The 110,110-nt window shown below is 44.8% G+C and overlaps 1 protein-coding gene and 2 pseudogenes across 4 annotated transcripts; 2 read left to right on the top strand and 1 right to left on the bottom strand.

The window, feature by feature from the left end:
- The first annotated feature begins 12,106 nt into the window (after window positions 1–12,106).
- LOC106990162 (protein SET-like) lies at window positions 12,107–16,660 on the top strand (annotated as a pseudogene).
- Window positions 16,661–47,848: 31,188 nt separating this feature from the next.
- On the bottom strand, window positions 47,849–48,143 carry LOC105603297 (large ribosomal subunit protein eL39-like; annotated as a pseudogene).
- Window positions 48,144–58,098: 9,955 nt separating this feature from the next.
- ARID3B (AT-rich interaction domain 3B) lies at window positions 58,099–105,983 on the top strand. Of its 4 annotated transcripts, none has more exons than XM_042235245.1 (10): window positions 58,099–58,197; window positions 61,133–61,758; window positions 77,386–77,523; window positions 85,647–85,718; window positions 85,934–86,006; window positions 99,037–99,220; window positions 100,451–100,719; window positions 100,824–101,078; window positions 102,514–102,612; window positions 103,473–105,983. In XM_042235245.1, the coding sequence occupies exons 2-10, from the start codon at window positions 61,210–61,212 to the stop codon at window positions 103,634–103,636; spliced, it is 1,803 nt and encodes a 600-aa protein (XP_042091179.1). In that variant the 5' UTR covers window positions 58,099–58,197; window positions 61,133–61,209; the 3' UTR covers window positions 103,637–105,983. The 4 variants fall into 4 exon arrangements, with proteins under 4 accessions (XP_042091179.1, XP_042091178.1, XP_027812990.1 ...); XM_042235244.1 differs by having other exon boundaries at window positions 102,511–102,612; XM_027957189.2 differs by lacking the exon at window positions 77,386–77,523.
- Window positions 105,984–110,110: the final 4,127 nt, after the last annotated feature.

The following is a 110,110-nucleotide window of genomic DNA, read 5'->3' as shown; positions in this document are numbered from 1 at the left end:
ACCCAGAGCGAGCTGGCCACTGCCCTGGCCCTGGCCAGCACTCCGGAGCGCAGCTCTCACATGGAGAGAGGGGGTGGGAAGGTCCAGGCCGAGCCCCCAGGTATGGAGAGAGGGGGTGGGAAGGTACAGGCCGGGCCCCCAGGGAGAAGGGCCCAGTGGTAGAGTGGGTTTACCTTTGCTGACCCTTGTGCTCCATCTGCTTTGATCTGAGCTCTACCTGGAGCCCCAGTGGATTTCCCACTGCAGCTCAGGCGACCTCCCCTCACCTGCTTTTAGGCTTAGAAGTCTGGGGCTCATCCCAGGCCTGACTGACTCTTCTCAGCAGTTGGAAGAACCTCATGTTGCATAATGGTCCCTTACTTACTCCTGAAAGTGGCCAGGCGTACATCACAGGCTTAAGTATTCCTACTGATAGTCACTCCAGCCGGCAAGGCCATCTCTCCTGTCCCAGTGTGGGTCCTAGGCTCAGTCAGGGCTCCCATTCCATCTCCCTGGAGCAAAAGAGTACAGAACCCTTCCTGCACACATAGAGGGCTTTCAGGCAGCTCTGTGTGGCTGTCTCATGCTGGCCCCTGCTGGGAGGCGGTGGTGAGGCAGGGTGATAGGACAGCGGTGGGTGTGTGCTGGGAGACTGGGCTGGCTCTGAGGGTGGCGCTGACCTTGGTCTGTCTCTAGGGCCACTCCTCAGGGACCTCCCCAATGTCCTCCAGCGTCCAGTCAGGGATGCCCATCACCAACGATCTCTTCAGCCAAGCCCTGCAGCATGCCCTGCAGGCCTCAGGGCAGCCCAGCCTTCAGGTCAGTCTTCCCTCTTCTGATGTTCACATGGCTTCTTTGGTACTTTGGATACTGAGCTTTTCTCTGCTTTCCCGAGGCCCTTCCCACTTGGCCTGCTTTGGTGCAGGAACAGCTGGGGCATGGCAGCATGACAGGAGAAGGTGCTCCCAGCAAGGCCGGCTGTCCCTGCAGCTTCCACTCCTTCACCCAGTGCCCATGGCCTGGCTCCACTGACCACCTGGCTTGGGAACTTGTGGCAGTTTCAATGGAGGAGTCACTCATCTAAGAAATGGAGTATTTCCTGACATATCAGTATGCAACATTGTCACAGTTGTCAGTAACTTCAACCCTCCCATGTGAGCTCCTGAGCCCTAAGGGCACTCTGGAAGGAGAATACCTGAGATCCCGGCAGCTGTCAGATGGCAGCCACTCCCTATGGTGAGTCCCAAGGGAATTCAGGATGTGAAAAACATGGAGTGCTGGCCCAGAATAGCTCAGATACACATGAAAGGAAAGATTTCCGTGAGCCCAAACTCTTGCATCTTCCCATATATAGAAAGGCGCTAAATTTCTTAACTTGGGTTATCTGGTTTTCTTTAATTAACAATAAGCTTCTGATGTTCAGACTGCCTGCCATTTGTCTCCAAACTTCTCTATACTCTGGGTCCTCTCCTTCCTCAGAACAGTTGTCTCAGGGTCCCCTGAAATGCTGTCTCCAGGGCTTGAAATCCTAAAAATTTCCACCAAATTAAACATAGCTGTCAACTTTTAGTTTGTGGATATATATATTTCTTAAGTCAACACATCCATCCTATGAGTGTTGACTGAGTCTTGAGCAGCTGGGGTAGAGGCCAGCCAGTCCTTATTCCTCCATGGAGGGGCGCCAAGCAGTCACTGAACTGAAGGAGCAACAGGGTGAGAAGCCCGACCCAGGCTTCAGGGTGAGGGCCTAGGTCAAGCAAAACTTTTCTGAGGACGAGGTGTTTGACTGGCTGTCAAAGAATTAATTAGAGGTTAGCCAGGCAGGGAAGCGGGTGTTTGCGCCAAACTTAGAAATGGCCTGTGTCAGTCTACCTGTGACCTTCCACCCACCAGATTAGTTCTGAAATCTTGGTGCCTGCCACGCTCTGGATATCATTCCTGGGGTTAATAATGAGGCTTGGTTTAATGTCTCATCCTATTATTAAATTCTCAGCCAATTTTATCACCTTCAGAAAAGTAATTCTTATTTTGTTATCAGAATCCCTATTTTTATCATTATCAGAATCTCTGTTTTTAAAGTGACCTCTGGTAAAAGTTAATTAGGCCATGAGTTTTAGCTATGCTGCCCTAATGTGGCTTTGATTCCACTCACTTTCAAATTGAGTGAAGAGGCACTTTCCACCCCAGAATTCCATGTGCTAAGTCACTTCAGTCATGTCTGACTCTTTGTGACCCTATGGACTGTAGCCCGCCAGGCTCCTCTGTCCAGAATTCCATACTTGGGTGGAATTTGCTTTGTACATTACTTCACAATAGCCAAAAGGTAGAAGCAACCCATGCGTCCGTCAACAGATCAATGAGTAAACAAAATTTGGTATATACATACAACGGAATATCATTCAGCCTTAAAAAGAGAGGAAATTCCGACACATGCTACAACATGGATGAGCCTTGAGGACGTTATACTAAGTGAAATAAGCCAGCAATGAAAGGACCATATGAGCCCACTGATGGGAGCAGCTGGAGTAGTCCAGTTCATAGAGGCAGAAAGGAAAGTGCTGATTTCCAGGAGCTGGGGAGCAGGGAGAATGGAGGGTTGTTGTTTAATAGGTACAGAATTTCAGCTTGGGAAGATAAAAAAAAGTTCCAGAGACAGATGGTGGTCGCGGTTGTATGATAGTTTGAGTGTACCTAATGCCACTGAACTGTACACTGAAATGGGTAAAATGGTAAATGTGATGTCACGTGTACTTTACTGCAGGTTCTAAAAATATATAAGACACCCCACCACCAGCAAAACAAAAGGGAACGCATCAAAATTTGGATGATTCCACCCATCTCTGTGCTGGAACTCCTCCAACCCTTCGCTTGACAGGAGCCTGTTCTATGAATGGAGTTTATGAGTTCACTAAAACGGCTATAAAATGTAAAAATGTGTCTTGCTACATATGCAGGTCTCATTCTTCTCCTAGAGCCTGAAATAAAAATGGACAAAGAGGAAATTACTACCTTTATGACTGAGCACGTATTTCGCAAATGCTGAAGTGCCATTTTATGCAAGGCACTGGAGCAAGGCCAGGAGCTGGAAGATGTGAAAATGAAGCATATAGAAAAGTTCATAGTCTGGAAGGGAAAATGTCCGTGCATAAACTTTTTCCGTGAATAATTTTAATGTCAGAAAAAATATAAACTGTGCCCCATTCTGTGTCCTTAAAGGACCCTGTATTTCTCTCAGTTATTGTATGTTTAACTGCATTGTCATTAACTTCGTTTTCTTTCTCCTACTAATTGGTAGACTTGTGTTGATGGCCCAATTCATCATCCTCCCTGGAAACAGGCCGTTTACCATATGACTTTGCAGGACCTGCCCACCGTGAGTGGAGTGACCTGCCTACGCCTTGATTCCAGTTTCCACCATGTGACTTGCTTTGGACAATGGAATGTTCACAGATATGGTGAAAGCAGAGGCTTGAAGTGGACTTGAACACTGCCCTTTGGCCACACAGCCATTCCAGACGAACAGGCCTGGGCTAGCCTGCTCAAGGCCACGTAGCAGAGCTGACTCTCCTAAACTGCCTTAGCAGAGGCCAGCTGTCGATCAGACGACCTATAGATATGTCACTGAGTCCAGCCAAGAAAAGTGTACAAAGTATCATTGTATAACCAGATGAATTGTCTACAGAGTGTACACATTTGTGTAATCACTACCCAGAGCAAAAAGGAGCATGTTAGCAGCACTTAGAAGCAGCTCACAAACCCCTTCCCAGTCTTTACCCACCTCCTCCTCCAAAGGTAACCATTACCTTGACATCTAACCGTAAATTAGCTTTTGCCTGTTCTTGGTCTTCTTCTAAATGGAATCATACTATATATAATCTTTTGTGTCTGGCTTCTTAGTCGGACACGACTGAAGTGATTTAGCAGCAGCAGCAGCAATGAAAGTCTTCCTGGTTGTTGTGAATGCAATGGGACTTCCTTGATTTTCTTTGCTTTATAGTATGACGTGATGAGAAATGGAATATTTCTTGCCATATCAGTAAACAGGGATGTCACAGTCATCAGTGATTGCAGCCCTCCAACGTGAGCCAGTGAGCCGTGGGGGAACTCAGGAAGGAGAATACCTGCCGTCTAGCAGTCATCATCATCAGCAGCAGCAGCAGCAGTCATCAGATTGTAGCCACTTCTTACAATAAGCCCTGAGGAAAGGACACTCAGGATGTGAAAACAGGACGCTGGTCCCAGATGGCTGAGGTGCATGTGAGAGGGGTAATCTCAGTGAGCCCAAACTCTTACATCTTCCCATGTGCGTGTTTGTGTCTGTGTGTACGTGCACACTCAATCGCTCAGTTGTGTCCGACTCTTTGTGACCCTCTAGACTGTAGCCCACCAGGCTTCTCTGTGGATTTTCCAGGCAAGAATACTGGAGTGAGTTGCCATTTCCTACTCTAAGGGATCTTCCCAACCCAGGGATCGAATCCTCATCTCCTGCATTGCAAGCAGATTCTTTACCACTGAGGCCATGCTGCTGCTGCTGCTAAGTCACTTCAGTCGGGTCCGACTCTGTGCGACCCCATAGATGGCAGACCACCAGGCTCCCCCGTCCCTGGGATTCGCCAGGCAAGAACACTAGAGTGGGTTGCCATTTCCTTCTCCAATGCATGAAAGTGAAAAGTGAAAGAGAAGTCGATCAGTCGTGTCCAGCTCTTAGTGACCCCATGGACTGCAGCCTACCAGGCTCCTCTGTCCATGGGATTCTCCAGGCACCAGGTATGCCCCAAAGGCACTAAATCCCTTAACTTGGGTTATCTGGTTTTCTTTAATTAACAATAATCTTTTGATGTTCAGACTACCTGCCCTTTGTTGCAAAACTTCTCTATAACATGGGTCCTCCCTCTACCTGCTCGGAGCACTTGACTCAGGGTCACTTGAGATGCTGTCTTCCAGGCTTGAAGTCCTAAAAATTTCTACAGGATAAACATTGCTCTCAACTTTTAGGTTATGAATATTTTTTTAAGTCAACAATGGTTTGGATATAACACAATGTCTTTATAAATTCTACCATCAGTGATATTGTTAAGTCCCTACGTCAATGCACACTTGTATTATTTCCCAGGTAGACCTATTAGGAATAGTGCTGCAATGAGTATTTTTACCTATGTCTTTTGGTGACCATATGTATGCATTTCTGTTCCACACATAGTTAGGAGTAGAATTGTCAAGGTATAGGATAAATGTGTATTCCACTTAATATATATTGCCTAACAGACTTCCCAAGTTGTTGTCGTTCAGTCACTATGTCATGTCTGACTCTTTGCAACCCCATGGGCTGCAGCACACCAGGCTTCCCTGTCCTTCACCATCTCCCGAATTTTGCTCAAACTTATGTCCATTGAGTTGGTGATGTCATCCAGCCATCTCATCCTCTGTTGGCCCTTTCTCTTCCCTCCCTCAGTCTTTCCCAGCATCAGGGTCTTTTCCAGTGAGTCAGCTTCTTGCCTCAGGTAGCCAAAGTATTGGAGCTTCAGCTTCAGGATTAGTTCTTCCAATGAATGTTCAGGGTTGATTTCCTTTAGGATTGACTGGTTTGACCTTCTTGCTGTTCAAGGGACTCTCAAGAGTCTTCTCCATTAGCACACACAATTCAAAAGCATCAGTTTTTTGGCACTTACCCTTTTTTGGGCTTCCCTGATAGCTCAGTTGGTAAAGAGTCTACCTGCAATGTGGGAGACCTGTGTTTGATCACTGAGTTGGGAAGATGCCCTGGAGAAGGGGACGGCTACCCACTCCAGTATTCTGGCCTGGAGAAGTCCATGGACTGTGTAATCCATGGAGTCACAAAGAGTCGGACATGACTAAGCAACTTTTGCTTACCCTTTTTTTAGGGTCCAACCCTAACATCTGTATATGACTACTAGAAAAACCATAGCTTTGACTATGTGGACCTTTATCGGCAAGGTGATGTCTCTACTTTTGAATACATTGCCTGGGTTTGTCATAGCTTTTCTTCCCAGGAGCAAATGTCTTTTAATTTTGTGGCTGCAGCCACCATCCACAGTGATTTTGGAGCCCAAGAAAATAAAATCTGTCATAGTTTCCACTTTTTTCCCTTCTATTTGCCATGAAGTTAAATAAGGAGGGTGACAACATACAGCCTTGACATACTCCTTTCCCAATTTTCAACCAGTCCATTGTTCCATGTCCAGTTCTAACTGTTGCTTCTTGATATGCATACAGGTTTCTCAGGAGACAGGTAAGGTGCTCTGGTATTCCTATCTGTTTAAGAATTTTCCGCAGTTTGTTGTGATACACACAGTTAAAGGTTTTATCATAATCAATGAAGCAGAAGTAGAGGTTTTTCTGGAATTCTCTTGCTTTTTTTATGATCCAGCAAATGCTGGCAATTTGTCTCTGGTTCCTCTGCCTTTTCCAAATCCAGCTTGTACATTTGGAAGTTCTCAGTTCACATACTGCTGAAGCCTAGCTGGAAGGATTTTGAGTATTACCTTGTTAGCATGAGAAATGAGCACAGTAGTACGGTAGTTTGAAAATTCTTTGACCTTGAACTTTTTGGGGATTGGAATGAAAACTGACCTCTTCCAGTCCTGTGGCCACTGCTGTGTTTTCCAAATTTGCTGATATATTGAGTGCAGTGGGAATCCCTGGTGGCTCAGCATTAAAGAATCCATCTGCAATACAGGAAACTTGCAGGAGATGAAGGTTCGATTCCTGGGTCAGGAATGTCTCCTGAAGAAGGAAACAGCAACACCCTTCAGTATTCTTGACTGGGAAATCCCATGGACAGGGGAGCCTGGTGGGCTACAGTCTATAGGGCCTCAGAATTGGACACAACTGAGAGACTCAGCAATGACAGCACTTTAACAGCACCATCTTTTAGGATTTTAAATTGCTCAGCTGGAATTCCATCATCTCCACTAGCTTTGTTCATAGTAATGCTTCCCAAGGCCCGCTTGGCTTCACACTTCCAGCAGAAATGTATGTGTCCTGCTTTCTTCACATCCTTGCCAACACTGGGTGTGGTCAAGTCTTTCTCATTTTAGCCTTTCTAATGGGTATGTAGCAATATCTCATTTTGATTGGTGGCTCAGAGGTTAAAGCGTCCGCCTCCAGTGCAGGAGACCCGGGTTCGATCCCTGGGTCGGGGAGATCCCCTGGAGAAGGAAATGGCAACCCACTCCAGTATTCTTGCCTGGAGAATCCGATGGACGGAGAAGCCTAGTAGGTTACAGTCCACGGGGTCGCAAAGAGTCGGACACGACTGAGCGACTTCACCTTCACCTATGATTTATGACCAGGAGTATATCTTCAATTTGAATTTCATGTGAAATATCTGTTCATGTAAGATTCAAGTTTGTACTTCAGACTCTTCTACTGTAGAATTAAAAGGGTATCCATGCAAGTAATGAGTCTTCACAGAAAGAGGTCCTAAAGATGAAAAAGAACTTTGCATCAGCTCAAACCCAGCCTTATCAACATCAGGAATGATGCAGTGGGATTCTAGCATAAGACATTTAACTCTAGAAAACCTCAGATCCGTACCCAGGAAGTAGACAATGGGTTGGACACATGACAATGTGGGGATCTTCAAGGAAAAGCCACTGGCTGGTTGCTAGTAGTCTCACAATGAGTCATCAGGTATCCTAGAAACACCAGGACTTCAGGGTCTGGTTCTCAGCCACACAGGCTCAGAAAAGAGCTTTGGCTGACACAGTGAGTCACAAATTAATGTGAAAATCAGAATGGTGATGTACTAACTCACACCATGAACCAGAATTGCCAAGCCTTCCACTCCCTATAAGAAAATGGCTTGGGAAATCAAGTATAATCAGAAGGCTGTATAAGCTGGAAGCAGAGAACCAAAATGGGAGGGGGGGGTGCCAAGAAAAGCAGGAGTGTGCTTCCAAGACCCTCATAGTAAAAATGCATGTGATATTGGAACTGGACAGGATATGACTTTGGACTAGACCTCCCTGTCCCCAGCCAGTGCTCAGATGAACACTGACCATGTCCCTTTAGAGACTCTCCTTTTTTCAGTCTTTCCTGTGCTAATTAATTCCCTTTCTGATTGACTCCTTCTTGTCTGGATACTCTGAGGACATTCGTTGGTCTCTTCATATTGTCCATTTCCCCAGCTCCTTCTCCAGAGGTCCCTGGCCCCTTTTCAATAGACCATACTTTCCATGGAGAACCTGATCCTTGGAGCTCCTGGAATGGTTCCATCCTAGACCTAGCTTTAAGCTCACCACCTGGGCCAAACCAATCAGTGCGTTCCATCCTCTGAGCTCAGCAATGGACTGAGCATGTCAGGTGCAAATGCTGGGATCCTGATACTCTGTATTATCCACTGGGCATGAAGGAAAAAGCTTGTAACCTTGCAAGTTGTCTGAGGACCACAAGGGGAGTCAGCCTCAGGTTATTTTGATATGGAGGAAGGCAGGGTGGAGAGCAGAGAGCAACTGGATTCCTTGTGATTTCTTAAGCCACTGAATCAAGCGAGCGCAGCCTCTGGACTTTTCAGATCCTTGAGTCAAGATATCCCTTTTCTTGTGTTAAACAGTTCATATTGGTCTGGCAGACCTAATTACTGTCCAGTATCTAGTATCCTCTTCTTCTTTACTAATAGAACCCTCTTTTTAGTCATAGTTTAAAAATATTTATCTCCCTTACTCCCCGGGCAGGCTACAGTCCATAGGATCACAAAGAGTCAGACACAACTGAGCGACTAACACACGCATGCTTAAAATAGATAACTAATGATGGAGACTGGCTGTTAATACAGATGAAGCTTTGCTCACTTGCCCCCTTTGCCCACTGCTCACCTTCTGCTATGCAGCCTGATTCCTGGACAGGTACCAGCACCTGGCCCCAGGGGATGGGGACCACTGATCTAGGGCTTATAAGGACATCCTTTGTAAAGGTAAGAGTCCTTGTGCTCCCCCAATCCCAATGCCAAGGAAGCCTCTTTGAATTTTACAGGCAGCATAACTTGTGTGTTATGCTCTGACCTGAAATGTTGATGGATTTGAAGAAACGGCTTAGGTGCATTGCGTTGCTACCCTGTCATTGATCCAAGTGGGGCCTTCAGGAAAATAATAGCAGCCAATAGGACACTCACTCTAAAGAGGCAAGTCAGGGGCGGCACCCAGCTTTTCAACAAAACCTATTCAAATATGACTCTTTTTTCTTTGAGAAGCAGTCCCTAGATAATTCATCTAGCAGAGATTGAGTGTTTGAGACCTGAGGTGACCAAGGGATTGAAGGAGTCATCTTGAACAACTTTCTGTCTAATTCAGCAATAGTAACATCAGAAAGCCCAACAGCATTCCATACCAAGAGTATCATATATAAAACCTGCCTCATGCTGGCCCTGAAGTGGGAGCAATTTGCCCCATGGCACTGCTAACTATTCTTCAACCGGACCTCAGAAGTCATGGGGAATTTCCTAAGGCCATTTGGCAGAGAAATGCAAACTTTAAGTCTCTTTTACTCATAGGTTTCATCAATATTCTCAGGGGACGGTGCTGGAGAGCATGATGGATCTTCACCATTCCTATCACAACTCAAAGGCACCATCTCAATGAAGTCTTCTTGTCTTAATCTTTCTACTCAAGAACCACCACCATCTCCTTTCCTTCACATCACATAATTTTGCTCTAATCATACAACTTCACAGTTAAAAAAAAATCTTGCTTATATGTTTTTCTTTGTTTTGGTCTGTTTCTTTTGTTTAGAATATAAAATATCAAAGTACAGGCAATTTATTTGTCTCAGCACACAGAAAAGTACATTCTGAACTCTTAATGTTCTACCAAAACATAATGCAAGCCATATAATTGTAAGCATTCTACTAGATAGAGTAAAAAAGTAAAAAGCAAAACAAAAGAGATGAAAATGATTTTTCAATTATATTTTGCCTAATATATTTCAATATTATCACTTAGCATCTAAACAATACCTTATGTAAATGGGATGGGATGTGTGTTATACTCATAGCATATCTTCATGAGAACTGCCTCAGTCAGTTCAGTCACTCAGTTGTTTCTGACTCTTTGCAACCCCATGGACTGCAGCACGCCAGGCTTCCCTGTCCATCACCAACTCCCAGATCTTACTCAAACTCATGTCCATTGAGTTGGTGATACTATCCAACCATCTCATCCTTTCTTGTCCCCTTCTCCCCCTGACTTCAATCTTTCCCAGCATCAGGGTATTCTCCAATGAGTTGGTTCTTCGAAGCAGGTGGCCAAAGTATTGGAGTTTCAGCTTCAGCATCAGTCCTTCCAATGAATATTCAGGACTGATTTCCTTTAGGATGGACTTATTGGACATCCTTGCAGTCCAAGGGACTCTCAAGTCTTCCCCAACACCACAATTCAAAAGCATCAATTCTTCAGCACTCAGCTTTCTTTATAATCCAACTCTCACATCCATACCTGATTATTGGAAAAACCATAGCTTTGACTAGACAGACCTTTGTTGGCAAAATAACATCTCTGCTTTTTAATATGCTGTCTAGGTTGGTCATAGCTTTTCTTCTAAGGAGCAAGAGTCTTTTAATTTCATGGCTTCCGTCACCATCTGCAGGGATTTTGGAGCCCCCAAAACTAAAGTCTCACTGTTTCCATTGTTTCCCCATCTATTTTCCATGGAATGATTATTATTGTATTATTATTTCTGTAATTATTGAAGCATTCTTTACTCATCATTATTTCCTCTGCTAGCTTTATGTAAGATACAATGCTGTAAGTAGGTTCTTGTTGTTTATCTAATTTATATATAATAGTACATATATGTTAATTCCAAAATCCTAATTTATCTCTGCTGCCCACCTCTCTCTACTATTCCCTTAATTAACAATAAGCTTTTCTTTATGTTTGTGAGTCTATTTATGCTTTATAAATAAATTCTTTTGTATCATATTTTAGATTCCACATATAAGTGATATCATGATATTTTTGTTTCTCTATCTGACTTACTTTACTTAATATGATAGTATCTGTGTCCATTTGGGAGAAGGCAATGGCACCCCACTCCTACTCTTGCCTGGAAAATCCCATGGACGGAGGAGCCTGGTGGGCTGCAGTCCGTGGGGTCGCTAAGGGTCGGACACGACTGAATGACTTCACTTTCACTTTCCACTTTCATTCATTGGAGAAGGAAATGGCAACCCACTCCAGTGTTCTTGCCTGGAGAATCCAAGGGATGGGGAGCCTGGTGGGCTGCCATCTATGGGGTCGTACAGAGTCAGACATGACTGAAGTGACTTAGCAGCAGCAGCAAGTCCATCTGTGTTGCTGCAAATGTCATTATTTCATTATTTTTTATGATTGAGTAATATTCCAATATATATTTTATTTATCCAATCATCTGTTGATGGACACTTACATTGTTTCCCTGCCTTGGCTATTGAAGTAGTGGTATAATGAAGTTTGGGGTACATGTATCTTTTTGAATTAGAGTTTTCTCTGGATATTGCCCAGGATTGAGAGTGCAGGATCATATGGCAACTCTATTTTTCATTTATAAGGACCCTCCATTCTGTTCTTCATAGTGACTGTACCAATTTATATTCCTACCAACAGTGTAGGAATTTATATATAATAGGAAGGTTACTTTTCTTCCATACTCTCTCCTTTATTTTTTATTTGTAGACACTTTAATGCAGCCATTTTGACTGGTATGAGGTGATACTTCATTATAGTTTTGATTTGCATTTCTCTAATAATTAGCAATGTTGAGCATCTTTTTGGAGAAGGTGATGGCACCCCATTCCAGTGGGCTGCAGTCCATGGGTCCTGAAGAGTTGGACATGACTGAGCAACTTCACCTTCACTTTTCACTTTCAACTGAGTAGAGCTCCCTGTGCTCTTCAGTAGGTTGGCATTGCTGCATGAAAGTGAAAAGTGAAAGTAAAGTCACTCAGTCGTGTCCAACTCTTAGCGACCCCATGGACTGCAGCCCACCAGGCTCCTCTGTCCATGGGATTTTCCAGGTGAGAGTACTGGAGTGGGTTGCCATTGCCTCCTCCAATGCATGAAAGTGAAAAGTGAAAGTAAAGTCACTCAGTCGTGTCCAACTCTTAGCGACCCCATGGACTGCAGCCCACCAGGCTCCTCTGTCCATGGGATTTTCCAGGCGAGAGTACTGGAGTGGGGGGCCACTGCCTTCTCCGACTCAATGCTCTATCGTGACCTAAATGAGAAGAAAATCCATACATATGTATATACGTATAACTGTTTCACTTTACAGAAGAAACTAACATATTGTAAAGCAACTATCCTCCAATAAATTTTTTTTAAAAAATCTAAATGTCCATCAACAGAAGAATGGCTAAAGAAGATGTGGTACATATACACAATGGAATATTACTCAGGACTAAAAAGGAGCGAAATAGTGCCATTTCCAGAGCGGTGGCTAGATCTAGTGACTGTCATACAGAATGAAGTCAGAAAGAGAAAAATAAACATTGTATAATATCACTTATACGTTGAAGCTAGAAAAATGATACAAAAGAACTTAGTTACAAAGCATAAATGTAAAGAACAACTTTATGGATATCAAGGGGGAATAGGGTGATGGGATAAATTTGGAGACTGAGATTGACTTATACACACTGCTGCTGCTGCTAAGTCACTTCAGTCGTATCCAACTCTGTGCGACCCCATAGACGGCAGCCCACCAGGCTCCCCCATCCCTGGGACTCTCCAGGCAAGAACACTGGAGTGGGGGTAGGTATAAAATATATGACTAATGAGAACCTACTCTATAGCACAGGGAACTCTCCTCAGTGATCTGCGGTGACCTAAATGGGAAGGAAATCTGAAAAAGAGGGGGTGTGCACACGTATAATTGATTCACTTTGCTGTACAGCAGAAACTAACACAACATTAAAAAGCAACTATACTCCAATAAAAATTAACTTAAAAAAAAAAAAAAAGAATCACCACTCAACAGAAAAAGCAGGGGATGGGGGGTGTCTGCAAAGTATTCTCTTCAGCTAGAGCCCTTTGTTTCCAATTGTCTCGAGTCAATGAGCATTAATTTGAAGGTCAGAAGAAGAAGCAGAACACAGAGGACAACAGCTAATGGAGGAAGATGTTTAGGTCCATGGACTGTGACCTTACAGGAGCTTCAGCTGTGGTTACTCACACAAAGGATTAAAGAAGAGGTAAATAGACTGGACGGCTACAACATTTTTGAGGGAATCATATCACCAAAAATGAAAATTTAAGGATCTGACCAGCAAAACTTAATCATTTTTCAACCCAAGGTCCCCGAACACACACGACAGAAAGGGCATCCTCCCCCAAATTTGCTTCAAATATGGCTCAAGAGGGTGATGCATAAGAAGTCATTCTAAAGAAGATGGAGGGACTTCCCTGGTGGTCCAGTGGCTAAGACTCGGCACTCCCAGTGCAGGGGGCCGGGGTTCAATCCGTGGTCAGGGAACTAGATTCCACATACCACAGCTAAGAGTTTGCATGCTGCAACTAGGGGTCCTGCGTGCCATAGCAGCGACCAAAGGTCTTGAGTGCTGCCACGAAGATCCACTGCAGCCAAATGAATAAATACTTTTTAAAAAACAAGATGTCTATTTTTTAAAAAGATGAAACATGGACTACGAAGCACAATCAATAAAGTTCTTCCCAGGGAATAGGTTGTCTGAGTAAGGAAATTACTATCAAACGAGGCTTTTCCTGTCTAGCAGAATTTGGTATTTGCCATAGATCTAATAGTCTCAATAGCTTTGATAAGTTCCCCATTCTTCCCATTCCTTCTCCATTATTATATATGGATATGTTGGGGGAAGATAACTTGGCTTTTAGTTCATGGGTTACTGGACTTGGTATGAGGATTCACACCAGGGCTAAGTGGAGAAACTGCCAATGAACTAGAGATTCTGGCTTTTGAGATGGATGCAGTGTCTGAATGAGACCTCAGAACTGTCTTCATTAGGGAGAGTCGGATACGACTGAGCGACTGAACTGAACTGATGTTCTGTATATGGGAGGATAGATAGCCAGAAGGGTGGGCTGTGGGAGTTACTGCTTTCTTTCTACCCAACAAGCATTTTCCATGTCTTCCTTACCATCAGAACTCTGAATTTGTTTAGAAAAGCCATATGCCAGCTAAAAATGACAGCAGAGTTTTCCAGCCATTGAGACTTAAGCAAACTCTGCCAAAGATATCTGGAAAAGCTTTGCTTTCTGGTTATAAGTATCACCACTTCTCCCTTTTTTATTTATTTTTCCTTTTCTTGCCTGGAACTAAATGGGAAGTTGAATCTTCAGGAAATAGTGAAGACTATCAGAAATGGTGAATATTTGAATAAATATCAAAGATTACTTCTCCCTCTTGATTTCTTTAAATTGCATGTGGCTATTTAAAAATAATGTTGAGGGGACATTTAAAGAAATAAAATAAAAATAATGTGGGAATTTCTCTTTCTATGTTCTGGAACTTCTTAAGTAGCTTTGAAGATTTGATGTGTTCTCTTATGAATTCTTCTGGGCCCTATGAATTCTTGAAGAGTAATTATTTAGTTTATTTAAATTTTTAATGTTTATTAGGGTAAATTTTGGCAAATAATATTTCCCTAGGAAGTTGCCTATTTATGCTACATTTTCAAATGTGTTTGTTCTAGACTTGTGAAAAGTAGCTTCCTGAGATTTTTAGGTATTTAAACCTCTGCTGGGGCAGCCTTAGTTCTCAGAGTGCATGTTATGAGCCTCTTCCCCTGGATTGATTCTTGTTTGTTTTTTTTTTCCAGCACGGCCCCCAAACACCAGTCTCCGCTTCCATTCCACATAAAGAAACCAAAAAAAACAAAACTGACTCCTGCCTCCAGGCCAGACAAAACGTCTCCTCCGAACTTGCTGAAGGAAGAGAAAGAACGGCAAGAAGCAACTGAACGTATTGATGGAGTACAAGATGAAATAGACAGACTTAGTGAACAAGCCAGTGAGGAGATTTTGAAAGTCGAACAGAAATATAACAAATTCCGCCAATAATTTTTTCAGAAGAAGTTGGAATTGATTGCCAAAATCCCAAATTTGGGGGTAACAACATTTGTTAACCATCCGCAAGCGTCTGCACTGCTTGGGAAGGAAGATGAGGCGCTGCCTTATTTGACAAGCGTTGAAGTGACGGAATTTGAAGATATTAAATCAGGTTACAGAATAGATTTTTATCTTGATGAAAATAGAAAATTATTTTCACTTACTTTGAAAATAAAGTTGTCTCCAAACAGTTACAGCTACATGAGAGTGGCGATCTATCTTCAAAGTCCACTGAAGTCAAATGGAAATCCAGAAAGGATTTCACTAAGTGATCAAGTCAAATGCAGAAGAAAGCCAGCCGGAAGAGACAGCATGAGGAACCAGAGAGCTTCTTCACCTGGTTTATTGATCATTCTGATGCAGGTGCAGATGAGCTAGGAGAGGTCATCAAAGATGATATTTGGCCAAGTCCGTTACTGGTGCTTGTTTCCTGCCATGGATGATGAGGAAGGGGAAGGAGAAGAAGATGATGGTGACAGTGAAGAGGAAGAAGGATTGGAAGATATTGATCAAGGAGATTAGGATGAAAGTGAAAAAGATGAGGCGGAGGAAGATGAAGGAGACGAGGACTAAAGGAACATGGATGGATTCCAACCTTCCTTTTTAAATCTTCTCCAGTCCCTGGGAGCAAGTTAAAGTCTTTTTTTTCTCCTCCTGTGCTCACTCACTCTTTTTAAGGTCTCTTTTCTCTTTTATACCAAGGTTCACAACTTATTTGGGAATATCTTGAGCAGAATTCAATGGGAAAGGAATTTCTACCCCTTTCTATTCCAAATTCATTTTTATCCCTTACTGTCACAACAAAGGCTATAGAATCAACACCACCATGCTCTGTGGGAAAAAAGAAAAACCTTCTGCTCTCCTGGCTCTGCTGGAAGCTGGAGGGTCCTAGGCCTCTGTGTGATAGTGCATAGAACAGTGCCTTTCCCCCTCCTTTCTCTGTATATTGTGTTCAGAGACTACATTGTGTCTCTACATGAATATGGACAGTTAGCATTTACCAATATATGTCTGTCTACTTTCTCTTTTTAAAAAAGAAAAAAAAAACTTTTTAAAAATGGGGTTATAGAAGGTCAGCAAAAGGTGGGTTTGAGATGTTTGGGTGGGTTAAGTGAGTATTTTGACAACATGGCTACTCCTTTGGCATGTTAAATTGTGATGTTTAATGGATGTACTTTCAGTTTAAGATGACACTTTTAAAACAAAAACGTGAAAGTGAAAGTCACTCAGTTGAGTCCGACTCTTTTCGACTATACAGTCCAAGGAATTCTCCAGGCCAGAATACTGGAGTGGGTAACCTTTCCCTTCTCCAGGGGATCTTCCCAACTCAAGGATCAAACCCAGGTCTCCGGCATTGCAGGTAGATTCTTTACCAGCTGAGCTACCAGGGAAACTCCCCTTTTAAAACAAAATTCTCTCCTAATAACTTGAGCCCTGCCTCTAGATGGGAGAATCAGCAGGACCTATAGGAAATTACGTGCAATTGACATTCCCTATTGTAATTTTGTTCCTGTATATTTTTTAATGTTTCTTTTTGCTTCACTGAAAAGTAAAAATGATGCTCAGTTTAAAATGTTAAAAGTGTACAAGTTGCTTTGTTACAATAAAACTAAATGTGTTTTTAAAATTTTTAATTCTTCTGTTTCAATGGCTATTTCCTCCTTGTCATTTCTTGTCTTGCATATTTATGCCTTTTCTCTCTCTTTTTTTTCCCTGGTTAGATTAGCTAGTAATTTGTTGAGTTGACTTTTTTTCCTGAGAACCAGTATTTGGATTTATTTATTCCTTTTAGTTTCTTTTTCTGTTTTCTAACTTATTAATTTCTGCTTATATCTTTAATTAGTTCCTTCATTCTGCTTTCTTTTGGTTTGCTTTGCATTTTTTTAAGCTTTTAAATTGATTTTAATTTTACTTAGATATCTAGTGTAATCCATTCTCTCCTAACTTACTTTTACAGTATCACATAGATTCAGATAAACTGTGTTTCCATTACTGCTATTTCATAAAATTCAGCAATTTTGGTTTGTATTATTTTATTAACCCAAGAGTTTCTTGGTACAGAGTTTTAAAATTTTCTAGGTGAAAGACTCTTTTTGTGATTAACACTTTTATTGCATTGTGATTGGAGAATTCTATTTATATCACTGTTCTTTTTAATTGAGATTTTCTTAAAATCTCAATAAATTTGTTATTTATATCACTGCTCTCTTTAAAGAAAATTGAGATTTTTCTTTTGTGACTTATATCATCAATTTTCACAAATGCTTCAATCACCCAGTTGCCAGTGCTCTGATCCACTAGGTCTCAGACCTGTCCTCAGTGTTCCTCCTCTCACAATAGGATCCTCTCTCCTTCTGGGAGAATTCTAGCTGCTGTTGTTAGCAGCTGGCCTCCTCTAGGACCAGGCTACACTCTTCTCCCTTCCACACCACATCCCTACCTGCCACCCCTCTGTTCAGACGTTAGCTCTGGAGCAGGCGCCTCTGGTTTCCGATATTAATCTTTCCATTTACAGGTAAATGGAAGTTGGAGCTACTCTCCCTCTCCTAGGATGCTGTAGGTGAGGGCTGGGGTCATGTAATTTGCTTTCATTGTTGATCTGTGTGGGTTTTGCAGGATTGTGAAGGGATTTAGGCATCTGCCATCATGCACAGGAATCAGAAAGCTCTGTGATTTATTTTTATCATGTCTCTGCCACTTTTCCTTCGTTCCTGCCTTCCACTGGCTTAAATTTTCCTCTTCTGCCCTTTCCTTCTCAACAACATTGAAGTTGCAGTTCTATTTCTGTTCTTTTAAAAGTAATCCTGAAAAATGTAACATGCACACTTAGCTTAGCAAAGTCTAAAATTAATTAATATCGCTATCTTCCTTCCAAACAATATAAGGACTTGAGAATGCTTTAACTCCTATCATCACCCTCTCATGTTATGATTCTTACACCAAAGAATTTTAGTACCTACTGTGCTCCAGGTTGTACAGTAATAAACAAATGTATGGGCATGGCAGGTGGGGGGACTGGGGGCCCCTGTTCCAATGGATTTATGTTTTAGTAAGGGAGACAAGGGCTTCCCTGGTAGCTCAGTGGTAAAGAATCTGCCTGCAATGTAGGAGATTCGAGTTCAATCCCTAGGTTGGGAAGATCCCCTGGAAGAGGGCATGGTAACCCACTCTAGTGTTCCTGCCTGGGAATCCCATGGACAGAAGAGCCTGGCAAGCTATAGTCTATAGGGTTGCCCAGAGTCAGACACAACTGAAGTGCTAAGCAGCAGCAGGGAAGACAAACGGGCTTCCCAGGTGGCACTAACGCTAAAGAATCCATCTGCCAGTGCAGGAGACGCAAGAGATGTGGGTTCGATCCCTGGGTCAGGAAGATTCCCTGAAGAGGAAATGGCACCCCAGTCCAGTGTTCGTGCCTGGAAAATTCCATGGGCAGAGGAGCCTGGTGGGCTACAGTCCATGGGGCCACAAAGAGTCGGAAGCGACTGAGCACAGGGGAGACAAGAATCAAATTTAAAATAGAGTATGTGGCACAGTGAAAAGTACTACAAAGCAGAAAACAAAGAGAGGTAGGGGGTATGAAGCCTCCCCTGACTCTGTGTGAGTGCAGCTCATCACGCAGATATCTTGAGGAAAGAACATTCTAGACAAAGTGAATAGCAAGCACAAAAACCCTAAGGATGTCTTGATATGTTTAGGGAACAGCAAGAAGTCACGTGAGGCTACAGTGAAGTGAAGAAAGGGGCAAGTGGTAGGATTTCAAGGTCACAGGCAGAGCTAATAAGGAAACCAAAGTAGAACTTTTCAAGGACTACAAAGTGGCCTACAGTCCATATTAAGGATTTTGACTTGCATTCTGAGATGGGCACCCATCAAACGGTGCTGAGCAGAGGAACGACATGGTCCTCTATAGCGGTACCCGGATTGCTCTGGATGCTGTATTGAGAAGAGACTGCTGAGGTCTAGCCAATTAGGAGATGACTGCGCTAATCACGTGAAAGATAATGCTGGCCAGCGCAAGAGGGGTAGAGGGTGGTGATAAGAAGTAGTTGAATTCCGAGTGTTTTGGAAGTTGAGCTGACAGAATGTGACCTCTGATCAGTGAGGTGTAAGGAAAAGAAAGAGAACAAGGATGACACCCAAAATGTTGGCCTGAGCAACTAGGATTGAACTGCCACTAACCTCCTATTGACTAGGATTTAGTCACATGGCCAAATTCTTAGAATTCCCCAATGTCCCTTGCCCTGTCATAATCCTTGCCCTTTGAGTGTGGATATCATCTCACTTCTGTGATTATGTTACATGGCCAAAGGAAGACTACCCAAGTGGACCTAATCTATTAATAATCTCAGGGGACCGGCTGTCAAGCCCCTTAAAGGCACAGGTTTTTCCAACTAGTAGGTGGAATGGAGAGTCAGAGATTCAAAGCATGAGGAATTCGGGCCACATGAGAAGGAGTCTAGGCAGCCTGTAGGAACAGAGAACAGTTCCCAGTGCCCAGCCAGCCAGGAAACAGGACCTCAGAGCCATAGCCATAAGGAACTGGATTCTGCCAACAAAAGAGGCAGGTTCTTCCCGAGATCCTCCAGGCAAGATCCCAGCCCAGTGGACACCTTGATTTCGGCCTTGTGGGACCTTGAGCAGAAAACGCAGGCAAGTCCAGACTTCTGACCTACAGAGCTCTGAGATAATGAGTGGGTGTTTTTTCTTTTTACACTCCTGTTTATGGAAGCTTGTTATACTGGAGTAGAAAAATGGATACACATACAACTTTTAGGGAGACTGGGAAATGGTGTCTCTAGTTGGACAGGAGACAGGGAAATGGTATCTCAGGTTGGACAGTCATGATTATCACCCCTCTAGGGTGCAGGAGAGAGGTTAATGTGAAGGAAGGAAAAGATAGGGTACTGGGAGGATGATAAAATGTCCTTCTACACACTGAAAATCTGCACTCTGTTACTGCCCTGTACAGTGGGTATGTATGTGGGTACCCACATATGGCAGGCATATGTGGGTACTGAGCACTTGGAAAGTGGCCGGTCTAAACTGAGATATGCTCTAAGTATAAAATAGTAGCTTGTAGCTCAGTCGGTAAAGAATCTGCCTGCAGTGCAGAAGACCCAGGTTCGATCCCTGAGTTGGGAAGATCCCTTGGAAAAGGAAATGGCAACCCATTCCAGTATCTTTGCCTGGAAAATCTCATGGACAGAGGAGCCTGGTGGGCTGCAGTCCATGGGGTTGCAAAGAGTCGGGCACGACTGAGCGACTAACACTATAAATGTAAAATACACACTAGATTCTGAAGACCTCATATGAAAAAAAAAGGAATGTAAAATATTTCATTAAATTGTTTAAATTTTGAGATGATAATATTTTTGATATATTGGATTAAAGTAAAATGCATTATTAAACTTAATTTCAAATGGTTCCTTTTTACTTCTAAAAATTTGTAAAATGTAATTATGTATGCTCCCATTATAGTTCTGTTGGATGGTACTGCTGTAAACTCTTTTGTATGTCTGTTTTTCTTTTTTTTTTAGTTCTATCAGTTTATTGCTACCAACCCATCACCCTCCACCCTCATGCACACATGCTCAGTCATGCAACCCCATGGACTGCAGCCCACCAGGCTCCTCTGTCCATGGACTTTTCCAGGCAAGAATACTGGAGTGGGGTGCCATTTCCTTCCCCATGTCTGTTTTTCTTTAAGTGCACATGAATTACATTTTAAAAAACATTATTTCATTTTCTTTTCAACACTATAGATTTAAAGAGGCAATGTTCCCAAAAGAAATGCAAAGAAAGGAGTTCCTTTCACAGTCAGTAGACCTGTTTTCCCAGGTACCTTCAGAAACTAGCTTATGCCTGTACGCTGTATAGGAGAGGTTAAGAGAGAAAGTGTAGGGTCTTGGAAGGAAAAGAAGGTTACGACATTAGATAATATCATCGTGGGAATGGAATGGTGCTTATACTATCATGATTCATCCCTACAGACTGGACACACCAGTCTTGAATAAAATCAAAAGGGAAGGGGTACCGGTTATGTAAGTAGAAGCCACAACCTCGTCGTTTTGGGAGGGTGAGGAAAGGACCGGCTGTCGCAGCCCAGCCTCACCAGGACACATACGTAGCGCCCTCTGGTGGAGGATGGCGGCACTTGAGTCAGTGGATCAGAATCCCCCACTTAGCATCTCTGATACTCCGGTCCAAGCCACCATCATCTCAGGTGAGAATTAGCCTAGGAAATTCCTAACTGATCTCCTTTCTTCCTCCCCTGTCCACCAGAATGATCTTTTAATACCCTCATCAGATCATGTTACTCCTTTGCTCAAAACTCAGGAATTACTTTTCTTTTCACTCACAGTTAAAACGAAAGTCCTCAGTATCGGCCAACACATTTACCCCTTACTCAGTCCACTCAGCCATGCTGGGCTTCTTGCTCGTCCTCTGACCATTTAACACACAAAGCAGGCTCCTGCCCTCACAGCTGCCATCTCCTCTGCCTGGAAGGCATGAATCACTCCTCACAGCAATGCTCAAACGTCACCACATAAACTTATCATCCTAAATAGAAAACAACCCTCTTCCCAGCATTTTATATCCCTCTCAACTGGAGTCTTTTTTTTTTTTTTTTTGCAATAGTATTTTACACTGTCTGTCATATTACATATTTACCTGTGTCATTTATTATATGTTTATTACCTGTCTCCCCCTACTATTAATAGAATGCAAACTTCAAAAAGGCAAGGACCTTGTCTGTTTTGTTCACTCTTGTATCCCAAGCATCTAGAACAGTGCTTAGCACATGGTAGATGGTCAACAAAAATATTAATTGGATAAATGTATGAGACAAGATCTGAACAATGAAAAAAGCATTGAAGGCCTTCATTGTTCCCTTCTTGGGTATGTCAGATAGAGGCCAACTTTACAAGTTTATGTAAAATTAATAAAATTCCTATTATAATCCCCATGTATTTCTTTTTATTTTTTTTTATTTTTTTCCCATGTATTTCTTTTTAATTGGATTAAATTATCCTGAAATTCATTTGGAAAGAATAAGGTACCTGTGACTAGCCATTAAATGTAGGAAGAAGTGTGCTAAAGGGACATTTGGCTTACCAGATGTCAGAGGACACTATAAAGCAACTGTAATAAAATCCACATGATATCAGCATAGGCTTAGACAAATGAACCAGTGTAACAGACTGGAAAATCCAGGAATAGATATCTGATTATGAAAATATACATATAAAAGATTTTTAATTCAATGACAAAAGGATGACTATATAATAATCAGTACTGATATTATTTACCAGCAAAAAAACCCTAGAGCCCTATTTTATACCATTCACAAAAATAAGTGTCAAGTAGAGTGTCAGAGCCCAGCAGAGTGAGGGGGCCGTCCATGGTGGGGAAAGGAAGATCAGCAGTGGTCAAGGGTAAGATATTAGTCCAAGTATGAGGAAGGTTTGCACAGGACAACAGGAGCACAGCAGCAGCCCAGCTGGGAATGTCAGACTCCAAGCCAGGTGCAGAGAAGGTTCATGAAAGGGGCAGCAGTGACACAGAAGATACAAAGGCATTGATCAAATAAGTAAATATATATTTAAAAAGTTCAGTTCAGTTCAGTCTCTCAGTTGTGTCCGACTCTTTGTGACCCCATGAATCACAACACGCCAGGCCTCCCTGTCCATCACCATCTCCCGGAGTTCACTTAGACTCACGTCCATCAAGTCAGTGATGCCATCCAGCCATCTCATCCTCAGTCGTCCCCTTCTCCTCCTGCCCCCATCTCTCCCAGCATCAGAATCTTTTCCAATGAGTCAGCTCTTCTCATGAGGTGTCCAAAGTACTGGAGCTTCAGCTTTAGCATCATTCCTTCCAAAGAAATCCCAGGGCTGATCTCTTTCAGAATGGACTGGTTGGATCTCCTTGCAGTCCAAGAGACCCTCAAGAGTCTTCTCCAACACCACAGTTCAAAAGCATCAATTCTTCGGGGCTCAGCCTTCTTCACAGTCCAACTCTCACATCCATACATGACCACAGGAAAAACCACAGCCTTGACTAGACAGACCTTTGTTGGCAAAGTAATGTTTCTGCTTTCGAATATACTATCTAGGTTGGTCATAACTTTTCTTCCAAGGAGTAAGCGTCTTTTAATTTCATGGCTGCAATCACCATCTGCAGTGATTTTGGAGCCCAAAAAAATAAAGTCTGACACTGTTTCTACTGTTTCCCATCTATTTCCCATGAAGTGATGGGACCAGATGCCATGATCTTCGTTTTCTGAATGTTGAGCTTTAAGCCAACTTTTTCACTCTCCTCTTTCACTTTCATCAAGAGGTTTTTTAGTTCCTCTTCACTTTCTGCCATAAGGGTGGTGTCATCTGCATATCTGAATTTATTGATATTTCTCCCGGCAATCTTGATTCTGGCTTGTGTTTCTTCCAGTCCAGCGTTTCTCATGATGTACGCTGCATAGAAGTTAAATAAGCAGGGTGACAATATACAGCCTTGACGTACTCCTTTTCCTATTTGGAACCAGTCTGTTGTTCATGTCCAGTTCTAACTGTTGCTTCCTGACCCTGACCTGCATACAGACTTCTCAAGAGGCAGGTTAGGTGGTCTGGTATTCCCATCTCTTTCAGAATTTTCCACAGTTTATTGTGATCCACACAGTCAAAGGCTTTGGCATAGTCAATAAAGCAGAAATAGATGTTTTTTCTGGAACTCTCTTGCTTTTTCCATGATCCAGCGGATGTTGGCAATTTGATCTCTGGTTCCTCTGCCTTTTCTAAAACCAGCTTGAACATCAGGGAGTTCATGGTTCATGTATTGCTGAAGTCTGGCTTGGAGAATTTTGAGCATTACTTTACTAGCATGTGAGATGAGTGCAATTGCGCAATAGTTTGAGCATTCTTTGGCATTGCCTTTCTTTGGAATTGTAATGAAAACTGACCTTTTCCAGTCCTGCAGCCACTGCTGAGTTTTCCAAATTTGCTGGCATATTGAGTGCAGCACTTTCACATCATCATCTTTCAGGATTTTAAATAGCTCCACTGGAATTCCAACACCTCCACTAGCTTTGTTCATAGTGATGCTTTCTAAGGCCCACTTGACTTCACATTCCAAGATGTCTGGCTCTAGATTAGTGATCACATCATCATGATTATCTGGGTCGTGAAGATCTTTTTTGTACAGTTTTTCCATGTATTCTTGCCACCTCTCTTAATATCTTCTGCTTCTGTTAGGTCCATACCATTTCTGTCCTTTATCGAGCCCATCTTTGCATGAAATGTTCCCTTGGTATCTCTAATTTTCTTGAAGAGATCTCTAGTCTTTCCCGTTCTGTTGTTTTCCTCTATTTCTTAAAAAAGTAGCTTGAGGATAATGGGAGCCACTATCAAAACTGAAAGCACAAACAATAAGGTCCTCCAGTACAGCACAGGGAACTATAGTCAATATCCCGGGATAAACCATCATAGAAATGAATAGGAAAAACAGCACATATGTGTATAACTGGGTCACTTTGCTCTACAGCAGAAATTAACATGACATTGTAAATCAAATATACTTCAATGATTTTTTTAATGAAAGGATAAATATTTTCAAGGAGAAATTAGAAAAACTGTGGTTTTAGATTGGAAGTGGAACGATTTTCACTTAGTATGCTGCTGCTGCTGCTGCTGCTAAGTCGCTTCAGTCATGTCCGACCCTGTGCGACCCCGTAGACGGCAGCCCACCAGGCTCTGCCATCCCTGGGATTCTCCAGGGAAGAACACTGGAGTGGGTTGCCATTTCCTTCTCCAATGCGTGAAAGTGAATTCGCTCAGCCGTGTCCAACTCTTAGCGACCCCATGGACTGCAGCCCACCAGGCTCCTCTGCCCATGGGATTTTTCAGGCAAGAGTACTGGAGTGGGGTGCCATTGCCTTCTCTGTCACTTAATATAAGGAGGTATAAAATAATAAGTCACGGGATGTAATGTATAACATAGGGAATACAGTCAGTAATACGGTGATAACTTTGTATGTGACAGATGGTAACTACATTACTATGATCATTTCATAATATATAAAATATTGAATCACTATGCCATATGCCTGAAACTAATACAATATTTTATGTCAATTATAATTAATAAAAACTCTTAAAAATATAACAAAAATATTTAAGTAGGTAACAATGTATATGTAAGTATATGTATGTATATATAGAACAGATTTTCCCCAGGTCTATTCACTGAGAGGGGCTGGGGAGGGGCAATATCCCAAAGCAAGGAGCCCACTTAGCAGTCAGATCTTAGATTCCAAGTCCTAAGAAATCTGGCAGAGACCTTTTTTTTTTTTCAATTGTAGAGTAAATGATTTATGTGATATTGTTTGCTTTGTGGTATAAATGGTGAAAATTCAGGTATGTGAAGCTTAGATAGCAAAGTAAAGGACTTTCTTATCATCAGCGTCATCTGACAATGGACGTTCTGTCCCCGGGGATGGACGTTCTGTCCCCGGGGATGGTTGGTTTCTCTTCACTGGAGATGTGCAAGCAGATGCTGGCTCACCTTGCCTGTCACCGAGGCTGTCCGAGACTGTAACCTTGGCTGAAGAGGGTGAAAGTGAAAGTGTTAGTCATTCAGTCATGCCTGACTCTTTGCAACCCCACGGACTAGAGCCCACCAGGCTCCTCCATCCGTGGGATTTTCCAGGCAAGAATACTGGAGAGGATTGCCATTTTCTTCTCCAGTGTATTTTCCTGACCCAGGGATCAAACCTGGGTCTTCTGCATTGCAGGCAGACTCTTTACCGCCTGAGCCACCAGGGAAGGCCTGAAGAGGGTAGGAGGGCTAAACGACCTGACTCCTGAGGTTCCTTCCCATTCTGGATATCTATTATTCCTACACTTTACCTATGAACTATACTGAGAGATGGACTCAGGCTTTTGTATTCTATTCAGGGGAAGGTATAATGGTGTTTTTTCTTTCCTCTTTAAGTGAAAGTTGTAAAGCTTATGTAGGATCACAGTAAAAAATCTGATATTTATACTTTGTGAGTTCTAGCTAAAGCTGAGATCTTTTTTTAGTTTTCTTTAAGTTTTTCTTTTCTATTTTTGCTGTGGACCATTTTTTAAAGCTTTTATTGAATTGTTACAATACTGCTTCTGTTGATTATGTCCTGGTTTTTTGGCCATGAGGCATATGGGATCTTAGCTCCCCAACTGGGAATTGAACCCACACCCCCTGCATTGGAAGGTGAAGTCTTAACCACTGGACTTGGGGAAGTCCCTAAAGCTGAGATTTGATCTTGAAATATGAAAGTAAAGTGTAACTACCTCAGTTTAAGTCGGCAGAGACCATCTTAATTAAGTGAATCAAGTAATCAAAGTTAGCATCACAGGTAACACACCAAATTAAATTATGCATCCCCTGATAAGATCCAGTAGCAGAACACAGCGCCACTTCTGTGATATTGCTGCCAAAGTGCATCACTGGATTCTAGCCATTAGACAAACCCAGACCAATCTTGTGTCTTACCAAGGCCTCCAGCGTACTATTCGGCTAAGTCCAGTGTTCACCTGGCCCAGTGACGTAATGTCATCAGTGTGATTCATCTGCATGATGCTCTGCAGCATGTCCTGATACTCGAGTCTCTTCAGGCTATATTATGGCCTAGGGTAAGAGATGTAACCCTGGGGGAGATCTCTAAGGGTATACAGTTGTCCATTCCACGTAAATTCAATTGTGTTCTGTCCTTTTTTTTTTTTTTTTTTCCTGATTGGCCAAGTCAGCGGTTGCATAGCACACACCTGAGGCCAATGTAGGAGAAGGCAATGGCGCCCCACTCCAGTACTCTTGCCTGGAAAATCCCATGGACAGAAGAGCCTGGAAGGCTGCAGTCCATGAGGTCGCTGAGAGTTGGACACGACTCAGTGACTTCAGTTTCACTTTTCACTTTCATGCATTGGAGAAGGAAATGGCAACCCACTCCAGTGTTCTTGCCTGGAGAATCCCAGGGATGGCGGATCCTGTTGGGCTGCCGTCTATGGGGTCGCACAGAGTCAGACACGACTGAAGTGACTTAGCAGCAGAGGCCAATGTAATGTGCTCTAGTATATATACCACACCTGGCGCAGCAGCCGCAGTCAGGGCTCTAGGACCTGGCCGAGCTCATAGAGGTCTGTGGTCACCCTCCAGGATTCATCTGGGCTCTACAGGGGTGAATGGTGAATTAAACAGATATGCCTGAAGCCAGCATCCTATAGCCTTTGTTTGCTTAAGAATGGAACCGATCTGTTATCCCCACTCTCAGCACTTTTCTGTGTTGAGCCTCAGGAGTAAGCTAACCTCAACTCTACACACAGGGAAGTGACCCTTGAGTGGGTCCAAGAACCCAGCGGACCCACTGTAAGTCAAACCTAAGACAGGATTCCACTTATTACCTGGTCTTCAGCTCTAATAGGGAAAGGGAAGATGATACTTGAGGTCTCCAGTATCATTGTGAACATAGACGCTGTATCCAACAGACCTTGATACGTCTGTGTTCCTCCTTTCCCAGTGAAGTTACACTAATGGCCATAGGTCTCTATCGGGGAAAGACTGATAACAAGTTACAAATGAGGCCTTCTTTTCCTACCTAGGTTCTCAGGGAGGGATAACTGGTAAAGAACTCTCTTACCCATAAACTGATAATCCTCACAGATTCCTAATGCTCCCTGAGAGTTTTTACTGTTTCTTTAGAAATGCAACTGGGATAGAACTTATTCCTGTTTCATGGGTAAAGTTGACCTAGGAAATATTAGAATGGGCATAATTTACAGGAAGTGAAAGAAGAAATTAGGCATATCAGAAAGGCAGCCTGACCTCATAAAAAAGATACATTCCTCTCCTTTTATGCTTTCCATAGATCTCTTTCTAAATTCCCATGAGACCAAGGGAAGTGACAAAGGCATTGCTGCCTATTGCTTTAGTGATGTCACAATGTTATGACGTCATGGCAACTGTGCCTCTCTAAACCTCCCCTAACCAAGACACTAGGCTGCAGTAGCCATGCGGAAGCCTAGAGGATCACAAGCCCTCCCAAACCTTTGGAGCTACCTGGGCCTCTCCCCCAGTTCCCCAGGCGTGTTGGTGTCAACTTCTCCATGGCACAATTTGTAGTCTGTGGCCACAACTCTTATCACCAGTCCTCTAGATTTCCGAGAATCCCAAGAGACCACCATTCCAGCTTGCAAACTGCATGTCTGAAAACAAATAGGAATACAATTCAGTCCAAACTGAAGGGCTCCACCCCATGGAGATGTACGTGGTCCTCCACCCTTTTTGGGCAATTATGAGCAGAATGGAATCACATACTCTTGCTATAGTGTTGAAGGTCCTTCCTCCCAGGGAGACTCTACTTCTTCAGTCATGGTCTGAAAACTGGCTTAAGTCTGGACACTGGGCAAGGGATTGTGACTTTTTCTTGAGGCTGTTACTTTCAGTCTTCCAATTATCTATCCTTAATTTCTTTAGCTGGTACAAGCTGGTACCCTTGACACTTGCCCATCTATTCTTCCTCCAGGGATGTTTTGCTCTGTTAACCATAACTCTCTGGGCTAGGTTCTCATGACTGCCACTCCAAATTTACCAGCCACTATGATAATTATTATTCCCTAGTTCTGGAAGTTAGGTACTGCTGCTGCTGCTGCTAAGTTACGTCAGTCGTGTCCGACTCCGTGTGACCCCATAGACGGCACCCAATAGGCTCCTCTGTTCCTGGGATTCTCCAGGCACTACTTGGCCTTTATTGTCTCAGGGTCCAGTTATCCTCATTGCTATAGTGAGCCAAGTTCTAGAATAGTATCTGCTATTATCAGCCCTAGTCTATGGAGGAGAGCTACCACTTAGCTATTTTAGAGATTTTGGTGGGCCTCTCACCAACCCACAAGAAAAATTTTATGGCCTTGGTAAATAATGTTTTTGTTTCTTTTCACGGACCATAATTTATCTGGCAGGTCTCAGTTCAGTTCAGTTCAGTCGCTCAGTCATGTCTGACTCTTTGCGACCCCATGGACTGCTTCCCTGTCCATCATCAGCTCCCAGAGCTTACTCAAACTCATGTCCATCTAGTCAGTGATACCATCCAACCATCTCATCCTTTGTCATCCCCTTCTCCCGCCTTCAATCGTTCCCACCATCAGAGTGCTTTCAAATGAGTCCATTCTTCACATCAGGTGGCCAAAGTATTGGAGTTTCAGCTTCAGCATCAGTCCTTCCAATGAATATTCAGGACTGATTTCCTTTAGGATAGACTGGTTGGATCTCCTTGCAGTCCAAGGGACTCTCAAGAATCTTCTCTCACACCTCTCCCACACCACAGTTCAAAAGAGTCAATTCTTCAGTGCTCAGCTTTCTTTATAGTCCAACTCTCACATCCATACATGACTACTGGAAAAAACATAGCTTTGGCTAGACAGACATTTGTTGACAAAGTAATGTCTCTGCTTTTTATTACGCTGTCTAGGTTGGTCATAACTTTCTTTCCAAGGAGCAAACGTCTTAATTTCATGGCTGCAGTCACCATCTGCAGTGACTTTGGAGCTGAAGAAAGTCTACCACTGTTTCCAGTATTTCCCCATCTACTTGCCATGAAGTGATTGGACCAGATGCCATGATCTTAGTTTTCTGAATGTTGACCTTTAAGCCAACTTTTTCACTCCCCTTTTTCACTTTCATCAAGAGGCTCTTTAGTTCTTCGCTTTCTGCCATAAGGGTGGTGTCATCTGCATACCTGAGGTTATTGATATTTCTCCCGACAATCTTGATTCCAGCATGTGCTTCATCCAGCCTGGCATTTCACATGATGTACTCTGCATATAAGTTAAATAAGCAGGGTGACAATATGAAGCCTTGACATACCTTCTGCTTCTGTTCAGATCAGTTCAGTTCAGTCGCTCAGTCGTGTCCGACTCTTTGTGACCCCATGAATCGCAGCACGCCAGGCCTCCCTGTCCATCACCAACTCCCGGAGTTCACTCAGACTCATGTCCATCGAGTCAGTGATGCCATCCAGCCATCAGTTAGGTCCATGTTATTTCTGTCCTTTAGGTCTAGTTATCCATAATCTATCCAACATTCTCACTTAGCTGAGTCTTTTAATCCCCCTTCATCATCTTCCACATTTAATCTTCCCGTGGCATGAATAGGGCTTCCCTGGTCCAGTATCCTTGCCTAAAGAAGAATAGAGGAGGCTGGCAGGCTACAGTCCATGGGGTTGCAAAGAGTTGGCCACAACTGAAGCGACTCAGCGTGCACACATGTAGCATGGATCATAGCTTTTTCCATGCTTCTAGGATCCATCCTAGTGGTGAGTTTGTACCATCTCCTGGTCTTTGCCAGAACACTGAATCTTGTAATTCAAGAGAGGGATCCCAAGTCAATAAACTCTTCTATTTCTAACTTAATGTTTCTTTCCCCTTCATCAAGTACCCTCAGAACCCAGTTCCATATGTATCCCCTCTGGCTCCTGTGGATATATGCTGGCTTGACCTTGCTCCTCCTTTGGGTAACAATCCCTTCCTTATCACGATCAGCACTTCCATAGCTGGGTTATGCTGCAGTTAACCTAGTGTAGGCCAAGTGACTGGGAAGGGAGTGCGGGTAGGTCATGATGGGAACGTGTTTATTTGTGAGGGAGGGGCATCTGCACTGTCCCCCAGCAGAGAGGCAATGCTGGCTCTTACGAGGGAGGGTGGGCCATTTCTGCAGGCTTAGAAGATTCAAAGGAATTCATGGAGTTAAAATGTTTAGAAATGTCTACCTTGATATCTTCATTCCACGTGTCAGAATTTCAGGGTTTTTTCTCAACCAGGACCTTGACTTTAGCATGAGATGTGCACATCCAGTCAGATTAGCAATAGCCACTGAATCCATCATCCATGTAGCACTAGTCCCTCCACACATCTCAGTCATCTGGTACATTATGCTCTCCAGAGCATTCTGTTCTATTGGCCCACCCTCCCAACTCACCACTGGTGTGTTCCACCTACCTCGAGTAAGGGGGTCTTCCTTGTCAGATGGGTGGTGATCAGTTTCTAAAACACCATCTTATCATCAGCTTTCTCGTCTGCTTCTGCTACCAACTGTCAAAGGTCAGGTTCTCAAGAAGAAGATGCTGAGACAGAGTCTGGGATGTAAAATGTTTATTAGATGAGGATTTCTCTGGTGATCCAGTGGTTAAGACTCCACGTTTTCACTACAGGGGGTGCAGGTTCGATCCCTGGTCAGGGAACTGAGATCCTGCATGCTGCATGGCACTGTTAAAAAATAAATCAGTGAAATGCTTGTTAGAGATTCACACCTGTGAAAGGAAGGGAGTGAGAGCAGGATTGGGCAGAGGAGAAGTTAACCCTTGCTGCAAGCTCGACAGAGTCTCAGCCAATCAGCAGCTCACTCTGGAGTGAGACGTCCCATCAGACTTGTCCAACATCAAGTTGAAATGGCTGCATCTTTATTCCCCTACTTTGCTCAGTCACCAGATGCAGGCTGCCCCGGGAAGGGGTGACCTCAGGCAAGGCAGCCCTCTGTAGGCTCTGAGGGAACCAACAGCTGGAGGCTGCCCGATGACCACTCTCCCTGCAGCTGGGCCGCAGGTCCTTCCTTGAAGGGCAATCTGGGCAACTCATCACCATGTATCCCACGGTAGCATACATACATAAAAGTGCATAAGTTCCAAGTGAATGCACCCGGTGATCATCACCAAGCTCAAGGAACAAATTACCAGCACCCACAGAAGCCCCATTCATTCATTGCCCCTTTCAGTCCATGTCTCTCCTCCAAAGTAACCACTATCCCTCTGTCACCACAGATTCATTTACCTGCCTTAAAAAAATTTTTTTAAACTGTGGTCAAACACACATAACATAAAATTTACCATCTTAGCCATTTCTAAGTGTACAGTTCAGGACTGCTAAGTACACTCACACTCTTATGCAACCGATCCCGAGGACTCTCCCTCTTCCCAAACTGAAGCCCTCCATTAAGAAACTCCCTGCCCCCCTCCTCCCAGCTCCTGGCAACCTCCATTTTCCTTTCATCCCTGTGCCTTTGACTACTCTAAATACCTCATGTAGGGAGATCAAACCAGTCAATACTACAGGAAATCAACACCGAATACTTATTGGAAGGAAGGATGCTAAAGCTGAAGCTACAATAATTTGGCCACCTGATGAAAAGAGACAACTCATTAGAAAAGACTCTGATGCTGGGAAAGATTGAGGGCAGGAAGAAAAGGAGGTGACAGAGGATGAGATGGTTGAATGACATCATTGACTCAATGGACATGAGTCTGAGCAAACTCCAGGAGATGGTGAAGGACAGGGAAGCCTGGCATGCTGCAGTCCATGGAGTCTCAAAGGGTCAGACAGGACTTAGTGACTGAACAACAACAGAGACTTACCTGGTGGTCCAGTGGCTAAGACTCTGCACTCCCAATTCAGGAGGTCCGAGTTTGATCCCTGGTCGGGGAACCAGATCTCACAAACTGCAGCTAAGACCTGGCACAGCCAAATAAATAAATAAATACTTCATGTAAAGGAAATCGTACAGTACTTGTCTTCTTATGATTGGCTTATCTCGCTTAGTATAACATTCTCAAAGTCCATCCAGGTTGTAGCATATGTCAGAATTTCCTTCCTTTTTAAGCCCAAGTGATTCCACTGTAAACCTATACCACACTTTGTTTATTTATTCATCTGTTGCCAGACACGGGCCTCTTCCAACTTTTGGCTATTGTGAGTAACACTGCTGCGAATATGAGTGTACTCAGTCACCCATGTTTGAGCTTAATATAAATGGAATAAGTTATACCATGTGTATTCTTTCGTGGCTGGTTGCATTCTTTTGACATTATGTCTGTGAAGTTCATAGTTTTGTTTCGCTGTACATGGCAATAATTTCTTTTTTCTCATTGATATATACTATCTTTTTGTGTGATGACATCTCAATTTGTTCATCCTTGCTACCACTGATGGACAATTAAGTTGCTTCCAGGTGTCAGCTATTTGAATAGCACTGCTATGAATGTTCTTGGTCGTATACACATGTATGTCTGTCTGGGGATACATACCTAAGAGTTAAAAGAGTCATAGACATTTTTAGTTTCACTGCTGCTGCTGCTAAGTCGCTTCAGTCGTGTCTGACTCTGTGCGACCCCACGCTGTCCCCGGGATTCTCCAGGCAAGAACGCTGGAGTGGGTTGCCATTAGTTTTACTAGGTACTGCCAAATAGTTTTCCAACTGGCTGTACCAGTTTGTCCTCTTAGGAGCACTGAATGAGTGTTCTAGTTGTTTCACATCCTCAGCAGCACTTGATATCAGTCATTTTAATTTTAGCCATTCTCACTGGCATAAAGTGGTATCTCACTGTGGTTTTTGTATTTCCCTGATGACTAATGAGGCCGAAAACTTTTCATGTTCATCGGTCAGTTGTATATCCTCTTTTGTCAAGTATTTGTTCATGTTCTTTGCCCTTTAGTTAATTGAGTTATCTAGTTTTTTCTTATTGATTTTTTGTATTGTAATATGTGTACATATTTTTCAAAGGGTGTTGAATTTTCCACTGTAGATGGCATAGGTTTGCTCCAGAACCCCAGGGACTCTTCTTTGACTTGCCACAAGTCATATCTAGCCTCTTCTCCCAGCTCCCCCACCTCTCCCCTCCCCATTCCTGTATGTGTATATTTGATGTGTGTGTGTGTGTGTGTGTGTGTGTGTGTGTGTGTGTGTACTCTTGGTAAGTGTCTGTTGTCTGATACATGTATTGCAAATATATTCTCCCTCTCTGTGGCTTGCTTTGTTGCTCTCTTAATAGTGTCTTTGATGAACAATAAGTCTTCATTTCAGTAAGCTTGAATTATCAATTTTTTCTTTATGGGTTGGTGCTTTTGGTTTTCCCCTTACAAATTATTTTTTAAATATATACATAAGAATAAACATGTCTTTATTGAAAAAAATATATACTTTTGTGACCCGCCTAAGGTTAAACTGTGTAACATCGTTGCCTCTCACACAGCATGGTGTTGCTAACCCACCACCCTGTCTTTGAATCAGCAGTTCTGGAATCATCAGTGTGTCAGAGACCTTTGAGAAAAATCATTCTCCTCTTTCCCACCAGAGCCCAGATTTTGTTTAGCTGTCCACCCTCCTCCCTGAGGTTCAGGGGAAGAAGACCCCATGCAGAGCTGCAGGAGGAGCATCCTGACTGCTTAATTCAATCATGGCCCCACATGCCTCCTGCCATGGATATGGGCCCTTACCAAGGAAACATGAGCGGTTTCCCTGGTAGCTCAGTTGGTAAAGAAATCTGCCTGCAGTTCAGGAGACCTGGGTTCAATTCCTAGGTCAGGAAGATATCCTGGAGAAGGAAATGGCAGACCATTCAAGTACGCTTGCCTGGAAAATCCCATAGACAGAGGAGCCTGGCAGGCTACAGTCCATGGAATCGCAAGAGTCAGACATGACTTAGCAGCTAAACCACCACCTGGGAAAGGCATCTTTACTCCATTCAAAGAGAACAGGAGGAGGTGGCCCACTTCCTACAGCAGATGTTATGGGGCCTGAGGGCAAATCCCATATGCTGAGCGCAGAGGTTTGCCCCAGAGAACCTGGGCCTTTATGACTTCAAATGCCATTGCTCGTACTATGCCTGAAGAGGAATCTTCTGCCATCTGCATTTCCTTATAGCTGAAGCCATTCTGAATCAGGTTCCAGTCCCTTTCAACTGAAAGCACCTACCTAGTAACCTTGGGTGAACAGCAGAATGTGGACATCCTTGGTGGATTGTTTGTACAAGGCCAGCTTCACGGGTCTGTGGCTTGTGCTGTGACATGAACCCCCATGCTCAGTGGGAACTCTGACTTAATTTAATCTTCTGCTGTTACTATTATGAAATTCTTCTTACCTTCTGAACAGGAGGCCCTGCACTTTCATTTCACAATGGGCCCCACGATTTGTGTAGCTGGTCTTGGTGATGTGACATTTCTTATCTCCTTGTTTTTCTTTATCTGCCCTCTCAGTCTTTGAATTCTCATAAGACGATGTCTCATCTGCAAAACCCACCAGCTTAACTGAAATGAGGAGGTTGAAACATTCTTCAGCTGATCCCTAAGGAGACTACCAGCACTGCTAAGAACTCAGCTTCCCTCATCCCAGTTTGGTACTCAACATTTCAGTATCCCAAGTTGCCCTTCACAAGGCAAAACCTAAGCCCCCTTGCCTGGCATTCAGTATCTTTTTCAAAATTAAAAGATTTTGCCTTTTTCTCCTGTCACTCTTTCAACCTCAACTGCTATTACTCTCCAGTGGGAACCACCCACTTCAGCCAAATTTAAAATAATAATAATGATGAAAACGATGGATTCACACATAGACAACGCAATAATGACCACAGTCTGTATTTACACATATTACGACATTTGATTCTCACCATAAGTCTGTGAGATATAATTTGAAAATAATTACTCTGTACCTTTATCCTATTACAAATAGAATTTGCTAATCAGTATTGTATTTAGATGGAGAAGGAAATGGCAACCCAATCCAGTGTTCTTGCCTGGAGAATCCCAGGGACAGGGTGGGCGGAGTGGGGGTGGGGGGGCTTGTGGGCTGCAGTCTCTGGGGTCACACAGAGTCGGACACGACTGAAGCGACTTAGCAGCAGCAGCAGCATTGTATTTAGAAGTCACAAACTTAATATGCACAGTTGCTAGTCACTTTTTGGGGGGCATGTCATGGCTTGTGGAATCTTAGTTCCCCTATCAGGAATCAAACCCAGGCCCCAGCAGTGAAAACACTGAGAGTCCTAATCGTTGGACCACCAGTAAATTTTCAACTAGTCACTTCTAAAAACTTTATTTTGAAAGAACTTCAGAAATATAGAATGGCTATGTGAAAAATAAAAAGATCTCGCATATACCTTTTATTCAGATTCTCAAAATGTTAACATTTTACCACATTTGTTTTATTGTTCTTACCCTCTCTCCCACCTCCCTCTCTCTCTATATATATATGTATGTATGTATATAATGTATAATTACTTCCTGAGCCCTGTGATTCTTTGATAGTAAATTGCGATATGATGCCCCTTTACCTCTAAATATCTTTTACATAACAATAGCACAATTATAAAATCAAAAAAATGGTATTGTTACAATAATACCATCTGGAGCCTCCCTGGTGGTGTGGTGGTTAAGAATCTACCTTGCAATGCAAGGGATATGGGTTTGATCCCTGGTCGGGAAAGATCCCACATGCCGCAGAGCAACTAAGTCTATGCCTACAACTACTGAGCCTGTGCTCTAGAGCGCAGAAGCCTCAACAACAGAGCCCACAGGCTGCAGCTACTAACACCATCACATTCTAGGGCCCGTGCTCTGCAACAGGATAAGCCACCTCAATGAGAAACGAGCACCACAGTGAAGAGTAGCCCTTGCTTGTCGCAATGAGAGGAAGCCTATGTATAGCAACAAAGACCACCACAGCCAAAACCTAAAACTAAATACATAAATAAAGCTTTTAAAAAAAAATACCACCTAACCTACAGATTTTATTCAGGTATCATGCTGCTGCTGCTAAGTCACTTCAGTTGTGTCCGACTCTGTGCAGCCCCATAGACGGCAGCCCACCAGGCTCTGCCATCCCTGGGATTCTCCAGGCAAGAACACTGGAGTGGGTTGCCATTTCCTTCTCCAATGCATGGAAGTGAAAAGGGAAAGTGGCATAAATTGTCTTAATAATGTCCTTTATTTTTTTCTTATATTTATTTTCATTTATGTGGCTGTACCAGGCCTTTGTTGCAGCACTGGGGTTCTGGTTCCCTGACCAGGGATCAAACCCAAGCCCCCTGCACTGGGAGCGTGGCCAGGGAAGTCCCAACAATAACCTTTACAGCCAAGAGAAAAATAGTATTTTTCTGGTTCAGGATCCAATCCAGGATTTCAAATTGCGTTTAGTTGACTTGTCTCTTTAGCTCCTTCAACCTAGATTAATTCTTCAGTCTTTCTTTGCCTTTCATTATTTTGTCACTTGAAGAATACAGGCAAGATAGTTTGTATAAAGTCCTTCAAGATTTATCTGGTTTTTCCCCATGATTAAGTTCAGGCTATGCAATTTTGGCAGAAATATCACAAAAATGATGCTGCGTTCTTCTCAGTTCACTAAATCAGGAGGCACACGATGTCTGTTTGTCCCATTACTGGTGATGTTAATTAACTTGACCCCTAAATTAAGGCGGTATCTGTCATGTTTCCCATTGTAAAATTAAACTTTGTCCATTTGTAATTAATAAGTATCATGTGGGGAGATATTTTTACACTATATCTATTCCTCTTAAAACTAGTTTTAGTATCCATTGATATTAAATGTAATTGTTCCTTCCATTGAAAAGGCAAACATGACCCAATGGTTTAAAAAGTCTAAACAAGAAAGTGAATGTAGTGAATAGTACTGTGAAAAGTAAGTCTTCTGATTTCGGATCCTCAGATTCCCTCCTCTTGTTACCTTTAAAAAAAAAAATTATTTAGTTGCAGCGTGTGGGATCTAGTTCCCTGACCAGGGATGGAACCCAGGCCCTCTGCATTGAGAGCAAGGAGTCTTAGCCACTGAACCACCAGGGAAATTCCCTTATCTTACCTTTTTGTGCATGTGTTCTTGTGGCAGAGACAATGTCAAAAGACACTGAAACCCATTTTATTTTCTTCTTCCTCAGCTTGAACAATGACAATATTGCCTATCCTGCCTTGTTAGCGAGGCAGGGCCCATGAGACTAGTTTTGCTTCAAGGATTACAAACAGAAGTGATATGTGTCCTCCTTAGCCAAAGTGTGTAGTGCCAGCTCTCTCCTATGCTGGAGCCATGCCTTTAGGTGGAGGAGCCATAAGACGTAAACACCCTAGATCCCTGAGTCACTGTATGGAGAACAGAAGAGCTACCCCAAAAGAGTTGCTTATCTCTCAATGGACATGTGTATACACCAGAAATATAAGCCTTTTCTGTGGTAAGTAAGTGAGATTTCAAGTTTAATATGCTGTTACAACATAATTTAGTCTATCCGAATAAAATTATTCTGGAAAAAATAATTATTTTTATTGTTAAAACATGTAATTACATATAATTTTATTGTATATAAATAGGTGCATTGTGAAACATTCTGGATCTTCCTTTTCTTAAACACATCTTTGAGATTTTTTTTCTACATCAGAATTTTTAGCTCATTTTTCTTAAGAGTTGGAAAGTGCTCTATTGCAGGAACGTACTTTAGTATATATTTAGAAGGCAAATTTCTTAAATAGGTACTGCATATATATAGTTTAAAATTAAAACAGTTCAAAAGAGTATGTGTGAAAATTTCTCCCTCCCACAACTTCCCTGTGCCAACAAATTTCCCTCAAAGATAACCAATATTTTCTGTTCCATGTATATACTTCCAGAGATATATATAGATGAAACATTTAAACGAACTTCACTTAGTCTTAGATTTGGCTGAGATCCCAAAACAGTAAGGTCATATTCAAAGTTAGATGCAAATTCACCAACACAGGATTTCCAGAAGGAGAATGTAGAAAAACCAGTTTTTTACTCTTAGTTCACCACCCACCTCCAGCTTACCAAAGCTATTGGAGAGGTAGGAAAAAAGAGAAGCAATTCAAGGGTTTTAGAGAGTTATTCTACTTTGTACTGGGTTATTGCCACCATCCCCACCCTCATCCAGAGGTGTGTGTGCCCCTTAATATAAGGAATTTGGCTGCACGATATAAGGCATATGGCTGGATTAGGGTTAGGGTTATGGTTAGGGTTAAGATCTCAGTTACATCTAGGATATGTAAAAAATAAAGATCTGGTTTAGCCGTCCTGTGGGGAAGAGATGAAGCTACAGTTTGGGATATAACAGATTTCCCAACAGTGGGTCAAATAAGCATGTTTTCCCTAGTCCAAGTGTGGTATACACAGGCAAGAACTCTGGAGACGTACTGTCTTGGATCCTGTTCAAGAAAGCTGCCTAAAGAAGTGAGTGGACTTCAGCAGAAGGAAGGTGGAGACGTATCACCAGATGCCAAGTCTCAAGAAAGAATTATAAACAAACAACCACAAAGGCAACGTACTCACCTATGTGAAAGCAAGTGCAGAGAGGGGACCTGCATGCGGGCTCAGCGGCTAAGACTCGGCACTGCCAATGCAAGGGGCCCACGTATGATCCCTGGTCAGGGAACTAGATCCCACATACCACAACTAACATGCAGGTAAATACATACTTAAAAAAAAAAAAAAACAGGTGCAGAGATGAATCCTCAAAGATGGAATGACGGAGCTTTAAAGAACTCAGAAATATATATGTATACCTATGGCTGATTCAGGTTGAGTTTTGACAGAAAACAACAAAATTCTGTAAAGCAATTACCTTCAATTAAAAAACAAAAATTTTTTTAAAAAAACTCATAAATACAGCCTGCAAAAAATAAATAAAGAGTAAACCTAAAACATCTGTGAACCCTAGAGAAGGCAGATGTCACCCACCACAGCACAAGTCAAGGGCAAACATTACTGTCTCCCCAGTGACTTCCTCCATAAGTTCCAACCTTAACCAGCTTTGTGGGTGTATAAAGTCATTCACTGAAAAGGGCGCCTGGCTGTAGCTGCCAAAGGGGGCTGAAGTCCAGCATGCTTTCAGTCTCCAAACCATATGCCCTGGCATGGGGCTGTGCCTACTTGGAGGAAGAGCTGCCTTTTCCTACTTTAAACAAAGGCACAGTGGTCTCACATGGGGTTGCATTCACTCAGAAGGGGGACCTTTTTCTAATCTCTACAAACACACCAGATGAATAAACAGCCACTCAGCTTGGAAGGATGAGACAGCAACAAGATGAGGAAAGTGGAAGCACTGAATGAAGAAGGAATGGAACGGATCACACAAAATTTTTTCATAGGAGGTGACCCACATCCTAGAGGCCCATGCTGGGAAAGAGGAAGGAGCCTCAATTTTAAATCAGTTTTAGAGTGATGACTGTTAGAGGGAGCTGGGCATTTCTGTTAATTAATTGATGTTGTTTGGGAGACTAGCATTTCAGGAGGACTTTTAACACCTAAGAGTGATTCAAAAAGATGATGAACTTGACCCAGGTAAAAGGGGCAAGGGAAAACCAGCCTTACAGAATAAACTAAAGGGCCAGTGGAAGACAAAAATTAAGATGCTTTCTACAAAGACCTACTGTATAGCACAGGGAACTCTGCTCAATGTTATGTGGCATCCAGGATGGGAGGGCAGTTTGGGGGAGAATGGATATATGTATGGCTGAGTCCCTTCACTGAACACCTGAAACTATCATAACATTGTTAATCAGCTATACTCCAATACAAAATAAAAAGTTTTTTAAAAAAAGATGTTTTCTGATTTATACTCTGTAGTAGAGACTTCTGACTCCCTGCTAACATATATTCTGTCCTTTGCAGTTTGAAACAACATCTAGAATAAATTTTGTCCAGTGAAATGTTAAGATGGGTTGGTGTATTCAAATAGCTGGGCCTTAGGAAGCATTGTTGGGAAGATCCCCTGGAGAAGGAAATGACAACCCACTCCAGTACTCTTGCCTGGAAAATTCCATGGACTGAGGAGCCTGGTAGGCTACAGTCCATGGGGGCACAGTCGGACACAACTGAGCGACTTCACTACTGCTAAGAAGCATTACTATGAACAAAGCTAGTGGAGGTGATGGAATTCCAGGTGAGCTATTTCAAATCCTAAAAGATGATGCTGTGAAAGTGCTGCCTTCAATATGCCAGCAAATTTGGAAAACTCAGCAGTGGCCACAGGACTCGAAAAGGTCAGTTTTCATTCCAATCCCAAAGAAGGGCAATGCCAAAGGGTGTTCACACTACTGTACAATTGCACTCATTTCACATGCTAACAAGGTTATGCTTAAAACCCTACAAGCTAGGCCTCAGCAGTATGCAAAATGAGAAATTCCATATGTACAAGCTGGATTTAGAAAAAGTAGAGGAATCAGAGATCAAATTGCCAACATTTGTTGCATCCTAGAGAAAGCAAGGAAATGGCAAAAAAAAAAAAAAAACCCAAACAAACATCTATTTCTGCTTCATTGACTATGCAAAAGCCCTTGTGCGAATCATAGCAAACTGTGGAAAGTGCTTAAAGAGATGGGAATACCATATCACCTTACCTGTCTCCTGAGAAACCTGTATGCAGGTCAAGAGGCAACAGTTAAAACTGGACATGGAACAATTGGGAAAGTTGTATGACAAAGCTGTATATTGTCACCCTACTTATTTAACTTCCATGCAGAGTACATCATGCAAAATGCTGGGCTGGATGAATCACAGCCTGGCATCAAGACTGCCAGGAGAAATACCAACAACCTCAGATATGCAGATGAAACTACTATAATGGCAGAAAGTGAAGAGGAACTAAAGAGCCTCTTGATGAGGGTGAAAGAGGAGACTGAAAAAGCTGACTTAAAACTCAAACTTCAAAAAACTAAGATCAAGACATCTGGTCCCATCACTTCATGGCAACTAGAAGGGGAAAAAGTGGAAGCAGTGACAGATTTTATTTTCCTGGGCTCAAAATCACCACAGACGGTGACTGCAGCCAAGAAATTAGATATTTCTTCCTTGGAACAAAAGCTATGCAAACCTAGCTGTGCTGTGCTCTGCTGTGCTTAGTTGCTCAGCCATGTTCAGCTCTTTGTGACCTCATGGAAATCTAGACAGCATATTAAAAAGCAGAGACATCACTTTGCCAACAAAGGTCCATATAGTCAAAGCTATGGTTTTTCCAGTAGTCATGTACGGATGTGAGAGCATAAAGAAGGACCATAAAGAAGGCTGAGCACCAAAGAATTAATGCTTTAAAATTGTGGTGCTGGGGAAGACTCTTGAGAGTCCTTTGGACTGCAAGGAGATCCAGGCAGTCTATCCTAAAGGAAAGCAGTCCTGAATATTCATTGAAGAACTGATGCTGAAGTTCCAATACTTTGGCTATCTGATGCAAGGAGCTGACTCATTTGAAAAGACCCTGATGCTGGGAAAGATTAAAGGCAAAAGGAGGAGCAGGCGGCAGAGGGTGAGATGGTTAGACAGCATCACAGAGTCAAAGGACGTGAGTCTGAGTCAGAGGAGCCTGGTGTGCTGCAGTCCCTAGAGTCACAAAGAGTCAGACACTTAGCGACTGAATAACAACAAGTGAGGTGCCACTTCCAGGACTGGTCTAGTAAATACCTCCCAGAATACCACACACAGGGGAACTCTCTTTCCTCTTCTGACAGCTGGATGCAGCTGGATCCATGAATGACAAGGAAGATAAAAGCTGCGCCACAAAGCTGAACACCTGTTCAAAACTACTAGGTGAGCAGGAAATAAACTTCTATTTTGTTAAGTCACTATAGTTTAGATTTGCAGTATTAAAGGAATCACAATTCTTTAAAACTAGAAAGGAAAAAAAAAAAAAACCTAAGTGGAAATTATTTATTGCCAGGCAAGGGAGACTTGCAAGGAGACAGATAATGTCTGTGAACAAAGTAAAAGATGGGGTTTATATAGATTTGGGGGGAAATGAGGGGTTTAGATTAAATATAAATGATTGGCAATGACTGGCTCAAACTGAAGTGGGGTTAGTCATTGATGAGGTGGATTTCAAGAGCAGACCTATTGTAACAAGTTTGGTGTCCATGGGTGAGTCAGCCCAAGATTGATAATGAAAAGTCTTACCTTTTCCTGTTTCAATTCCTGAGGGCATGAGTAAGTTTCTTCAGGCAAGAGTGGAATTTTTTTTTTCTTTTTTAAAAACATTTTATTGGTGTATGGTTGATTTATAATGTTGTGTTGGTTTCAGGTATACAAAAGCGAATCAGTTATACCTACACATATAGCCACTCTTTTTAAGAGTCTTTTCCCAAATAAGCCATTGCAGAGTACTGAGTACTGTTCCTTGTGCTCCTTAATAACTATCTAGTTTATACATAAGAGTGTGTATATGTCAGTCCCAATCTCCCAGTTTATCCCTCCTCCCACCCTTTCCCCCTGGTAACCATAAGTTTGTTTTCTATGTCTATAACTGTATTTCTGTTTTGTAGATAAGCTCATTTGTACCCATTTTTTAGATTCCACATGTAAGTGATATCAACATATTCATCTTTCTCTGTCTGACTTACTTTACTCAGTATGATCATCTTGAGGTCCATCCATGGTGCTGCAAATTGCATTATTTCATTTTTTTATGGCTGAGTTACATTCCATTGTATATTTGTACCACACTTCTTTATCCATTCCTCTGTTGGTGGACATTTAGGTTGCTTCCATGTCCTGGCTGTTGACAATCGTGCCGCAATGAATACTGGGGTGCATGTATCTTTTTAAATTATTATTTTCTTCAGATATAGGAGTGGGATTTACTGGATCATATGGCAGCTTTGTTTTTAGTTTTTAAATAAACCCTCATACTGTTCTCCATAGTGGATGTACCAATTTACATTCCCACCAAGTGTAGGAGGATTCCCTATTCTTCACACTCTCTCCAGCATTTATTGTTTGTAGATTGTTTGATGATGGCCATTCTGATCTGTGTGAAGTGATACCTCACTGTAGTTTTGATTTGCATTTCTCTAATAATTAGTGATAATGAGTATCTTTTCATGTGTTTTTTAGCCATATATGTCTTCTTTGGAGAACTATCTGTTTAGATCTTCCACTCATTTTTTGATTGGGTTGTTTGGGGGTTTTGATATTGAGCTGCATGAACTGTTTGTATATTTTGAAGATTAATCCCTTGTTGGTTGCTTCATTTGCAAATATTTTCTCCAATTGTGAAGGTTGTCTTTTGTTTTATGGTTTCCTTTTCTGTGCAAAAGCTTTTAAGTTTAGTTAGTTTCCGTTTATTTATTTTTCACCTGTGACCCCATTTATTTATTTTTGTTTTTATTTTCATCATGCTAGGAGGTAGGTTGAAAAAGTTCTTGCTGTGATTTATGTCATAGAGTGTTCTGCCTATGTTTCCCTCTAAGAGTTTTATAGCATCCAGCCTTATATTTAGGTCTTTAATCCATTTTGAGTTTATTTCTGTGTATGGTGTTAGAGAGTATTCTAATTTCATTCGTTTACATGTAGCTGTCCAGTTTTCCCAATACTGCTTATTGAAGAGACTCTTTTCTCCATCGAACATTCTTACCTCCTTTGTCATAGGTTAGGTGGCCACAGGTGTGTGGGTTTATGTCTGGACTTCCTATCCTGTTTCGTTGATCTATATTTCTGTTTCTGTGCTGGTACCATACTGGTTTTGTAGTATAAAGAGTGGAATTTTCCATTCTCATCTCCCTTTTGGTAGGGAGATTTGTAGTATAAAGAGTGGAATTTTTCTGTAGCTTTGTAGTATAAAGAGTGGAATTTTCCATTCTCCTCTTCCCTTTTAGTCCTCACTGACAGATCATGGAAGAGGCTACTATTGTCTAGAACAAGAATGGGCAATTAAAAAAAAAAAAAGATACAAACGAACTTACTTACAAAGAGACTAACATACATAGGAAAAAAAAGTATAGTTACCAAAAGGGAAAGGGTGAGGGGAGGGATAAATTGGGAGGTTGGGATTAACATATACATACCACTATACATAAAATAGATAACTGGGACCTGCCTGATGGTCCAGTGGTTAAGAATCCATTCGCCAATGTACGGGACATGGGTTTGATCCCTGGTCTGGAAAGATCCCGTGTGCCTCGGGGCAACTAAGCCTGTGTGCCGCAACTACTGAGTCTGCACTGCAACTGCTGAAGCCTGTGCGCCCCGGAGCCCATGCTCTACAGTGAGAGGCCACTGCAGTGAGCAGCCCACACTGCAGCTAGAGAGTAGGCCCTGATCACCGCAACTAGAGAGATCCTGTTCACCGCAACAAAGCCCCAACACAGCCAAAAATAAATAAATAAAATTTAAAATAAAATAAATAATATAAATAATATATGATAACATATAATATAAATAAATATAAAATAAATAAAATAAAACCAACAAGGACCTACTGTATATAGCACAGGGAACTTAATATTTTGAAATAATCTATAGGAGAAAAGAATCTGAAAAAGAAAAAAATATATATATATATAACTGAATTGCTCTGCTGTACACCTGAAACTAACCCAACATTGTATATCAATTAGACTTCAATTTTTAAGAAAGATATGAAAAAGAATGCTAAAAATATATGCACAGATATATCAGGATGTATCTTATCAAAAATTAGAAAAAAAAAGAAAGGGTAATTTTTTATTTTCTCACGAAGGGCCAGAAGGTAAATATCGTAGGCTTTGTGACCCATACTATCTCTGTTGCAGATACTCAGCTTTGCTGTTGTAGTACAGAAGCATCATGAATATATAAACAAGTAAGTTTAAAGAAATAGATGGTTGGCCATGTTTGCTCCACAGGCTACAGTTTGCTGAGCCCTGGTCTAGAATTCTAGGTCTAGTTCATCTAGATTGGATGGATTCTTAGGTTCATTCTTAGATATGGTTATGGTTTTCCCTGCCAGGTGAAATGGTGGTTGTGCTGGTCATCATGTGTTTTTGATTCAGGCTCATCTCTTGCACCAACTCATGAGGCAGCCACTACACAGTAGAGTTTAATTCCAGCACCAACTAGAGAGGATACGACTGCAACATCAATAAACATACAACTAGCAGAATAAAGAGGGACTGGAAAGTTCACCAAAGTCATGATCCAGAGAAAAACCTGTCTGAGAGATCTTTGGGAATACAAGCTGCTTAGAAGCAAATAGAGCTGAAATTTCTGGAGGAACTATTTTGCCCCAAATCCCCACAAGCCTGGCCTGCATAAATAAGTAAAACCATAAAACAGCGCTTGGATCTCCAACCATCCGGAAGCAGGTTGTCAAGGCCGTACAGTCCTCAAGGAAGGCATGCTCCCAATTCACAGAGCCAGGGAGAAAAGTGGCTGAGCAAGGACTTGCCAGAGGGCAGAAGCAGGGCATACGGAGAACAACGACAAGAGCAAAACCGGCTCTAATCTGAGAACTTCCTTCGCTGCCAGGATAGAGTATCTTTTTATAACGCCCTTTAACTTATTGTTTTAATTGATGTATAACTGACCAACATTCTGTTATTAACAGTTTCAGGTGCACAGGATGGTGATTTGATATTTCTGTTACGAAACGATCACCACAGGGCTAGTCACCATCTGTCACCATACAAAGATACTACATAATTATTGACTATAATCCCTATGTGGTTCATTTTATCCCTGTGGCTCATTTATTTTGTAACTGAAAGACTGCACCTCTTAAAAAAACCCACCGTACCTCTTAATCTTCCCATCCATTTCACTTACCCACCCTCCCTCACCACCTCCCCCCACCCCCACAACCACCTGTTTGCTCTCTCTGAGCCTGTTTCTGTTTTGTTGTTTGTTCATTTGTTATGTTTTTTAGATTCCACCTGTGACATAATAACCGTATTTATTTTTCTCTGACTTATTTCATTTAGCACTATATCCTCTAAGCCCATTTATGCTATTACAAATGGAAAGATTTCATCATTTTTAGGCTGATATTACATTGCATATGTCAGGATATATGTATGTGTTATATGTATGTTATATATATGTTTTATATAGAACTTCTTCATCCACTCATCTATTAATGGACACTTAGGTTGCTTTTGTAAATTGGCTATTGTAAATAAGGTTGCAAAAACATAGGAATGCATTTTTTAAGGTTCTTAAAATAACATTTTTTAAAGTTAACATGAGCATAATAGGAAACCAAAAAACACAAGAAGCAGAAAACAAAGTCACTCATAATCACAGTTTACCATTTGATGTGTCCTTATGGTCCACTAAAGAGTGGACCTTTTCCAAAAAAATGTTTCACTTATTTATTACTGAGCCAGATGGACCACTCAGAGAAGGCGATGGCACCTCACTCCAGTACTCTTGCCTGAAAAATCCCATGGACGGAGGAGCCTGGTAGGCTGCAGTCCATGGGGTCGCTAAGAGTCGGACACGACTGAGCGACTTCACTTTCACTTTTCACTTTCATGCATTGGAGAAGGAAATGGCAACCCACTCCAGTGTTCTTGCCTGGAGAATCCCAGGGACGGGGTTACACAGAGTCGGACACGACTGAAGCGACTTAGCAGGAGCAGATGGACCACTAGAGAGGAAACACCAAGAGTCAAATATTCCATTTCTCCCTTAAAATACTCATGAGGTGTTCAGACAGTAGGTCATTAGAAGGTGTAGAAAAGACCTAGAAGGAGATAAAGATCACCTATAATAGGACCATACAGAGATAACTATTGTTAAGACGTTGGTATATAGTCTTCCAGTTTTTTTTTAACTTTACTTATTCATTCATTTATTTATTTCTGGCTGTGCTGGGTCTTCACTGCTGTGCCCAGGCTTTCTCTTCTTTCAGTGAGAGGGGGCTGCTCTCTGGTTGCGGTGCATGGGCTTCTCATGGTGGCAGCTTCTCGTTGCAGAGCACAGGCTTTAAGGCACACTTCAGCAGTTGCAGCACCTGGGCTCAGGAGTTGCGGCTCCCAGTTTCTAGAGCACAGGCGGGCTCAGGAGTTGTGGCACAGGGACTTTGTTGCTCCACCACGTGTGATCTTCCCGGACCAGCGATCGAACCCATGTTCCCCAGGCTGGGAGGCAGATTGCTAACCACTGGACCACCAGTGATGTCCCAGTCTTCCAGTTTCGTTAATGTACATACACACATATGGGGGGGTGTGTGTGTGTACGCATATCTGTGTATACACACATATTTTTAAAGTCTTATAAAGTGGATTCATAATATATATATATATTGTTTTATAAAAATTTTAACTTAAAATGTATCCTACATAGACTTTCAGCAGGTTAAGTAGCACTTCATATGCAAGGCTTCTTACAGACTCAGTCTGATTCTTCTCCAATGTCTTCTCTTGGAGTTGTACCAAGTTTATTGCCAGTTTTCATTTGAATCCATTGGAAAATGGGACAATGCTGCTTTTGTTCCTTGGCCAGGAATCACTTGATCCTGAAAGTCTTGTGAGAAGACATTGCAAGCAGCAAATTCCTGTAATTTCTACTCTTAAATGACGTAGGAAGTATTATTGTTGATTCCACTGCCTCAGGCGTTCAAACAGAAGAGTAAATTACAAACAGATAAAACTCAACCAAACGATGTGAAAAATAGACCCTGTACTACCTGTGAAAAGGTGCAGCAGGTACCACTCCGGAGCCATTTCTCTGCCCAGGAGATGGTCAGGATCCCTCAAGGAGTGAGCTGGGAGTTTCTTATAGTGTAGCCCAGTCTCTGGGAATGGAAGGTCACTGGGGATATCCCTTGCAGAGAGAAGAGAGTCCCTGGCAGTGCAACCCCAGACCTTATCTTTTTTAATTTTTCCTTCAGAAAAATATTCAGGAGTAGAACTGCTAGATCATATGGTAGGTTTCTTTTTAGTTTTTTGAGGACCTTCCATACTGTTTTCCATAGTGGTTGCACCAATTTACATTCTCACCGACAGTGCAGAAGGGTTCTCTTTTCTCCACATCCTTGTTAACATTTGTTATTTGTTGTCTTTTTGATAACACCTATTCTTACAGGTATGAGGTGATACCTCATTGTGGATTTCTTTTTTTTTAACTTTTAAACTCATTGTGGTTTTGATTTGCATTTCCCTAATGATTAGCAATGTTGAGCATCTTTTCATGTGCCCTTGGCCATCTGTATGTCTCTTTCAGAAAAATGTCTATTCAGATCCTCTGCCCAAGAATATCTTCATAATGTATATGTCAGAATTCCGTGATAGCTTTGGACATGACTGCTTTGTTTCCCATTCTCCCTTTTCCAAATAGGGACTTTTTTTTTTTGTTTTTTTCAAAATAGGGACTTCTTTTATTGCTGTTTTTCTGTCTTATCATTGGGTACTGGGTGGAGTAGTAATGAAGCATTGATAGCAACAACTTGACTTTTAGCTCATAGATTGCTAGACCATGAGGAAATTCATCCAAGCTAATTAGAAAAGACTGAAATCATGATTTTGATATGAAATTCAATATTGAATGAGACTTTTGTCTTCACCCTTGGGGAGGAGGTGACCAGAGAGGTTGACTGTGACAGAGGCCTTGTCTGTCTAGCAAAATCTATTAATCTCTGGAACTATTAGACTAGTCTCCCATATTCCCATTCAATTTGAGTATAGCCACATGACAACATTTTCTCCAGTGTGGGTGGAAGCAGTGTGTACCACTTTCTGACCCAGGTGGTGGCAAACCAGATGAACAGAGCCAAGGCCTGTGAATGACAGTAATGTAGGAGCGCTTCCTCCCTGACCTAAATATCTGTCCAGAACTATTAGGTAAGCAAGAAAAAAATTACTTTGCTGAGTTGTGTTTTGGGTCTATTTGCTGCAGTTGTTTAGCCTGCATTAACTGATATACACCCCATGAGTCATGCTTGTTCAACATAATGATTATATATGCACATCCTGTTTGAACGTGATTATTAATGGTAACATACAAACATCCTGTAAAGAGCCTTGCTTTTTTCATTTAATGTCTTGGAAAGCGATCCACATTAGTACATTACGAACTTCATTTTTATCTTCTTTCCACTTTGCTTTTTGATAGCTTAAGTACCATGTTAGTTAGCCAGTTCCCTACACATGAACCATTTAGGCTGTTTCTAACCTTTAGCTAGTATCCTATGTTGCAGTTCTTTCAGCTTGTACTCTGCAAATGTAAGGCACAGGTCAGCTTCAGGTCCACCAGTATCTGGCTTTACTCTCTGAATTAGGACTTTACTTAGCTTCTTTTAGCCAAATTACAAAGCTAATATTTGACCATATTGATTCTCTGTGGCCTACTATTGTAAAACTCAAATGGTTACAAATTCAAACATTTACATTGATGAGAGGAATATAGCACGGAGGTCAGCAGCATGAATTATAGTCAGAGACCCTGCGCTCAAAGCCCAGTTCTGCTACATGTAACGTGTATTTGACCTCCGGCAAGTTGTTTAACTCCTATATGCATTAGTTTTCTCAAACAGTAAAATGCAGGTTGGGGCCTCCCTGGTGGCTTAGAGGTAAAGAATCTGCCTGCCAATGCAGGAGACGCAGGAGCCATAGGTTGGATCTCTGGGTGTGGAAGAACCCTGAAGAAATTGGCAATCCACTCCAGTATTCTTGCCTGGAAAATCCTATGGACAGAGAGCCTGGGCAGTCTACAGCCTATGAAGCCGCAAAAAGTCAGACACAACTGAGTGGGCACAAAATGAAGGTTACTGTGAGGATTAAATGATAATGTAAGTAAAGTGCTTAGCACAGAGTAACCATCAGTTAATAAGCAGTGTAAAGTTTTCCATAATATATAATTTTGTCTAATTACCAAAGAAAACAAAAATTAAACTTGAGTCTAAGGTTAGCACATGTATCATAACTATCTTTATTATTAAGATGGGAAATTATTTTTCAAAAGATTAAATCACTTTTTCTTTTCCAAGATAATTTTATTTTACCCACTTCTCTGTGACTTCCTAGTTTCTAAATTCTACCACTGATGACTTCCTATGTCAGCAGAAATGTACTGACTTCATTCTTTTTAAAGACTACAGTTTTGTGGGGTAGTGATTCAGTTTTATTAAGGAGAGAGCCCTCAAATCTTGTGACTATTCATTTGAATTTTGTATCAACTATTAGGGTTAGATTGTATTGGGTTCAGGCTGATCCTATGTATTTTTTGTTTGTTTGTTTGTTTTTTCAGACTGATCCTATATTATAGGTTCCGGAAATTTAGTCATTGTAGATGCCAAAATTAATGTTAAAGCAAACGACACAAAGGGTTCATCGAGTTGGGGAGTGAGAGGGAGGGAGTTGCAGAAAATGTACACAAATGTAAATGCCATTCTCCAAGTACTTGAATTCCAGAAGTGAAACTAGAGGGTTCAACTGTCCATATTAGGAAATGACTCGTTGCTTGATGACCAGTGTTAAGCCAAGTATTTTGCCCTATTTTTTTGTGAGGGTGGCAGGGAGCATGAAAGGGGATTGGTCAGGAGAACACTACTGATAAATCAGTTAGCTTTACAACTACTTTTTTCTCTTCTAACATAATCTTAGTACAGTTATAAGCATTATAAAATCAAACTTTCACTTTAATTGGAGAGACTGAAAGCCAGGCTCAGTTTTTCAAGATGAAGTTTCTGAAACAGATTCCCAAATGGGGTTATCATTCCCTGAAATTGCATCCGAGCTAAGAACCTGTGTTAAGATTGGCTTGAATCCATCAAAGCATTCAACACATGCTCTTGTCATAAAGTAGCAAATGAAGGCTTGGAGAACAGACAATCTTTTCAACTTCTGTAGCTCTGAATATATTCCACATTAATAAAACATCAGGAACTCCTAATGCCTATTAAACTATACTTGGTTTCCTTTAGCTCAGATTCTGGATTAACTAGCCTTAAGCTCACAACAGGAAGGAACATAGCTGTGCTGTGTGGGAACAATAAAGACATGATGAGCCCAATGCCTAAGCATTACAAAATCAAGCGCTCCCCACCCTATATTTGAGAAACTTAACTTCTTCCCCACTGTTTCTCCAATATACTTTGCATCTTCTGAGCTCATGTTTCTAAAATCCTTGCCTGGTCTCTTCCATAACATCTCTATAGTTGTCTGGATTTTTTTTTTTTTTAAACACAGAAAGGGCAAGAGTCCTGGCCAATCTTGATAATGAAAAGTGAAAGTGAAAGTTGCTCAGTCAAGTCCAACTCTTTGCAACCCCATGTTCTTCTATATAGTCTGTGGAATTCTCCAGGCCAGAATACTGGAGTGGGTAGCCTTTCCCTTCTCCAGGGGATCTTCCCAACCCAGGGATCAAAGCCAGGTCTCCCACACTGCAGGCAGATTCTTTACCAGTTGAGCCACAAGGGACTCTTCCTGACCCAGGAATCAAATTGGGGTCTCCTGCATCGCAGGAGATTCTTTACCAACTGAGCTATCAGGGAAGCCCAATCTTGACAACAGAAAATGTATATTACTATTTTTAAGAACTCAACATTCAATGCTGGTGCTTGGGAATAAAGATATTTGATGGGTTAAAGCCCCTGACCATATGTAGGTGTCTGTGGACACATTTATAGGAACTGGTTGGCACCACTATTCTCCCAGCCAACCAAGCTCACTTCCAGGCTGACTTCAGCTTGGGCACCCTCTCCTATCAGTCTTGTCAGCACTTGATAGTATCTGGTTTATAACAGCTCTGTTGGATGGGAGGACAGGTAGCTCCCAAAGAGCCCCGACCAAAGACACAGACCTGAGACCAGAGGTTTTGTTCTAGGACAGATGGCTTGAACTGCCTCCTATTCCCATTTGCTCTGGAAGCCTATGGGACTACTGAGTGCTGGAAATCTGGGTGGAGCTTTGCAAAAATAGCTTTCAATTCTGTGTCAAAAAGAGTGAAATGAACCAATGTTTGTAAAGATGAATCACTTGCCTCAGGGGTCTGACCTCTTCCAGGTCAGGGAAAGAACAATATAATCTAGTTCATCAAAATGTTGGAAAATCCCAGTTGAAGGATTGGAAAGGACCTCTGTGGTGACAGCAGGTTAAAAGGGAATGGGCTTCCTGCAGGAGAAGGCTGGCTGCTCCCCACCGGCCGGCCTTATTATTTCGGGCCTCAATAACTAGGTGCTGGCAGTTTCCCAGGGTTGACTGGCTTGTGAAGGCTGAAAAACATAACTCAGACATCAGGCACCAAATACTATCTGATTTGAAAGATGAACAACAGGGACTTCCCTGGCAATCCAATAGTTAAAGACTCCATGCTTCCACTTGCAGGGGGCACGGCTTCAATCCCTGGTCAGGGAACTGAGACTGCACATGCTGTAAGGTAAAAAAATAAAAATAAAAATAAATTTTTTTAAGAAAATAAACAAAAAATGAACAATAACAAAAATACAAACAGTTTTGTGAAAGAAAGGACCCAGGAGTCAGCCTGGTGGGTGTATGTTTCCCTGTAGGAAAAGACATTGGAAGTCAAATCAGGATACAGATAACTTTACTGGTACATACACCACCACAAATGCAAGGTCTCCTCAGGAATGTGTGAACAGGATACACCTCCTTTCAGGCTTGTCACATTCTTTCTTTACACACAGTTATACACATGTGCTAATAGAGGCTCCTGAGGCTATACCTTGATCTCAGAGCAAGAAGAGCCTTAATCATCTGTCACATTTAAATTTTCTATTATAGTAAAAGGACGGTCCCCTTCTGCCTTACCTGAAAAGCCTCTTATGGGGCCAATGCAGGTGGAAAATGTAATCACGGTTAATTTCAATGAGAAAACATTTTTTATGTTCCCAAGTCCCCAGATTGACACTTATTCATGTGAAAATACCAAATCTCTTTAAGATGGACACAAATTATATCAGTAATTCACATTGGTTATCATAAACTTATAAAAGCATTTTCCATTTTACTTGTAACTAATTACATTATTTTTCTATAATGTGGCCATTTAACATATTTCTCAGCTTGTTTCTTAGCTTTTATGCCCTGTACTATTTAAGAATAAATTAATAACAAAACATACATATGAATAGTACCTAATATTTATACAATTCAACCTTTATTTTTTAAAAATAATAAAATCAGTGAAAACCATGCAAATAATATCACCTATATTGAACAGCTGAAATAAGAGACATGACGTAAGATTACATTCCTGCTGTATTTAAGCAAAATGTGATGGGAGAACTTTAATTAACATAGGCCAGCTATGTGAAGATGATGTACGGAGACTTTCTTCTTCAGCTGTAAGAATTCCACCAACCAAATCTAGCCGGACAGATGCAAAGAAATGCCCTGAGTTTCAATTACTTTTATTGCAAAACAAACTGCCCCAAAACTTACTGGTTTAACTTTAAAACAATAAACCTAATTTTTCACTGGTTTATGGGTTTGTCAATGGACTTCTGGTCTTGGCTAGCATAGCTTTGCCTAGATGGTCTGCAACGGCCTGGCTCACACATCTGATGGCTGGCAGGCTAGTTTGTCTAAGGGGCCACACTCACATGTCTGGCAGTTGCTTAGATGTCAGTTGGGGTGACAACTACATGTCTTTCATCATTTAGCAGGTTAGCTAGAGTTTTCCACAAGGTGGTGAAAGAGTTCTCAGCAGCAAGAGAGAGCAAGCCATAATTGTAAGCACCTTTTAAGATTTTTATGGACTTCCCTGGTGGTCCAGTGATTAAGAATCTGCCTGCTGATGCAGGAGACATAGGTGGGTGGGTGGGGTTCGATCCCTGGCCTGGAAGGATCTCATATGCCAAGGAGTAACTAAGCCTGTGTGCCACAACTACCGAGCCCACGTTCTAGAGCCTGTGCTCCAAAACAAGGGAAGCCACCGCAATGAGAAGCCCATGTACCACGATGAAGAGTAGCCCCCACTTGCTGCGACTGGAGAAAGTCCGCACGTAGCAACAAAGACCCAGTGCACCAAAAGTAAATAAAGTTTAAAAAAAAATTTTAATACTTTTTTGCTAATATCCCATGGAAACAAAGCAAATCAAATGACCAAGCTGAGATTCAGAAAATGGAGAAACAGACTCCACCTCTCAAAAGAAGCTGAAAAATCCTATGGTTATTCTGTTCAATCTACCACATCTTGGATGCCAAAGTAGAGAGATTAAATGATATTTCTGGTAACCAGAATGGGTGATTATCTCCAGAGTTTAAACACATGATTATGGGGGGTGAGGGGTGGGGTGTGGGGCAGAGTGTGTGTGTTATTTCAACTACTACTGAGTTTATCTAGGAAGGCTGCCCCCTCTTGGGTCCTCTACTCTACCTGAGGCAGAGTTAAAACCGAAGAGGTAGGCAGAGGCTAGGGTTCTGCCGGCTACATGAAGGAATTTAGGTCTCAATCCCAAGAGTAATGGGAAGCCGTAGAGCATTTTAAAGAGAGAGAGATAAGATCGCTTGGGCTGCAATGAGGACAGTAATTCTAGAAGCTTTGCCAGGAAGGGGAATCTTGAGATAAGGCCTTAGTCACAGAAAATAGGGTCAAGGGAAAGGGTGTTTTGTTTTTGTTTTTTCAAAGCAAAAGATGGTTGAAACTAGAGCTTGTTTGAATGCAGATGGAAGGATCCAACATTGCAAAAGGTTAAAGGGAGAACCCTGAGAATTAGGAAGGGAAACTTGAGCTCGCAAGGTAAGTCTGGTTTAAAAACTTATCATACAATATGGGGCTTCCCAGGTGGCGCAGTGGTAAAGAATCCGCCTGCCCATGCAGGAGACACAGGAGATGCAGGTTCAGTCCCTGGGTCAGGATGATCCCCTGGCATAGGAAATGGCCACCCACTCCAGTATTCTTGCCTGGAAAATTCCATGGACAGAGGAGCCTGGTGGGCCACAGGGCTGCAAACAGTTGGACACGACTGAGCATGCACAGCACACATATTCTGAGCACAGTAAAAAAATAAAACATGATCATACAATAAAACTGACTGTATTTTTGTTATACAGTTCTATGGATTTTAACACATGTATAGACTCACGTAATTACCACCACAATCAGAATACAGAAGAGTTCCATCACACCCAAATCCTTCTTTTTGCCATCCCTTTATAGTCACTCTTCCATTCCTAAATCCGGGAGCCACTGACTTATTCTGCGCCACTATATTTTTAATATTTTCAAGATTTTCATTCTGAGACTAGCTTCTTTCACTCAGCATAATGCCTTTATTGTTATGTTGTTGTAACACCAAGATGTTGGGTATATCAATACCTAATTCCTTTTTTTAAAAAAAATTCTTCATTCCTTTTTATTGTTGAGTAGCATTCCATCGGGGTCAGCTTCGGACAAAATTTCTTGGTTAGTAATGATATCACTATTCTACCAGTTACTTGGGACAAAAACCTTGACATCATCCTTTACTCTCTTCCCTAACCTATACATAATCCATTAGTAAGTCCTGTGGCTTTATTTTCAAAATGCACCTGAAATTTGACCCGTTCTTACCACCTCCACTGCTGCCATCATCTTCTGCCAGAACTAGCACTTCCACTCTTACTTCTCTACCCTCATTGTCTATTCTCCACATAATAGCTAGAATGAAACTTTAAGAGGCTTAAATGTGATCAAACAACTCTTCAGTGGTTTTAGTGGTAACAATCCAAAGTTGTCACCATGGCCTACAAAGTCCCACATGATTGGACCCCAGGCTACCTCTCTGATCTCATCTCCTACCACTCTCCCCACACTGACTCTGTATCAGCTAGAGCAATCTCCTTGCTATTTCTATAGCATGTCAAGCACTCTCCTGCCTCAGAGCATTTAAATTTGCTTCTCCTGTCTAGAACTTGCTTTCCCTAGATATCCACATGGCACAGCCCCATCAGATCAATTCCATTTTCTGCTTAAGTGTCCCTTATCAATGAATCTTTCTCTAACATCTAAAATAGTGGCCACCTGAGACCACTGTTTAACCCTTACCTTGCTTTGTTCTTCTTAGAATATATACATACACACATATATATTTGTTTTTCTGTCTCCTCACACTAGAAACATCCTTGAAAATTTTTGTTCATTGCTCAACAAGCACTTAGATGATGTCTCATCTGGCATATAGTTGTTCAATGAATATTTTTGATTGAGTAACTTACAGGAGGCAAGGACAGGATGGAAACACATGTAGATTTCTAGATTTGAGGGCATTCTACATTTTCTATTATCCTACTTGGTAGGATAATCAGGGAAGCAGTACAGGAAGCATAGGATTAGAGATTTGGAGACAGTGGAGAGCAAGTTAACTAGAAAAATATGATGAAATTTCCAGACACTGTTCAGAGCTCATTTAAGGTTGAAATTATTGTATTTAAGGATGCCAATCTGCTCAGCAGGACAATTTACTGTGACAAGATACAGGCATACAGAAGCATGTTAATCCATCAACGGTGGAGGACTTATCTGGGGAAAAGAGGAGTGTTGGGGCAGGTTTAAGAGTAAGAAGGGGACTGTAATGATATAACACTGAATTTAAGATGGATAAGGAGGGAACTGAAAAGTGGGAATTAAGTAGAAAGCTTTCATCAGATTGGAGGTTCTGATAAAGCGAAAAAGACAGTTCTGGTGACGTTCTTGAGCAGTCAAGCTCAAGGTTATCAGGCTGTGGTTGGATAGAGGGATGTTCGAATTACTGATTCCTAACAGGACGGAGTTTCTGGTGACAAGATCCAGGTTTGGGGCTGGGATTGGGAGGCTGAGATAAGGGATGAAGCCTGCAAGTTAAATGAATTGTCAGTGATTCTGAATTTATCAAGATGGTAGATGGTTACAAGAAGCTGGATGCAGATATTAACAGATCGTGTTCACAGAGGTGGTTAAATGGGTGCCAAAGTCTTACGAGTAAGCGTCACAGAAGCAAGGGTTTTTACAAGAGGTGACAGTATTTGGCACATTGGCCCCACTTCTGGAACCTGGGAAGTGAGAATACTAACCCATGTTAGAGAGTTCCAGGGGATGCTGAATCCTCAGAGGACACAGAAAAGCTAATCTGGAAGTGGGAATCTCAGAGGAAAAGCGGTTTGTAGGCAGGGGGCTGGGGAGGGGACCGCAGCAGCAGAAAACCCTGACACTTCTTGTCCTTTATTTACCTTCCTCTCTACCTACCGCTGGCCCTCACAGCTAGAATACTCGCAGAAAAGGGAGCAAGCGGACCGGCTTTTTTCAACTCCCCGCGGAAGTACTCTCACCGGAACTCCTCCGTTTTTGCGCTTTCCCATTGGCGGAAGCTTCCGCCAGCTCCCAGTAGCTTCCGCCCACGACTAGGTTGGGCGGAGCTTTCGCTGGAAGTCACTTCCGCTAAACCCCGCCCCTCGTTCCCCTTTTGGCCACTTCCGGCATCAGGCCCCGCCCACTCCTTATGGCCCCGCCCCCTTCCCGCCCCGGGCCGGCAACCCGGCCCCGCGGCGCCGCTTCCGGTGCGGGCCCCGCCCCGGCTGTGGCCCCCGGCTGCGGAGAACTCTGAAACGCAGCTGCCGCGCCGGGGCCTGAGTGACCGCCTCCTGCGCCGCCGGCGGACCCGGAGCGCCCCGCACAGGTAAGCCGCGCGGGGTCCGTCTCTCTCAGCCTGGGCAGGAGCGGGTGCTGTGGCAGGTGGAGGGAACGGAGGAGTAGAAGGGAAGGCAGGTGTGTAGCGGCAGACGTGAAGGCGCGGGCCGGCGGAGCACTGGGGGCCGCGGAGGAAAAGTGAGAGCGCTGGGAGGAGCCGAGAAGCGCCCTCGCCCATTAGGGTGATTTGAGATAAAGGGATGGGAAGAGTGAGGGGCCCCTGGAAACGGAGAGAGCAAAGATAAGGTGGCGTTGGGACGATCTAAGAAGAGCCAGCGGATTGGCTTGGGGGTGGAGGGGGGCTTGGTAGAGGTAAAAGGGATAGAGTTGGGTTGGGGGGATGTAAAGAATGGCGGGGTGATGGATGTATGGGGTAAAAGGGGGCTGGCAGAGGGATCTGAACGAAGGTAGAAGGAATGGTGGGCGAGGCGGGCTTCAAAGCTGCAAGGAGTCCGTTGCGCCCGTCTTGCAGGTCCGGGAACTTTAGGGGAAATGGGGGAGGGGGCCGTGTGAAGGGATGGAGTGGTTTAGATTTTTGAGACCTAAGTTTTCTAAAAGTAGGCAGGTGGTATTGTTGTCTGGATCTACTAGCTGCTTAGGGTCGGGGGGAAGATGGGCTCTTTGGGGGAGGGTGTACGCATCGAGTTGTAGAACTGAGTCATCTCAGTCTTCCTAAAGAGGCTGTGAGATACCCCCCCACCCCTCCCCGCTGGGGACAGCATACAGAGAAGATGGTGCCACAAGAGAAGAAACAGTTGTTCGATGGCTGGCAGGACTTGTTTGAAAAATTATCCCGCTTGTGATCGATTGATGTTATAATGTTATAAGGAGAATGAAAATGACCACCGAATTCTTTACTTTTCCGTATTCTTTTGTTTACTTTTCTTTGATGCAGATTGTTTTTATCTTAAATGAACACTTTTGGCAACTGGATTTAACGTGGGTGTAAACCTTTTCATGCTTTGTTACGCTATAAAAAGGGCTATAGCAGAATGAAAGTATTGCTGCAGGCATAACTCACACTTTCTAAAGTGCGACGAGAGGAAGTAGAGGCAGTAAGAGGCAAATTGGAATTTGAATTTTTCACAGAATGCAAAAGACGAACGAAGTGCTTCTAAGATTAAACAGAAAATGAAAATTAAAAAAAAATTTTTTTTTTTTGCCTAGCTTTAAAAGTTGTACCTTTTCAATCTGTTAAAAAAAAAATACATAAATCCAAGCAGTTGATTTTGCTAGGGGTGTGATTACTTCCCCGTGAGTTTTTGAAGATGCTAAGACATTTAGGTTTCTTTCTTTTGTTAAGTCTTTCTGCCCAATCCTTCAACAGTGGAACAGGACATTTATCAAATGTATCAAGTCCCAACCTGTGCACCGCTGCTGCTGCTCTTATGTGCTGATAGTACTGTACGCCATGTTGCAAGTGCCGCTCACCTAAAATTTGCCCATGCATAGTAATCCATTCAGTTGCGGAGACTTGCTGAGGAAACATAACTCAAATGAGGTTTGCTGGGGGTGGTGGCCTGAAAAGGAGGAAGGGAAGAGGGGGGCTGGTTAGAGGAGGAGAGGGTGTGAAAGGGGTGTGTGTTTGGAGACTGATTGGTAAGAATGTTGATAAACCTGCCCCCAGAATACTTTTGGCCTGAAAGCCTTTCCTTTTTGTATTTGTCGTAGAATGTCATAGAAGTGAATCAGAAAGAAAGGGGATGTGAAGAGATTTACTAGACTGTTTTTAAAAAAGAAGCTTTAAAAAAAAAATTAAAAAATTTTTAAATGGAGCTTTGACTTGTTTAGATGATATTGATACCTGTTTCCAATTAATTAAAGCTTAAAAATCTCCAGAGGAATCCCCCCTCCCCCGTTTGTTTTTGAGTTGATGATTGCAATTTGAGAACTCTTGCCTCCTTTCGTGTTTCATTCTCTCATGTGGTTGAAATTGGATTCTTTTTGAGGCTATAATGTCCAGTTAGCATTGGCTCGGCCCACTCAAAAAGCAGGCTGGCCATTTATTCTGGGAAATTTTAAAAGTTTAAACCCAAGGGGAGTTTGCTAGGTTCTGCTCTTCTATGAGAAAAATCTTTGTGTCTGCCTGATAACTCTGTCTTGCTTTGATGGTAATATCTTTCTCTGATGGCCCTGGGAACATAAGCAATAGTCTCTTTCTTGTAGGCAGGCCTTTCTTTCCCTTTTTTATTGTGGTTTTCCTACTCACAACCTCTGTACAGTGCAAACCCAGTTGCTTTTTCAGTAATAAACAGATTAGTGTTTGATAATGTTGAGGAAGAGAGATCAGAACACAGATGTTTGCAGACTTCATGTCATCTAGGTTTACTTTGTTTTAAACCCACCAGTTGTCCAGCACTACTGAGATTCATCCCATATTTCTCCTCTTAAATCCTGTTCCTCTTCCTTACACTTTTTCTTACCCACCTACCACCCCGCCCCAAACTCCCACCACTCAGGTTTACTGGCACATGTTTAATGTTCAGAATTCATGCCCTTTACTGGAGCAAAGAAGACGTCTTTTTTTCCCTAAATTATTTGTGTATGTATTTTTGGCTGTGCTGGGTCATCACTGCTACACTTTCTCTTTTGCGGTGTGCGGGCCTCTCTTTATGGTGGCTTCTCTTGTTGCAGAGCACTGGCTTCAGGGCACACGAGCTTCGGTAGTTGCGGCACGTGGGCTCAGTAGCTGTGGCTCCCGGGTTCTGGAGCCACAGGCTCAGTCGTTGTGGTGCACAGGCTTAGTTTCTCTGGGGCATGTGGGATCTTCCCAGACCAGGGATTGAACCCAGGTCTCCTGCCTTGGCCGGCAGATTCTTTACCACTGAGCCACCAGGGAAGCCCAGAAAACCTTTTTATACCTGTTTTACATCTTTTTTTTTCCCCTTTCTTTCTCCTGTGTGGTTTCTATTAATCACATAAAGGTTTAGACCCCGTGTGCCTGTCGGGCTGTGCCCAGGTTCGGAGCCATGCCAGTTTGTGGGTGAAACTCGAGGCAGTGATGGAGCCACTGCACCCTCAGCAGAAGCAGCCGCCGCCGCCACAGCCACCCCACCTGGCTCCTCTGCAGATGGATGCCAGAGAGAAGCAGGGGCAGCAGATGAGAGAAACCCCGTTCTTGTACACCCAGAAGCTGGTCACACAGCAGACTCACCTTTCTGCCACACCTGGGAGGCCTTCTGGCAGCCCTGCCCTGGGTCCCTCAGCCAGAGTTCCACCGGCCACTGCAGGGGCCCGAGTTTTTGAACAGAGCAAGGTGAACTCAGAGCCTGAGGAAGAGGAAGGAGGTTTGGAAGGTGAGGATGGGGATGATGAAGTTGCAGAGGTGCCTGAGAAACAGACCCAGGCTGCTTCAAAATATTTTCATGTGCAGAAGGTGGCTCGCCAAGACCCCAGAGCAGCTCCCTTAACTGGTCTGCTCCCAGCACCAGGGCTCGCACCCCATGGACAGCAAGCTAAAGAAGACCATACCAAAGATGCTTCGAAAACCTCCGCTTCAGTCTCTGCGGCAGGGCAGCCGGGCTGGAACCTGGATGAGCAGCTCAAGCAGGTCAGTCTTTCCTCTTGGGGGTTTTATTTGTTCCTCTGAAAGGCTAGCCAGGGAGGGGTACTGGACTGCCAGGGTGTGTTGCCAGTCTGTGTCTTCTCAGCCTCCTTCAGTGACCAGCAGCCTAGACAGGGACAGACCTTGAGTTTTTCCCTCATAGTTGTTTTCTTGATTAGAGCAGTGAAATGTGTAAGTTACTCCTAAAATAGATAGTTCCAAGTTTAATGGGAAAGATTGTCAATACAGTCAATTCTTCTTGAGGAAGAGTGAAGTTGCAACAGTGTTATGAGGGATATCTAAAAATGAGATGTATGACTCCAATTTCAGATTTTCTAGTAGTAGTATGATAAGAGAACTGTCTTGCCTAAGATAGTGTCTTAGCCCCAGGCTAACCCAGGATCAAGCTTTTTAAGGGCAATTTTGTTGTTCTGCTGCTAAATGTGGCTGACGGAAAGCTGTTGCATTGTGTATATTTTCCAGCAGAGAGCCTTGTTGACATGATTTCATCTCATCCTTCTTAAACCTTCTCTGAAACATGGAAGGGTAGACCTCACAATTTTCTTTTTATTTTGCTGTGCTGCTCGGCTTGCAGGATCTTAGTTCCCCAACCAGGGATTGAACTCAGACCAGGCACTGAAAGCACTGAGTCCTAAGCACTGGACCACCAGGGAGGCCCTCACAGTTCTCTTTTAGCCAAGGCAAGCTTCAGTGATTCCTACACAAGGCAGAGCTTGAGAGTCATCTAGGGAGAGCTCCAGAATAGTTTTAAAAAATACAGACTCCAGGGTCCTAATGAATTAATTCAGGAGGTGGAGCCTAAGGACTCTGTGCTTTCTTCGCCTTCTGCTGCTTCTTGTCTTTCTGACTTGCCATGCTCCTTTTCTTCACCCAAAGAATGGGAGTGATGATCAGGTCTTCCTGATCGCACCAAGGCCAAGTGACTTGGTGCGAAGGCAGGGAGTTCATAATAAAGCTGATAATATTTGGGTACTCCCTGTAAGCACATATACTTCTTTTTTTTCCCTGAAAAATACTTATTTATTTGGCTTTGCGGCTCTTAGTTGAGGCATGTGGGGTCTTTAGTTGTAGCATGTGAACTCTTAGTTGCCGTATGCAGGATCTAATTCCCTGACGAGGGATGGAACCTGGGCCCTCTGCGTTGGGAGCTCAAAGTCTTGGCCCCTGAACCTCCAGGGAAATGTGCAGCATATATACTTCTTGTGGTCCAATGATGCTGTTTAGAAATCACTTGTGAAGAGCTATGGATTTACATAGAGCACCAAGAAGCCATATGAGAACGGTCCTTTGTAGGCTGAAAAATCAGCGTCTTTGTATCCAGGAGTCCTACCTATGCAGTTGATCTGAGCTTTACAGTAGCAGTGTTTGCAGTAGATTCCAGAGCCAGCAAAGTGGGTTCAAATACCCTCTCTTCCATCTGTTACCCTTGTGATCTTTCAGTAGGGCTCTTAATTCCTTTGAGCCCTCTGTGAAATAGAAATACCGAAGCGTACCTCCAAGGATGTTGTGAAGATTAACAGAACTAGCTCACGGCGGTAGCAGTGCCCCAGGTGCTTTTTCATGCACACAGTGCCATCCTCCGCTGCAGCTCCACAGACATGCTCGGAAGCAGGGGAGACACCGAGAGGCGCAGAGGTTTCCCCTCTGATCACCAGGAAGGTGGTGGCAGAGCTCGGACTAGGATCAGAGAGTCCTAGCTTCCCCGACAGCAGCAGCCTGGCTGCCAGCCCAGACCCGCCTCCCGGCTGATTGCTTTGGTTTAGCAAAACATCTGTGACTTGCCGGCAGCCCCCGAACTGCTGTGTGGTTGGCAGAGTTCCACGCCGGCCGCTGAGTCAGCTCCTAGCAGGAGCCCGCCCTGACAGCACTGGGAAAGTTCAGGCCCGAGGCGGCTGGGCTGCCCCTGCCTTGGCAGCTGGCCAGCCTCTGCGTGTGTGCGGTCGTTCCTAGAAAGTGCAGCCTCGTGCGAGGAACAAGTGGAGCTCCAGTGCCTGTCTGTCTTCAGGAAGTGCAGCAGGTGTTGAGGTCAAGCCATGAGAGCGTTGAAGAAAGAAACTCTGCAGAAGTGGCCTGTGGGTGCACACGTGTGTGCCGTGGCCGGCATCCAGCACCGGCTCTCAACAGCATCAGCCCCGGGCCTGTGCGGCTCAGGGCTCAGGAGGCTGGCTCTTGGCTTCTGAAACCTGAGTTCATTTTAAATTTCTGAGGCATGCTCACTAATTATAGACTGCCTGACAGAGCACTTGCCAGAATGTGTTTAAATGCCAGTGTGTGTGTGTTTAGTTGCTCAGTCGTATCTGACTCTTTGTGACCCCGTGGACTGTAGCCCACCAGGCTCCTCTGTCCATGGGGATTCTCCAGGCAGGAATACTGGAGTGGGTTGCCATGCCCTCCTGCAGGGGATCTTCCCAACCCAGGGATCGAACCCAGGTCTCCCGCATTGCAGGCAGATTCTTTACCATCAGAGCCATGTAGCTGGCCTAATCTTTCACCCTAAATTTACCCTCCCCCTGAATTTGGAGATCAAGAGCTGGGTTAGGGGGTCAGAGGGTAAGAATGACTTTAAACTTCAGACGTGCACGTTCTTTTCTCCTTTTGAATTTAAGTTTTCAACACCGATTTGGTCTATGCCCTCCCTTTGTCTAATCCTGCTTCTGAAAGTGGTAGTTAATGTGCTTGGGGATTTTAAAAACTTTTTAGTTGTGCTTTGGAAAGGGGACTAAAAAGATGATATTCCTAGGGAGAACCTGTAAAAACTATTACAAACTAAGACTAGCTTTTTAAAAATGTATCATTATTCCAAGTCTTGTTTCTTACACATTTAACTTCTAGAGAGCAGAAAAAGATCTTATTAATGTGTGACGGTGTCCATTCTGTTCTCTCACACAACAGACTTCTACAGAAGCTTCTTGGGTCAGGCCCTCTGCTTCTCCCTTGAAGAGCCCTCCAGCTAGGTTTAGCAGAGGCAGTGTGGAAACCTCAAGGGGAATTGAGTCTTGGGTTGTAACAATTTTACTCTGTCCTGAGTCAGTTAAAGCCCAACTGCCCAATCTGAACTCTGCTGCAGATATTTTAAAACAGTTTTGTTTCAGCTATTCATACACCAAGATAAAGTTGATTTTGTCTGCAGCATAGCTAACATAGCTTGGTAAATCAACAGGAACACTCAGAAGTATTTTAGAAGATTTAAGGGTGCTGTGGGGGACTACAGCAGGCATCTGCCAACTACAAAGCAAAATTTGAAAAGTTTAAGGGCTCCACAGCTTATCTTTTGTTTCTGAAATCATTTTATAGCCTGTAAAGCCAAAATTATTTGATGTTTTCTCCTTGAGGTAACTCTTAGAAAATAATTCATTCTGTATTCATGGTGGAATCCATTTAGATCAGTGTTACTCAAATGGAGACTATCTCCTCATCCCCTCCTGCTCCCAGGGGATGTTTGGCAATGTTGGGAGATATGTTTAGTTGTCATGACCGGGGCAGGTGGAGTTGTACTGCTGGGACAGAGTGTGTAGCGGCCAGGGATACTGCCACACATCCTGCAATGCCTAGGACAATTCCCCACAGCAAAGAATTACCTGGCCCCAAATGTCAGTAGTGCCAAGGTTGAGAAACCCTGCTCTAGATTGTGTAATTAGAAAGCGAACAAAGACGCTCTGCTTTCATCAGACACTGCCCTAGATGCTTCCTTTGTGTCTTGATCTTGGTAACTGAAGTGTTTGGCAACCTGGAGTTTTCTTCACTTCTGATTTCACTATCCGTGTTGAGTTTGTGTCTTCTCCCATCAGCATGTGGGTGAACAGACTGTCCATTACTTGGAAAAGGATTGGGGCCTACAGATTTATGCTCTGTCAGTGCGTTCTTCCAGCCCAATGTTTCCTGGTATCTAAGATGTTAGTGTTGACTTGTGAGAGAACTTGGCTGACCTTCTAGATGTGAACCCGAAAAGGTCAAGGCATAAATATTCAGCAACCCTGTTATGTATTAAGAGATGTGACTATTAAATCGGCATTAGTTTTGGAACCTAAAGATGTGGGTTTAGATCCTGTCTCCACTGTTTGCTATAGCGCTTGAGATGGATGTCCTCTCCTCCCATTCTGAACCCATGCTTCCATCTTTCCCAGAGGATGATAATCCTCTCTTGCTATCCTCGGGGAACAATTTTAAAGATATTACAAAGGTGGAAGAAGAGAATATGAGTGTGAAAAATCTTCCTAAAATGTATGCCATGATGCAAAGGTTAGGTTGAATTGTCACTAGCGCCTAAATGCTTTTTGAAGCTGTAACTTTTCAGTTTTTACTACCTTTAGGAGTACGATGTTGCATAAACCTTAGTGCTCTAAAACTGTGACCAAACTCTAGTATTCTGGGCTTCTCTGAAGCATTTCAGGATTATGTGAGCTAAAGCCATTGCATTTTTGAAGCTGCTTCTTTCCATGTTAGAATAGGGATATTTCTCCTTTAGGTAGAAGTAAGCTTTATGTTGAATTCTTATAAATACTTGGTTAGGGACTTAATGACTCATCCCTTCATGTCTCTCTACTCCCATCCCTTCCTAATTTTCAGGACTTGTTCCATCAGTGAGCCCATTTCCCTGACTCTTTAAGTCTCCTTTAATCAGTAAATCTGCCCAATTCAGTTGCTACCAGGGAACGAGAAGTCACTGTTTATTTTTTTAATTTCTGTTTACTTATCTTCTGGCTGTGCGGGGTGGCTTGTAGAATCTTAGTTCCCCAACCAGGGATCATACACAGGCCTCAGGAGCAAAAGCACAGAATCCTGACCACCGGCCTGCCAGGGAATTCCAGAGAAGTCACTTTTTAAAAGCGTTCTCTTGATTGCACATCTCCTTCCAGCGCGTTGTGTAGTCCAGACTGTCCTCCCACTTGCCATAACGAAGCTTCCAGAGGAATGGCTTGCACGCCTCACCTTGTTTGTCACCTTCTGCTCACTCCTCAACACACTTCTGTCTGGACTGTGTCTCGTGTATATATCCCTGAAGCTCCTCTGGGTAAGGCCTCCCAGGGATCACCATGTTACTAAGCCCTGCCTGCCCTCACCTCCTGTGATTTCTCTGCAGTGTTCAGGAGAGTTCAGTGGGCTCCTCTCCTTGAAACATTTTCTTTTTTGCTTTCTGTAGCCCCATCCGTTGGTTTATTTTCTGTGATCTCTTTCTCTTCTGTCTAAACCTCTAGAACTCCAAGTTCCTCAGGGCTTAGTTTTAAACCCTCCTCTCTTTATGCTTCCCCTGGGCAATTTCTTTCACTTTCATGACTTTAAATACTACCTGCAAGCCATTGATTCCAATGTATATTGTTTGAGCCCATGTTTCCATTCTGAGTTCAGTGGTTGTTTTATTAGATGTTTTCCTGGCACCTCAAGTTTAATGTATATAACTCCTACTTCCCCACGATTATTTCCTCCTTTATTTTGCTTCACGGTAAAGGGCATTTCTACCCACTTGGTCATTCAGAAACTTAGCGCTGACTGTCTTTGTATACCTCCTACTCTGTCACTCCATCTGGTGATGTCCATCACCAGGTCTTGTGAATTCTCTCATCTAAATATCTAGAATCCTGCCACTTCTTTCCTCCACCATCACCTGCTTAATCCCAGCGATTTACTGCTGTAGCTATCAACAAGTTTCTGTGTCTTCCTCCCCCAGTGTAATTCTCCACACAGCAGCTAGAGTGATCTTCTAAAAACCAAATCAGATTATGTCACTCCTTCAATGCCCTTCAGGTTTTTTGGCAGTTGCTGTAAGTGTGAAAGCCAGAACCTGCATGATCTGATCCTGCCTGCCTCTCCAGCCTTGTCTTTGCCAATATCCTGACCTGTCACTGTACTCCAGCCACCCTGGCCTTTGCATATGCTGGTTTTTCTGCCTGAAATACTCCTCCCCAGCCTTCTGTTTTCACCTTAAACATCACTTTCTCGGAGGCACTATTAGTGTGGGTCATGTTCTACCTTGCAGATACGGCAGATTTGGTTGTGAATATCACTATGCAATAAAGTCACATGAATGTTTTGGTTTCCGGTGCCTGTAAAAGTTGTGTTTACATTTTACTGTAGTCTGCTAAGTGTGCGGTAGCATTATGTCTGGAAGAAACAGTGTACATATCTTGATTTTAAAATGCTTTATTAAAAAAATGCCATAATCTGAGCCTTCAGCAAACTGTAACCTTTTTGCAATAGTAATATCAAAGATCACTGATCATAGATCACCATAACAAATATAACAGTGATGAAAAATTTTTTAATATTTTGAGAACTACCAAAATGTGACCCAGAAGACATGAAGTGAGCAAAGGCTGTTGGGAAATGGCACCGGTAGATGTGTTCAATGCGGGGTTGTCACAGACCTTCAATTTGTTTAAAAAAAAAAAAAAAATGCAGTATCAGCAAAGCACAGTAAAGCAGAGCACAATAAAATGAGGTTTGCCTGTACTGGCGGTAATTGAACATTGTGCTTTTATATTTGTGTGGTTTATTTGTTTGATAGCTGATTCCTGTACTCAGTGGTGAGCGCCAAGAGGATTGGGATGTGTTCTGCTTATGTCTTGTGTCCCAGCACCAGCAGAATAATAGGAGATATTATTATGCCCTGCATAAATATTTGTTTCTTCTACTTTCTTTTAATTTGCTCTGCTCTGTTTTATTTTTTTATGTGAATAGTACCATTTCGTTTCTTTAAAAAAAAAATACTATTTTTTAGAGCAGTTTTAGGCTCACAGCAAAACTGATCAGAAAGTACAGTGATTTTTTTCATACGCTCCCTGCCCCCACACATGCCCAGCGTGCACCAGAGTGCTGCATCTGTTACAGTTGATGAACCAACAGTGACACATCATTACCACCCAGAGTCCATCGTCTTACACTAGGGTTCACTCTTGTTACACATTCTGTGGGTTTTGACAAACATGTGACATGAACCTACCATTATAGCAACATACAGACTAGTTTTGCTGCCCCCCAAATCCTCTGCTCCACCCATTCATACCAGCCTTTTCAGACTGACTTCTTTCACTTAGTATTAATAGTATGCATTTAAGTTGCCTCCATGTCTTTTCATGGCTTGATAGCTCCTTTCTTTTTAGCACAAATAATATTCCATTTCCTGAATGGCTGCAGTTGATGCATTCATCTACTGAAGGACATCTTGGTTGCTTCTGAGTTTTGTCATGTATGAATAAAACTACCGTAAACATCTGTGTATAGGTTTTTGTTGATAGAAGTTTTGAACAACAAGGAGCACGGTTGTTGGATTGTGTTAAAAGAACGTGTTTAATTTTGTAAGAAACTGCCAAACTGTCTTCCAAGAGTGGCTGTACCCTTTTGCATTCCTACCAGTAGTGAATGAATTCCTGTTGCTTCACATCCTTATCAGCATGTGTTAGTATCAGTGTTGGGGATTTTTTTAAATTGACGTTTTCATTGAGATGATTGTATATTCACATGCAGTTCTAAGAATAATTTAGAGAGATCCTATACACTTTGTCCAGTTTCCCCAATGGTAACATTTCATAAAACTGTAATATATGATGACAACCTGAATCTTGACATTGATGGGATCCACTGATCTTACTTAGATTTCCTAAATTTTACTTGTATTCTGTGTGCCTGTCCTGCTTTTTAACCCTGTTTCATTATGTGTTTAACAAATCTTCTGAAATTCTTGTTACTTAAAAAAAATGCATTTGAAGCTGCTGCTTTCTCTCAAGGTTGCACTTCTGCTGTATCCCACAAGTTTGGATGTGCTTCCATTGGTTAGTACAAAATCTTGGTTGTGATTGCTTCTTTAACCTGTGGGGTTTTTCAAAAGTATTTTTTAGTTTATGAATATGTGAGTTTTATCTTTTCAAAAATATAATTTTATAACTTATAATTAAGCTCTGTCCATTGGTGTTAGAGAACTGGTGTAGTGTCAATTTTCTGGAGTTCATTATGATGTCCTTTGTGTTGACCTTATATATGATCAGTTTTTATAAATTACTCATGTGTGCTTGGAAAGAATGTATACTGTCTGTTTGATAGACATGGGGTTGTATATCTGTCTGTTGGATCAAGCTTTTTAATTGTGTTATTCATGTCTTTCTTATCTTTACTAAGTTGTGTTTGTGTGATCACTTTCAGAAAGAGGTGAATTAAAATAATCCAGTATGAGACTGGCTTTCTTTTGGTTAGTATCTTGAGACCATATGTAAAAAACTTAAAAATCTCTGTCTTTTTTATTAGGTTAATTTAATCCATGTAGTTAGTGAAAGTGAAAGTTGCTTATGTCCCACGTTTTGCACCTAGGCCAGAATCCTGGCGTGGGTAGCCTTTCCCTTCTCTAGGGGATCTTCCCAAGCCAGGGATCAAACCCAGTCCTCCTGCATTGCGGGCAGTTTCTTTACCACCTGAGCTCTCAGGGAAGCCATGTAGTTAGTTATTAGGACTGGTGATACCTGTTTACCGATTTCTGCCTTCTAACTTTGAATTTCCAGTTTAACTATGCTTTTACTTTGCTTCTTTTTTTTTTCTCTTCTGTCTTTTGTTCATTTGATTGATTGAATTTTCTTTAATCAACCTTTTTCTCTTTACTGGCTTAGAAATTATGCATTTTTTTTTTAACCTCACCATTACTTCTTGCATGACATTCTTCCCCTTTGGCTGTCTTCTTCCCTTATGGCTCAGCTGGTAAAGAATCCGCCTGCAATGCAGGAGACATGGGTTCGATCCCTGGATTGAGAACATCCCCTGGAGAAGGGAAAGGCTGCCCACTCCAGTGTTGCGTCCTGGAGAATTCCATGGGCTGTATAACAGTCCATGGGGTGGCAAAGAGTCAGAAACGACTGAGCGACTTTCACTTTCGTCCTTTCCTTGCTTAGTAACTAAATACAGTAAACTCAGTCTTGGTACTGAAAAAATTTTTTAGATATATATCTTTCTTTATCTTGCCTCTATTCTTGTACCATTGTTCATAGCTTTAGATTCTAGAGTGACTGTTATTTGCCTTAACACTTTGAGGATATGCTCCCATTTATCTTCTAATAACTGTTTTTGCTATTGAGAAGTCTATTGTCAGTTTGTCACCTTTGTGAATCTTTTTTCCCTCTTTTTTAGCTTTAAATTTTTTTCTGACTCTGCTGTTGCCCTTGTATTATACTAGTGTTCTGGGTTTGAACATATTTTTATTTACCCACCTGGGCCTTAATCTGCTCCTTCAACTTGATGTTTCCTTCCCACCTTGGCTCCTATTTTTCCTTGACCACTATTCTATGAGAAGTATTTGAACCTTCTCTTTAGCCTTCCTAGTAGCTTTTCTTGAATAACCTAATCTCTTTATGTCTTTCTCTTGCATTCTGGAATATTTTCACATTCTGTTTTCCAGTGTCTGATTCTCTCTTCAGCTCTGTCTATACTGCTTAACCAAAAAAGCAGTTATCTTAATATTGCGTTTTAATTTCTATTCTCTTTTTTGGTTTAAAAAACCTGCCTCCTCTTACCATATGGTTTCAATTTCTTCCTTTAGCTCTTTGAACTTCTTTAACTTTTAAAAAACTTTTTATTATGGGCTTGTTAAAAACTTTTTATTATGAGAATTTCATATATACAAAAGAAGGAAATGGTAATGAACCACCTGTGTCCTTTGCCCAGCTTCCAGCAGTTAGCAGCATTCTGTCACTCTTTCAGCATGCTTGTTTTAAAGATGCTTCTAGATTATTATTACCTCTAGTTTTCGGAGTGCAGGTTCTCCTTCTGTCATGTCACTCTCCCCTCTGATGGTTTATTTCCTCTTGCAGCGGTTTGTTTTTGTTTTCAACGTAAGCCTGTTTTGAGTTGGGATTCGTTTCCGTGGGATTCCCATATGTTTTAGATTATGGAAGCATTCTGAAGGGGAGTTTTGTTTTCTCCTCTGCCGGGGCCCTACAAATTTAGCTGGTTGCCATTGGTTTGAGGTGTGTGTATTTGGAGTCTACAACTGTACCTCCACATCTGTATAGTCTGTGGGGTCACAAAGAGTCAGACATGACTGAGCGACTTACACTCCCTCTGTACCTGGCAAGAGCCCGAATTTCCATTTTCTTATGAACCCTCTTTTTCCATGAGGTCCCTCGCAGATGGCAAGGTTCCTTGCTGCTTCTCCAGGTTGGTGAGCAGTTTTTTAGGCTCCAGTTCATGACGTGGGTGGGGCAGTGGTGTGGAAATATAGTCCTTCCTGGCCTCTAGCTTTAGGAATTTATCTCAGCTCTGGTTTTTGGCATGCAGGGGGCCTGTAGCCTGGACTCTTCTTCCTTAGGGGTGATTAAATCCCCAGTCCTCAGCCCTCTGCTTTTAAGAACTATATCTGGGTGCTTTCTCCCTTGAGTCCTTCAGCTTTGGCGCCTGCTCACTAGTTTCTCTGATTCCTCCCTTTTTGTTTATGACACAGTAGACTCCGCTTTCCTTCTTGGTTTCAAGCTTAGCTGTATGTGTAAGGGGGGTGGAGTGTTAAATTTTATCAAACATTTCTAGTGGGGTTTTCTTTGGAGACAAGAAGGAGGTAGAGTTGCTCTACATCAGATTATCCTCGCTCAAGATCTTGCTTGCTACTTTGGTTTTTTATTGGTTTTTAATCGCTTCAGCATTTTAACCTCTCCTGTGCTGGGTGTTTGCCTTATTGCAGTGAGTTGTGTGAAGCAGGCCCTGATAGTCGCCCCCCCTTACATGTTTGTTTTATTTTACCGGTGAGGAAAGAAGGGTGAAATGGGCTACTTGTGGTCTCAGAGTTGGGAGGCTGGGCTGTGAGCACAGGTGGTCCAACTTCTGCCTCCATGCCTCTTCTCTTAATATTCCAGAGAGAGCAGGGCAAACATAATCTTTTCTCAGTTGTTTCATTAGCTAAAAGTAACTATTTTTTCTGATTTTCCAAGTAATTCAGACACATTTTAGAAAATATGAAAATTTGTAAGGAAGGGACTTCCCTGGTAGTCCAGTGGCTAAGACTCCACACTCCCAGTGCAGGGAGTTCTGGTTCAATCCCAGGCTGGGAAACTAGATCCCACATGCTGCAGCTAAGACCCAGCACAGCCGAATAAATAAATATTTTTTAAAAAATTTGTATGGCAGAGGCCATCACAATATTGTAGAGTAATTAATCCTCCAATGAAATAAGCAAATTTTTAAACATTTGTAAAGAAGAAAATATAGTCAACCACATAACTTCAGTATAAATGTTAACTTTTTTTGTATTGTGTGCTTTTAAAAAAATGCCTATTATAGGCACTTTGTTGTTGTTGTTTTATTTTTGTGTTCAGCTTTTATTACCTGATAGCCCATGAGCAATTTTTATAATTAAAATTTATTTTGAAGTGTTGTTTTAAAATAGTTTTATTTTTATAAAAGATATCACAAGTTATATTGACTCAATTTTTAAGACACAGAAACACATAAAGCAAAAGTCAGCCTAACCTTCCACAGGTCATTGTTTGGTCTATACCTTTGCAGAGTATTTTCTCTTCACAGATAACCTTGACTTGTTTTTAATAGATATAGAAGTTTTACAGCTTAGTTTTTTGCTCAGTATTATGACTATCTTTTCACACGTTTATAAAGATTTATTAGTGTTTTTATAATCATATCAGAATTATCGAAATAATGTTGAATAGATGCTCATGAAAAATTAAAACAATATAGAAAAATACAGTAAAAATGCGGAGTAAAAATGTATAGTTTTTAAAGATACAGTGTCTGGTTGCCTCCTTTGCGCTCTCCCAGCCGATCCTCCCATCCCAAAGGAGGCCGCAGTTAGGAATGAATCAGCCTCTGTGACTGTTGCTGTGTATTTACCTATTTAGTGTGTGACCACAGAATGTGTGAGTATATGTGTTAGGTATAAATGCAGACTGTGTTTGTAGATGCTGTTTGACCCTTTGCCCTTCTGTCTGTATTGCTGTGGTAGGCTAGATTAAATATTCTAGAAGTTAGAAGCTGCTCACTCTGCAGGTATATGTATATGACTGTCTTTTCGTATGTTTATTTGCCTTTTGTATTTGTTCTGTGACTTACCCTGCCTTTGCTCATTTTTCTTTTTTTCTTTTTAAACTGAAAAACACAGGATTTACTCTAACACATTTTTAAGTATATAGTTCTTATTATTAGCTCTAAGCACAGTGTTGTACAGCAGATCTTTAGAACTTTTCTATCTTGCTTGACAAAGTTATACCCATTAAGCTTCCCATTTCTTAACCTCCCACCCCCGCCCCAGGCCCTGGTAACCACCATTCTACTTTTTCCTTTCTTTTCTTGAAATTTACGTATTTACTTGGCTGCGCCACGTCATAGTTGCAGCCTGAGGGATCTTTAGTTGCGGCCTGTGAACTTTTAGTTGTGGTATGTAGTTTCCTGACCCAGAATCAAAGCTGGGCTCCCTGCATTGGGAGCCCAGAGTCTTAACCGGTGGACCACCAAGGAAGTCCCCACCATTCTACTTTCTTCTTCACTGAGTTTACTTTAGATACTTCATACAAGTGGAATCACACAGTATTTGTCCTTCTCAGAGTGGTTTATTTCACTTTATTTATGCTTATTTACATTTTGGTTGAAATGATTTTTTTGTGCATGATGTAAAATAAGAATCCATTTCTTGAATGTGGATATCCAGTTTTCCCAACACCATTTGTTGAAGGGACTGTCCTTTCTCCATTGTGTATTCTTGGCATCCTGTCAAAAATCAGTTGATCGTTGTGCATGGGTTTATTTCTGGGCTCTATATTCTGTTCTCTTGGTCTATATGTCTGTCTTTATGCTAGTACCATACTATTGTATTATTGTAGCTTTGTAATATGTTGTGTAATCAGGATGTCTGAGGCCTCAGCTTTGTTCGTCTTTCTCAGGATTGTTTTAGCTATTGGGGTCCTTTGTGGTTCCAAAGAATTTTAGGATTGTTTTTTCTTTTTCTGTTAATATATGCCCTTGGGATTTTGGTCAGGGTTGCATTAAATCTGTAGATCACTTTTGGGTAGCATGGACATTCTACAATATTAAGTTCTTCCAATTCATGAACACAGGATGTATTTCCATTTATCTGTATCTCCTTTGTTTTCATTCAGTAATGTTTTGTAGTTTTCAGTGTACAAATCTTTAATCTCTTTAGTAAGATTCATTTTAGGTATTTTGTTCTGTTTGATCATTTGCAAAGTAAATGAGATTGCTTTTCTTAATTTCTTTTTCAGGTTGTTTGGTGTTAATTTACAGAAACAAAACTGATTTTTGTATGTTGATTGGGTATCCTATAGAATTCATTTATTAGATCTAACAGTTTGTGAGTGTGTTGTATGTGTGGAATCTTTAAAGGTTTCTATTGATTCATGTAAGTGCGTGTCATCGTCCAGCAGAGGTAATGTTATTTTTTTCCTTTCCAGTTTGGATGCCTGTTTACTTCTTTTTCTTGCCTAATTGTTCTAGTTAGGGCTTCCAGTACTATGTTGAATAGAAGTGGTAAGAGTATGCATCATTGCCTTGTTCCTGATCTTAGAGGAAGAGCTTTTAGTTTTTCATCATTGAGTAGGATGTTAGCTAGAGACTCTTCATATATGGCCTTTAAAATGTTGAAACCATTCATTCTTTTCCTAGTTTGTTGAGTATTTTTATCATGGAATGGTGTTAAATTTTGTCAGTTTCTTTTTCTGCATCTCTCGAGATAATCTTGCGATTTTTATCCTTTGTTCAGTTAATGTGGTGTGGCACATTGATTGATTTTTGAATGTTGAATCATCCTTGCATTCCAGGGATCAATCCTGCTTGGTCATGCTGTATGATCCTTTTAATGTGCTCTCAAATGTGGTTTGCTAGTAGTTTATTAAGGATTTTACATCCATATTCGTCAGATAGTTTTCTTGTAGTGGCTTTTTCTGGCTTTGGTATCAGGGTAGTACTGGCCTCATAAAATGAGTTTAGAAGTATTCCCTCCTCTTCAGTTTTTGGGAAGAGTTTGGGAAGGATTGATGTTTTAATTCTCTAAATGTTTGGTAGAATTTACTTGTGAGGCTGTCCCTTCCAGGGCTTTTCTTTGTTGTGAGTTTTTGATTACGATGCAGTCTCCTTACTAATTATAGGTCTCTTCAGATTTTCTGTTTCTTCATGATTCAGTCTTGGTAGGTTGTAAGTTTCTGGGAAGGTATCCCTTTCTTCTAGGTTATCCAGCTTGCTTGCATATAATCATTCACGACAGGCTCTTACAACCCTTTATTTCTGTGGCATTGTCGTGATGTCTGCTGTTTCATTTCTGAATATGTCTTCTCTTTTTTTCTTAATTTAACTGAAAAGCTTTGTCAATTTTGTTTATCTTAAAAAAAACCTGTTAGTTTCATTGATGTTTTTCTATTCTCTGTTTTGTTTATTTCTGCCGTAATCTTTATTATTTCCTTCCTTCTGCTAACTTTGGGCTTAGTCTGTTCTTCCTTTTCTGGCTCCTTGAAGTATAGTTAGGTTGTTTATTTGACATCTTTCTTACTTTTTAATGTAGATGTTTGTTACAACTATAAACTTCTGAGTTCTGCTTTTTGCTGCATTCCATGAGTTGTGGTATGTTGTATTCTGTGGCCTTTACTTGTTTTTTTCTATTCTGTTATCTTTTCTGACTGATCTGTAGTAGCTTTTTTGCATATAGATCCTTGTCTTTGTGTTTCAAGTGTTTTTCTCAGTTGTTGCCTATTCAGCTTAATTATAGTTCTTTCACCTAGTAGTTTAAATTTTTGATGTTGCTAAACCTAGTTGACTTTTCCCTTTATGATTTCTGTTATTCTTAAAAAGGCCCTCCCATCTCCCAAGATTATAAAATATATATATATGTTGTTATTTCATGGTTGTATTTCTATATGTGTATCTTAACTCCATCTAGAATCAGTGGGAAGGATGTGAAGTAGGGATTGAGCGCTTTTAAGAAGCTGTGTTAAGTGGCTACACAATGTTCTGTCACATGGAGAGCATTTTCGCAGGTTCCCTGTTCCCTTACTGTCGCACTGTTAGGCTTCTGTGATTTTTTCTTATTATAAATAAGGATGTTCTGTGTTTCTAGTTGCTGCTTTCAGGTGGATTCATAGAACTGCACAGTCAGGAGACTAAGAAGGCAAGGCAGTCTCCAGGCGCTTGCAGGTGCATGGCCTACATTAGCTTCTCGACCCCACACTCTTGGATCACTTGGCAGCCTTCTTCAAGTCATTTCCTCGGGTCTTCCTTGTGCCTTGGTTTTCTCATGTGAAAAATAAGGATAGTAATACTACCTACCTCAGAGCATTGTGCTGAGGTTTAAATGTTTAATGCACATAAAATAGTGGAATAGGGCCTGGGTTAGCAGTTGTTATTAGTTGTTATTGCTGCTGGTTTTTTTATTGACATAGGGATTTTAAGGCAAGTGACTTTGAGAAAAGGTGCTGGTGTTTTAATATTTTCCTATGGGAATCTAGGAGATCCCATTGCCCCAATCCCTTCTTATCACTGAATGTTATCATTGTTTAAAGCTTTTCTAATTGAATGTGTGAACGAACTTCTTTTTTGCTGGCCCGGGATGGGGGGCAACTACAGCCTCTTCTGTTATCTTCCTGAACTTTAAATTGTTTTCTCTCAGAAATGGCTTATATTGCCTTTTAGTTCCCTTTTATGGAGTCGTCCTTTAAAAGTGGAAGTTCACCTGCTTCTCAGCATGATTCCCCCAGTCCACCCCCCGTCAAATCCATCGCTTGGCCCGAAGCGACTCTCCGAACAACGGTCCCTTGGCTTCTTTTTCAGGTACTGACGTCCATTTGAGCCCCTTGTGTCTGCCAGGCCCTGTGCCAGGGGCACAGGCGCCTCAGAGGAGTAAGTTACCATCTCCGTATGAGAGAGACTCAGCCTGGGAGCGCAGGGGCAGCTGGCATCGGAGTTGGAATGTGTGCACCACAGTGCCATCCGCCTGTGGAGCGGGGGTGGGAGTGGGGTGGGCAGAGCCCTAGGAGAAGCTCTCAGATTGTCAGTGGGGTTGATTTGTAAACGTAACGCAACTATTCTGCCTGCGGAAACTTGCTCTGTAGAATCCCAAACTTGAAGGAAAGGTTTTTGTTTTTATTTTTTTACCTTATGAAGTAATTCATCATAGCATTTTTTTAAAAATTTGTTCTTTCTATACATTTAAAATACGTAGTTTGAAAAAAAAATTGTGAAAGCAATTTCTGAAGCACTGACTTCAGGCAGGTTTCTTGGCCTCTTCAGGCCTCAGGGGAGGTGCTCTTCCACTCGGCTCGCCCGCTCTGTCTCCCTGAGCTCTGCTGTGTGAAGGGATGTCAGCAACCATTATGGACGGTCAGGCGGTTGGTAGCTAACAGGTTGAATAAGCTGTGCTGCCGACGCAAATACTGCAGAGAAAAGGAGCTGGAACTTTCCTGTGGGGTGCTCAGACTTAGCCTTGTCTGGGCCACTTCACTCTTCAGCATAGAGGTGTCCTCATCCCCAACAGTGCATTGGAGTTTTTCTTCCTCCTTTTTGTAGGAACACCCATTTCTGGGCAGTCTTCTTGATTATGGCGTGAAAGTGTGATTATATGCCTAGATGGAAAGGCAGGACTGCCACCCTCTCTCCCTTCCTCCACCCTTCCCCCTTTCTGCTGCTTGATCAGAAAAGGGTCCCTTGGCTCTTTTTCCAAGCCACCGAGTTTGAATTGACTTTGTTGCCAGTAAGAACGTGGGGAAGCACTTTCTGGTTCCTGCTAAAGTTACCTGACAGCGGAAGGTGTGCATCTGATAATTATAACTCTAGTGCTTCCAAGGCCTGAGCCATTGAGCTAAGAGCAGTAATCCTGATCTTATCAGTAGGGTTTTGTAGTCCAACAGTGTTGCTTCTAACAGTATCTGTTTTACTTCCTGGGGCTCCCCTCTCCTTTCAGGATTCTCCTATAATCCTGCCCATTACCCCTTTGTGCCTGTCTCATTACCTCTTGGGATCAGTTAAAACTGGTGGGAGAGCAGAGGTGTTTTTTCTTTTCTTCTTGAGATCTGGGAATTGGACATTTAACATTACAACATTATCCACTTGTCCAGTAGCAGATAGTCACAAGTGTTAGGGGTAATACCTACAGAGACACAGGCAGAGCAAAGAAAAGGTAGTTCATGTGTTGCTTATTTTTAAAAAAGAACAGTACTAACAACAGCAGTATTCAGCTGGAATACTTTTGTTACACTTTATATTTCAAAGTTACTAACTGATATCCTTGAGCTTGGGATCAGCCCTTTGAAGTCTACCCATGGAGCTGACTATGAGGTTCAGGTCCCAGGAATTTGCCCAGATCTGAACGGTGGGTGTGATTCAGAATCTATTAGATTATAGAGTAGACAGAAAGGAAACACGTTACTGTTGTGTTGCTTTCAGAGAACACCCAAGAATCTCCGTAAAGCTGTAGTGTGTGTGATGGTGTTCTAAGGACCGGACAGCTTCTTAGAGGTTTCAGAATATGGGGAACTCAAGTGAAGAGCTAGTAACTTAGCCTCTGTGTTTTAAACCTGAAGGAAAGGGTTAACTCTTGCCTTGGGGAAGAGTGAGGAATGGGGACTAAAATTGCTTTGGACATCTGAGCTGTGCTTTAATAAGATATTCCAGGTGGTCAAGGAGTAATCCTAAAATAGCCTAGATACTTAATTGCTTTTAAAGTCAGGCGCTCCTGTCTCTGGGGAGGCACAGCTCTAAGGAATGCAGTGCTGGCTCCTGAGGTCTTAGAGGCGTGGTCTGGTTGGGCTTTTTTTTTTTTTTCCCCCTTCTTCTTCCAAATCCCCAGTGAAAAAGCCCAAGGTATCTTTCTTGGGTCAGGAGACGCTGGTTAAATGTCTCTTCTCACTGGAAGTTTGGCAATAAGCTTTGACTCCTGCTGCTGCCAAGTGCTAAGCCGGGCTTCCTCCAGGGCTGTTGGATTGTCCTTGTCACCTGTAGCACACCCCCAGAGACGGCGGCCTGCTTCCATTAGTGCTCCAAGGCGTCCTGCTCGGTCCCCTGCCCAGCGTCTCTCCATTTTCGTTGGAACTGACTTTTCTCACGTTAAGATTCAGATTTATCCTTCTTGTCCTGCTCCATCCCCTCCGTCCAGATCTAGCTGATTCTCTGACTTGGCTGGTCTAGGACAGTCGTTTCTCCCAGTTCTACTGCTCTCCCCACCCCCAACCCAGACTCTCAGTGTGGCCAGCCCCAGTGCTGGCTTTTCCTCTCAAATCTTCACTGCTGTTTACAAAAGTGATGTATTGACCTTGTGAATCATTACCAAGAAACATTAAAAACACATTTTATTAAGTGAAGAGTCATATTGCTGTCTTACCTGAAACACTAAATATTGTGATTGTATTAGTTCATTATTCTATAATTTTAATGCAGTCTGAATTTTCTTTGTTGTGGGGATGGGTGGGGAGGAGAAGAGTGTTGGGTCATGACAGATTCAGATGTTAATCTAGAGGAAATAAACAGTTTTTAAAATCATCTCTCTCTCTCTCCATTAGATTCTAACATCCAAGAAGTCAGAGGTTCTTATCTATCTTGTTCTCTTCCCCTTAGAACCTTTCACAGTATCTCGTATATCCTGGTGATCCAATGTTTGTATGTGAATGAATATAATGCAAAAATTGGAAAAAAGTGAAAATCTCCCATAATTCCAGTCCAGTTAGGTGGCTACAGACATTTGTATGTGTATATCATGTATTTCCAACAAAAATGAGTGATTAAAATCAGCTGAAGCACTGATTTAATCATCTGTTTTCTGTTCAGAAAACATCCACGGCCTCCCCGCTCTTCACATTTCAGAGCTTAAATTTCCTCCTGGTATTCAAGGCATCTCACAGCCTCTTTCCACCTTAACTATTCAGACTTGCATCCTCTCTGCCAAAACATGCCTGTTTATCCCCCACTCCATGCTCATTGAGACTGTTAACCTCTCAGCCCTTTCTTCCAGGCCAGCTTCGTCTCCACCTCCGAGCCACCTCCTTTCTTCCAGCTCCCTGGCACTTCGTGTTTTGGTACTTTGGCTTGCTCTGTCTATTAAATGCTGTGTGTGTTCAGCCTGTGTTTCCAGCTTTGTGGTAGAACTCCGGTGTGGGAACCACTTGGGGGGGAGTGGTGATTCTCCTCAGCAGCCTGCACAGCTCTCTTAAGTGGGGCAGGTGCTCAGGAAAGCAGCGCTGAGTGAATGTCGTAGGCTGTTTGCTTCTCCTAGGGGCCCCGTCTCACGTTGGATTCCACACCATGACATACCAGACAGACAGTCCTCCGGGGACAGGAAGCAGCCCACCTCCTGAGAAGGCCCACTCCATTTCTGGGCTGTTCTGACTGTTGGAAAAGTCTTTCTTGTAATCAACCTGAAATCTTCTCTCGGTTAACTTCTGCTTAGTGACTCTCATTCTGCCCTCTGGGGCTTTAGAGGGAAAAGGGGAAAAAAAAAAAAAAAAAAAAAAAGACAAGCCCTCTTCTTCCACAAGGCAGCCTTTTCGATTTTCAAGCATGATGAATACATTTCCCCTTCCAGGGCTGAGGTGTTGAGGAGGCAGTATTTAAGTTTTGAGTGGCAGTTAGGTCAGACTCTGATTGGTCATTCTTTTCAAGGCCTTTTATGAGCAGGCTGGGAGTGCTAGATGCCACATTCTTTCAGACCCCTCAGAGCAGTCAGAAAGAAAGGAGAGTCTCCCCTTCTCGCTCTCCTGCGAGGAAGGTGGGCAGCTCCTCTTAGCCAGGAGGTTCTGTTTGGAAGGTAATGGTAAAAGGTGAGCTGTTCTTATTCTGGTACCTTCAGTAGTCCCAGGTAAGTCCCTTGGGCAAGTGCTGTGTGAGGGCTGGGTTTCTGTTTGGCTGCACCTGCCAGATGAAACCAATGAGAAGAATCAAGGAGTAAAAGAATCTCTCATTGATAGAGCTGCCCAAGGCCAAGCAAGACCTGGCATTTGTAGGCATTCTGCGTATAGAGAACATTATTCTTCATTTCCTCCCTCCATCCCTCCCTCAGGTCCCACCCAGAACACTTTCGACTGTTCTTTGCACCCACGAGGCAGTGTGGTGGTGTACCACAGAGACAGGCAGACCTGGGCTTCAATGCTGATGCTACCACTGAGAAGCTCTGAGAATGCGGGCAAGGTGACTAACTTGCTCTGCGAGCCATTGTTTTCCCATTTCCAAATGGGAAACACCCTCTCCATTGTGGAATTAAGGGAGAAATTGCTTGGCTAGCTCCGGGTCCGGCCCTGATTACACAGAAGATGTGCGGAGGCTTGCTTCCTGCTCTGCTTTCTTCTGTCTCCAGCTTTCTTTCACAACCAATTTTGAGAGATTTATAGGCAAAACACTCTGTGGCCTCCCTGGGGGAAATGAGCTGAATGTGGGTATGGTAGGGAAAGCTAGCCTTAGGTGGGTATTTGGGAACAAACTGTCAGTTTCCTGTGAGCTCCTGGTGAGATCAAAGCTGGTAAAGTGAGCCCTCAAGTAAGGGAGGCTGAGAAGGTCGTAAAGGGCAGCAAGCGGCCACTCTGGCTACTGTTGCCTCCGCACATCTCTGGGCTGTTGAATCCTGGCTGCCTGCTGCCCACAGGGAGCAAAGCCTCTTCGCCGGCTGCTCGACTGCGTGTGGCGACCTTCGGCTGAAACGGTTTACGTGGGGGCCTCTCTTGATCTTTATTGAGCTGACTCTTCGGGGGTGTATTTTCTCCACGTTCGCTTCTGCCATTCCCTGTGTTCCTCCTCCGCCGGCTGCTGTCAGCCACATTCTACATTCAAGAATTCAGTCATTTCCGAGCTGAAAACTTCCCAGCAGCCACACCCATACCCTGTTGATAGGTAGAAACCTCCTGTACATAAATTTGAAGTGCATAAGCGAGCTGTGTTTTGCAGCCATTGAGCAGAGTTAAGAACCAAGAAAATAACTTCTGAAGCCTGTAATCCTGCTAATGAAAGGAGGAGGGGAAGACAGGAGCTGTGGGGTTGGAAGTTCCATGGAGGAGCCCCTCCCCGTCTCTCAGCAGATGAGTCAGGGCTTTTCACGTGCTGGGGGCCAGGGATACCCTGACAGGATGCTTACAAACTGGGCACAGGCAGGGGCACAATAGAACACGAGGCCACACTGCCCAGAGGAGAACGCCACTGTGGGCAGAGGCTTCCCAGAGGAAACAGCCCGACCGTGAAGGGCGGGCAGGGTTTAGGAAGTACCCTCACCTCAGCCAGAAAATCCTGTGAATCAAGGTGGAACTTTAACTGTCTCAGACAGAGCAGTGCAGAGAGAGTGGACATGTCCCCGTCAGCCCCAACTGAATATTTTCAATTATATAATGGTCCAGTTTTGCCTGGACAAAAGAAAACGCCTCCAGTCCCAGGCAGCTCTTTCCCTGTGTTTCCTTTAAACACTAACTGGACATTCCTATCTGAGGAATGGGTCAAACAGGGGGATTGCTCATAGGAATGTAGTATCCTGTTTCTGTCCAGTTCTGACAAGCATCCTTGTCCTCCCTGGTCACCAACCTAGTGCATTTCAGGGTAAAATCACAGCTCAAGGCAGATTTTGAACCTGAGTGGTTCTCGGTGGGCCACGACTAGTCCACAATCTGACCGTCCCAGTGCTTGGACTGTCCTGTGACTCAGGCAGAGCTGGTGAAAACCAGTCACGACGTCTCCATCCTCAAGGCCTTCTCCTCTGTTCCCAGAGCCGAACCCTCACACTCGGGTGTTTATTTTCACACATAGTCCCACCACTGGTGGCACTGGCACTGGCATGCTTGTTTGTACACTCCCTTCCTGCTGCGGAAAGCCCTGTCTGAGATTCTAGGCTGTGGATTCCTTCCTCCCTACCCAGCTGAGTGTTAAATAGCTTCTGAGTGAGCATTCAGAGCGCCTTGAGGTTACTGTGATTAGCAAAAAAAGAAACTGTTTTTGCCTCTCTCTTGGTGACTGATAGAGAAAGAATCCTCCTGTGAACAGAATCCGCTTCAGATCTCTAGCTAGAGAGTTGGGAATTGAGCTGCCACGGTAAACAGCTGACATAACAGAAGCAGCAATGATCCCCCATTAAATGTCTTTCAGCTGATAGGGGCTCCCGGGATAATTGACTTTCCAGCAGGAATTACTGGCTCAAACGAAATCACTAGGCATTAGGGCGACCTGCTGCAGCCTTTGAAAGGAGACCGTAACTCTGTCTGGTTTTGCTGACCTGACAGGCATAATTCATCTTGATTATTCATTGTGCTAGTTGCCACCAGATGACACCAGGTTTCTGTTGACTGTAATTACAGCGTGGGTTTTAGCTTTTTTTTTTTTTGAAACAGTGTTCCACTTGGTTGTTGGCCTCCCTGAGCTGAAGGTGCTGTAGGAACGTTTCTACAGCCTCTGCCTGGGGAGATGATGTGAGCACAGCCAGATAGCATTTCCTGAGCACTTCCTTACACACGTCTTTCAGTAGATAAGCAGGGAAACAATTTGATGGAGCCTGTTTCATGTCAACTGACAGGGTGTCACTTCTTCTTGGTTATCCTTAACCTGGTGTATGGTGAATTGCTGCTCTCACAAAGCTCAGCCCACTCCCCAGCCCGAGACGTCCTTCCCCAGCCACTTACACACCCCAGCCAGCTGGCTGGCACACATGTGCTTGTGCATGTGGGCACTTTTGGCCCTGAGGGAGAGAAGAGAGAGTGATGGTCTCAGTGTGTCCAGTGCCATCCCTGGGTCCTTCACTGACAGGTGGGATGAGGTGAACAGGCGACTTCTGCTCTGACATTTCTTTCTCTCCACTAGCAGAGGGCCTTTCAGACTCTCCTGTGTGATATACGTATATTTTTTTGAAGAGGTGCTTAATTGGTTCAAATAATAAGTTAATGCCTTTTAACAATGATTATAGTTGATCAGATATTCACTGGTGCCTTAAAATTGTCAGGCAGTGTGTTGTGTGCTACAGGTACAAAGATGAAGACACTTTGCTTTCAAGGAGCTTACAGTATGTGGGGATGACAAATAATTCCAAAATAATATGTCATATTCTAAGCTCAAGATGAACAGAGAGTGCTTCCAGAGAACTTGTGCATCTGCGTGTGAAGGGAAAGCTCTAGGTAGAAGATGATGCCTGATTTGAGAAAGAGTTACTCAACTGAATAAAAGCAGGAAGCAGATTTTAAGAACATAAACAAAAGCATGTTTGCCATTTCCTCCCAATCAGTTGAATGGTGTTGGTTTGACCTAATCAATTAAATTAGGATTAGGTTTTCATTACTTCTCTAATGAAAATGAACTTCACCCTAATGGAACAGTCTCTTCTATATCTTGGGAGTAATCTCAGGCCCCGGGGGCCCTCATATCACTAGGCAGTTCTAATCACTAGAGTTAGGGCTTCTGGTGGAGAGGCTTGGCTGAGAGACCACAAGATCTTCTGAGATCTTCATCTTGCTCCCTTTGACCCTTTATCTTCCACTGAAGTGTTGTGCACGAGGCCAGGCTAGGTATCTTCACAACATACCGTATAATTTGCAGGCACACCATAAAACATACGAACGTATGCCACACTGGACCTGCAGAAAAATGGTTCACCTCAGAACGATGGCTTCCCGAACATCAGCTAGGGATGAGCCAGTTCTCAAAGCTAGGCCTTTGTGTCCCCTCTTCCAGGGTTATCAAGTATAAGTGACACCTACTGCCCTCCAGCAAATGAAGACGATTCTTCTACCTGACTCCCTCTGGTATTGGAACCATAATTGAAAGCACAAAACCAAGGTGTCCCTTTTAGGGGGGCAGAGGCAGTTACTCAAGCGGTCGCTCTTTCAGTGTGAGCCAGGAGAGCACAGTTGCTCAGGGTCCCCCTCTGTGCCCTAAAAGACTGCCTTGCCCCCTCACTCCCTGCATACTGACCCTGCCTTCTGACCTCTTGCTTCGTTCCCCTTTAGAATGGTGGTTTGGCCTGGAGTGACGATGCAGATGGAGGCCGGGGAAGAGAGATCTCTCGTGATTTTGCCAAGGTCTGTGATGTTTCCTTCGTGATAACAGAAGGGGCCGTTCTGCGGTGGGTTATTGTATCTGCTCCCCAAGGAATGAGGATAGAAGTGGCCTGTGAGTCACATCTGTAGTCATTCAGATGGTTGTGTATCGCTGTTGTAAGACTTCCTACATAAGATGGAATTTATTTTCACTGTGGTGTGTTTTTTTCTTTTCTCTGGTGGGTTCGGGATCGCAGCTGTATGAACTGGACAGTGACCCGGAGAGGAAAGAGTTCCTGGATGACCTCTTCGTCTTTATGCAGAAGAGGGGTGAGTGTGCACCCTACTCATCATTTCAGTTCACTGAACATTTATTGAGTGCCCACTGTGTGCAGGTCACTCTTAGCCATCCTCCCTGTGGAGTGCCAGCATCTTAGCCCAGGAGGACAAGAGCCATTTATTGCCAGTGGGTCCCATACTTAGCTGAATAATTGACAGTCAGGTTGAAGAGGGCAGAGAGGGCCTGGGTAGAAAATGAATGGAATGATCATCCAAATTTGGTCCTGCTTTATTCTTGTCACTGTTCTGATTAACTGGTCTCTGGAGTCATTTCAAATTCAAATATACTTTTTTTCTTAGCCTTATAGTAAGTAGTCCTGGATATCACTTAAAACTCGTATATGGGGCTTCCTGCTGGTGCATCTGGCTTAATACAGACTTAGAATGGCCAGTGAAAAAATGGAGGCCCTCCAGGTTGTGTTGGGAGGATTCTGAAGTGATTACAGGAAGGAAAAGCTAACTTTTTTTCCCCTTATCCATTGGCTGTTTGACTTTTGCATCCACTGGCTTGGTTGGGGTGCTCCTGCAGTTTAAGTGTAGGGCACATAGACATCGCGCCTTCCTGCTTCTGGTCTTTGTCTCCTTCTCATTCTCCTGCACCCACCCACCCCCAGCCGTCTCCACTTGGGACCATGGCAGGTCTCAGTCTTAAGCCCACAGTGACTCAACTTCCTGGCTTTGTATTCTGTCACAGCAACGGGTTCACCAGCTGGCAGCCCTCAGGAAGCATGGTCAGAACCCCAGCCTCTCTAGGAGATAGTTCTCGGCAACCTGGGTGGCGACATCTTCTTCATCCTCAGGACAAAGCCTTAGGGGAGCTGCTCCTGCCCGCATGTTCCCGGGGACCCTGCCTGATCGTGTAGCCCTTGGTTTCTGTGTCAGCTCCTTTACTGAGACCTGGGAATGAAGTCCTCCTCTTTATTGTAGGTGGGGCTGTAATGACGGCCTCCAGCAATGAAAGATCCTGAGTTAACTCCTCTTCTTCCCTCTCTCCCTCTCCCCACCAACCTCATCCCTCTTTCTGTCCCCCTCCTTCCAAAGCCTCATTGCCTGCTTAGTAGTGTGCCTATTACCACTGGTTTGCTTGCAAAGGCAATCGAAAGTTTTGAGTCTCAGTTTCCCCTCATCTCCAAGCCTATCAAAGCAGTCTAAGCAGCTCTAATTAGTTTACTCCTCCAACTGTTATCTGGAGCTGCATGTGTCAGTAAAAAACAAGAATATAATCCCGAAAGATAATGTGACTGGCAGCAATGAAACTCCCTGGTTGCCCTGAGAGAGAGAAATCCACTTAATACTTTGGTCTCCCCTTCCAATTACCTTTTAATTATTTACAAGCTCCACAAGCCCAGCTGGTGCAAGCCCAGGAGCCGATCTCATCTCAGAAGGGCTGCTATAGCAATATAGATTTTAATCAGCAGTGTGGCTCCACTGCTTTAGATTCTGCTTTATTGTTTTTCTCCCTTCCCAGAAGGATTTTTAAAGGAAAATGGAAGTTATAGCAGCCTAGCCGAGAGTGAAGATCCATAATTGTGTGTTTACTGCTCTGGGTCCCCACTAGGCGAGGCTCTCCTTGAGCCTCTCATTTCTCCGTGTCCACAGTGCCAGCACAGGGCCAGACCTGGGGGCAGCGACTGGGAGGAGCCCTGCTCAGGACACATTTCCTGTCGGAACAGTCCTGTTGGTTTTCCTAACTCAGCTGCCCCAGTGGTGGTGGGGAGCCTCCCCTCCCCCACCCCACCCCCAATTAGCTGCCTGTGATTGGAGGTCAGCAGTACGGAGGGATGTATGCTGAGTGTCCTGCTATTGCACAGCACTGGGGCTGGCAGACTGCGTCTAGTCTATTCCAGAGTGAACCCAAAGCAGAAGTGACTCTTTGATCCTGTCTATGTACGGTTATTCAGGCCCTGAGTAAATCTTTTTTCTTCCTTCAGCACTTACGCTCGGTATTTCACTATTTGCTAGTGTCAACAATAGAAGGGAAACAGTCGAGTCAGTTTTGGTACTTGTTAATTACTCTAGTATAAGGTTTCTCAGCCTCAGCATATTGATTTTGGGGACTGGATAGTCCTTTGTGGTGGGGCTCCTCCCCAGTCTTGATAACCAAAAGTGTCTGCAGATATAAATGTCCCTGGAGGGACAAAAGTGTCCCCCTGTTTAGAACCACTGCCGTAGAAGGGTAGGAAAGAAGTTGAAGTTCAGAAATTTCCTCTGCAGAGAAACTCTTCAGGGAAATCATCCTAGCTCCACTCAGAGAGCAATACCTGAGGGTGGCAGGGCCTGTGTCTGGCAATGGGAGGAACTTCCCGCCTGTAGCTGAGGGCCAGCGGAGTGGGTGCTGGTCCCCATCCAAGGCTGCAGTGCAGGGACCCGAGAGTTGCTGTAGCTCCAGCATGGCAGGAGTAGAGGCAGAAGTGCCGTGGTGTGTATGTGGTCCGGACAGGGCTGGAAGAACCCTTGTCTGGCCTAGATGATCAGGTGGCATCAGATTGTGAAGAGCTGTGTTTGGCCAAGAAGGTAGCACTCCCAGTCTGTGACATAGGCGAGTTATTGAAGGGAACACCCGGGGAGTGTCGCCAGAGCTGTGCTTTCAGGAAGCTCGCTGTGGCAAGCAGTGTGTAGTTGGGCTGAAGAGGGAAGACTGAGGCAAGGAGACTGTGGAGGTTAGGTTGTTCTCTTTAAAATCACAGTGATCTCCTCCCTGGAAGACTCATGTCTGATGGCCTAAATTTAGAATGAGTGGTTCAAGAGGACTGGGAGTAGTTTGTGCTTCTAACCATATGAAGCTTGCTGTCTTTTCTCTTTGCAGAATGGTGAGACCAAGGGCCCCTAGGCATTTGTGATTTGTCATTCCTACATTGGAGTCTGGGGCACTCAGGAGCCCACTTGTGTTAGCTGGCTGGGTGCAAGGAAGAGCCTCATAGACCTTGGCAGTGGGTCAGCAGCTCATCCTCCAGAGCTAAGATGAAGGATAAGCAGTTGATTTCAGAGGAGCCCCGGAAAGCAGCCATAATCTGAAAGGCCCAGTGATGCCCACCTGGGCCGTGAGTGGGCTGGGCAGCTTTGACACAGAAGCTATACCACAGGGGAAGTGCACCGGGCTCCAGGGGAGGTGGCAGCCAGCCCGAAGCCCCGAATGACTGCAGCTGCAGGCGATGAAATGGCTGTGCAGTGGGAGAGGGGCCTGGCCATAGCTGCTGCTTTGTGCTGGCTCTCTCCAGCTTGTTAACATGTTTGGGTGAATTGACTGCAGCAGATGGGCCTTTCAGCTCAAGGTACCTTGGTTTCTAGCCCAGACTGGGTGACCTGTACCCTCGTGACCCCTTCCCCCACCCCCAGCAGAGAAACCTGCCCCAAAAGGCACTTGAGAAGAGGCCAAGGCAGCACCCAGTCGGGCGCCTGTCCTGCCTGCCTTAGAACGGCTGCTGCAACCTGTGGAAGGCCTGTGGACTGAGGCAGGTGAAGCTGGGGCCAGCATCCATCCTGAGCAAACCCTTCCTCTTCCAGGGGCCACAGTTTCCTTATCTCTAAAAAGAGAAGGCTTCGGCTGGAGTCAATCTGGAAGTTTCTTCCAAGTTCTCTGTTCTGTATTATGTGTCCGTGGTTGTGTCTGTTGAGCTGTAAGCAAACAATGAGCCACCCTTCATAACCAAAATAGAAGAAAAGCCCCTTGAGCAGTTTTCTATTAAAATAGTTGTGTAAAAACTACACCAGGGAACCCCACCCCGCCGCCAAACCAAATGCTTCAGTCCCTTCCTTGCAGAATCATGTGTTTATTCTTTTGCTGAGTGAAGCCAGACTGAACTAAACAGGTTTCTTTTGCTTGTGCTTCCCACACAGACGTTTCTGTAGAAAGATGGGTTAGGTTTCAGAACTCTGATGCCCCCTTTTCCTCACCTTTTGCCATGTGTACATGCTGGTGTGTGTGTGTGTAAACAAAATTCTTTGACTAATTTAACTCACTGTGGGTGATTTCTGAGGTGTTATTTATTCCCTGGTAGATTTTCCAGGGGGTACTATGGGCAAGGGAGGCAGATGTTGATTTGAAAGTCTCATAAGCAAAGGCTTATGAACATTCTTCCCTCGTCACTGAGGAAGAAGAGCTTGTTCTCTTGTTCCCCAGGCAGTGAAGCAGAAGTATGATTTCATCAAAGAGGAGGAAAATGATTTTGCTGTTAATTTTATTATTGTTACCCTATGTACTTTACAGAACCCCTTCAACCCATTATCTGATATACTGTTGCCCATAGCTCCACCTCTGTGGGATAGAGAGAGCAAAGGTTATCACAGTAGCCATGAAGAACCAGCCCCCAGGTTAAATGACTCCCCTGAGGCCACAAAGCCGCTTTAGCACATGTTTCCTCATCCCCAGGCCAGGATTCTTTGTCTCACCCGCACTGCCCCCTAGCACCAGCAGCTCCATCACTTCCCACTGGGGCAGTGGACAAGCCTCCGCTCTCCTTCAGCCTTCTAAGCCCCACAAGGACTGTGGCCCACCTCCACAGCTCAGGGCCCAGGAGGGTCTGACAGCATCCAGCTGATAAACGTGGGGCACAGGTCTTCATGCAAGAAGAGTGTTCATCTCAGGGTGAGACAGCCTGTCTCTCAGGGAAGGGCAGATGTGACGGGTCACGGTGGCACAGAGGCTGCCGTCTGTCAAGGCAGGATTAGGGGGGCACGGGAAAAGCCCTAACAGCACCAAGGGCCCCCTAACCAAGTGCCCGCAAGCGAGGATCTCTCCTCCAGCACCTGTGCCAGCTTGGCACACCCGATGGAGGGCCTGCTTGGTCGCATGGAAGACAAGTTGTGTTAGGACTGCACTGGAGAACGGCCCTCCCTCCCCCACCAGTTCTGTTCAAGGCTGCACCCTGACCTTGGTTTTCCCAAATGGACTGTTGGATCTGTTTTTGATGTGTATATACAAAGAATTTACTGTGGGAAAGGGGCTTGGTCTGCCTCAAAGTGCAATTTGAGTGTTTTTCCTTCTGTTGTGTGCTTATCTATCCATCTCAGGCAAGGAAATGTTCGTGACATATATTGCTTTGCCTCTTGGTGGAGGGAGTTCCTCATATATTCTTTGTACCTTGCATTAAATGGTCTGTGCCATGGACACTCTTCCTGATAGACTAAAATATGTTTGTCTTTGTCAGATAAAATATGCTCTGGGGCTTCATTTTCCAACTTTATCCCCAAATGAAAGTCCAAAATACAAATCTTTGTCTCAGGATCAATCCTTTGTTTTAGGCCAGATCTTTTTCTCTCCCCAGGTAGTGGCTGATGTTCTAGTGCTAGGGTTCCTCTCCCACTTTTTTTTTTTTTTTTCCGGCTCTACCAGAGCTTTATTGCTGCATGTGGGCTTTCTCTAGTTGTGGCAGGCAGGGGCTGCTCTGTAATTGCAGTGCGCTGGCTGCTTATTAGGATGGCTTCTCTTGTTGCGGAGCACATGCTTTAGGGCATACAGGCTTCAGTAGTTGAGGCTCTCAGGTTCTAGAGCACCAGCATTAGTCGTGGCACATGGCGTAGCTGCCCCAAGGCATGTGGAATCTTCCTGGACCAGGGATTGAACCTGTGTCCCCTGCGTTGCAAAATGGATTCTTAACCACTGGACCACCAGGGAAGCCCCGTGTCCCCACTTTTAAATACCTTATTACTAACCAGTTATCCATGATAATAGGAAGAGATCCCTGGTTTTTGAAAGGCATGGTTAATTTGAATAACTCATTATTATCTTTAAATTCAGCCTCTTCCCCTTCAAAATCATTGATTGGTACTTTTAGCACTTGGTAAAATTGGGTTGAGGGCTTCCCTGATAACTCAGTTGGTAAAGAATCTGCCTGCAATGCAGGAGACTGCGGTTCGATTCCTGGGTCAGGAAGATCCACTGGAGAGAAGGGATAGGCTACCCACTTCCGTATTCTTGGGCTTCCCTTGTGGCTCAGCTGGTAAAGAATCTGCCTGCAAGTGGGAAACCTGGGTTCAATCCCTGGGTTAGGAAGATCCCCTGGAGAAGGGAAAAGCTACCCACTAGCCTGGAGAATCCCATGGACTGATACTTTGGCCTCCTTTGTTCCAGAATGAGCCAGTATTCAGTAGACCATCCAAGGACTGGTGTAGGGAAAGTCTGAAGCGAGCGTTTGACCCGCTTACACTGTGGGAACATCTGCTAGGTCTTGAGAGGCTTGAGGCACAGATGGGCAATGGAAGCTCAGACAGCCATGCACTGCTCAGGGAGAATGGCCTTGAGTTGTTGGGCCTCTCCCCAGTCACCCCTCCACCCTTCTGGACAGCTCAGGCCGGTCTGTTGATCAGCAGCAGGTGAAGCAGAGACCCGACAGTCCACCTCCTTCTAACTCCTTAGTTTTCTTCTCTGAGCATAGTTTCTATGGGAGGAAACAGCACCACCATAGCCCTAGTTTTATTGTCGGCCGTAGCAGAGTACAAGACTGCATGTGCTATTAAACTTCACCTAAAGTGGTTGGTCTGAGCTAGAGTATCAAGAAGGGTAGTGGGTCTGAAGTTAGCCTCTCAGATTGTGGTGCCTCCAGAACTCCACTCATTGCTGGTGGGACTATAAATGGGCATCACTACTGGAAATCTCTTCAGTGGTGTTTACTAAAGCTAAATGAATGCCAACCCTATTACCCAGCAGTTAAACCTCCAGGTGTATCCCCAATGGAAATGAAAGCTCTGGTTCACTAAAAGACACACGCAAGAGTATGCATAGCAACACCATTCATTATAGGCAAAAACGGGAAAGAACTGAAACATCCATCAATAGTAGAATGGGCAACTAAACGGTGGCATAGTCCTCTGGTGCAGTAAATACCACACAGCAATAACAAAGAATGGATTACCGTTGTACCCAGCTGGGATGGCTCTCACAGGCCTAATGTGTAACACAAGAAGCCATTCACAGAAAACTATATATACTGCCTTCTTCGGTTTGTGTAAAGTTCAAGAAAATCACCTATAGTGATACAGGATAATGGTTACCTCTGAGTTGGGTAGTGAGTGGGTATTGATCGGGAAGGATAATGGAAGAGTTTTCTGGAGTGCTGGAGATGTTCTGTATTTTGCTGTGAGCAATGGATAGTGGGGTGTACACAGCAGAAAAGATCTGGTGGGCTGTATCCTTAAGACACTCATCTAGGCTCTAGGCACTAAGCCCTGTGTCAGTCAGGCCTCCTCAGTGAGAGCTCGTGGTAGAGCGCTGAAGGGTGCGTGTAGGCCCAGTCCAGTATCAGGATATCTGTGCATCCTCGCTTCACCCTGACTTGTAGACCAGTCAGCTCCACACACATGGCACGCCACCACTCCCTGCTGCCTAGTGTCCCAGTGGGAAATATTTTCTACATGAGCGAGTCACAGGCAAAATACCACCAGTCATTCCCCTACTTGTTCCTGGGGAGCAAGACTAGAGCTGGGCAGGAATTAATATGCAGAGGAGTAAGCAGGAGGCTTGCTTGCCTCTCTGCGTTCCCGCTTAAATGGGAACTTAACTCTTCTAGGCTCCCAGCTCTCTTGACATGCTGTGGAAATGATTAATGATCTTGTTCAAAGTCAGGAAAAGCAGCGAGGGTCTTGGGCAGGGCCACGCCCTGGGTCCTGGGCTCTCACCCCTTCCTGTAGGCAGGAAGGCAGCCGTGTGCCTTCTGTCCTGGGTCCCTGCCCCCGATTGCTTCTGGTCATCCTTGGAACGTGCCCACTCTCTGTGGTGGGGAGGAAGCGGCCCTCCCCTAACATGCCCACCATGCTCGAGGAGACCATCTCCCCGCTCCGCCCTCGTCCCTGCTCTGCTGCGTTTCCAGTCCCGGTGCCAGGGAGGAGGCCGAGGACCAGGAGCAGGCTTTGCTTGGCTCCCATCTGCGCTGAGGGCTCCGGACAGCAGCGCGAGGGCCAGCGCCCAGCAGCATGCCCACCTCCCAGGGTTAAAGCCCCCGGAGCCCCCAGCGGCTTCCCTGGGTCCCAGCCTCATAAAAGCCTTTTCCGCATCTCCCTCGGGCTGCTTCAGGCTCCTTGGCTGAAATCTGATAAGGGGCCTCTTTGTTGGAACTGTCAGTCTCCTTTATTGAGGAGGGAACTGGAGACCAGCGGCATTTCTTGGGGTACAGATAAGGCCCTGGATTGCTGTCAGAGGGACCATGATTAATTACCCTCAATCCAAGCGCCTGCTTTGATAGCAGTGACTGACAGCCCACAGGGTTTCCCTCAACGTGCTCCTGCCCACTCTGGGAGGCGTAACGGGGGGCGGGGATTCGGCCCCCTGCAGGGCCAATGCTGGTGACCCACGGAGAGTGCTCTGCAGTGGCTGCTGGCCTCCTTCCTGGCTCTCTGCAGGTTGCTTTAGCTTTTATTGTGGACTGAGGCCTGCTGTCTCTCCGGTGAAGAGGCTCTGTAGAGTAAGATGTAATCCAGCCCATAGGGTCGGCCAGAAGCTCCCCTACTTCCCCCCAAGGCTACGGGAAGAGGCATTGCTTATGGACTTGAACTTCGAATTTTTATTCCTAGACTCATAGGACTTTAGAGCTGGAGTCACCTAGTCCAAATTCCCTGCTTCAGCCAGACAGGGAAACTGAGGCCTGAATATGTCAATCTCCCATCCCCCCAGTATGATGTTTTTGGGTGTTTTTTCCTTGTTCAGGGAGGGAAACTCAGCTAAAAGTTCTTCTCCCCCTCTTTTCATAGTTGAGTCTCTTTGAGACACAGGAGATGGCTGCTAGGTCCACTAAGCACAGGGCAGACCACAGAGCCAGACTAGCCTGAGGACCCTGCTTCTCTCTTAGTTGTCGAAAGAATCAAAACCAGGGCAGGTTTCATGTCCGGATTGGCTGCTTAATGTGAGAAAGCCATGATGTCATCTAAAGTTGGCTTGCAGGGTATGGTCAGCTTTGTTTCTGGTGGGACTGAGGGGCCCACCTGCCCTGGACGCTCCTTTTAGGGGTTTTGTGGAGGGCCATCCGTGGGAGGAAAACACCTGTTCCTCTTACCTGCCGATTCCTGGAACTGGGGTGCCTGACCAGGCAGTAGGGCCCCCGCTGAGAGAAATCACGACCCCCGCATGCCCAGAGTGGGGCTGGGTGGCAGAGCAGCCCTGGTGTAGGGGAGAGGTCACCCTGGGGACTCAGAATGCCACTTTGCTCCTAGCTCATGAGCTCCTAGCTCATGCCCGTTTCCCATGCCCCTAGGCAACTCCCAGCCTAACGCAGTCACTTGCTGTGTGACTATAAAGAGGCGAATATTTAATGATATTTCCACATCTATGATGTTGTTCTCTTTGAAAGAAGTCATCTCAAATGACTAGACATTTAGTCCGGTGACTGCTCTGAGGGAATCTATAATTCCTCCCTGGGGAGTTGCCTTTAGAGGCAGTTTGAGCCCCACGAGGAAGTCTGTCATGCTTGATGGCCACAGCTCATCTTCACACAAAATCAGTATAAACCGCCTGCTCGCTTCGTCCTGTTTTCCTGGCTTGTTTCCTTGAATGACTGTTTTTTAAAAGTAAAACACACCCTTATATTTGAAGATCTACCACCTTGGAGAGAATCAAATGAAAATAGTATAAACTCTGAAAGCTATTCGCAAGTGGAGTTCCAAAGCCATGTGTTAGCTGGCTCTCCAAGGAGGCATTTCTGAAGGACAGCACACCCTCATCTGGGCAAGCCCAGCTTGGTGGTCACTGACTCAGCCATGCCTGTTCTGTGTATATCTCAAACCCAGCCACCTTCCCCTCTTTAACACTTGTCTCCCCTTCTCTGTGGCCCCACTGAATGACTTCATGGTTTCTTTACCGTCTCAAAATCCCCAGCTCTCCATCCATTCCTGTGCTGCTGGTCCTCTTATTGTAAGACTCAGATGCCAAGGGCTAGAGTCCTCACTTCCCTAGTCTGTTTAATAAAGGTTGTGACACTCATGAACCTGCCAGTATCCGAGAAGAGAGGGTGACTTCTGTTCAGGGCTGTCAGCATTAGCCACTTAGAGCTAGTGACGGACCCAGGCGGCCACACCACCGACAGGAGGAAAATGCATTTAATATTCCCCGTTGGGTTAGCACAGAGCTGGTTGCTTTGACTCTGAGAAGCACATTGTTCAATCTGCATGGTAGTTTCGCATATTAAACTTTATAATGTTCAAGACATGATGAAGGAAAAAACAGTCCCTGCTTTCATGGAGCTTACACTCCTCCTGGGATACCAGACAAGCATAAGTGAAATATGGGTAATTGTTTGTGGAACTTGTAGTGGTTATAATAGATATTCGGAGAGGAAAGAAATATATTCAAACCAAGGTAGTTAGAAAATTATTCCTGGAGAGAGTGAGCATTGAAGGCCCATATAAGGAGGATTTGAGCACATCGTTTTAGAGTTGATAAAGAGGAAGAATAAAACCCAAAAAATAGAGGAGGAAGAATTTGGGTTGTGGGGTGAGGGCGAGAAGACCCAGCTGATTGAGTGAGAGTAAGTTATTGGAATGTTCTTGAGACACATCATACATAATCTTCTAAGTGGGGGCTTCCCTGGTGGCTTAGATGGTAAAGAAGCTGCCTGAAATGCAGGAGACCAGGGTTCAGTCCCTGGGTTGGGAAGATCCCCTGGAGGAGGGAATACAACCCACTGTAGTATTTTTGCTTGGAGAATTCCATGGACACAGGAGCCTGTTCAGCTATAGTCAGTGGGGTCGCAAAGAGTCTAAACTAGGAAGTGAGTAATGGGGTGAAAGTGGTGTTTTCATCAGATTGTCTGGCAGGAGCATGCAGGTTGAGCGCGTGGATTCAAGGCTGCTGGGGCCTCTAATGGGAAGCCAGTGAAGGCCTGGCCCAGGGTGATGGCTGTAGAGAGCAAGCGAGCTTTGAAAGGTGCCTCAGAGGAGGAATCGGTGAGCCTCCAGACAACCTAAAGGTGAGGGAGAGAGAAGAGGAGCAGTCTCCCTCTTAGGTTCCTGCCCAGGACCTCTCAGAGCGATGGTGTTGCTGAATGAAGAGGCAAGGATGGGAAACGGGAGCTCGCCTAGGGGATGAAGGGGAGCTGAGTGTGAACATCAGACCTGGAAGTGAATGGGTCACATGTAAAGATGTTCTGGAAGCTTCTGGAACTGAGAGCTTCTGGGTCCTATGGGAGGGAACCTTGGAAGTGGTCCTCCCAGACTCTCAAGGCAAGGCCGTGAAGGCTCGGGCAGACCAGCCGCAGAGAAGGGAGACCTTAGCCCTGTTCTGCTGGGGGACCGATTTTGTTGCGTGAGACCTCTGTGCTTAGGACAGGGATGAAGTCTGATGTGCAGAACAGTTACAGGGAGGAGTTAACCAGCGTGCGTGCTGTTGTGTCTTAGGAGCATGCCGGCAGTCCTCTGGCATCTAACCAGTGATCCTTTGGATTCAACTCCATGGCCTTTGTCAGGACAAAGGTCTTCGAGACCTCTAGCTCCCTCCTACACTGAGGAAAGCGGCCTGGGACCACCACAGCAGTGCCATGTGTTTGCGCTCACACTGCTGCTTCCTCATAATCGTGGGACCCTTCACTCTACTCTGGCTTGAATTACCCTATAAAAAGAGCGAGGGCAGCGTGCGAGGACTGAGATGAAAATGCCATTCCTTGAGGGGAAAGAAGCAGGAGCTGAAACAAACAGCCCTTCTCTAATCAAGCTGGCCTGATGTCCACCAGGCAGTCAGTGAGACCGCAGCAAGCCAGAGTGGGGGTGGGAGGGGGCAAGGCAGAGGAGGAGCAGCCGGTGTACAGTAAAAGGACTTGCCATCAAAAGGCAACAAGTCTCATACTGTGCCCCGGACGGTGACCCTTCCCGCTGGAATTCTCCCCTCTGACCTCCAGATCATTAATCCCGGGGCTGCCAAATGACAGTCATCCATCACGCCTCCTGACGAGCATCCCGGCTGCCCAAGAAAGGAGCCTGGCCGCGCCCTCCCTGCCGTCCCTGGGTGCTCATTAGTGGGCCTTCCTGCTCCGGGCCAGGTTTCCTAATCAAGTCCCTGACTCCTGTCACTTCCCTTCGGGGCCAGGGGGCGGAAGCAGCTCTGACCCTCCCTCTTTCAGAGGCCAGGGAGGGGGTGGAGTGATTAGTGGGAAGAGAATTGTTGAGTGGCTTTTCATCCCCTTGGAGACCTGTGTGCCCAGCAGCTCCTTTGACATGGTGGAGACACAGGAGAGGGAAAAAACCCATTTCTCTATCCTGCAGCAGGAGAAGAGATGAGGAGAAAACAAGGCAGGATGCAAATAAATTAAAGCACGGCTATAAACGGCGCTGAGAGCTGCAGAAGAGAAGCCCGGGGGCTGTCCAGGTGGACAGTGGGACCGGCCCTCCCCTGTGCAGAGGTCAGGAAAGAGTTAGTTCACTGGGGAGGCAGCCGAATGACTTCTGAAAGCTCTAGAGGACTGAGTTGCCAGATCATTCAGTTCAGTTCAGTCGCTCAGTCGTGTCTGACTCTTTGTGACCCCATGAACCACAGCACGCCAGGCCTCCCTGTCCATCACCAATTCCCGGAGTCCACCCAAACCCATGTCGATCGAGTCGGTGATGCCATCCAACCATCTCATCCTCTGTTGTCCCCTTCTCCTCTTGCCCTCAATCTTTCCCAACATCTGGGTCTTTTCAAATGAGTCAGCTCTTCGCATCAGGTGGCCAAAGTATTGAGGAGTTTCAGCTTCAATATCAGTCCTTCCAGTGAACACCCAGGACTGATCTCCAAATCATTAGGAGTCATATTGCTAGCAAAAAATAAAATCTTTGAAGTCATGTAGTCTGGCTCTCTTATTTACAGCAGGGAACAGACCCAGAGAGGCCATGTGTTTTACCCAAGGCTACGCAGCCCATGAGTTGGACCTGTCTTTCTGTTCTTCCGAGGAGACCTGGCAGCTAGTCTGATAGCTTCTAGGCTTTAGGAGTTTGACTCAAATTACACTTCTGAGCATATTTGTGAACATATTTCCAACTCAGCAAAAGGTGGGCATGCACAGATGTCTTCTTTCTCTGCCTGAAAATGACCTATCCTTGTGTTTCTCTCCTCGCACCGTTGCAGGGACCCCTATCAACCGAATCCCCATCATGGCCAAGCAGATCCTGGACCTGTACATGCTGTATAAGCTGGTGACGGAGAAGGGGGGCCTGGTGGAGATCATCAACAAGAAGATCTGGAGAGAGATCACCAAAGGCTTGAACCTGCCCACGTCCATCACCAGCGCGGCCTTCACCCTGAGGACCCAGTGAGTGGCCCGTGGAAAGGCGGCTGAGGCTTGCAAGAGGGAATTAACCTTGAGGCAAGGAAGGAAGGAAATTCCACCGTGTGGTGAGCAAGACGGGCGGAATGCCTGAAAGAGCCAGGAGCTTTCTGAGCTGACTCCCTCGGTCACCTAAGTAAACCTGAGCGTGCCTTTTCTCAGGCGTGTCCTGCGTGCTGTTGCTTCACCTTTCCGTGTTGTTTCGTTTCATTCATTCCGTTTCACCGGCAAGCCCACCAAGTAGGTTTTGTCCCTGTTTTCCAGATGACGTGAACTAAGCCTCAGAGCCTAGATCGTTCGGTCAGGGCCGTATCAGCTAGTAAGCAGGCTGGGGTTCATACCTGGACTTCTGTCTCTGAAGTCCACAATCTTTCCAAGACATCTTCTCCTACACAGTACCCCCACTCTAAGCCTGACCCTTTTTCTTGACATTCAGCTTACCCACAGGAAAGCAGGCAGGCCTCCACTGGGATTAGTGACCTGTTTTTATACCCATTTGAGTTAATTATAAGGGTGGCAGGAGCAGGGGGAGCACTGAAGAAGGGGGCCCAGAGGGCAGTCTGTTCTTTGGGAGCTCGGGATGTTGCTCTGTGAAGAAGACAGAAGGATCAGCTGTGTGTGGCTTGGGTGGGCATGTTAAGGCCTTGCTGAAAAGTAGAAGGGTCTTATCTAATGAAATGGTTCCTGCAGAAGTTGGGAACAGAGCGACGGCCAGCAGAGCCGTCTTTCTCCCAAGGTTCTTAGGTAGAGAACTGCTTTCTTGGCGCATCTCACACGAAGCGGGACGGCACTGCTAGGCCTACACACAACAGGAAGAGTTGCGCCTAGTTGCGCCTGTCTGAACAGCTGACTCAGAACGGTTAGGAGATCGAGGAGCCAGAAAGACATTGCAAAACATGGCATTTCCCCTTTCTCCCAGGGCACTGGAAAGGCACCACACGGACACAGAACATTAGTGATGTTAGCTGTTTCCCTGATGAGCCATGACTCCAGTTCCAGCCGCACTTAGCCCTGGGTGCAGTTAGGGAGCCTGGGCTGGGGCGTCCCGCTATCCTTAGGGTTCCTCTTTCACCAAGTTCTCCAGGTTGTGCTCCTTCGTCCTGGAGGACAGAGCCTGCCCCACAGAGGCCCCTTGCAGAGGATCATCAGCTTATACTGGGCGGTCCTGGCACTGCATTTTGGGTGATCCTTCCTTCCTTCCTTCCCTCCATCCAGGTATATGAAATATCTCTATGCCTACGAGTGCGAGAAGAAAGCCTTGAGCTCCCCTGCTGAGCTGCAGGCGGCCATTGACGGCAACAGGAGGGAGGGTCGGCGGCCCAGCTACAGTTCCTCCCTCTTTGGCTACTCACCCACCGCCGCCGCCGGGGCCCCTGCCCTCCTCTCCCCACCCAAGATCCGCTTCCCCATCCTTGGGCTGGGCTCCAGTGGTGGCACCAGTGCCAGCGGCTCTCGAATGTCCCCGGCAGCTCCTCTCAGGAAAGGTCTGCAGGGCTCCTGGGGGAGAAGGGGCACCAGGCTCCCCGGGTCCAGGGCGCAGGCGGGAGGGCGGGTTGTGGGCTGCGTCCAGCTCTGGTGCCTTTGTCAGGTGATGGAGTCCCAGTGACCACCGTGCCCGTGCCAAATCGCCTGGCTGTGCCTGTGACTTTGGCTGGCCAGCAGGCCAGTACCCGGACGGCCACGCTGGAGCAGCTGCGGGAGCGGCTGGAGTCAGGGGAGCCTCCGGAGAAGAAGGTGTCCAGGCTGTCAGAAGAGGAGCAGCGTCTGGTGCAGCAGGCTTTCCAGCGCAACTTGTTCAACATGGCGCGGCAGCTGCCCATGAAGATCAGGATCAACGGCAGGGGTGAGCAGCAGCCTGTGCACCAGGCCCCGGCTCCACTCAGGGTGGGTTCACGTCCGGGGACTGGGGTGGGGGCCCTCCAGGTTCTGCCCCCAGCCCTCTCACCCGATCTGCAGAAGGATCTAGAGACCAGGGAGTCACCTGGGGGTTCAGTGGCCACGGAGACCTCAATTCACCAAGCTGAGGTAATTTTCCAGGGTGCCTGAGTTCCTCGGGCATGCCCTGTTCTGTAGCAAAAAGGAAAAGCAGTTGTTCAAGGAGAAGGAGCCGGAGACCTTCAGGGCCAGTTGCGGGGTCTTCCCTGTCCACCCCTGCCTTTTGATCTGTCTCAGTTAAAGGGCTCGCCCTTTCCCCCACTGCCCCACCACCTGGAAGAAAGACAGCACCCCACTCCCGAGGCCCAGCAAGGGGCCAGAGCTGCCTCAGGCCGGCAGCCAGTGGCCCTCAGGAGGGAAGGGAGGAGGAAATACAAGTTTGGCAGCATAATTGACATCTGTCCCTTGCCCTCCACATTTTTCAGATGCCCCACCTCATCCCTACAGCCACATAGCCCACACCCCTCATTCCTGTTTCTCCCCTTTCCCCCTCACACATTTCTTTGCCATTCTTGACTCTCTCAGGACAAACATGAGCAGGCTTGTGTTGGGGGAAAATCAGGTGTGAGGGAGCTGTGCACATTCCCAGGCAGCCCCTTCCTGTCCCACTCTCCCCTGGCGAGGAGCCCAAGGAAACTGGAGATGGTGGCCCAGAGCAGGGCTCTGCCCTATCCCCCTCTCAGGCCAGCTGCCCCTGGTCGTGCACAAGCCAGAGGCTGATAGATGAAGCAGCTCATCTGGAAGAATTCTTGGCTCTCGACATCAGGAACGGACAGAGTCGCAGGTGGGCCGGGCAGAGGCCTCGTGTGCCAGTGCCTGCCGCCTCCCATAGACCGTGGATGGCTCCGATGGAGAGGGAGTGACGGGGACTGGATAGGCAGACCCCCTCCTTGAGGACCTCCCAGTCTAATTAAGGGGAGGGGGGAGCCAGGCGAGTTCTCAGTGGATGGGGCTGGTCTTAGTGATCTCCCGACGCCGACCCCTCCCCCCATCCTGGCCCCCCATCTGGTGGATAATGGGTGCTCAGGGTTTGTTGAATCGCACTAAACGCATCAGTGCACAGCTGTGAGCCGAGGTCAGCCTCCTTCCCGATGTGACCCTTCTCTCAGAGCAGAGCGAGCTAGGCAAGTGAAGTGGGTCAGTGGAGAAAGCAAGCGATAGGATACTGACCAGCCTGGGTCTCCTGCCAGACCTTACACTGGGAGAAGGTTACACGGGTGCTTTCTAACTCTGGGAGGCCTCAGCCTGCTGTGGCTGGGCCGGGAGGGTGGCCAAGCCTCGGAGGGGACGACAAAACTGCCCAAGGGCTTGACCGGGCCTGCCGTCTCCCTTGTCCCCAGCAGAGGACAGAGCAGAGGCCTCGGCAGCAGCACTGAACCTAACCACAAGCAGCGTTGGGAGCATCAGCATGTCTGTGGACATCGATGGGACCACTTACGCAGGTGAGGGAGGTGCAGGCTGGCAGCCAGTCTGGGTGCAGCTCCCTGCAAGGCCCCCTCGCCCCCTCCTGTCTGAACACCTTCCCAGGGGGCTTCCTTTCATGCTGTCTCAAAGTTCCAAAGGTCAAGTAGTTCTGGATGAGGAGGACTGAGGACTGCTAACAGGACTGCTAACTCCACCTGTGACGGAGTCATAGAGACCCCTTGTCTAACCCTTTTATGACCAATGGTTGGCTCGTTAATTAAAAGAAAGTTATTGCATGTAAGGAATCATAATCAACTCCATCCATGCCTTTAACATTGTATTGTAAACTAAATTGGGGCTTCCCAGTGGCACTAGTGGTAAAGAACCCACCTGCCAATGCAGGAGACATAAGAAACGTAGGTTCAGTCCCTGGGTTGGGAAGATCCCCTGGAGGAGGGCATGGCTACCCACTCCAGTAAACTTGCCTGGATAATGCCATGGACAGAGGAGCCTGGTGGGCTACACAGGCCATAGGGTCACCAAGAGCCGGACACCACTGAAGCGACTTAGCACGCATGCATGCGTAAATTAAATGTGGCTGCCGTTACAGTCTTCCGAAGCACAAGCCTCCTTTCTCTGATGGGTTCATCTCTAATCTTCCTAAATGTGGTCTGGGAACACTTCCCTTAGAGCCTTTGGGGCCTTTCAGCAAATTGACTGCCCGCCTTAGCAGTTTAGACGCACCTGCTGGCAGGGCAGTGTCGGCAGCAAGCGCACCTCCCCACCTGGAGCCTCACCCAGAGTCAGGCAGCATGAGATGGTGAGGGACTGAACCCCTGCACCCATCTCTGCTCTCCCCATCTGCTCACACTGCCTTCTCCCCTCCCCACTCGCTCAGGTGTGCTGTTTGCCCAGAAACCTGCAGTCCACCTCATCACAGGATCTGCCCCCCAGAGCCTCGGCAGCAGCTCAAGCAGCAGCAGCAGTTCTCACTGCTCGCCAAGTCCTACCTCATCCCGGGGCACCCCCAGTGCAGAGCCCTCCACCAGCTGGTCCCTCTGAGGGGCAGGACCCAGCTCTGCACTCCCCACTCTTCCTTCAAGAGCGGCGGAAGTTGATGCACAGAATTTACCTCATCTCACGGAGCCCACATCAGACACCATTTGGCCGGATGTTGAGAGTTTGGACATGTCCGTCTGCCCAGGCTCCATCAGGTCCTGCTGTACTCTAGAGGCAGGGAGAGGTGGAGGGGCCTGACAGGGCAGCGTTGTCCAATCAGGGATTGTTCTGGAGAACTGGGCAGGGTCTGTGGGCGTCCAGCTTCCCCCAGGGCTCCCAGGCCCCCTCCCATCCCGGGCACAGTGTATCGACAATCTGTAAGCTGACACAGGGCTGGAGACTCTCCACACCCTTTCCCCTTTAATTTATTTCTCTTTCCCTGCCTTCTGCTGTGACTCCAGGGTCGCTGGTCTCTTTCCCTGCTCAGCTCCCCCATCTTTAACTCCCATGTGGGGCTGCTTGGAGCCGAGAGCACACCTCTGTGGCCCTTCTCTGCTGAGCATGGGATGGGGTCCTTCCTGTCCACCTTGCTTACCATGTTTGGCTCCTGGAGTGTGGGCCCCTCAAATTCATGAAGCAGTCCTCAGGGCCCCATACCCCTTTTTAATGGTTCCGAGCAAGGGCTGATAAGGGCAGTCCTCAGGACCCAGGGCCTGCTGGGGATCTGCCAAGGGAGAGGCAGAGCCCCAGGGGCGGCCCCGACAGGCCCTGGCACCCACCCCACTGGCCCTTTCCTGACCCACCCAGACCTCATGCCTGCCCCCCCGCCCCCTTCATGGGTCCCTGCTGGCCAGCTCTCCCAGGAAACAGCCCACTTGTCCCTCAGGCCCCTCCTTTCCTCGGCGAGGGGCCACCTCAGCCCCTACATCCCCAAACCTGCCAGTGTCAGGCTCATTGAAATACCTCAGATTTGTAATTGTTGATGTTTGATTCTTCAGGAAGTATTTGCATCTCTGAAATCTTTTTTATATGTGTTTGCTGACTTTTGTGGTATTTTTTACTTTAAAATTTTTATTGTTGTTACTGTAGCACCAAAGAAATGAAAGCAGATGTCCCCCAAAGCCGAGCAAATGGTTTGGTACCCCAGCCCCTCTGGCCCTTCCCTAAGATCCCCCAGTGAAGAGGAGGGGGAGGCGGCAGGAGAGATGACTCAGGGATCACAGTGGCGGGAGGAGGTGGAATGGAGGGACCCCTCTCATGCAGGTTGGGTCCTGAAACCACACTGGTTGTCAGGATGGCCCTTGACCCATTTCCCACCAGAGCAGGGCAGCCCTTCACCGGGCTAGGGGCAGGACATCTCCCCTTGACTCAGCATTCCCCCCCTGGGGCCGGTGCAGGCCATGGAGGCCACGAACCCTGCAGGGGTCGAGCTGCCCCAGAGGGTGAGGCGATGCTGAGAGAGCTCTGTCTCTCCTCTTGCACGCTGGGGTGAAACAGGCTGCTCCTGTGTCATGAAGAAGAGGTGATTTTCACACACGGCTCTGCAGTGTTCACTAAAACCCCGCCCACTGTGACATTATCCGGCGGGAGCGGTGGGAGGCTGAGGTGGACCCAAGCCCACATATGCCCCACGCTCAGTCTGGCTAGGAAAGGAAAGGGAAATCAGACACTTGAGCCCAGATCACATACCTCAGCCCGGTGAGCTGCAGAGTCACCGACTGCATCTCCTCTCTCTCCTCTAGCCCCCAGCACCGTCTCACACTCACACACACACAGCCCCATCCACTGGGGGCTGACCCGCTCCTGGCCTCACCAGGCGGGCACAGGGCTGAGCAGAGAGGGGCATCTGGTGTCTGTGTCAGGGAGGAGCCTGGCTGGCTGGCGCTGGGCCCGCTTGAAGGCATCACAGACGTTTGGCCAGTGTGTCTTTCTCAGGACTTTGGTCACGAAGGATGGACTCTTGCCACCCGGAGGACACAGGGACCGTGTGCTGAGTCTTCCTGGTTGTTGGATCCTCTCCCTTTCCCCGGGCAGCTTGCCCAGCCTCACCTTCTCACCAAGGCCTCGCTGCCCTGAGGGGCAATAGCAGGGTCTCAACCTGAAAGCCAGAGGGTAGGCGTGCCGGCCAGTGCCCCCAGAATGGGGCCCTGGGCCAAGAAGAGCTCTCTGGACAGTGCAGCCCTGAGGTCACATGGCAGCCATTGACCGGGGCCGCTTGGTCCCCCTCCCCTTCCCCGTCTTGTATTTAACCAGGAGAAAAATGTGATAGCACATGGGTAGCCTAGGCAGTGGATGAATACCTCAGAAGTCCTCTTGCAGCAAGTGTCTGTATATGTTGTGGTTATTTTCTATCTACATGTTCTCGAATGTTTATATTTCAATAAACCTCTACCTCTTCACTCAAGCAGGACACAGGTGCTTTGGCTCTTTCATTTGACAGTAACAGGAAGAGGGCAGGGGACTTCGGAATAAAAGGGGCTAAATAAACTACTCTGATCCCTTGATTTTTCCTGAACTTTCTCTTCACTGCTCACTCACTGTTTCCGCAAAACGCTTACTCTCAGCCTGTCGTCTATTAGCTGGGTGCCTCTGATATGCGTGACCACCTGCACTGACCCCTGGCGTCACATCAGGGTCCCAGCAGGCACAGGGCCATGAGCAAGCCCTCTTTCAACTCCTGCTGAGTAAGTACAGTCCCCACACTTGCAGAGCTCACACTCTTGTCTGGAAGGCACACACAACTCTCAACAAAACATGATTGGAACCCATGGGCAGGTAAATGCTGGAGCAGCTCACTAGGGAATCCCTGGAAGGCTTCCTAGAGGTGGACACTTCAGCAGGAAGAATGAAGTTGCAAACTGAAGACCTGAGGAAAAGCGGACAAACCGATCCATGTGGTATCAAAGGACCTGGCATTGGGAAACTGGATAGTACCGGCAGACAAAAGTGTGGCTGGGGCCAGGATGGAGCCCAGGCTGAGGGACTTGGGCACTATCCTCTGAGCATCAGGACACTGCTGACATGTTTTGAGGAGGGCACAGGCTTAGAGGCTTTTCTAGAAGGGTGACCTGGAACTGGGAGACATTCTAGTTGTGGACACCCTGGGACACTGCCACTGAAACAGGCCTAGACCCAGGCTGCTCAGCACTTTTCTCTACCGCAGTGCACATCCTGTGGGCACAACCTGGGACTAACAAAACTAAGAGAAACAGGCAGAGAGGTCAAGCGCTGGGCAGGTTTGTGATTGTCCTCCATCCATAACAGACACCTTGCCTGTCTGCGACCTTTCTTTGCCATTTTGAAGTGCTGGAAAGTGAGAGTGACATTGGGACAGTCTTGAACCTCTCACTGATACTTAAAAAAATTTTTGAAAGAAATAACCGACCCTTTAGTACTGTACTTATTTACCCGTAATTGGGATAACACGTCACAACTTCCCGTGACGCATCACAGGGCTGCCACGTGGAGATTCAGTGGGCCTGGTACAGGAGGAGGGCACCAGATAAGAAGCATGGTCCAAAGACACTGAGAGAAACAGCGTGGAGTGAATGTGAGGTGACGCTGGGAGAAGTGGCAGCTGAATAAGGGTCCAGTTAGAAATGGAGAATCCGGGAAGAGCAAGGCACCAGGCCTGCAGTTCCATTCCACTCTAACAGGAAAAAAAAAAAAAATATATATATATATATATATATATATATATAGAATATCTAAGACCTTGAGAAAAGTTCTTCAAACTAGACCCTCCAAAAAAAAGTTCATCAAGAGATACCAAAAAATAAAAAACTGGAAGGAGATACTTGTAATACAGAACTGACAAAGGAGTAGTGGTCAGAATTTTTTTAATGTTTATTATACAGACAAAAGCAGTCTTAAGATCAAACCAGTCAATCCTAAAGGAAATCAGGCCCTTATTGTACAGAGTGAAGTAAGTCAGAAAGAAAAACACTAATACAGTATATTAATGCATATATATGGAATTTACAAAGATGGGAACGATGACCCTATATGTGAGACAACAAAAGAGACACAGATGTAAAGAACAGAATTTTGGACTCTGGGAGAAGGCGAGGGTGGGATGATTTGAGAGAATAGCATTGAAACATGTATATTATCATATGTGAAATAGATCGCCAGTTTGGGTTCGATGCATCAAACAGGGTGCTCAGGGCGGGTACACTGGGATGACCCTGAGGATTGGGATGGGGAGGGAGGGTCAGGATGAGGAACACATGTACACCCATGGCTGATTCATGTGAATGTATGGCAAAACCCACCACAACATTGTAAAGTAATTAGCCTCCAAGTAAAATTTAAAAAAAAAATCAGGCCTGAATATGCATTGGAAGGACTGATGCCAAAGCTGAAACTCCCAATACTTTGGCCACCTGATGTGAAGAACTGACTCATTGGAAAAGACCCTGTTGCTGGGAAAGATTGAAGGCAGGAGAAGGGGATGATAGGGGATGAGGTGGTTGGATGGCATCACCAACTTGATGGAGATGAGTTTGAGCAAGCTTTGGGTATTGGTGAAAAACAGTGAAGCCTGGTGTGCTGCAGTCCATGGGGTCGCAAAGAGTCAGATACAACTGAGCAACTGAACTGAACTGAAGACAAAAGCGAAAAAAGAAAGCTTGAGCAGATGGGGCAAAGTCATAGACAGATGTTCTGCAGAAGGGGAAATAAAATGACTGCACATCAGTGATCAGGGAAACATACAGAAAAAACATTCCCTGTCATCAGATTGTCACAAGCTGTAGTCTTAAAATACCAGGCCTTGGACTTCCCTGATGGTCCAGTGGTCCAAAACAAGGGACATTTGATCCCTGGTCCAGGAAGAGTACACACACTAAAGGACGATTAGACCTTTGCACCACAACTATGGAAACCTTACGCTATAGGGTGTGAGCACTGCAACAAGAAGTCACCGCAAGAGTAGCCTCTGCTCGCTGCAACTAGAGAGAGCCCGCCAGCAGCAATGAAGACCTGGTATGGCCGGAAAAAAATACACCAGGCCAAGATGGAGAGCTATGGGAGCTCTCAGATTGCTGGGGGGACTGTAAATCAGCCTAACTCTGAAAGACACTTTGGCTTTTCCTAGTAAAATGGAACATGAACATGCCGTGGGGCCCAGCAATTCTGCTACCAGATTTGTACCCCAGAGGAAATCTGCACGTGTGCCCCAGAACATAGGACGTGTGTAGCTGGCAGTGATAAGGAGGCTGTAGAAGTCCCAATTACTGAACACTGGTGTGGGCCAGGTGTGCTTTTAAGTTCTTTGCAGGAATTAACTCGTTTGCTCCTCTACACGTTTATGAGACGGGAGCTACGGGGAGGTTAACTAAGTAGCAATGAGGTTCCAGAGCGGGGAGAGGAGCAGTCAGTGGCAACGGAGCCCAGGGTCTGTGCCCTAACCACGAGCAAGGCAAATCACTCTGTACTCAAGTAGCTAATGTAACACTAAACCCACAGACGTGTGAGGCAGTGACTTTGTTCATTCTGCGGATGAAGAAACTAAAGGGCAGAAATGTGCACGAGGGACATGTAGTCAACGGCAGGCTGGGAACAGACTCTTAACGCAGTTGTCCCACCTCTCCCGCATGTACCTATTTTCACTTAGGGCCGGGGTAACCCAGCGCGGTGATGAGAAGGAAGCAGAGCGTAGAGAGTGGGTCTGCTTATCGCTCTGGCCCAATCGTCCCCACGCCGCGCACAGCAGGGAATCACCTGAGGAACTCCAGCATCCCCGGGACCAGCTTTCTCGGCCACTACTTTCCCGGCCACTAGCCGCAGCCTCCCTCACCTCATTGGCCAGGGCTCGGTATGTGCCTTCCGCGCAGCCAATGGGGCGAGGGGGCGGGGCGACTGGGACAGTCGCTCGGCGAGTGGAGGGAAGTCCCCAGCGCAGACCGCGTCTCCGCCCGCGTCCCTGAGAAATGGAGTGCAAATTACTGCCCGCAGAGAAGGAGGGGTTGGTGGCCTAGGGCTTCTGGAAGAGAAGGTTTGTAGCCACCACCGGAAGGAAGGGGAGAAGGAACCGACCAGACCAGCAGGACTGGGAAGCGTGGGGCCACCCGGCTGCGCTTGGAGACGGCGAGTACAAAGCCCCGCAGCAGCCGGGACACAGGGACACACATGAAGGCCAAGGGTGGTGGGGTGGTCTGTGCCAAGGGAACAAGCTGGAGCCGGGTATAAGATAAGCCAGTGGAGGGCAATGTTCGGCCTCCAGGGAGGACCTTTGGGACAGGGGCCAGTCCTCTGGTTTGGAGGCATTGACGGTGTTTTCCCTGGTAAGGGATCCAAAAAGGTCCATGTGAGCAGAAAGGATGGGTATTTACTGTCCGACTCCAGAATGTGCGGAGGAGCCCTAGGGCAGTGAGACCTCAGGCTGGCCCCAGGAAGGGTCTGGAACCCAGAAGCACTGCCCATGGAAGGTATTTTGCCCTCCCAAAGACCAGCCCAACCTGCTGCCTGAGCTACAGAACAAAATGAGAGGACCAAACCAAAGGTCAAGTTTAAGCCTTGTGCATACATGAGACC

The sequence above is a fragment of the Ovis aries genome, chromosome 18 (genome assembly GCF_016772045.2).
Source record: "Ovis aries strain OAR_USU_Benz2616 breed Rambouillet chromosome 18, ARS-UI_Ramb_v3.0, whole genome shotgun sequence".
Lineage (NCBI taxonomy): Eukaryota > Metazoa > Chordata > Mammalia > Artiodactyla > Bovidae > Ovis > Ovis aries.
The sequence above is the reverse complement of the archived record's forward strand: the minus strand, read 5'-3'. Positions and strand labels throughout refer to the sequence as shown.

Excerpts from the sequence above, each read along its gene's own strand:
- ARID3B (XM_042235244.1), top strand. The coding sequence starts at position 61,210 with ATGGAGCCACTGCACCCTCAGCAGAAGCAGCCGCCGCCGCCACAGCCA. Across the intron at positions 77,524-85,646 it reads TCCCTTGGCTTCTTTTTCAG|AATGGTGGTTTGGCCTGGAG; the intron begins GTACTGACGTCC and ends GTTCCCCTTTAG. Across the intron at positions 99,221-100,450 it reads GCCTTCACCCTGAGGACCCA|GTATATGAAATATCTCTATG; the intron begins GTGAGTGGCCCG and ends CCCTCCATCCAG.